This window comes from Ostrinia furnacalis, unplaced genomic scaffold (genome assembly GCF_004193835.3).
Source record: "Ostrinia furnacalis isolate ACB-3 unplaced genomic scaffold, ASM419383v2 OfSCF7014, whole genome shotgun sequence".
Classification (NCBI taxonomy): domain Eukaryota; kingdom Metazoa; phylum Arthropoda; class Insecta; order Lepidoptera; family Crambidae; genus Ostrinia; species Ostrinia furnacalis.
The window spans coordinates 43,058-144,060 of record NW_021137253.1 but is presented as its reverse complement, the minus strand read 5'-3'; the positions used below and the strand labels follow the sequence as shown (position 1 = coordinate 144,060).

General features: G+C 39.2%; 4 protein-coding genes across 7 annotated transcripts; 2 read left to right on the top strand and 2 right to left on the bottom strand.

The window, feature by feature from the left end:
- The first annotated feature begins 1,938 nt into the window (after nt 1–1,938).
- LOC114363195 (phospholipid phosphatase 5-like) lies at nt 1,939–12,974 on the top strand. Of its 2 annotated transcripts, XM_028318847.1 has the most exons (7): nt 1,939–2,098; nt 4,004–4,118; nt 4,812–4,883; nt 5,513–5,582; nt 6,181–6,309; nt 10,133–10,300; nt 11,310–12,974. In XM_028318847.1, the coding sequence occupies exons 1-7, from the start codon at nt 2,022–2,024 to the stop codon at nt 11,537–11,539; spliced, it is 861 nt and encodes a 286-aa protein (XP_028174648.1). In that variant the 5' UTR covers nt 1,939–2,021; the 3' UTR covers nt 11,540–12,974. The 2 variants fall into 2 exon arrangements, with proteins under 2 accessions (XP_028174648.1, XP_028174649.1); XM_028318848.1 differs by lacking the exon at nt 4,812–4,883 and having other exon boundaries at nt 4,004–4,190.
- A 7,754-nt stretch (nt 12,975–20,728) lies between these two features.
- Nucleotides 20,729–22,886, bottom strand: LOC114363192 (putative Dol-P-Glc:Glc(2)Man(9)GlcNAc(2)-PP-Dol alpha-1,2-glucosyltransferase). Its single transcript, XM_028318841.1, has 2 exons — nt 22,744–22,886; nt 20,729–22,385 (listed from the first exon to the last, which is right to left on the bottom strand). Exon 2 carries the CDS (start codon nt 22,358–22,360, stop codon nt 20,900–20,902), a length of 1,461 nt encoding a protein of 486 aa, XP_028174642.1. The 5' UTR covers nt 22,361–22,385; nt 22,744–22,886; the 3' UTR covers nt 20,729–20,899.
- Nucleotides 22,887–27,705: 4,819 nt separating this feature from the next.
- On the top strand, nt 27,706–51,892 carry LOC114363189 (uncharacterized). Of its 3 annotated transcripts, XM_028318838.1 has the most exons (14): nt 27,709–28,088; nt 29,504–29,663; nt 32,801–34,248; nt 35,035–35,156; nt 35,766–35,899; nt 36,813–36,920; nt 38,882–38,999; nt 40,355–40,493; nt 41,545–41,689; nt 42,536–42,638; nt 43,081–43,200; nt 48,339–48,547; nt 50,283–51,639; nt 51,852–51,892. In XM_028318838.1, exons 1-13 carry the CDS (start codon nt 27,928–27,930, stop codon nt 51,627–51,629), a joined length of 4,314 nt encoding a protein of 1,437 aa, XP_028174639.1. In that variant the 5' UTR covers nt 27,709–27,927; the 3' UTR covers nt 51,630–51,639; nt 51,852–51,892. The 3 variants fall into 3 exon arrangements, with proteins under 3 accessions (XP_028174640.1, XP_028174639.1, XP_028174638.1); XM_028318837.1 differs by lacking the exon at nt 51,852–51,892 and having other exon boundaries at nt 50,283–51,672; XM_028318839.1 differs by lacking the exons at nt 48,339–48,547; nt 50,283–51,639; nt 51,852–51,892 and adding an exon at nt 44,202–44,320 and having other exon boundaries at nt 27,706–28,088.
- Nucleotides 51,893–67,142: 15,250 nt separating this feature from the next.
- On the bottom strand, nt 67,143–70,450 carry LOC114363186 (uncharacterized). Its single transcript, XM_028318832.1, has one exon. It carries the CDS (start codon nt 70,002–70,004, stop codon nt 69,117–69,119), a length of 888 nt encoding a protein of 295 aa, XP_028174633.1. The 5' UTR covers nt 70,005–70,450; the 3' UTR covers nt 67,143–69,116.
- Nucleotides 70,451–101,003: the final 30,553 nt, after the last annotated feature.

Sequence of the window (101,003 nt, the reverse complement as noted above, 5' to 3'; positions counted from 1 at the left end):
ATATTTTGAACATTTTAAAATGTCATAGAGCTGTTTCAATATTCTTGTTCAGAAACTATGAAGTAAGTTATTTTGTTTTTGATTCCGCGGCGGCGTCACGGACGCATCACTGTCCGACAAAAAATATCGTCGCCAACGAATACGTCCGTATAGTTCCAAAATACTGAACCGTCCTATGCATGACATTGACAGTGGGGCGCCAATATCAATACCGGAACGCAGGTTCCGATTTTTGCCATGTTGGAAACCATATAGTTGAACGATGGTAGCGCCCCCCTGTCATTGAGTTTGGTGGGACAGTTCAGCGTGGGTCAACTATATTGCCGGTGTCGGCACTGACACTGAGAGCACTGTACGTCACTGACACTGACAAGTGAGAATGCGTTCATAGAAACTGTATGAAAGAATATTTCGCACTGTGACGGTACTGAGCCTGAACTGTGACTTCACTGATATGTGTGAATCGAGCTTATAGGTCTAGCTCGTAACTCAGTAGGCACGGAAGGGTGTTTTTAGGACGTCAAACATTAGCATGACTTCAGAAAAGCTTCAGATTTGTATGTTCTGTCACGTTTATGTCAATATCACCCCTCCCGTGCTGCTTCCTTATCTCATTCAGCCCCCCTAGACAAAACGCACTTTTTGATCGAATCGAAAATCGAATCCGTCAAAACTCCATACAAAAAAGGGGCTTTTCGACCACTTTTCGACTGGTTTGCGATTATAATTTGCACTTTGTCTAGACCCACAGTAGTGACTGAGTTAAGCGGTCTAGCCTTTAAGATACTGTCAAATTGAGGTATAAAGATCTGTAAATTAGGTGTAATATGTATTTATAATCGGCATTTATACGATCTTTCATCGAAAACAATATTTTGATATGATAAAAATTGTATAAGTCTGTTATAGTCACAAGATGAATATTATTTAATAGGTAAGTAAGAAAAAGTAATTAGTTTAAGGTACAACTTCTGAATTGGTTTTGCAATTATTAAATAAAAGTTATAAAAAAGAAGATTTTCAGCATAGTCATAAGTTTAAAATAATTATTATTGTATTAATTTAATAAGATTTTACGGTTTGACGAATAACTTTTAGAGTAGGCGCACACCGTTGATTTTTAGTTGGCCGATAGTTGTGCCCGATTTTAAATTGTATGAAGAATCGGCCAAATCAAATCGGCGCGCGCGTACCTAGTGTGCGCACTCCCATACATGCCCATACTGATCAACTGCCCGACTAAACTATCGGTCGACGAATAATCAACGGTGTGCGCCTACTCTTAACTTTGACTGTTGCAAAACCGGTTTTTGTTACTTTTAAGTATTTTCTCACAGCATTTCTGTAGCTTACGAAAATGAAATATTTTTAGAGACAATAGTGTGATTGTATGAAATGTAACAATAAATTGTTGCTTATTTTTATGTTCTTGTACTTAAACCTTTATTTTGTTAAAGTATGATACATTTTATTTATTTTTCTTCTGAAATACAGTTATCACAAAATACTTATCAAGTGTTTTATTTTTCGAACTTTTTGAGCGCCATGCAACCCATATCAGGCGCGAAGCTATTTGGCATGGAATCATTGAGGAATTAACGACTAGATTCTCTAAGCCTGGAATAGTAAGAAAGTTTTATTTACTGTTTTGAAAATAAACAAACTACTCTTTAAAAATTATCTGAAAATATGCACAAAATAAAGTTATTATATCTGTTTATGTACGTTTATTACGAAATGTTAAGATTTGGATAATATTATCTTACATGGCGCTCAAAAGGTTAACCATTATTATTAATTTAAAATATTAAGCGAATATAAACTTTTTGCAGAAACGTCAAGTGCCATAACGAAACGCAATTTCGTTCAGAAATCTGACACGACCGGTGACGTTGACAGTTTGCAGTGTTGCAAAATTTCTGAACGGATGACTCAGCCGTCAAAATTCTCAGTCCGTGTCGCGTTGCGAAGTTCGCAAAACTATTTAATTCTGGCTGAAAACTGTGTTTTGGTGATCAAAAATGCCTTTAGTACGTTCCGCAAACTTTAATTTATTCGTTGAAATTCTAGTTCGGATAGCTTTGGTCTCCGCTTTCTGGTAAGTTGCAACAGTATGTTGCTTACGTTATGTTTTCGCAATTTTTAGTTTTCATCACTGAAATTCCGTATTTTCCACTAAATTTCGCAATGTTATTGTAAGTTTAAGTATTATTTAGCCTCTTACAGTTCTTAGTTCGTCCTAACCACGAGAAAAGAAGTCAAAATCTATTATAAAACTTCTATACTCCATACCGTATTTAACTGTATTTTACCATGTTTCGTCATAAAGTATAGCTTGAATCAATTTTTAAGTTGTTGTTTACTTTTTGTTTGTCTTGTTTGTACACGTGCAATGTCAAATTTAGTGGAAAACGGCAGGTATTGTAAAATGTCTTATCTGTAATTAAACAGACTGATAACGTCAAATACTCATGCTAAATTGATAACATTACAGATATTTATATTTGTATGGTTATTCAGAACCCATATAGATCATTACTGGAATGATAATGTTAATATTTTACTGTCATAAAGCATGTTTTCCTTAATGCTACATATCTGGTGGTGCAACGGTACATTCAAACTGCAACACCACTGTGCTGTGGGTTCGAATCCCTCGAGTGTCATTCATTTCAGCAGAGGTGGTAATTTTTATGGACACCAATGTATGTTAATTATTCATAAATATTTAATTACTTACATTTACTACTTTACATATTTTATACAATGACTCATTTTAAAAATAATAGCAATTTTAGTTCAGAGTGACACAATTGGTATTAAAAATAGATTTCCAGCAGCTTCAAACTCAGTCAAAAGGTGACAAAATATTGATTGATATCAATTTTTATTTATATTCCTTTGCTCCAAACTACTTAAAAAATTGGAGGTAACAAAACATCTGACCCCTTGTTAAAGTACAATGTTAAGAGCTATATTTTGTTTATTTATCTTTCCAAAAACAAAAAGCTTTTTATTCATTACACTTCATAAAAAACTATGTTAAGTAGAAAGTATAGCATTAATTCTTGTGAATTGATGACACAGTCAGAGCGATGAGAGCAAATAATCTACACAAATATTTTAAAAGCAATTTAGCCAAAAAAAATTTTATCATACAAAACATGCATCATAAATATTGACCCTGTAAGATTCCTCTAATTTTGGTGAGGTAAAATCTTTACTCCATTAAAACAAATATTTTTCTAAATAGAGTTAAATTATCTTCATAAGTGCCACTTGTGGTCTAAACTGAATAAATATTTTTGATTTTGATTTTTGATTGATTAAATTGTTATTTTTTTATAAGCTGTTACATACATTCAATTCACATTCTCTCCTATTTTTCAAATAAAGTAACTATTTCGCCGACATAGTAAGGGCTACCGTATTTCCCTTCACCAGTTGGCGCCGCCAACGAATGTCAGATTCAGATAGAATTGACGGTGGCGCCAACTGGTGCAAATGGAGTCTAATCCTACACCACTTCAGTTGGAGCCATTATTAAGTACTAGCTTTTGCCCGCAGCTTTACAGATCGTCATAAATTATAGCCTATATGTTATTCTGGGTTATAAACAAAAAATACTGTAAAGTTTCAACAAAATTCGTTCAGTAATTTTTGCGTGAAAGAGTAACAAACTTGCAGACATATCCACACAAATTTTCGCATTTATAATATTAGTAGGAAGAGGTCCGTTCTCGCAATGGCACCAGCTGGTGAGCGCAAATACGGAAGTCCTCAATGACTCAATATTAATCATTTAAAAACTAAAAATCTAATTCATATCTTTGAAACTGAATTGAAGCCGAACTAAGTTTTTATAGCTAGAATAGAGTTTTATTTTAGAGTTGTGCCTTAAAATATTGATCCATATTATTGTTCTGAAGCAGTGCAGGGTTTAAGTGGTACATGTAAAAGCGCTTTACAAAAATTAAATGACTTTTATTGCTTTAAATTCTAGCTACATGGAATCCATGCCGCCCTTCGTCCGAGTGATCCACCAATCCGACCTGGAGTCTACGTACAAATACCCGCGCAAAGAGTCTTACGTGCCGGGCGGGCTGCTTTGGGCGGTGGTGCTGTCGGTGCCGTGTGCGCTTTCGCTGCTCGCCTGGGCGGCTTGCAACGATTGCAGCGACGCGCTGGAGGTAGGATAGTAGCTAGTGTGACTTGGATATCAGCTCCTAGGCTAGCAGACTGCGCAATCGTTGAAAATAAGGCACCCAGTGATAATAGTCAAGCACACCATGGATTGCGGCGAAGGCACGACGCCGGAGCGATGTCGTTGCGTTATCTTACATAGAAATATCTGTGGTGCGTGGTGGGCACACGAGCGTTGCGGCGCCACGTTACTTTATAGGTACTTGCTACAGCGCCGCTCTAAAGTGACACACTATCCAAAAATATGACAAAAAATATACTGACATTTTGTCGCTTTAAGAAACTTACAGCAATAGTATTCGACGCCACCAGTCAATGAGGGTTTTCTTAATTGCGCCGAGTTGGCGCCTCTGGCGAAAGGACCTGTCATTTACTTGTGGCTTAGACCGTGGCGCAAACTGGCTGGTGAGTAAGGCCCTGTCACACTTGTCTTGTGTCACTTGTCACTTGTGGCTTAGACAGTGGCGCCAACTGGCAGCGCACATTTGTCTTGAAGCTGGTCAGACCAGCTACATGGAACCACAGCTGTGTGCCGCCAGTCGGGCCCGGAGTCTGCACAGTACCCGCGCAAAGAGTCTTACGTGCCGGGCGGGCTGCTTTGGGCGGTGGTGCTGTCGGTGCCGTGCGCTCTCTCGCTGCTCGCCTGGGCGGCTTGTAACGACTGCAGCGACGCGCTGGAGGTAGGATAGTAGCTAGTGTGACTTGGATATCAGCTCCTAGGCCAGCAGACTGCGCTCATCTCTCTACGTTGTTGCTGTCTCACTCAATCGTTGAAAACACCATGCGTTGCGGCGAAGGTACGACGCCGGAGCGATGTCGCTGCGTCATCTTACATAGAAATATCTGTGGCGAGCACACGTGCGTTGCGGCGCCATGTTACTTTATAGGTACTTGCTATAGCGCCGCGCTAAAACGGCACACTATCCAATATTTATCAAAAAATCTGACGCTTTATGTCCCATTAAAAACTAACAGCAATAACATTCGACACCACCAATCAATAAGGGTTTCCTTAACTGCGCTCACCAGTTGGCGCCTCCGGCGAATGATACTGTCACTTGCTTGAGCCAGTTGGCGCCTCTAGCGAATTATGTGCTGTTACTTGCTTGTGGTTCAGATAGTGGGGCCAACTGGCTGCACACACTTATCTGTGACCCACCAATTCTTACGCGGGTTGCATGAAAACTTGGAGTCTTCACGCAATAAGGAGTCTTACGTGCCAGGCGCAACTGCAAAAGGATCTTTGATTTGTGATCCATTGGTCAACAATTTGTGTGTGTATTTGACAAAATGTAATTATTCGTTTCAGATCCTGCTGGCATGGTCTCTGGCGCTTGGCATAAATGGAGTTCTAACGGACATTATAAAACTTATAGCAGGCACGTAAAATTTCATTTCTTATGTTTTATTTTACTTTATGGAACCGACCTCATATATTTAAATGAAAGAAAAAACCGGAAGATCATGCTTTTGAGAGCGCCGGTCTAAACAAATGAAGTCTATTTGATTGTGAGCTGAACATTATGATCAGTTTTTACCTGACAAAGTGACTGAGTTTCTTCCGCCACTTCTTCTCAGCACCACCCCATATGTTGTCCCGAAGTGGTGGTAGGGCAAGCTATATTTAGGACGTGTATAAGTGCCCTGGAAAGGGCCTAACGCCCGTATTCGCAAACTATGCTTGCATAAGTGAATCAGCAAATCGAACTCACAGCGTTGAATGGAGCTCTTTGATTGGTTCGCGTGTCACCCTGTGCGTCCACGCGCACTGAGACCTCATAGTAATGTTTGTGAATACGGTTGTGTCCTACTAATATTAATAATATTATACGCGAAAGTTTGTAAGGAAAATGGTAAAAGGTATAATGTTTGTTTTGTTGCCCTTTTACGCAAAAACTACTGAACGAATTTTGATGAAACTACAGTATTATTGCCTAAACATCAGAATATTTTTTTATTTGTTTTGATTTGACCCAGGTCGTCCCAGGCCAGACTTCTTCTACCGCTGCTTCCAAGATGGTATAGAGACCGAAGACATGCAATGCAACGGGGACCCCATGGAAATTATGGACGGTCGCAAGTCTTTCCCGAGCGGACATAGCAGTTGTGAGTAAACTATGTAAAGCCCGGTCGCCGAGCACGTCAAATTTCGTCCAATGACCCCAAGCTGGGTAGCTCGTAAGCCTCGTAATTATGTTTCGCACAGTCGCGACAGCAATATAATTACGCGCGAGCGATAAGGATGGGTAGCTTGGGGTCATTGGACGAAATTCTACGTGCTCGGCGACCGGACTATATAGGTGTAACGTTTAACTCAGTCAGTGCCTGAGGTCTGGGAGCGGCACGGGAGGGTGTTTTTGAGACATCAAACGTTAGCGAGACTTCAAATGTATTCAGATTTATACGCTCTGTCACGTCATAATGTTGACATGTTACCTCTCCCGTGTCGAACCTTAATTTCGAACTCCTCCTATATTTTTCTGATTAATTTCGTTGCGGGTCCAATGACAGTTTAACTTTCCCCCGGGACAAACTACCTTCATTGGTTGGGTTTTTATGGCGGTCAAGCTGTAGATCCTGGCTACACAGGAGTTGCAGCGGAGGGAACGAGAGGTGGGAATAGTGCCGCACCCCTCCCGTTCCGCTCCTCATATATAATACCTCAGGCACTGACTCCGTTAACCTATAATATGTATTTTTGCAGACAGACACTTATTTACATATCAATCAGTAATTAGCTTAGCTATGCCTGCCTCGCATAATTAATTAGTGTATTTGTATGTTACTGAGCTATTATAATATACTCAAGGTTAAGACACTTACTAATGCTTACAAGAACATTAAAAGTAGCAGGCAAGTAGATCTATTGTTTGTCATTTCTCATTAACTTTACTCTGGAGGAAAGTCGATCTTAAACTGTGTCATGTAAATAAGGGGTCTAGTCTAACATCAATGCTAGTATCGTGCTCCCTCTGCATGGTATTCGTCTGGCTATCTGGGTTTGTGATGTTCCTACCAGAGTCGTGTCAATGTAGGGTTACCATATCTCAGGACTTATCTTGAGATTTCAGGATTTTTGGACTCTTCTCAGGATTAAATGCTCGTACTCTCTCTCTCTCACACTCGCTCAATGTATGTAAGCGGCTATCTCACTCACTCCTTCTCTAGTATCGTGGTGCTCCCTCGGAGAAGCATCCTACATCTTACTATTGCTGGCAGTGTCGCAGTCTCATGAGACTTCTGCTGTGTGTGTAAAGAATTCAGCTTCCAACGTTCCTACGCTAGTGCTCTATGGGAGTGGCATCAGTTTGGCTTTGATTTCCTCAGCGTGACGTCAGAGTGACTCTTTCTCTCACTCTCTCTTCTAGTGTCCTGGTGCTCCCTGGGCGTGGCTTCCGTCTGGCTCTGCGGTCGCCTCGGCGTTCTATCTCGCGGGCGCGGCAGCGACGCCCGAGTAGTCTGCTGCCTGGCGCCGCTGGTGGCTCATACTAGACTTCCAATGATCATAGTCTATCTCTCACACTCGCTCTCTTATGTGTGTAAGCGGCTGTCTCTCTCTCTCTCATATAGTATCCTGGTGCTCCCTGGGCGTGGCATCGGTCTGGCTGTGCGGTCGCCTCGGCGTCCACTGACTTCTAATGCACCTACTCTCTCTCACACTCGCTCTCTATGTGTGTGTAAGCGGCTGTCTCACTCTCTCCTTCTCTAGTGTCCTGGTGCTCCCTAGGAGTGGCATCAGTCTGGCTGTGCGGTCGCCTCGGCGTCCACTGACTTCTAATGCTCCTTCTCTCTCTCACACACACTCGCTCTCTAAGTGTGTTAGCGGCTGTCTCACTCTCTCTTCTAGTGTCCTGGTGCTCCCTGGGCGTGGCATCAGTTTGGCTTTGATTTCCTCAGCGTGACGTCAGAGTGACTCTTTCTCTCTTCTAGTGTCCTGGTGCTCCCTGGGCGTGGCATCAGGCTGGCTCTGCGGTCGCCTCGGGGTCGCGGTAGCGGCGCCCGAGTAGTGTGCTGCCTGGCGCCGCTGGTGTCACTGACTTCTAATGCACCTACTCTCTCTCACACACTCGCTCTCTATGTGTGTAAGCGGCTGTCTCACTCTATCCTTTCTCTAGTGTCATGGTGTTCTCTCGGAGTGGCATCCGTCAGGCTTTGATTTCCTCAGAGTGACTCTCTCTCTCTCACTCACTATGTGTGTAAGCGGCTGTCTCACTCAGCATCAGTTTGGCTTTGATTTCCTCAGCGTGACGTCGGAGTGACTCTCTCTCACTCTCTCCTCTAGTGTCCTGGTGCTCCCTGGGCGTGGCTTCGGTCTGGCTGTGCGGTCGCCTCGGCGTCCTTTCTCGGGGTCGCGGCAGCGGCGCCCGAGTAGTCTGCTGCCTGGCGCCGCTGGTGGCTCATACTAGACTTCCAATGATCCTACTCTATCTCTCACACTCGCTCTCTATGTGTGTAAGCGGCTGTCTCACTCTATCCTTTCTCTAGTATTGTGGTGCTCCCTCGGAGTGGCATCGGTCTGGCTGTGCGGTCGCCTCGGCGTCCACTGACTTCTAATGATCCTACTCTCTCTCTCTCACACTCGCTCTCTATGTGTGTAAGCGGCTGTCTCACTCTATCCTTTCTCTAGTGTCCTGGTGCTCCCTGGGAGTGGCTTCCGTCTGGCTGTGCGGTCGCTTTGGAGTCCACTGACTTCTAATGCACCTACTCTCTCTCACACACTCGTTCTCTATGTGTGTTAGCGGCTGTCTCACTCTCTCTTCTAGTGTCCTGGTGTTCTCTTGTAGTGGCTTCCGTCTGGCTGTGCGGTCGCCTCGGCGTTCTTTCTCGCGGTCGCGGTAGCGGCGCCCGAGTAGTGTGCTGCCTGGCGCCGCTGGTGGCTCACACTAGACTTCCAATACCCATACTCTTTTTCTCTCTCTCTCTAATTATGACTGAAAGCGCGTGTCTCACTCACTCCTTCTCCATCATGATTTTACACTATTCTACGTGTTTGAAAGCGGCTGTCTCACTCTCTCCTCTAGTATCCTGGTGCTCTCTCGGAGTGGCATCCGTCTGGCTTTGATTTCCTCAGGGTGACTTTCTCTCTCTCTCACTCACTATGTGTGTAAGCGGCTATCTGAAAGTGCTAGTCTTTCACTTACGCCTCTTTTAGTATCGTGGCTTACTACACTTCCAATGATCCTACTCTCTCTCTCTCTCACTCGCTTTCTATGTGTGTTAGCGGCTGTCTCTCTCTCTCTCCTATAGTATCCTGGTGCTCCCTGGGCGTGGCTTCAGTCTGGCTCTGCGGTCGCCTCGGCGTTCTTTCTCGCGGGCGCGGCAGCGGCGCCCGAGTAGTGTGCTGCCTGGCGCCGCTGGTGGCTGCGGCCTGCATCTTACTATTGCTGACAGTGTCGCAGTCTCATGAGATTTCCAATCTTACTAGGGGCTGCGGCCATTTGTGCGGTGTGTGTAACATTGCCCCTACTAGTCGTAGTGTGACTGCGGCCAATTGTGCTGTGTGTGAAAAAATTCAGCTTCCACCGCTCCTATGCTAGTGCTTTATGGGCATGGCATTAGTGCGACTGTCTCGCTCTAAGTATTAGTTTCAACCTCGAATACTCACTCTTACTAGTGTCGTGGTCAGAGTGACTCTCTCTCACTCTATGTGTGTAAACAGCTGTCTGAAAGTGCTCTAAAAGTCTCACTCAAGGCTCTTCTAGTATCATAAGTCTCCCTCACACCTCTTCTAGTGTCCTGGTGTTCTCTTGGAGTGGCCTCAGTCTGGCTCTGCGGTCGCCTTGGAGTCCTATCTGGCGCCGCTGGTGTTTCACTGATTTCTAATGCTCCTACTCTCTATAGCTAGCTATCTCTCTCTCTCGCTCTCTCTCTTACAACAGGCGTACTCTTTCTACGTGTTTGAAAGCGGCTGTCTCACTCTCTCCTCTAGTGTCCTGGTGCTCTCTTGGAGTGGCTTCAGTCTGGCTCTGCGGTCGCCTCGGCGTTCTTTCTCGCGGGCGCGGCAGCGGTGCCCGAGTAGTCTGCTGCCTGGCGCCGCTGGTGGCTGCAGCCTGCATCGCGCTGTCCAGGACTTGCGACTACCACCACCATTGGCAGGGTAAGTGGAAAGAAAAACATTTTTGGGTGCGTCCCCTTTCCCAATGTAATATCAAATTTAATGGATAAAGGGTTTCCTTAATTACGTTAACCAGTTGGCCTATTCGCAGCAGTGGCGGCGTAGCATGGCTTGGCACCCGGGGCGATCACCCCCCGTCATAAGTCCTAAGGCACCCCCTGGTACCCTCCCAGAATTTTGGGGTGAACTAGCGATTCAAAGATTGAAAGACAATCGCACCCCCCACCCCCCCCCCGTATCATGACATAGACCGCAGACTTGCCATGCAGATGCGCCAGTGAGTACTAATCTGCGCGACTTGTGTCACCCCTTGATGCTTGGCACCCGGGGCGGACCGCCCCCACCGCCCACCCCTTACGCCGCTACTGATTCGCAGACCACCGACTTTTAGTTGGCCGATAGTTGGGCCCGATTCTAAGTTGTTGAAGAATCAGCCGATACCAAATCGGTGTAATGTGCGCACTTTCATAAATGTCCATACTGATTCACAGCCCGACCCAACTATCGGCCAACTAAAAGTCGGTCAACGCTCGTCGCTCACCAATTGGCGCCAGTAACAAGGGACAGGATCTTACTCACCATTGGGCGCCAACTGGTGAGAGCAATTAAAAAACTCTAGTTTGAATTTTTATTCGGTCTAGTTTAATACATTTTTTAAGTTCACAAATACTGTTAGTTCAATAAAAATATAAAATAATAAAAGTCTTTAGGAACCGCATGCACTTAGAATGCGTTCCATAAAATGGTGCAAATAGTAAAAATAAAAACCTTATTTATTAATTAAAACGATGATAAACTATGAACATCATTTCAGCCACAGGACGTCCACTGCTGAACATATGCCTCCCCCATTGATTTCCACAATATCCGGTTAGTAGCGGCCTGCATCCAGCGCCTTCCCGCTACCTTTATGAGGTCGTCGGTCTATCTTGTGGGTGGAAGTCCTACGTCCGAACATGATTATAATTATGTATTTATTTCTAATTTCCAGACGTCCTAGTCGGATCGATCCTCGGCTTCACGACAGCAGTGTTCTGCTACCGTCAGTACTACAATCCTCTGTCCTCCGACCTATCAGGTATTCCCTACATAGTCTCTAACTCCAATATGGTCAAATACATGAACGGAAAATCAGACATCAGTCCAATCAAAGGAGACTGCAAGGAGATCGAGTCGACGCCGCTTTTAAACGGTGCGAGGAAAGAAGACAAGTGGATATAAAACCAGTTAAAGTAAAATAATAGAAAAAAAGACAAGAAAAAAGAAAAAACATGGTTAAATGGATTTAGGACTTAGACTTCGTTGTTTAACTTCATATTTATGAGAAAAAAGACAAGAAAAAAAAAGAAATACTAATTATAATATCAGAAAAAGACAAGAAATAACAAATTAAATGTTTTTACAATGGGACATCACATGAAAATATTTAAAAATATAACAGAAGAATAATAAAACACGGAAAAATAAAGTAACAGAAAGTGGAAGGAGAAAAAAGACGAAAAAATCAAATAGATATAAATAGGAACATTAAAACAAACAGTAGTAAAAGAAATAATGAACAGAGCAGTTGTAAATATCCATTCACGAGGACTTCCAATTTTAGCAGAGTAGAAATAAAAATTTACTTTAAAATCAAAAAAAACCTCACTGTGACGTCTACACAATAATAATGTTAACAGCATTGTTGTGTATAAACTTGTGGTCAACAACTCACCTGATGGAATTTTAGGCCAGAGAGAGGAAAAGAATTTAGAAAATTAGGCCGGAGTTAAGGAGCTTCACCCGGAATCCTCAACCACAGAGGAACTGGCTATCCTACCTCCAACTGCCGGAACAACAATGCTGTTAACATTGTTTATATGTAGACAGATTTAGGTAGCTACCGGACTTACACCCGTATTCACAAACATTACTATGAGGTCTCACAGTGAGTAATGTGTATGTTCTGAGTAGGTAAAGGTCTTATCACTAATCCATAGAGATGACTTGAGTTATGTTACAACGACGATGCAGTTAAACAATAGTTAAACTGTAAAACTAAAGTTACCAGTGCTAGTCTAACATTTGTTTGTCTATTCTTTAAGAATAGAAGTTTATAGGACGTTTTTTTTGTTGTGAACGAATTGATTGTTTATGGGAAGGCTTTATGAAAGCTACCAAACGAGATATTTTTTATTTATAAACCAATTTTTTTAACTGTGCACCTGTGAAATATTAGTGTTTCGAAAACCACCATTTTACAAGTTAATAAAAAAACAGTAAAATGAGGGCTACCGTATTTGAGTTCACCAGTTGGCGCCTTTATCGAAGTACAGTACCGACTCGCTAGTGGCGCCAAGTGACCAGTTGACAGTGTCAACTTGACGACACGTCAACTTGACACTTCAATCAATGAGACCTATAGTTTGAGCGTTTTAACACCACAGTCAATGAGACGTATAGTTTGATCGTTTACCAGTTGGCGCCATTGTCAAGCAAAGTCTTGTCATTCGCTAGTGGCTAAGACTTTGGCGCCAACTGATGAGCTAAAACACTGAAGCCTTCATTGGGTAATTAATACCAGTGAACTTTAAGCTTAATCCCAATATATTTTTTAGTTATTTGAAGGTTTAAAATCAAGCAATGATTATAGTCATTTGTGTTACGTACATAATTACGGGGAAATCGCGTTTTGGTACATTTAAAAGTACGTCAATTGACTGTGGTGATAATGAACCACTTGGCGCCATCGGCGAATAAGTAATTCGATAACGGCGCCAACTGGTGAACGGAAATACGGCAGCCATGATTCAATGCTGCCAATCTAACGACAAAAGAAAAAAGTAATTCCTTCTTTCGAAAGGTTTTAGTTCTTGGTGCACAGTTAAAGAATTTAATTATTTTTTGTGTTACATATTAAATACACCCAGTATTTTTATTTGTGTTACAATATACATATTTTCATGCTACATTATTGTAGTTTGTGAAATAACCGACTAAAATCGAAAGTTATATTCCAAGTGAGAAGTTAATTAATGTGTGATAAATGCATTTTAATATAAAGACATAGTTAAAATAGATAGTCGTCCAGTTATAATACAGAATAGTGAGATATAGCATTTAGAAGTCTGTAATGCCGTTTGCCGTTGTTATAGTCGTTTTTGAGGTTAGAAATACAGGGTGGAATTTTGTAATGCCACCTGGAGAGAAAGTACCCTTAATACTGTAGATAGAAAATTTTACTCAAAGAAGACATTCCTTTATTTTTGAAAAGAAAGAGAACTGCATTCAAAGATTTTCGAATTTTTTTCGATACAATACAATTACCATACAATTTTCTGTAAATAATTACAATAATTTTGATATCATAGTTTTCCTTTTATTTGATTTATCAAGTTTGTTTGAGAGATTTCATCCTTATCCTTATACTTAACCCTAACGATCGATGCAATAAAAATACAGGGTGTAATTTTTAACAGATTTTAGTTGGTTCGATTCCCGAGTGTAGCAAGCAAATTTTTGAAAATCTTTGAGTAAAATTTACTATCTACAGTGTTAAGAGTACTTTCCCTTCAGGTGGCATTACAAAATTCCACCCTCTATATAAAAAAAATGATTTTTTTGGCGGGAAAGTTAAGTCATGTTCATCAGATTTGTATTTAAGCAGAATGATGGGAAATAATTATGGATTTAAGGACGAAACACACTTATCAACCCGGAAACAGATCGTAACCGTATCAACTCGAGGTGGTCAGTATTCTTCGTATGAAACTCCGTACTGCAACGCAAAGATTGATGTTTAAAAGTCATGGACCTATAAAAAAAGGCGGACGGAACTCGCGCTACAACAAAACTGTGACGCAAAATTTTGGCGTTTGTCTATTGTGTGAGTGAATTTAGGGATGCCATGTTAGCCAAAACATTTTACCCATTTATTTTAAGAAAAACATAGATCGGCAGATGGTACTTGGAAATGTAGACAGAATTATTCCGGGCCATTTTAAAAGGATGAAAGGTGAATGCGTTGAGGTAGGCGCGAAATTTTCAATGTTCAAATTTTTTTACTTTGTTTGCAAGTCAGTGTGTCAGGGTATGTACATAATGTTGATCAAAAATGATTCACGCAGTTACAAATTACGAATCTTGTGTACATTATAATCATAATCTTATGCATCATCAATATATTATTATTATCTCTGATAGATTTTTTTTAACATACAACCTGACACTGACTTGCAATCAATGTAAGAAAATTTGAATTTCGCAGTTCCACATTTTTGGGAAGGATCAAATTTGCCTATGAAAATATATCCCATTAAAACACAATTATTATGATAAATTATTTTATTTCCATAGTATGCGTAATAAATAACTAAAAAGTCCTAAAATTATTATTAATTTCCCATATTTCGGGTAATTTTCCCACGTAAATAACTGAGAACACTGGTCTTTGACGTATTATTTTTTCGAGTGAATGACGTTTGATTTCAATTAATTTCAATATTTTAATGTCGGGAAATAAGTGATTGGATTATTATTTTGCCTGTGAAATGTGATTACTTAATTTTTGTTTGTTCGAACAGAACGATTTTTACACAATTTCATCACACAAGACATGTAGTATTCGTGTTGTTTTTTCGTTGCTTAAATGTGTCAACTGTGTGAAGTTTGCACTCGAAGTGGTGTATCAGGGTGTGAATGTGTGCGTGCCGGCCTGTACGTACAGGCAAGCTGGTGTATCCTAATGTCACAGTATTTTGTTGATGAGAATCCGTCCGACTTTTTTTATAGGTCCATGTTAAAAGTAGAATTTTTTGATTTATATTTTTAATCTCAAAAATCGACTTTGTTAGATGCATCTTTAAGTTTTAGCAATTTTGAAATGATTTATATTGATTATTGACCATAAGTGACTTTTACACGAATAATTAATTAATAAATAAAATAGATGAATCTTATTAATAAAAAAAACACTATCCTTTCATTGATATAAAAACGTTAATGTGTGACTAATGCCCGTTTTCATTCCCAATTTTTAAGTGACCACTGTGAAAACAAAATTCCTGTTATGTGTTACCATAGGTAGGGGTCACTTAAAAATTAGGGATTGATGGTGAAAACAGGCATAAGTATACTTACCTAGGTAGGTACTATGGGCCAGACTTCCAGCTACCCATTACCGGTCATGTCGTCTCGTTCTATCGCAAAGAATCGCCATTTGATAGAGCGAGAGAAAAATCGGGAATTGGTAGCTGGAACTATGGCCCACTCATTAGCATTTTTATTTTTCCTTTGTTTTTGGTTTTTGTATTATTTTTTTCTGTAATTCTGTAAATTACGACGAAAAAAAAGACAAAATCGTACGCATATTTAGAACGGTGTTATTTTTATGACTAAAAGGTTTATTTAATATAATCATTAATATAAAGAAAGAAGAAAAGTTGATTATTTTAGTGTATTGAATCTTTCTTTTGTATGTAATTATAATACGTAATGAAATAGATATGATCTAGCATGAGTGGCAAGATATTTTAAGTTTTAACAAACGAATATTGTTACCCCGTGGTATGTTAAACTTTTTTTTATATAAAATATACTTATGTATCAGCGTTAAATAGTTCGTGACACACAAAGTGGGCAAAAAGTTGACAACACAACCATTCCAATGAGGGCTATCGTTTTTATACTTAACAGTTGGCACCCCTGGCGATTGACAGGACCTTACTCTACAGTGGCGCCATCTTGATGAGTGCAAATGCGATAGTCCTCCTACCACTTTAGCGCCCACGAGTTGGTGCCACTGTCTTCGCGACTAGCAAGTGACAGGACCTTACTCTACAGTGGCGCCAACTGGTGAGCGCTAAAACGATAGCCCTCATTGTAACAAAGACGTGTTGCGAATTTCTTGGCTACTTTGGGTGTCACGAACTATATGACGCTGACTGTACCTATATTATTTAATTTTGAACTTTAATACCAGTGTTATTTATTAGTTTTATACATTTATATAATTTTAATTGATGTTAATTACAACGTGATTTTATTATAATGATGTTATGTACAAATTATCGAATTTATTTGTAATTGAAAGTATTGTGAACGTTTATATTGAGTTATTTTATTTGCTTGTTGTCATGAATGTAATTTTTTGTTAAAATACAGATGGATTCAAACTTCCAATGATTCTAGAGTGACTACGGCGCGCCGAAACATTGTTAAAACTGAAAAAAGTCAATGAGCTACAGATTTTGCTCCCAGTTGGCGCCATTGTCGAGTACGGTCTTATCTCTCGCTAGTGGCGCCAACTGGTGAAAGAAAATTTCTCCACAACTCTACTCTTATGCGAGGTTTAGACTAAAGCCCGGTCTGTGAGCACGTAGAATTTTGTCCAATGACCCCAAGCTACCCATCCTTATCGCTCGCGCGTAATTATATTGCTGTCGCGCTCACACACTCACTGCGGGCGCCCGTCGCACAGTCGCCAAAATTCTACGTGCTCACAGACCAGACTATAGCAATAAAACTGGCAGAAGTTAACTTCCGCAAGCTGTTTATAGATCGTTTCATCCACGAAGACGCGCCCCACCAATTTTTGGTCTCGGTCGCGCGGGGTGCGGGGAGTGTAGTCCGAGCAATCCGTAAGGCATTATTGTAGTGTTCGTGTGCACTCGTGGATGATTTAGCGTGTACTGATAACACTCAACATTAGCGGAAGAATGGTGGGGCGCGTCTTCATGAATGAAAAATAACTGTGGCAAGATAACTCTTGCAAGATTTGCACGGTGGTGACAGCTTGCGGAAGTCAACTTCTGTAAGTTTTATTGCTAGTGTAAACCTCGGTTTTTGAGACATTTTTACGCCGTTTGAAGCTGTTTTCCGACGACATCTTAATTGATGTTTCTCTAGCATTCTAATCAGAAGTATTTGTTAAAATTTATATTTGTATTGTAAAGTTTGAAGACATTATTAGAGATGAAACGGATAGTTGTTTGGCCGGATACCGGATACTGGATATCCGGCCAGCTGATAGGCCGGATAGCCGGATATCCGGCGGCCGGATAGTTGGCGCATTGTCTCGTTGCATGTCGTGACGAGTATAGTGCCGCACAGGTACTTCGAACGCGATCAGTGGGTCTATTAGTAGAATAGACTAGTCACACTTTTGAAAAATCGAATCCGTCCGAATAGAATGTCAGATTTTGCCACTTGTCTAGGGGGCAGATCAATTCAATTTCGGCTGCAATCGTGAGTGTGTGATTGAATAGCGAAAATTTAACTATACTGGTCATCACAAAAATCGGCCCACCTACGTTTTACAGTAAAACTCGTTTCTACTGACACAGTCATGGTGCCCCAACAATATTGGTGTTATTTGACAGCCCAATAAATATCCTTAAAGAAAAACACATTTAATTTCTTAATAAACGATTAACATAAACGCGATATACAATAAATGTGACTTGAAAAAAGACCTCACTTTGGGCTTACCTCTGGGATCAATTAGACCAATTTTTATGGTTATAAAACCAAATAATGATCTCACGTGTCCTCTTTAACAGATGGATAGCGATTAATCCCAACTTAACAGTTTTATAGCCATAAAAGTCGGCTCAAGCGTAACTACCTATTTTTTGAAGAAGTGACTCTGGATTCTTCTACAGACACATTTTTGGGGTAAAAATGAAGTTTAGAACTAGGCTTTTAAATGGTGCCAATATTGGTGGGAAGTGAGGATGCATACGTTTGAAAGTGCTTGTCGCGGGAGGGTCGATCTTTGTGATGACCAGTGTAGTTGCATGATGTCATCAGACCATCAGTGAAAAAAAAATCGCCTATTTTATTTGGCAATATTTCGACATTAACAGACATTTACTATTTATCTATGTATTCGTCATTAGAGAGAATAGCCCAGAAAAATAAATTAGTTTTGAAAGGCCTTAATATGGCTTTTTTGTAACTTTTTGGACTTTAAATAAAAGCCGTCATTATTGTAAGCCATTTTATTGATATTTACCTCAAAGATTAATGTATTTCATTTTATTAATAGGAGATTGTCGTTTTTTTTTTAATATCCGGTATCCGGCCGGATAGTGAGTTACTATCCGGTATCCGGCCGGATAGTAAATTAGGGCCGGATATCCGGCCTACCGGATAGTTGCCGGATATCCGTTTCATCTCTAGACATTATGCATTTTATTACGTGAGAAAAATGTAAATTACCTACTTATTGTCAAGTGTTGTTACTTGTTAGTTTTTTTATTTACAATTATTGTGATAGTTACTTTTATTTACGTTACCACTAAAGTAGTGATTGTGATTATTTTTTAAACAGAACATCCTATACAGAGTATTTGTACTTAAATTAAAAACATGCCAAAATGTAAAGAAAACGATATAAACATTTGTTATTAATAAATTATTTATTATTTAAAAGTTTTAATCAACATCGTAAAGTACAATTTTAGAGAATTAAATATTTTATTACTGTACTAGTCATTTTTATTGTAAAACCTAGTAAGGAAGATGAACACGCACAAATAAAGCTCACTCGCCTTCGTGAATTGCAAGAACTATAAGACCTGTTATGTTACCGTAGGGGTCACTTAAAAATTTGGGATTTGTGGTGAAGGTGCCTTAGGGAAGTAAATAAAATCGTATATCACATCAAATTCTTTATTATCATACTTATTAACACATTTCATGCACTATTACATACATTTTAAATCATTCGTAGATCATTCATACAATACAATTAAATAATAATATCACAACAAAATAAATTATCGATATGACTCTTTATGCATTGTTTTTATAAATTAAACAGTTTATTACAATATTTAGATTTGGAAAAAATATTGTATTTATTCTTTCTAACTTAATTTTCACAACATCCCTGGTTCAAAATATCGTGGCATATTTACCCGACTGCGCAACGCAAAGGTGGGTAATGTTTTAGAAGTTTTCTTTTCATGTTTAATGGTACATCATACCTATTAAAATATTTTATATTATGTAATATTTTTGGGTACATCTAGGTTCTATATTTTACATAAATTACATATTATAAAGACTAAAGATTTTGAATTTCTTTACTAAATTAAAGTACGCCAATATATGGGATATCTATTCAAAAATAACAATTCTTTATTAGCCTTAGGGACTAGAGCTAAAACATTATTTTTTACTAACTAATAACATCCATTTGTTATTATAACTTAATCCAATAACACCCTGTTGACTACAGATTTTTAAAGCCGGGTCCGTGAGCACGTAGAATATTGTCCAATGACCCCAAGCTACCCATCCTTATCGCTCGCGCGTAATTATATTGCTGTCGCGACTGTGCGCCGGGCGCCCGCAGTGAGTGTGCGAGCGCGAAAGCAACATAATTACGCGCGAGCGATAAGGATGGGTAGCTTGGGGTCATTGGTCAAAATTATACGTGCTCGCAGACCAGAATATAGTCTAAACCTCGCTTAAGAGTAGAGTTGTGGAGAAACAAGTTGGTGGTCTGCGTCTAAAGTACGGCCAACGAGAAGCGATACCAAATGTAAACAAACCCAATGTCATGGTCATTTGAAATAGCAGGGGTTTGACTTTGACATATTTTGGTGGGAGAACGAGACATTACGACAAATACACAAGATGGGAAGAGACAGAATAGATTGTCAGTTCGACAGTCGAACGAATCGACCTTTTGTATCGCTGCTAGTTGGCCGTACTTTAGGCTAAATGTTAATTATTATTTTAATTCCGGATGTAGTGGAACTATCTTAGATGATATCTGATAACACATCCGATATGCAATCAGAGATATTATTTTGATTTTATTATTTTAATCCGTTGGAATCCTCATAAATTATAGATCGCACAACGAAAATTGAGGCGAATTCATATTATGGTACTCACTCACGTAATATTTGCATACAGGAACACACATACATTCAAGTTCAAAATATATCGAATACACTAGCTACCTAGCTCTTGCTAAATATAACGAGTGCAAGAGAGACAGAAAGCGCTTGTCAGTCACACAGATCGTTTCATCCACGAAGACGCGCCCCACCATTCTTTCGCTAATGTTTGAGTGTTACCGGTACGCGCTAAATTATCCATGAGTGCACACGCACACTACAATAATGCCGCTCGGATTGCTCGGATCAAACTCCCCGCACCCGCTCAAAAATTGGTGGGGCGCGTCTTCGTGGATGAAACGATCTATTTACATACACGATACATTCCATTTACACCGGTCTGGACCTGGCTTTATACAAATCTTTGCTTGTGTTGATGGCCTCAAGTCTCCCTGCGCGATCTATAATATTTAGGCCCAGAACAGACGGTGAAACGCAACTGCAACGAAACTGCAACTTTGTGAGGATTCTGATGAATGAAACTGAAACTTTCAATCTGGTCGCGTCATGTGTGGTCTCTCAACGGACGCTATGGCAGAAATTTAGATGCAACTCCAAAGTAACTAGCAGTTGCAGTTTCGTTTCACCGTTTGTTCTGGGCTTTAGTCTTCTTTTTAAATGCATTTTAGTTATTTACATACACATCTTAATAAATTATTTAATCAAATCATATAAGAAACGAAAATTATTACCATATTATCCTCTGCATTTGTTCAAAATTCTCCCATTTAATTTCTTTAGTGAAAAATACATAGAAAAAGGCAACATTAATAATAGAATACCACAAGAACTCTAGAATTACATACTTGTACGTGGGTGGTCGGAAACGAAGCCTACAAATCATGTATGGAACCAAAAAGTATCTTATTTCAATCATCTTTTGGAAACACAACGATATAAAAATGCTAACACAGAATGAAATCAACAATGAAACGCAGTTATGCTTCCGTAAGTTCTCATACAGATTCAGCAAAAGGAACGTGTATATGGGCACCATTACGTATCTGGCAAAATTGTATTTACCGTACCAGCGGTTCCAGATGTAAAATGTGTAGTGACGGTTATCAGCGAGCAAATATGGGTGAACTAGAGTGTTGACGTGTACTATGGCTAACATTAACAATGCGATAAGTAAAACTCTAGTTTTGTTTCTGAAAATCAGACTCAGCGTATCCGGCACCTTTGATAACACAAACGGTAGGCCAAAGAATCCGTAGAATAGCAAAAAGTAAAATAGCTGAGGTATGTGGATAGTAACCTCGTGCGCTTGCTTATCACCAAAAGCAACAGAACCGTTGAACACAAGGAACGTTGCAAATGTTAGTATAATGAACAAGTGACTGGCAATTGTCTTTGCATCTCTGAGCGTTACATATTTAAAAAACGTCGTCAAATATGTGCCGGAATGGTATTTGAGAGCAATCCAGAAGTCTTCAAATTCATAATGGCGTTTCAATTTCGATGTATCTGTGTCTCGTCCTATCAAAGAGTTTTCACCCAGCTGAACAGAGGTCAAGTTTCGGTTGCCGAATACTCGGGAGCTTTTGATGAAAACCTCCAGACATTTATGGCCGAAAAACATTATTACCCAAGCGATATTTGTCTGTCGCATCGCGATAGCTGTTATACCAAACGAAATTATAAACATATGCCGATTATTTAAAGAACTCACTGCTGAATACAACAACAAGAACGTCAGCGACCAGACGTCAGTGTAATAAACAAAAGAGAAGAAATACAGCGGAGGGAGTGTACTTAACGTGAACACTTGAGCCATTAGTAAATAAATGTCTAGTCCTCTTCCATAAATTAATATTAAAAGGAACATGATGATTAGGAAGTTGAAACATGAGCCCATCAGGTTCGCGAATCGAAGATTGTAGATGTTGCATGAGAAAAACATGTTACCGAGGTGTGTTGTGGTGATGACGTACAGGCCAGGCGGTGTGGTGATCTTCGGATCGTAGTGGCTGTAATTTCCAGCGCAGAATACCTTTCCTTGGGGTATGTGGAAGAGCTCATCGATGACTATGTGGCTCGTAGCGAATATTTTGTCAAACAACGTTTTGGATATTGCAAAGTAGAGTATTAAGGCCCCTAAATACACGAGCCGCCTTTTAGGAAACCAAACTCCTAATATGTAGACCATGATTTCAATGTTGGATATTGGTTATCTGTAAAAAATTAATAAGTACATTGGAATTGTAAATTGCAAAGCCTAAAGCCCTAGGCTTAAATTTTAGATGTTTGATGAAATAGTAAAGGATTTGTAGTTTTGATATAAATAAAAAGTAAAACAATTAATTTTATAAAATGTAGATGTGCAAGTCTATGATAATAATATTCTATTCTATGAAATTATAGGAGATTACTCTAAATCACTACCTATGCTGACTACACGCAATAATAGACTAATTACACCTTATTACAATCCTTGAAGGTCCTTTAAGAAAGCCGAATTACGGTAAAACTGAGTAATTTTAGAAAAATAATAGAAAAAGTATAGTGATACAAAATACATGGCTAAATTACCTCGGGAAAAGGAATTATCGCAACTATTGTAGCCTTATCACTGGGAGACTAATTTGCATTCTTATTATGTCAGTTTGGAGCACATTTTACATTAACATTTCAGAAAAATACAACAAGCCGGGCGAAAATTACTGACAAGAAGAATGGCGCACAGATGAGACAGGGACAGATAGGAAACGGCCCTATGATTGGTCCGTTCATAGTAAAAGTTCCGGCATCTATGGACTTCCATTGGGTAGCGCTAAAAAAAAAAAAAGATCGTAACTTTTTAATAACGACTGCCTTAGCGACGTTGCAGTACCGCTTTAATATATTTTATAACGAGTAACGTTACCGCACCAATAACGGTACGGGTACATTATTATTTCAAATTATTTATAGAAATAAAAAACCAAATACATAAGTTTTATTAAAACATTTATTTCATAAAAATACAACTTAAAAACTAATGCATACAACTATCGACAAAATTACAAAGGTGGTCCTATCTTTTGAGGACTTGAGTCTGAACATGAAGTACATCTTAGAATCTGAACATGAAGTACATCTTAGAATTATCTACACGTTCGAAGATATTATACCAAGCGGATGATTTCTTATTCCGTAAGGAAAATTACAAAATAATAATGGAATAAAAAATCATCCGCTGAACTCGATAATTATAAGTAAGCACCATAAACTTAGGAAACTATGAAATACTATTAGTAAGTAAAACTATACAGTCATTAATTCACAGAATCATCAACTGTAGGTTTTTAAGAAAAATAAAAGAAAACCTAGGTCCAGTACTTAGTTTCGGAGCCTCTTCAATACAAACAAACAAACAATCATAATAATGTCATCTTATAACTAAAATTTGTGTAGAAAAAAATATACTACGATTTTCTTTAACTTGCGTAAAACTATACAGCCATCAACAAAAGACATTATCTACTATAAGGTAATGAAAAAAAATTACCTACTTAACAGTACAATTTTCCATAATAAATTATGGTATTAACAAGTAATTATCAGTTTCCAAAAAAGTGAATAATCTACTGTAAGTTTCTAAAAAAAAAAGACGACAGTAAAATGTACCCTAATAGATTTATAAATTATTTTTTTATACAACAACTGGATTTTCTTTGACTCAAGTAAAACTATACAGCCATTAACAAAGAAATTCACAATAAGTACATTCTTGAGGCAAAAATAACAAAAAACTTTAGTTAAAAAAACTATACACTGGGCCGGAATCTGAAACAATTAGAATTACATTATTATGATTCTTATTACAAATAATAACACCAATAACAGACTGAATAGGCGGTTTATAATAATAGAAAAAGAACTCAAATTGGCGACTTGTACCCGCACGTGATGTTTGTCGACGCTTATTCCTTTCATATTAAACCAGATTCAATTTGGTGTAACATTTACAATATTATTAAGGATAATACTACTACATACTGGGTGGCTCTTTAAGGTGTTGCCATTTTTTATGAGCGACTCAGAATTATTAGTAAGTTAATCGATTTACGTAAAGAGCAGATTTTTTTTATTTATTTCACAATTTAATATTATCAAAAACAGCATGCGTGGACTTATCCATGAAATCACAGTCATTGTGGCGCACGAAAATAAACCTTTAATGCCTTTACAACTTAAGGTATATGCACATGCGCATTATCAACAGATTATAGAGCAGTAGCGTAGTCAATACTGCGTTACCGCAACATATTTATGAACAGCTTATGATTACATTTGTCTGAATTTGTTTTAGTTTTGTATGATCGTTAAAACGCTTACAATATTTTTTTAAATTGGCACTGCACTTATATTTATGAACTCGACTGTACATAATTTACATTTAAATGATATTATTGAGCGTTTGTCAAACCTACCAAATTTGGGGCTGTATCATTGCGGCAGTTTTTTCACTCAATACCTTCATTTTCTTGATCGTTGACTAGGCAAAATAAATATGTGGCGCAATAGCTCATACGCTTTCGGGCTCCGTTTAAAAAAAACCAAAGAGTCCACCTTTTGTTTGTGTGTACCGCCTCTGCTTGATGGGTTTATTTGCAAGCTGAACCTGAAATAATTAATAACAATAGTATAATACATGTAAAGGCACTGGGTCTCTATCAGAAGGAACTCTAGGGGTGGAATCTCCATTGGCGTGGGTTAACGGGCAAGGAGATAATATCTTGGATGATTGACAATCACTTTTCCTACAATTTAACGTTGCACCAAACTCAACACGCTTTCAAAGATAACCTCGCAGCCGCCTGCTCACACTTGACATGACAAAACTGATTGACAGTTACCTTTTTCTGCGCATTAGTCGGGTGTTACGTTTAGGAATCACAAACCTTCCGCTCCACAGATTTATACAGATAACATAATATTAAGATTGGTACTATTAATCATCAATAATAATTTGCAGGATCTGTGTCCGGCGCCGACACATGTATTAAACATATTATAAACGCTTACTTAAAATTAATTATCTTCTTTGAAAAAAGCATCAAAATAATTAATATTAATAATTTTAGAAGAATACTAGCGGTCGCCCGCGACTTCGTACGCGTGGATCTCGTTTTACCCTCTTCATGTATCTTACGCGGTTTACATTTTTTCATACAAATGTTTTTTCCCGCTAATTCCCGTTCACGTGGGAATTTCAGGAATTCCTTTCTTAGTGCATCTCTACGGTACCTAAGCTACGTCCCTTCCAAATTTCAAGTGCCTAGGTTTAGCCGTTTACGCTGTGCGTTGATCTATCTTACGCGGTTTAGATTCTTTCATACAAATGTTTTTTCCCGCTTACTCCCGTTCCCGTAGGAATTTAAATAAATTAAATACATTATTATGATACCTTAGGACGCAGCAATAATATTATCCATAATGACAGATGTGGCTCTGATGTAGATGGCAGGATATAGTTTCTGAAATATTTAATAAAACATAATTATAATTTATTACACAATTAAAAAATCAGCATAAAATAAACCTATAAAATTAATTAAGTATGATGGTATAACCTGTGTTATAACTATGTAAAATTAATTTAAAAAGATAGTTTTATAAGATAGAATACTGCAACCTCTACTAAATATAAATATATTGGCAAAATCCTGTAAAACTTAATGTACAATTAATTATCATACAAAACAATATAATTTAAATAACTCAAGAAAGAGTTTTCTTTGCAGAATTAATATAGGTATTGCTTTGACTCATCAATTTAAAAGTACTTAGGTATTATTTACAACTGAGTTGAACATACCTTCACTCACAGCATTATCTGGCAACAACATTGAATTGAAGTTATCTCTATTAGCAGCTAGAAAGAAAAAAAATATAAATAATCATCTATTGCAACATCCTGTATTGAAATCTTAAATGTTAAAATTAATGTTTCTATTTTTATTGGTAAGTTACCGTGTCAATAATACAATTTATTTGGTGCCTAATCCAAACAAATAGAATAAGGATAATTTGTTTTATTGAAATGTAGTAAAATATCTCTTTCTATTTTAGTTTTATTGACTAAGTAGATTGATCTTAAAATAAAAGTAATACTTAATTAAGAACATTGTTTACTTTTTTAGTCAAATCAAAAAATTTAACTTTCTTTATCGTATAGACTAATTAAATTATTACTTGCAAAACACTTATTTATGGTTGAATCTAGGTATATACTTACTTTAACTTACTGGATGACCTGATCAGCAACAGCTTGGATGGTCGCCGAGATGTTATTATTTTCTTCATGGATAAATAAAAAATAGGACATCCATTCATCATTGTCATAACCAATAGATTGTTTTAGATTTATTTATCCTCAAAATGTGATTGGCAGACCTGAAACAAAAATCAGTCAGTTCAGTACTAGGGAAATTGCAGCAAATTTTATAGCAATTTGGAAGGTTGTTTAATAACCTAAAAATATGACTTGCCTTTCTTTGACGAAGTTGCTCCTTTGTCATAGTTCCTGATAAAGGATTTGCAGGCAGGAGGTACTGTATCCTTAGAGCCTGCAATGCTTCATCACGTGCTAGAGAAAAAACCCTGGACTTGGTGGACGAGCAACCAGTCACGATGCATTTGGTGATATTAAGAAACCATCTGGTTTATACGGTAAACAATGTAAATACGGTAAAATGACCATTATTTGTTTGCTTTTATTTCCGAATATTTCGGAATCAAGATTTTTTTCTCGGAATTTCGAAAAGAATTGAGTGAATGAATGATTGATTGAATGAGCGAGCAAAATCAGCGAATGAATGAGTGGATACCTCTAATCCATATCTGTGGTCCTGTCAATGTCATTAAAATGACAGTTGACGTAAAGGATGCTCTTTTTTTTTTTAATTGGCCCAATCCTACAGGCTATGTTTGCTGAGATTATGTGGATGCTCCTAGAAATGACATTTGACTAACCATCTGTCAAACACTATGGCGTTTCCACCCCGTGGAATGGCGGCGGCGCGGCAAGTTTTTTTTTTGACATTTTTTTGCAAATGAAATGAACTAAACGTAATTATTGATTTTGTGGAGAAAGTAAATAAAGAAAGGATATTATAATTTATAAATTATGCTTATAACTAGGTAATGAATTTTATCAATGAACTGTAAATTAATTATATTTCTTCAAATGTTTTAATACACACGTACTTATTTTTATTGTAAGATAACTAAACGCAGTGTACCCTTTTTTCGTTACACGCAGCATAAAAATCCAATTTACTTTTTTATCTCAGTTTAATTAATCGAAAGAAGTTTAAAATTTACTCGCCATATCATTTTTATTTCAATTTTTTTTAAGAAAATTAATTTTGTTTTGTACCTAATTTTCGTAATTGCTAATCAATTTTTTTTGTTATTCAAATATCAACATTAAACATGAGGACACAGTGAAATGAAACGGATTTTCATCGGGCATGTTCCGTTTACATTTTATTATGATTATTTGCAAAAATTGGACTTGATGAAGCCATGTGATAGGTAGTTTGAAATCTGAGTTTTCAAGTTTATGGAATGTGGTAAATAAGAACACAATTTGATTTCATGATGACAGCTCGCCAACGGTTTTGATCATTTTTGAAAGTATTTCACTAATTTTAGTTGTTTTGTTACAAATAAAATGCTTGAAAGCTTTATATTATAGCAGTATTAGTGTTTCTTAAAGTGTTAAATATGGAAGCCAACGATTTTGTTGCAAAATTAAAGGCAAACGGGACTGATGAAGATGTGTGTGACTTGAGCACAGTTTTTGTTGAATACAAGGCGATTTTGAGTGGTTTGGGTGCTAAAGATAAAGCACCCTTCTCCTTGAATGTCCTCTGCATACTCTGCAGGTATGTATTAGTACTTAGATCCTTGTTAAAATACATTAAACATCAATATTTTTTAGATTCAGTCTGTACCATGCTCTGTCATTTTGATCCGGATTTTGCATGTTATATTGCTTGATATTGAAGTTTTTTGATTCCATAGATTCATTTCTATGTAGTTCTGATATTTCTATTGCTGTTATGCATTAATTTAATAGTGTATATCTAGCAGAAAACTCAATTTGGAATCTTCTTTTCTACTTTATTAGTCTGACCATTTGCAAGTGTTTTACTCACAAATTTTAATAATGCATTTGGATACAGATATCCTCTTTATTATCTAGTACTTCAGTGAAATAGGTAAGTTACTAGTTTTATTCAGTACAAATAAAAAATAAGAAAAAAGTTTTAAGTTTATCTTTTTAGTGTGAATCCCAAAGCACACAGCTAGTTTTATGACTTGATGAGTGACTGACATGATATCTTAACTTTTAGTCTAAATTTTTTAAATCTTTAAGGGCTGATTTTTCAATCATCGGATAACTTTTAACTGAAGAATAAGTTTGGCATATTGATAGTTTCAGTATGGGGAATATGTCAAAATGACAAGTTTATTCCTCAGTTAAAAGTTATCTGATGATTGAAAAAACGGCCCTAAATAAATAAAAAGCTTTTATTTCCCCAAAAACAGTTTGGTTACAATAAATGGATTGTTAAAAGATATTTGTTTAGCTAATTCCTATGGCACCCTGTGTGAGCAAAAGCCTCCAACTTGCTCCACTATTGCCTGTCCAGTAGCCTTATTCACGTTACAAAACTTCAACGACAACAAATCGCTGAGTTGTGATCCAATCGAGTAATCGTTCTATCGAAATGACCCTTGTGAATACGGATTTAGAACTGTTTTTTTCTGTTGTCAACGAGATTTTGACTGTGTCAAAGTTCGTGAATTAGGCCACTGGGCTAGATCAAGCTAATTGTTGCCTGCTGTTCTCATAATGTCAATTCTTAACACTGTGTCTTTCTTTTTAATCTTTAAGTCCAGGGTTTCCCAAACTTTGGGTCGCGACCCAGTGGTAGGTCACGCACGAGCTAACATTGAGTGGCCCTGCCTGTAGAAAGTCCTTTATTTCAGGTATATTGATAATGGTTAAATTTCCTATAGGTGGGTCCCGTGTTTGGGAACTTGTATTAGATGAGTCGTAGCCCAGACAACTTTGGGAACCACTGCTTTCTTCTTCTTCCTCGGTCCCTCACTGATGAGGGTCACGACCACAGATAGTGTTCCTCCACAGACTGCGGTCATAAGCTGTGTGGACCGCACGATGCAAACTCCCGCCCACTGTCTTCCTCACCGCGTCCGACCATCTCGTCGGTGCCCTGCCCCGAGCCCGTCTTTAGTCAGTTCTTATTTCTCACCTCAGAACATTAATTTTCAGGAACCTGGACAAAGTTCCAACATGGCGGGACCGTATCGATGCCAGGTTGCTGCTAGAACTGAGCATCAGCTGTGTGCGAGAGACCAGGTGCTCCGACAAGCCGGAACGAGTCAAGACGTTGGCTTGTATCTACCATATCCACAAGCATGCTGTCAAAGTGGTAAGTAACTGACTAAAGCCCGGTCTGTGAGCATGTAGAATTTTGTCCAATGACCCCAAGCTACACCCATCCTTATCGCTCGCACGTAAATTTATTGCTGTCGCGACTATTGATGTGCCGTTCCCGAGAACGCTCTCTCAGCTGAGAATATTCTCGGGAGCGTTCCCGGGAGCGTTCTCCTAAGTGAGAAAGGTTGAGAATCATGTTTATCTAATGGAAATAAATAAACTTTCTTAAGTAAAATAGTATTAAATTAAGTCAACAGATAAGTGTATATTAAACAATACACTCTATTTGCAGTGAAAGGCTATATTCTCAGTGTTCCCGAGAATATTCTCGGGAACTTTCTCGGCAATATTCTTGGCAACTGCACCTTTATTATATTTTATTTTTTTCGTCGTGAAATGTCGTTTTAATGATATGTAAGATGACAGAAATTTATTTTTACATGTAATTAAATAATGTAACTGTCCATTTTTTCGTTCTTAACACGCTCTTATTAGGTTGTTGTGTATGTAACTAACTATGTAATGGAATCTTAGAATCGGAATTACACGCACTTCTAAGTCTTGTATTATCATGAAACTTGGCAATTATATGTAGATTAGAAATGGCAATACAATATTGTGGTACCAGCTGGTCTGATGATGGGACTGGAAGGTGGCCAAAAGAACTCCTAAACGAAACGGCGGAATCACATCGAGTTTGGGTTCATTGGATGTTTTTTTTCAAATTATGGCCTACTTTTTAGCGGGATCTGGGGGCCCCTTGTAACCCCGGGGCCCTGGGCTGCAGCCCAATCAGCCCATAGGTAGATCCGGCCCTGACGGCAGATTGTACGGAAGATCAAGGAGTATAATCAGCCACTTTGCGTTTGTGAACTATGAGAAAGCCTTCGATTCGTTTGAAACATGGGCAGTGCTTCAGTCTCTTCGACTGTGCCAAATTAACTATTGATATATTAAAGTGTTGAAAGGCTTGTACAAACACGCCACAGTGACAGTCCGTTTTAAGATCAGGACCCGAAACCTATCCAGTTGCAGCGAGGGGTGAGACAGGGAGACGTCATCACCACCGCCCTGGAAGATGTTTTCAAGCTTCTGGGCTGGAGCGGATTCAACATAAAAATCAACGGCGAGTACATCACCCAGACAGCAGACGATCGTAGTCATGGCTGAGATCGTGGAAGATCTAGGCACAATGCTCGATGGCCTCAATAGAGTCTCTCAACAAGTGGGTTTCAAAATGAACATGGACAAGATTTAAAAATGATGTCTATTGTTGACAATATACCTGGGACAAACAGTCCAGTTAGGTAGATCCAACTTCGAAAAAAAGGTCAATCATCGAATCCAGCTCGGCTGGGCAGCCTTTGGGAAGCTTTACGATATTTTCACGCAGCTTCTCCGTCGCGTCGCCACTCCACTTTAAATCCACTTTAAATCCGCTTGGAATCCGCTTGCAATCCGCAAGGGTGGCAAGGGCCTTAAAACTCATAGGCACACTGATGTTGAAATACCGTAGCCGAGTCCTAAAGCCGCGGTACGCGTTCGCCACGAAAAGAGTGAGCAAGACAGCAATATCTCACTCACAAGTTTCATGCCTTGTAAGTTGTTTATAACGACTAGTCTTAACGCCCAGTTAATAAAACATCGAAACATCACAAATAATATCACATATAAAAGACAAAATTAAAATTAAAACTAAATGTATTCTGTCGAGAACACTGAGAATATTCCCGGGAGCGTTCTCGGTTCTCGAGAATATTCTCACTGGGAATATTGCCGGGAACGAGAACTTTCTCAGCGGCACATCTCTAGTCGCGACTGTGCGACGGGCGGCCGTAGTGAGTGTGCGAGCGCGACGGCAACTCAGACTATACACGCTTCATACATTATAGACTTAACCATTAACCAGGCTCAAAAAATGTCTTTGGTTTTCTTGAAACATATCTTCATAGAATAAAGTTCAAATTGATATGGGCTCTGTGGATACCAGAGCCTGGTCAAGGGTTAAATTACAAGTTCATAGCAGAGTCTTTGTAGCAGCAGATGATGTGAAGTCGAGACGCACTGATTTCCATGTTTGTCCATTCATTCATTTCAACCAAATGATGTCCACTGCTAGACAAAGGCCTCCCCCAAGGATTTCCACAACCACCAGTCATGTGCTGCCCCCATCGAGGTACTAGCTTTCTAAGTATTTCTATGACATACCTTCTGAAGACATGCTACTTATGGATGGTATTTCATAGTAATACATAGCCTTTAGTCTGAAGGCTTTAGAGCGCTTTCACATTTAGGTAACACTAGCGGCCGCCCGCGACTTCGTACGCGTGGATCTCGTTTTACCCCCTTCATCTATCTTACGCGGTTTAGATTTTTTCATACAAATGTTTTTTCCCGCTAACTCCCGTTTCCGTGGGAATTTTGCAATATCCTGTTGTAACTAAGCTTTACGTTTACTAAGGTACCTGCATGCCAAATTTCAAGCGTCTAACTTAAGCGGTTTAGATTTTTCATACAAAAGGATTTTCCCGCTAATTCCCGTTCCCGTGGGAATTCCTAAGTATACTATAACCTGCCCAGGAGTATGAAGAATAATTGTACCAAGTTTCGTTAAAATCCGTCAAGTAGTTTTTGTTTCTATAAGGAACATACAGACAGACAGACAGACAGACAGACAAAAATTTTACTGATTGCATTTTTGGCATCAGTATCGATCACTAATCACCCCCTGATAGTTATTTTGAAAATATATTTCATGTACAGAATTTACCTCTCTACAGATTTATTATAAGTATAGAAGATTAGCAGCGCGACAAACGCGCGACAGACGCACTGCCGAAAATTTCATACTATGTGACAGCGAATGCCTGCCTTCACATTATAAAAACGCCGCTGCCGCGCTGCTGTAATGTGTAAGAGTAGGCGCACACCGTTGATGTTTTGTCGGCCGATAGTTTAGTCGGGCAGTTGATCAGTATGGGCATGTATGGGAGTGCGCACACTACGCCGATTCGATTTGGCCGATTCTTCATACAAATTAAAATCGGGCACAACTATCGGCCAACTAAAAATCAACGGTGTGCGCCTACTCTTAATATGCCAAATGACCAGTAACTTTTATCTTTTCAGCACTCAACAATCCCACCAGAGCTCATTCTCAAACTATCATTTATGCCATTCGAATACGACACAAAACATTTGCTTCACGAATACAGCAAAACGTACTGGAGTATACTCACCGACCGTATCACGTATATGGAGAAACTCAAACCAAAGATCAATCTGATGAAACTGCTGCCAAAACTCATTGAAGACACTGTCAAAGTTATCCAAATATTTGACACCGTTCAGCTATGTGTGAATATATTAACGTTTTTAATAAAGAAACTTCATTTTCTGTACAACGATTTAAATGCCAAAGAACTGCACAGTGTTTTTAGACAAATATTCCAAAGTATACAAGCGAAGACTGATTTGGGTTCGTTTAGAAAGTTGAAAGAGAAAGAAACGATGGATTTGTATCAGAAATTTAACGATTGCTTTTATGTGCTCGCTGAGAATGCTTCGAAATTCCAATTCAAAGGTTGCAGTCTGACTTTGGTTGCTGAAACTGCCAGGAGTTGGTTCGAACACAATCCTGAAGTTTTAAATTGCATTGATACTTTTTATTTGAATGGATTTTGTAAAATAATCGAAAACACAAACGAAGCTTCTACAGTTGAAAGTACACTGAACCAAATTTTAGCTGCGTTTGTCAGTCATGAGAATCTTTATGAAAAAATAATGAAAGTAACGTATCCATTTTTGAACCAAATCGTCCGGCTACTCATTGACAATGCCGTAACAATCGCAGATTGGTCTCAAGTCTTCAACTCCAAGATTCAGTACAGCTATCTGAATGTGATCATGTATCTTTCAACGAAGAAAAGCGATCAGTTTTTGAAATGTGACAACTGCAAGGTGAAATCAGGTCTCCATGACACCTTACGCTTGCTATTCCTAATCAAGCACTTTCCATACACATCCATCGCTCAAAATATGGACGTGAAACCTATACTGCCAATTTATTACAAACTAGTAACAATTCAACACAAAGTATTGCACGAATTACGAGCATTAGGTTGTGCAAATCACGAGAAATGCTTCAGAAAGCTTCAAACGGACAACCATAATACAGCTATAACGTTGAACAAGGCTCACTACTACGAATACTCGATAAAACTCTTCAATTTGTACGTAGAATTGGAGATTCATCATTTTAAAGACACTAGTGACTTGAAGAATATTAGCAGAGCGCTGTACAACAAAAGTATATGCGAACTGGACTTCAAATTGTACGAAGAATCCTTAAAAGATGCATATTTGAGCTTGCTTTTCTCGCTGCCAGATGGATTGAAGACGGAGAAACATATGAGCTTAGTGATGGACATAAAGGCTAAAGAATTGAAGTCGAAAACTAACGAGGACGAAAACAAAGACGAATTCCAGCTGTTTTCGGTTTTAGAAGTATGTAAAAAGATGTTGGAAGAGAAAAAGTACGGGAATTTGAAACCTTTTGTTTGCCATTTGAAGTTTAGGTAAGTATTTCTTTAGTACTGTTTATTGTCGATATTTAGGAGTGCAGTAAGCATCCAGAGTAGCTAAAAAGTTCGCAACACGTCTTTGTTACAATGAGGGCTATCGTTTTTATACTCAACAGCTGGCACCCCTGGTGATTGACAGGACCTTACTCTACAGTGGCGCCATCTTGATGAGTGCAAATGCGATAGTCCTCCTACCACTTTCGCGCTCACCAGTTGGTGCCACTGTCTTCGCTACTAGCAAGTGCCAGGACCTTACTCTACAGTGGCGCCAACTGGTGAGCGCTAAAACGATAGCTCTCATTGGAATAAGGTTGTGTCAACTTTTTGGCCACTTTGGGTGTTACGAACTATTTGACGCTGACTGTACTAGGTCTAGCTTTTGCCCGCGGCTTCGTCCGCGTCAATTTAGGTCTTAAACCCTTTCGAAAACCGGGATAAAAACTATCCTACGATTATCTCTGAGTTTTAAACTATCTCTATAACCAAATTTCATCAAAATACGTTCATTACGTTTTGCGTGAGAAGAGACTAAACCTCTATCCATTCATTCTCACAAATCTTATGAATTAGTCATCATTTCAACCACAGGACGTCCACAGCTGAACATAGGCCTCCCCCAATGACTTCCACATCGCCCGATTGGTAGCGGCCTGCATCCAGCGCCTTCCCGCTACCTTTATGCGGTCGTCGGTCCACTTTGTGGGCAGACGTCGCATGTTACGTTATTAAAAATAATAGCTAATTTTATATGTATTTTAACAGTCCATTATATTTCCACAGCGAACTCCTAAAGCACGAATTCTCAATGTACGCCAAGTTATGGCCTTCCATAGTGCCAATAGCGGGCGTATGGAAATCCCTCCATAGTCTACTGAAGAACGAGCACGCATCTTGGTGTAAAGGTAAGATTTTTTCATAAAACACGTAAGTCTAAAGGAATTACTTCTGGCGGTGACCGGCATTTGCGGCAAACCTGTCGAATTTTGTTCAATTGATTTTTTTACGTGGTAGTTTTCATTTTATTGTTATTAGCTGTTAAGCCCGGTTCTCACTACCGGTAAAACTCCCGGAAGGGCTAAAATGCCTTCAAAAACTTGCCCGTCAAAACTAAATTTTTTCACAAAAAATTCATTTAAGTTTTTTGGTCATTATTTTTCATTTTTGTGTTTTTTTTAATGACACATTATTGGCTTACAAATGCATTTTTTTATTTATCTGTAAGACGGTCACGTTAGAAATACAAACAATTTTTAGGTAGTCACATAAAAAATTAAGCCCCTCCCATTCCAAGAGGAGAGGGTGGGCCCACATATGAGGGCATTTTTGTCGATAAAATTGACATCACAACAACGTCTTAAATTATCGCTAGCCCTATCCCTAACACACTGTATAAATTGTACAGCCACTAGCCCTACCGGGAGTTTTACCGGTCCGTAGTGGGAACCGGGTCTTACGATGTATTACATAATTCATATTCAACTTAAAATAAATGTTTTGTTTCATGTTCTTAGCTGAGAACGAAGAGGAATTATTGTGGACCCTGTACACTGTAGTTTTGGAGACGCCTACCGTCGTGAGGACTATACACAGCGAGTATTATACGGATATAGTCACACAGCTGCTGGATAGATTTGAGAAGCACCCGGTAAGTTACACTCCAAACTGTTATAGATCGTTTCATCCACTCGGACGCGCCCCACCATTCTTCCGCTCTTGTTCGAGTGTTATCGGTACACGCTGAATGCTCCATGAGTGCACACGCACACTACAGTAATGCCTTACGGCTTGCTCGGACCACACTCCCCGCACCCCGCGCGACCGGGACCGCACATTGCTGGACCGCGTCCGAGCGGATGACACGATCTAATAGTTAAGCCAAAAGTTGGACCCGATTCTAATTTGTATGAAGAATAGGCCGATACCAAATCGGTGTAATGTGCGCACTTTTGTTCATCTCCATACTGATCAACAGCCCGACCCAGTCGGGTGGTCTGCGACTACGCTTAAATGTATGGAAACTGGAAAACATTGAATTTTCGGATAAATTTAGTTTACCTGTAACTCATTATTGATACAGTTTGATAGAGTATAATTTGAAATATTTTAGTTGAAATTTTCAGCGCACCACTGCGTGCCTCTGAACTGTCAAATAGTTGCAAAAACGGTTCTGTTTGACGTGACGGCGACGGCATCACGCATCTCTTTTTAACACACAGTGTTGCTGCTAGTGACATCTCGCTCGCTCAGTTCTTTGTTGCTCTATTCCGCTAATACCTGGCTAGCTTAACTTTATGGTATACAGGGTGGAAACGATAAGTGATCTCATTCGATTATTTCTAAACTACACAAGATATCGAAAAACTGATTACTGATCCTGAAAGTGCTTCACGAGCTCTTTCAAACGATATCAGTAATAGGTTACAGAATTAACTGGATCTATCCGAAGTGAAGCACTTTCAGGATCAGTGACCAGTTTTTCGATATCTTGTATAGTTTAGAAATAATCGAGTGAGATCACTTATCGTTTCCATCCTGTATAATATTTTATTGTTTCCCAGGCATCCACAACGGACCTGCAATTCGTTCAATCATCCCTTCTCTTCCTGAAAGCGGAGTACGACATGACTGAAGCCAGCCAAAAGCACGGATGGAAAATCACAGAACCTGTAAGTACTTTTTCAATATCAATATTTCCTGGGTAAAAAATAAAATAGTCCGTCAATTGTCTTTAAAAACTACCCGACACGTATTTTTTGCTTTATCAAATATATTCATTTATTTAGTTATTAAAAACGCAAAACAGATTACAATTAAGATTTCACAAATCAAAAATCAAAATCAAAAATATTTATTCAGTTTAGACCACAAGTGGCACTTATGAATGTCAATAGAAAATAATAAAAAAAGAAAATTGTAGGTATAGCACGTAACCTTATGGGCTAAATTGTAACCTAACAACATGCATCCTATACGTTAATGATGAATGTTACAACAAAACTTCAAAATATCAGTTTACATTTTGCAAATCGATGAAAATTTACAAGATATAGCGCGTCAAAGCTCAAATGGAGCCAGTGACGTCATTGTGTGGTAAAAAGTGTAGCACGCCGTGACGTTACGTGGAACTTCAACGCTCTATAACTTTATTTATTTAATAGGATAACCAACAAGATTTTGTTATTACATACTTGTTTGATTGTCAAATAAAAATACGCTTATGTAAATAATATTAATATTTCCATGCTTTGTAAGAAGCCAACACATTTTAATTTTAATTATGTACTAGCGGCCGCCCGCGACTTCGTACGCGTGGACCCCGTTTTACCCCCTTAGGGCTTGAATTTTGCAAATCTTGCCGTAAAAACCACCCTTGGACTTCTACAAACATTAAAAAAAAGAATTGGTAAAATTGGTTGAGGCGTTGTTGAATTATGCGCTTACCAACTTAATAGGCATAAATTAAATTAAACTATATTGCTACACATACAGGGTGTCCCAAAAACAATGGATAACCCTGTAACCATCGATAGGCCTCGCCATGGTCTCCCTAACGTCCAATTTTGACCCCAGTAAAAATATCACCGTTTTCAAGATTTTTAAGTTTTTGTGCATTTTTAGAAAATTGTCACCTGCGATTACTTTTTCTCATGCCATTTCTACAAATGAGGATACTTTTCAATCTAGTTTTTTTCCTTATCACAAGGGATAGTTGGGCTATCAAAAGAAAAGATTAAAGTTCAACAAACTAGTTTAATAGTATGAAAATTTTAAGAAATTGCAGAGAAGAAGGAAAAATTAATTCATTGTCTTGCACTTGTGATACCTTTTTAAATTCTCAATTAACCAAGGAAGTTTTTAAGGTAATGGGCACGATGGTCTTCCTACATTTTTTTTACACGACGGCTGATCAAAAGTGCGAAACAATGAATTATTTTTTCCTTCTTCTCTGCAATTTCTTAAAATTTTCATACTATTAAACTAGTTTGTTGAACTTTAATCTTTTCTTTTGATAGCCCAACTATCCCTTGTGATAAGGAAAAAAACTAGATTGAAAAGTATCCTCATTTGTAGAAATGGCATGAGAAAAAGTAATCGCAGGTGACAATTTTCTAAAAATGCACAAAAACTTAAAAATCTTGAAAACGGTGATATTTTTACTGGGGTCAAAATTGGACGTTAGGGAGACCATGGCGAGGCCTATCGATGGTTACAGGGTTATCCATTGTTTTTGGGACACCCTGTATAATACACACAACACTCCACTCACAACACAACACACTAATTCACTCAATACACCACTCATAACACTACACACAAATTCACTCAATACACCACAAAGTCCACAAACACACTAACTAAGAATGTATGTTAATACTTTTGGAAGAGCGGTAACCTCCTACTACAGGTATTCTTATACTTTAAAGGATGGTTACCAAAATATCTTGTTAATCCACTTTATTTATCAAATAAAACATTTTCAACATTTTCAACCAACACATTTTGCGATTTATTTTTATATTATAGAAGATGTTTTGATTATTATGGAAATCATTGGGGGAGGCCTATGTTCAGCAGAGGACGTCCTGTGGCTGAAATGATGATGGTGACACCCTGTATTAAATTTCAGAATATGGACCCAGACCTGATCCAAGCCAGCAGGACGTTGCCGCAAGAGCATACAGCCATGAGACGAGCGGTGGACGCTGTGGATATACTGACCAAAGCTGTTAAAGACATTACAAGCAGTAAGTGAACTTGCATTTCAGGATCAAATTAAAGTGTTTTGTATTCAATTGTAAATACTTTATTAGTATTTACTTATTATAGCCTGACCAAGAACATAAAAACCCTCGCCATGTTGCGGAAAACTAATGGTACTAATTTCTTTTAATGGCAACAGTAACTGAAAACTTCCTTGTCATGTCACCTTGCATGTCAGTCTATTGCTGTCAAAGTGTAAACAAACTTTATTTTAAATGTGCGCAATTGATTTTATGAATTAAATTGCTAAAATCTTTTTATAGTCGTGAAAGAAAAATGGTTTACAATGTGTTAAAGTATTTGTCGAAGAGAAATACTAAGGGTTCGGACAATATTTTCATTGAATAATGTTTCCGACAAAGGTTGTCATATTGACTGACATGTTTATCGCATAGTACAGTCCACTATGAAAATTAGTTGTGGTTTGTTTCAACTACCTATTTTAAAATTTTTTGTCACTTTCTAAGTGTTGAATTTTATGGAATTGGGAAAGAAGTACCGAGTTTGAAGCGTTCATGAGCAAACATTGCAGTTGAATATTCAAGTTCTGAATTTGATTATTGATGAATAATAAAATAAATCCTACTAGCTCGATTGATGTTTTCATTGAATTTATTTAAACCAGGTTACCTATAATAATATTTTTTCGTTAATTCATGAAAATATCAAATTAGCCCGTAATCCTGAATCCTGATACATAAAGTTAGCCTATTAATTTAACACAGGTACGACTGTACTCAGTGTTGCACTATCAAATGCAATTGACGCGCCTCTATGCCAGGGTTTTTATGTTCCTGGTCAGGCTATAATAGGTACATTGAATACCACTTAAGAAAAAATTACCTATTTAAGAAAAAATATACCTACAAATCTATGAACCAGTTACAACTGCACACAACTATTATGGAGGTATAAAAGTGAAATCGATTGAAGTTTGTGCAATCTCTAGTCATTTCAAACTGTCAAATGTCCCCCGCATCATCGCGCATTGTCTTGCGTAGATTTTTTTAGCACCAATTTAGGAACTTGATAGGTGTGTTTACATACTAATCTCAGAGCGATCAGAATATAAAAAAAAACTTTAGATATTCTTTAAAATTAAAATGAAAAATACCTAATATTATCTATTATCAATGCAGAAGCATAATAGCGCCCTCCTGTCAATGTCATATCTGCGACACTACAGTCTTGTCCAGCTACATTATAATTTAACAACTTTCATATTTTCGCATCGGGTTGCAACGCGTTGTATAATGATACGATGCCCGGAATTCTCAGTAAGTTAGAAGACCCTTGACTATTGTCAGTTATACCCTCAAATTCTTCATTTCCTCCACAGTCCAGCGGTCTACCCTCGTCTCCCACAGTCTCCAGCTTTACCAAGTCTGGATCCAGCAGTTCTTACACCTTGGCAGTATCACGTACGGTCTACAACTCGCTCACCTGTGCTGCGAGGTCGCCGCTCATGCGTCTGACAGGTTAGTGACATTGACAGCTGTCAAAGTACAGATTAAAAAGGAAAACAGGCTATAATAGACAATTTGACACCATTCCCCAATCATTCAAAATCAATATTTTTTGAAAAGATACTTCATTTAATTTTAAATTAGCTGTAAATAACAATATTTGGTCGCATTCTAATTGAAAAAAGTAGTTTTATTGACAAAATAGTGACGGCACTTGTTTGTAGTGCCATACAAAATCTATGGGAGAGTTTCGTTTTGACTGTTTTAAAAAGTAGTATTATAATCTTGTCATTTTGACATATTTCCCATACTAAACCTGTCAATGTGCCAAACTTATTCTTCAGTTAAAAGTTATCCGACGATTGAAAAATCAGCCCTTAGTGGCTATCTATCCATTTTTTTGTCGGCTGTTTGGTGCAGGCCTGTTCATCTCCGCGAGTTTACATCGAAAACAAAACGCGCACGATGGCCCACCTACAGGATACTATTCGACAAGGCCTCACATACAAGCGAACATTGACTCACGCACGCGTATTCTTGTGTATGATGGAAAAAATAAAGAAAATGGTGTACTAAATACTGTGCAGTATTTAACTGCCTAAATAATAATAAAAACACAGAATGTAATTTTTTAAGTTACCTCAAGACACTGAGAGGTAAATAAGTAGTTAATATTATTCATGATAATTCATGCTAAATCATGTATTTCCTCCGCCATTTTCCGCAGTTTGGCACCTCACGTCACATCATTTTACCGAAGTCAGCCCTATAGCTTCGGCGCAGTGCCGATCACTGACGTTTGTCAACAAAATGGTGCTCGACTCTTGCGACAGGCTAAATTACACCATATTGTTAATGACATTGAGCATACATTTTTTTAAATACCTTCGCAAAGTAAAACTTCTGTACGTAGTACTTATTATTATTCTGTGGTAGTGGTTCGAAACGGACTACTATGCCGAGAGGTCCCGGGTTCTATTCCCGGCCGGGCAGAAATTTAATTATTAACCATAGATCTTCAGTGGCTAACTACCCATTTAAAGCATATTTCTTTTTTTCACAGTGAAGCCTACATCCGGTCAGCCACTATTCTCATCTACAACGCACATAGCCACTGCGAAGACATAGCCACTCTCATCTCGCGGTGTGTGCCGTTGTGTAGCGCTGTGGACTACGGAATAGTGGCTATCTTCTTGGCCACTACTGCGGTAAGTAGTTTAAATTTCATTTTGTGCTGACAAAGGCGCACCAAGTCGTTAACATCATAGCATATTTTATGCATATCTTTAAATTATAGTTGTAATAGTAAAAAATGTACAGCCAGCGTCAAATAGTTCATGACGCCCAAAGTGGCCAAAAAGTTGACACAACCTTATTCCAATGAGGGTTTTCGCGAATTAAAAATCCGCCAGATGGCAATACGTAGACGCGAGGTCCAAATGCTGCATGATTGGTTATTTTTGACATGACATTGGCAGATATGTCAAAATCCACCAATCACGCAGCAGTCAGACCCCACATCCACGTCCCGCCATCTAGCGGATCTTTCATTCGCGAAAACCCTCATTATATTATACCGTCGATAGCAATAATTCTTGAAACCTTTTAAACAAAAAAGGAATAACAAGAAGTGATTAAGATTTAGGTTGGGTTGCATCATCTTACATTAACTTTGACCAACGTCAAAAATCTATCAAACTCCATAGTTATAGCTATCGTTAGCGGACTAAAGCAGATTAAAGTATGTGTCTCCTTGAACACTTGATATTGGCAGAATCGCTGCGGCAATAAATACGCGGGATAGTAAAAAAAAAAACTTACGGTCAGAGTTTGGTGGTGCAACGCAGCCAGTTGCACAAACTTACTTTAACCGTAACTTTAACAATAATCAGTGTTTTTTGTATGGAGTTTGACAGATTTTTGAAATTTATTAAAGTAAGATGGTGTAACACAGCCTAAGTGAAATAAAATAATTATTATTGAACAAAAAATCGCTAGTTTCATAGGTTTTCTAGTTTCATAATGAACAATATTCACCTGTTTTCTCACCATAGATGTACTACTATCGATGCGGGTCGACCGGAATAGCAGCTAGACTTCTTCAAGCGGTGCAGGCGAATACGCTGCGAGCTTTGCAAGAGAACCCCGATGTCAACCGTGAGTGTTACACAAATTGTTCTTAATATTTCTTAGGTATTAGAGTCGCTCCTGAAACTAAATTATAAATCGGCTGTTTGGTGTAGTGATTCAGAACGGACTACTATGCCGAGAGGTCCCGGGTTCGATTCCCGGTCGGGCAGAAATTTAAATGATGAATTTTAATTTCTGTGATGGGTCTGGGTGTTACTATGTATAATATGTATGAATTTAAAATTATATAAGTAGTATATCCGATAAGCTAGCACTCATAACACAAGCATATTATTTGCTTACTTTGGTGGGGACTAGTGGCGCAGTGTAAAATGTCCAAGGAATATTTATTTTTATAGGTCTTTCAGCGTAACATGTACATACATATTTTGTTTTATCGATGTCGTAACTTTTCCCAGACTATCAATACCTATTATAGTAACGGGCGTCACCTCTATTTCTTCCACAGTGGACCTAGCAGTGGGCCGTCTATTAGAGGCGCAAGTGGAAGTGTGTGGCGGTACTGAGGGCGCCACACTGAGCGCCGTCACCAACACGCAGCGGCACTACTTGGCTGTCAGCAACACTGGTCAGTGGATATATTATTATTTACTAAAATTAATATTTCTATCCACAGTAGATAGTCAAGCATCAAGCATTCGATGTCGACTGCGTAACAAAGTGACATTAAATGTATGACGGATTGTACAGCGCCCCTAGCGGAAACTTCCAAGAACTAAAATCTTCATATATTTTTTTACGCGCTCGCTAGTGACGGAGTTTAATGTAAACTCACACTAAGCCCTCAGATGTGTGATAGAGAAACGGGACTATTCCCACCTCTCGTTCCCACCGCTGCAACTCCTGTGTAGCCAGGATCTACAGCTTGACCGCCAATAACCCAACCAGTGAAGGTCAAGTTTGTCCCGGGGGAAAGTTAAACTGTCATTGGACCCGCAACGAAATTAACCAGAAGAACATAGGAGTTCGAAGTTAAGGTTCGACTTCCCTCCATTGCAAAGCGGATGACAGGTGACAAAGTTAGTAACTTTTAAGAAAAGATAATGCACCACGGACAATAAATATCAATTAGTGATAATTCGGTCACGCGCGTACCCAGGTGAATTTTTAACCTTGTGTCTTTGTAATACAGTCCAAAATTTTGTATTTTTTTTCTAGCAACAAAATGGTTTTAAACGTTGTCACTTCTCCCTAACCCTCAAGCATCACATCAGCACCACTTCTCTTTCTACCGCGCGCTTGGTGGCGCGTGCGCACCTGAATTTTGATCTTTACATCATTGTCATAGAGTCTAAACTCGTGTAATTTTAGTATTATCTCGACTATTTTTCTATAAGTGTGTTTTGCGCCAGTTATCCTTCTTTTTTAAGTCTATTTTTTCACTTTCTTCTAGCTACCAAATGGTCTTCCCGTCGTCTCATCTCCCTAACCCTCAAGCATCACATCAGCATCACATCTCTCTCTACTGCGTGCTTCTGTCGCGTTTTATCTCGACTATTTTTCTATTGTATAGTGTGTTTTGCGCCAGTTATCCTTCTTTTTTAAGTGTATTTTTTTACTTTCTTCTAGCTACCAAGTGGACCAAACGTCGTCTTCTCTCCCTAACCTTCAAGCACCTCATAAGCCACACCAGCCTACGCACAGCGACCTTCTGTCGCTTACCACTTACGTAGCGGCGCTTGCGCAGTTGAATTTTGATCTTTATATCATTGTTATAGAGTCTAAAATCGAGTAGTTTTATCTAGAATACTATTTTTTCTAACCCTCAAGCACCTCATAAGCCACACCAGCCTACGCACAGCGACGTTCTGTCGCGCACTACACACGTGGCGTCGCACGCGCAGCTGAATTTTTAACTTTGTGTCTTTGCAATAGAGTCCAAAATCGAGTAGTTTTATCTAGAATACTATTTTTTGCGCCATTTTTTTCTTTTTAAGTGTATTTTTTTACTTTTAGGCCAGTAGAATTAGATTTTAAATCGGAAATAATTCCTACTAAAGATTTTAGTGCTTTAATGGCTTCATTAGTTGCCCATAAAATAAAATCAACAATAACAAGTTCATATTAAAACGCTGAAGACTTTTTTGTTTGTTTGTTTGAACGCGCTAATCTCAAGAATTACTTGTTTGATTGAAATAATTATTTTTGTGTGGAAAAGCTCAAAAATTGAGGAAGGCTAGCGGGGCTTGCGCAGCAGAATTTTGATCCTTATCTCTTTGCAATAGAGTCCAAAATCGAGTAATTTTACCCCAAATATTTTTTTTTCAGCTACCAAGTGGACCAAACTTTGTCCAAAATGTTCTCTTTTTTTTCTAGCTACAAAATGCTCTACCCGTCGTCTCCTCTCCCTAACCCTCAAGCACCTCATAAGCCACACCAGCCTACGCACAGTGACCTTCTGTCGCGCACTGCGCGCGTGGCGGCGCTTGCGCAGCAGAATGTTGATCCTTATCTCTTTGCAATAGAGTCTTAAATCGTTTAATTTTGTAATTTTTATTATTTGTAGCTACCAAATGGACCAAACGTCGTCTCCTCTCCCTAACCCTCAAGCATCATATCAGCACCACCAGCCTTTGCACAGCTACCTTCTGTCCCTTACCACTAACGTGGCGGCGCGTGCGCAGCTGAATTTTGATTTTTACATCATTGTCATAGAGTCTAAACTCGTGTAATTTTAGTTTTATCTCGACTAATTTTCTATTATAAGTGTGTTTTGCGCCAGTTATTCTTCTTTTCTAAGTGTATTTTTTTACTTTCTTCTAGCTACAAAATGGTCTTCCCGTCGTCTCTTCTCCCTAACCCTCAAGCATCATATCAGTACTACATCTCTTTCTACCGCGTGCTTCTGTCGCGCACTGCGTAGCTGTATTTTCAACCTTGTATCTTTGCAATAGAGTTCGAAATCGAGTAATTTTACTTCATTTATAATTTTTCTTTCTTTTTTCTAGCAACCAAATGGACCAAACGTCGTCTTCTCTCCCTAACCCTCAAGCATCACATCAGCACCACCAGCCTACGCACAGCGACCTTCTGTCGCGCACTGCGCAGCTGTATTTTCAACCTTGTATCTTTGCAATAGAGTTCGAAATCGAGTAATTTTACTTCATTTATAATTTTTTTCACTTTCTTCTAGCTACAAAATGGTCTTCTCGTCGTCTCCTCTCCCTAACCCTCAAGCACCACATAAGCCACACCAGCCTACGCACAGCGACCTTCTGTCGCGCACTTAATGTTGAAGCTTGCGTCTTTGTAATTTTGATTCTTATCTCTTTTTATAGATTCCAAAAACGAGTAATTGATCTCTTTTTTTCTAGCAGTTGCTAGAAAAAAAGAGATCAATTACTCGTACTTAGTTAAGTGGACCAAACGTCGTCTGCTCTCCCTAACCCTCAAGCACCTCATAAGCCACACCAGCCTACGCACAGCGACCTTCTGTCGCGCACAGCGCGCGTGGCGTCGCGCCCGCAACTTAATTTTCAACCTTTTGTCTTTGCAGTAGAGTCCAAAATCGAGTAGTTTTATCTAGAATACCATTTTTTGCGCCATTGTTTTCTTTATAAGTGTATTTTTTCACTTTCTTCTAGCTACAAAATGGTCTTCCCGTCGTCTCCTCTCCCTAACCCTCAAGCATCACATCAGCACCACCAGCCTACGCACAGCGACCTTCTGTCGCGCACTTAATGTTGAAGCTTGCGTCTTTGTAATTTTGATTCTTATGTCTTCTTTATAGAGTCCAAAATCGAGTAATTGATCTCTTTTTTTCTAGCTACAAAATGGTCTTCTCGTCGTCTCATCTCCCTAACCCTCAAGCACCTCATAAGCCACACCAGCCTACGCACAGCGACCTTCTGTCGCGCACTGCGCGCGTGGCGGCGCGCCCGCGGCTCGTGCTCCGCCTTAGGAGCGGCGGCGGCGCGGGTTCAGTGCCTGCTGTGGGCGGCTGTATATTGAACCTTGTATCTTTGCAATAGAGTCCAAATTGAGTTTTTTTTCAGCTACAAAATGGTCTTTTCGTCGTCTATTCTCTCTCTCTGTCTCTCAAGCATCATCAGCTTATTTATAGCTATCCTCTGTCGCTTACTACGTACGTGCACAGCTAAATGTTGAATCATAAGTCTTTGCAATAAAATCCAAAATGTTGTCTCTTTTTTTACGCACGTAGAATTTTGTCCAATGACCCCAAGCTACCCATCCTTATCGCTCGCGCGTAATTATGTTGCTGTCGCGCTCGCACACTCACTGCGGGCGCCCGTCGCACAGTCGCGACAGCAACATAATTACGCGCGATCGATAAGGATGGGTAGCTTGGGGTCATTGGACAAAACTCTACGTGCTCACGGACCAGGCTTTAGCTACCAAGTGGACCAAACGTCGTCTCCTCTCTCTCACTCTCAAAAACCTCATCAGCTGTACAACTCTCTCTTGCGCGTCCTTTTAGCGTTGTGTCTTTGCAATAGTGTCCAAAATCGAGTAATTTTACCTTAAAATTTTTTTTTCTAGCTACCAAATGGACCAAACGTCGTGTGCTCTCCCTAACCCTCAAGCACCTCATAAGCCACACCAGCCTACGCACAGCGACCTTCTGTCGCGCACTTAATGTTGAAGCTTGCGTCTTTGTAATTTTGATTCTTATGTCTTTAGTAGTCCAAAATCGAGTAATTGATCTCTTTTTTTCTAGCTACAAAATGGTCTTCCCGTCGTCTCCTCTCCCTAACCCTCAAGCACCTCATAAGCCACACCAGCCTACGCACAGCGACCTTCTGTCGCGCACTGCGCGCGTGGCGGCGCTTGCGCAGCAGAATGTTGATCCTTATCTCTTTGCAATAGAGTCTAAAATCGAGTAGTTTTATCTTGAATACTATTTTTGGCGAATTTTGTTTTTTTTAGGTGTATTTTTTTTACTTTCTTCTAGCAACCAAGTGGACCAAACGTCGTCTCCTCTCCCTAACCCTCAAGCACCTCATCAGCCACACCAGCCTACGCACAGCGACCTTCTGTCGCGCACTGCGCGCGTGGCGGCGCGCCCGCGGCTCGTGCTCCGCCTTAGGCGCGGCGGCGGCGCGGGTTCAGTGCCTGCTGTGGGCAGCTGTGTATTGAACCTTGTGTCTTTGCAATAGAGTCCAATATTTTGTCTATTTTTTAGCTACAAAATGGTCTTTTCGTCGTCTCTTTTCTTTCTCCCTCAAGCATCACCAGCCTATCTACAGCTATCCTCTGTCGTTTACTACGTACGTGCACAGCTAAATGTTGAAATGTAAAGTCCAAAATCGAGTAATTTTACTCCAAATATTTTTTTTTCAGCTACCAAGTGGACCAAACTTTGTCCAAAATGTTGTCTCTTTTTTTTCTAAAGCCTGGTCCTTGAGCACGTAGAATTTTGTCCAATACCCCAAGCTACCCATCCTTATCGCTCGCGCGTAATTATGTTGCTATCGCGCTCGCACACTCACTGCGGGCGCGCGTCGCACAGTCGCGACAGCAACATAATTACGTGCGAGCGATAAGGATGGGTAGCTTGGGGTCATTGGACAAAATTCTACGTGCTCACGGACCAGGCTTTAGCTACCAAGTGGACCAAACGTCGTCTCCTCTCTCACTCTCAAAAACCTCATCAGCTGTACAACTCTCTCTTGCGCGTCCTTTTAGCGTTGTGTCTTTGCAATAGTGTCCAAAATCGAGTAATTTTACCTTAATTTTTTTTTCTAGCTACCAAGTGGACCAAACGTCGTCTCCTCTCCCTAACCCTCAAGCACCTCATCAGCCACACCAGCCTACGCACAGCGACCTTCTGTCGCGCACTGCGCGCGTGGCGGCGCGCCCGCGGCTCGTGCTCGGCCTTAGGAGCGGCGGCGGCGCGGGTTCAGTGCCTGCTGTGGGCAGCTGTGACGAATACCAGTAAGATGGACGTGGCTCAGGTGCGTATAGTAGATACTAGATAGATAAAAGTAATTAAAGTAATTGATTTTTTTTAATTAAAGTTATACACCACTACATTTTTACTACCGAAAAAAAAAAGTGGGTAATGAGTATTAAAGGTAATTGATACTGATCCTATTTATGCAAAAAAAAGTTACTCAAAATTTCATCCCAAAATTGGTAATTTATGGACACACGCATCGCTAGCAATATTTACGTAAGATAATGTAACAGTTATTAGAAGTTAAAATTACTTAAAATGTTGCATTAAAATGGTCTAAGTAAGTAAATAATAACACTGGAAGCGTGGTCGAGGCGTGAGCGAGACAGACAGATCGGGGCAATAAGCGAGCGCGTACGACTACTCTAGCGAGCAGCGGAGTGCCCCAGCTGTGACGTAAAAAAATTAACTTTATGAAAAAAAAAATTTTTTACATTACTTTTTTCACACATTTCTAAAAAAAAAAACGTTTATTGCATTTTAAACATAAAAGGAATTACAAGAAACAAAATTACATTATAAGCTTAAAATAACTTATGCTAAAAGAAAAAGCAAATGGAGGTGGCTCAGCATGTGCCGCCAAGGACTACCTGCCCTAGACAGCGCTGGTTTTCAGCCACCACCATTTCTCTTAAGGTGTTGGTTCTACATAACCTGTTAAATTGTTTTCAGTGATAAAAATGTAGTGGTGTATACAGGATGTCTCAAAAAGTATCGGTAGCCCTAGTGAAGCTCTACCTCTGGGATTAAATAAATAAAGAAATAAATAAATATCCTTGGACATTTTTACACTGCGCCGCTAGTCCCAAACTAAGCAAAGCTTGTACTATGGGTACTAGACAACGGATATAAACATACTTAAATACTTTTTTTTTGTAAATACATACATATTATACATAGAAAACACCCAGACCCGTCACAGAAATTAAAATTCATCATTTCAATTTCTGCCCGACCGGGAATCAAACCCGGGGTAGTCCGTTCTGAACCACTACACCAAACGGCCGAAACGGGATTCGGCTTAACACTACTTTTTGTATATGACAATAATGTGTATGATTGTATGATGATGGCTCTATGTAAAAAATAAAGGGTTATTACTCATTTGAACCTCAATTTGTGCCATTGCAATTAAATCACAAAATCTGACACAATTTGGAGACACCTGTTAATTTACTAATTGATTTATTACAGACGAAACATAGTGAGACTATTACAACAAATAATTTTGAATATGAATTTGAACTTATATTGTAATTATGTACTTTTATTTGTCACTTGTGTGATGGAGAGCATCAATTATTTATCTATCATTATCAGAAGCTTTCCCCCTTATGATGACCATAATTTTACTACAATTATCATCTATTCACAACGCAAATTCATAGGCATCTAAAGCCCGGTCTGTGAGCACGTAGAATTTTGTCCAATGACCCCAAGCTACCCATCCTTATCGCTCGCGCGTAATTATTTTGCTGTCGCGCTCGCACACTCACTGCGGGCGCCCGTCGCACAGTCGCGACAGCAATATAATTACGCGCGAGCGATAAGGATGGGTAGCTTGGGGTCATTGGACGAAATTCTACGTGCTCACAGACCAGACTATACAAGAAATAGCAAATGCGGACATCTAGTGACAAAATAAGCAAAACTAGAAAGTCAGACAACATACTTCCTCTTTCTTCATAGTAACTTTACTCGTTCAAGTATAAAAACATATATCTCTTTTCCAGACAACAATCGACAACCGTCTCAAGCACATCCTAGGCCTACAGCCATCCAACGACACTCAAGAGCACAAATCCGACAAAACCCAACCTGTCTTCTTAACTCCACGCCACGAGAACCTAGAAACCATGCTAGAAAACGTTGTGTTCAAGAAAATGCAGACCAGCCCGTCTCTGCCTTGCGTTTCGGTTCTGGCTTATAAAATGCCAGAGTTTTTCAAGCATATGGACTGTGAATGCTTTGGTTGCCAGCCTGAAGTATTGATTCTAGCCTGTCTTACTTCTGGGTTGGAAGCGTCCATGTATTTTAGAGCCAAAGAGTGGGATATAGCGAGGAATTACTTCGAAGGTACTTTAAAAAGTTTTGGGTATGCCGAAGCGAAAATGAGGCAGTATTTTAAAGCTGCCAGAAGTAAATTTGAAGGGTATGTAGTTGATTTAGTTGAATGTATTGTGGGGAAAGAGTTTAAGAATGTTCAAATTGAGGTATTAATAGAAGCAGCCTTCTTTGAACTTGCTCAGAAAGAGTACGAGAAAGCGGACGACTTGATTGTTAGAATACACGAAATAATGCAAGACATGACTCATATAAATGCCTATCTAAAAAACGAAGTGATGAATTTGATGACGACTTCAGCTCAGATCAGAAAAATAGTGAAGAAACCATCTGATACCGGACTTGAGAGTGAAATGGAGAATTTGAAGCTGACTCCTACAGACGAAGAACCTAAAACGCCTTTGAACAAGCCCAAACTACCCCCCAAAATGACTAAAGTGATTGTTAAGAACGAAGAACTACCAAACGTCAAAAGAAAAGTTATAAAACTCAATTTAGACGACGCATCAGACGAGCCAGAAGTCCCAAAACCTACAAGAAAAAGACCAGAGTTCAAAATACCTGTTCCAGTGACAACCAAACCTGTTCTTGAAAATATCACGCCGCGTACTCGGTCCAGACCCGAAATACTAGTGACAAAACCCACAGAGGATACAAAAGAGACCCCAAAACTTGATAAAAGTGAATTTTTCACTCCAAACTCGACGCCTGCAGAGCAATTTTTCACTCCAATGACCTCTCAACGAACCTATTCTAAGAAATCATTGAGGAACAATATAGTGAAAAATCTAGAAGCGGAATTTTCCACGCCGAAAGCTGATAAGGAAAACTCGACCTTAAAAACTGAGGGGGAGAGGTCAGAAATCCCTAAAGCTACAAGGGCGACAAGGGCGAAAATTGAAAGGGATAAAAAGACTTTGAAAAGGGCTACTAGTCCAGGTAAATTGACTAAAGAAGTTAAGCCTACTAGGTCGAGGCTTAGGAACCCAACTAATTTTAATGTTCATGAAGATTGATTTATTATTATAAAGCCCGGTCTGTGAGCACGTAGAATTTTGTCCAATGACCCCTAGCTACCCATCCTTATCGCTCGCGCGTAATTATATTGCTGTCGCGACTGTGCGACTGGCACCCGCAGTGAGTGTGCGAGCGCGATAGCAACATAATTACGCGCAAGCGATAAGGATGGGTAGCTTGGGGTCATTGGACAAAATTCTACGTGCTCACGGACCAGACTTTAGATCGTTTCATCCACTCGGACGCGCCCCAGCAATGTTTGGTCCCGGTCGCGCGGGGTGCGGGGAGTGTGGTCCGAGCAATCCGTAAGGCATTACTGTAGTGTGCGTGTGCACTCATGGAGCATTTAGCGTGTACCGATAACACTCAAACATTAGTGGAGGAATGGTGGGGCGCGTCCGAGTGGATGAAACGATTTATAATCCCAACTAATATTATAAATGCGAAAGTAACTCTGTCTGTCTGTCTGTCTGTCTGTCTGTCTGTCTGTCTGTCTGTCTGTCTGTCTGTCTGTCTGTCTGTCTGTCTGTCTGTTACGCTTTCCCGCTTAAACCTCGCAACCGATTTTGATGAAATTTGGCATAGAGATAGTTTGAGTCCCGGGAAAGAACATAGGATAGTTTTTATCCCGGTTTTTGAAACAGGGACGCGCGCGATAAAGTTTTTCTGTGACAGACAAAATTCCACGCGGGCGAAGCCGCGGGCGGAAAGCTAGTGTTCAATAATTACGTATTATTAAAGATTACTACCGACGGTATGTCTAACGTAGCAGTTGTTTTGTAAAAGTCACTCTTATTTCTTGCGTAATAAGGATGTAGTAAGTCAATGAGCTACGTCCGATCTGCTGTTATACAGGGTGGAAACGATAAGTGATCTCACTCGATTTATTAAACTGTACAAGATATCGAAAAAGTGGTTACTGAGAATTTTTAACACTTCTAATATTGATCGAAGTAGCGTCCTTCATGCACTATCTAAGCTGGAAACATTGAATTTTCGGATAGAACCAGTTTATTCTGTAACCTATTATTGATACCGTTTGATAGAGCTCGTGAAGAACTTTCAGGATCAGTAACCAGTTTTTCGATAGAAATAAAATAATCGAGTGAGATCACTTATCGTTTCCACCCTGTATTGTCATTTTCTTCAGTTGTCTTCGAGTTTTATACTGAAGGAAGACAAAGTTTAAAATTAATTATAATTATTTTTAATAACTTGGTGCAACTAAAAGACTTGTAGTATAATAATGAGATTTTAAACAATGCATTTTGTATTTTTGTAACGACCATTATAATCTGGAATTGTAACATTCGTTATTGATAGAATAAATTGTTTAAATAAATTACTATGTTTTATTTAAACTACCTAATAATGTAACACAACAGACACGGGCATGTCATCTATACTAATATTATGAATGCGAAAGTATCTCTGTCTGTCTTGCTTTCACGCCTAAACCACTTAACCGATTTTGATGAAATTTGGCATAGAGATAGTTTGAGTCCCGGGAAAGGACATAGGATAGTTTTTACCCCGGTTTTTGAAACAGGGACACGCGTGACAGTTTTTCTGTGACAGACAAAATTCGCGGGCGGAAAGCTTGTAGGTACACTTTAGGTCTGGCGCCTAAGTCAGTGCCTGAGGCATGGGAACGGCACGGGAGGGTGTTTTTGTGACGTCAAACGTCAGCGAGACTTCTTCAGACTTGTATAGACCCAATAAAATACACTGAACTATCCCACGCACCCGTGACATTGACAGGGGGGCGCCACCGTCAATACCGAATCGCTGGTTCCGATTTTTGCCATGTTGGAAACTTAGTTGAACGATGGTATAGATGACCCACGCTGAACTGTCCCACCAAACTAATTGACAGGGGGGCGCCACCATCGTTCAACTATACGGGGTGGAATTTTCTAATGCCACCTGGAGGGAAAGTACCCTTAATATTGTAGATAGCAAAATTTTCTCAAAGAAAACATTCTTTTATTTCTGAAAAGAAATAGAACTGCATTCAAAGATTTTCAAAAATCTGCTTGCCACACCCGGGAATCGAACCAACTAAAAACTGTTAAAAATTACACCCTGTATTTTTATTACATCGATCTTTAGGGTTAAGTATAAAGATGAAATCTCTCTAACAAACTTGATAAATCAAATGAAAGGAAACCATGAAATCTTAAATTATTTTAATTATGTACAGAAAATTGTATGTATTATAGTGAATTTTCCAAAAATTTTCAAAAATCTTTGAATGCAGTTCTCTTTCTTTTCAAAAATAAAGGAATGTTTTCTTTCAGTATTTTTTTCTATCTACAGTATTAAGAGTACTTTCCCTCCAGGTGGCATTACAAAATTCCATCCTGTACAGTTTCCAACATGGCAAAAATCGGAACCAGCAATCCGGTATTGACGGTGGTGCCCCGCTGTCAATGTCACGGATAGGAGAGTTCAGCATATTGGGTCTATACAAGTTTTTCGGCCAACGCACTCATTATCTCAGGGTTATGTAAGCGCTAGATGTAATTTGAAATATTTGAATACAGAACACTAACAAGAACAACAATAATGACATTTATTCAAGTTCAAATATCGAATAGAATAGATTACCTATCTCGCTCTTGCTAAATGTATGCAAACGAGACAGAAAGCACTTGTCAGCACAGACATCGTATACAGATACAAATCTTTGCTTGTGTTAATCGCCTCATCTCTTGCTGCGTTACCATCTTGTAAAATTATTCAACAAAAGGCTAATATTTAAAGACATTGTCCTTAAAAAGTTATAGTCAAACGATTCTGAAACGTTAAGTGGCAAAAATTGGAATTAANTCAGAACTCTCGGAAGATTACATGCAGGATCCTCAAATGCTGTATACAACATCGTATCAGGTGACGAATCCTGGATATATGCGTACGAACCCGAAACAAAAAACCAGTCACGAGTTTGGGTGTTCGAAAATGAGTTAAAGCCAACAAAAATTGTTCGTTCACGGAGTGTTGCAAAAAAAATGGTGGCCACGTTTGTCTCCAAAACCGGCCATGTTGCGATTATTCCTCTTGGGGGACAAAGAACGGTTAATGCAGAATGGTATGCTAGCATTTCTTTGCCACAAGTCGTTTCTGAACTCCGTAAAGAGAACTGCAACCGCCGCATCATCCTCCATCACGACAATGCGAGTTCTCACACCGCGCACAGAACAAAAGAGTTTTTAGAGCAAGAAAACATAGAATTATTAGACCATCCGCCGTACAGACCCGACCTAAGCCCTAATGATTTCTATACTTTCCCTAAAGTAAAGAATAAATTGCGTGGTCAGAGATTTTCATCACCTGAAGAAGCTGTGGACGCCTACAAAACGGCCATTTTGGAGACCCAAACTTCCGAATGGAATGGTTGCTTCAATAATTGGTTTCGTGTATGGAAAAATGTGTCAAATTTCGCGGAGAATACTTTAAAAAGCAATAAATACATTTTTAAATAGTAATGTTGTTTCACTTCCTTGATTCCCGAAATTTTCAGTGCCGCCCTCGTACGAAGGTACGTACCTACCTAGCTAGACAGACTCACATAATTTCTTATGTATATTTCAGGTAGGTAAATAATATCGTCAATTTCACAGAATTCTTTTATTCTAAATTTATACTATCGTTTTTAAATTTATTAAACCCTTAATCATTATTAAAATATCCTAACTCGATGCGTAAAACTTTATCCCGAAATAGGGGACATGAGTTCACGAACTTAGAAACAGAGCAAAATTTTATCACGAAACAGGATCCAAACAAGAGGTCCGCAGAACAATTAATATTAAAAAAAGTTCAAACAATATAACTACAATTTATGTATTAAGTTACTGTCAAAAGACCACAGTTTAGCATACAAAAGCTTTCATACTGATATCATGCTTGGTTATTTTTAAATAAATTGTTAAAGTCGTAAGAGCCTTAATATACCGAAGTAGGGGGCACTTACCTTAATAACCCAGCCCCCCTAGACAAAACGCACTTTTTGATCGAATCGAAAATCGAATCCGTCAAAACTCTATAAAAAAAGGCGCTTTTCGACCACTTTTCGACTGGTTTGCGATTATAATTTGCACTTTGTCTAGACCCACAGTATTGATAAAATAGCGCCCTCCTATCAATGTCATATCTGGGACATAGCTTGTACCCAGAGCCGAAAAACATCATTAAAAAAAGCTTAATAAAAACTTTTTTCGAAAGCTTTTTTCTGCGGTTATCAATTTTAGGCAGCCAGTGTTAAATGAAATGATATTTCAAAAAAATAAACATTGAAGTGATGAATGACAATGTAAAAAGTGTCAATTTGAGGGTAGCCGAAGAACTTCAAGCCACAACAATGCCGCGACTGCCGCGAGCCGCTAGTCTGCTTGTGACCACGGCTGTAGCAACACTGCGAAACGTTAAGCTGTAAGTACTCATGTATTTCGTTCGTTCGTTCGTTTCAGCCGAAAGACGTCCACTGCTGGACAAAAGCCTCCCCCAAGGATTTCCACAAAGACCGGTCTTGCGCCGCTTGCATCCAGGTAGGTACCTCCCGCGACCTTCACCAGATCGTCGGTCCACCTAGTGGGAGGCCTGTCCACGCTACGTCTTCCAGCTCGTGGTCGCCACTCTAGAACTTTCCTGCCCCAGCGGCCATCAGCTCTTCGAGCTATGTGCCCCGCCCACTGCCACTTGATTTTAGCGATTCTGCGGGCTATGTCAGTCACTCTGGTTCTCCTACGGATCTCCTCATTTCTGATTCGATCACGCAGGGAAACTCCGAGCATAGCACGCTCCATCGCTCTTTGGGTGACCTTGAGCCTTCTTATGAGGCCCATAGTAAGCGACCACGTCTCAGATCCACTCTTTTATTTATTACCTAAATAATAATAAAATAATTTCGTGTTTGAGAGCCATTGTCCTCAGTTAAGCTTAGGCGCAGACCACCGACTTTTTAGTCGGCCGATAGTTGGGCCCGATTCTAATTTGTATGAAGAATAGGCCGATACCAAATCGGTGTAATGTGCGCACTTTCATACATCTCCATAATGATCAACAGCCCGACTCAACTATTCGCCAACTAAAGTCGGTGGTCTGCGCCTAAGCTACGGCGGTTATCAAAAAGCGCGATTTCATATAAAAAATCCCGCGCGCAGACGCGTTGTCAGTGTGTTGTGCCGCGCGTGTTTTCTATACAAACTGAGGTACTTGCATACAATGATTAAATCTGTCGTCCCGCGTACCGCGGCGGAGCGCGGCGCAGTGTGATAACCGCCTAAGCGTACCTAAATGTTAGAAAGATTTATCCATCCACATTATAGTAGTTAAGATCTACTTACTTATTTATTACATCATAAAGCTGAAGAGTATTTACTATGTGTTATTGTGTCCATTTATTTCAAACATCTCGTTACGGAGCGGAGAATTAATGAAAAATGTTGCTAAAACGGAAAAAATTTCAAGCCATTTTCACGCGTACGAAGTCGCGGGCACAGCTAGTTTATTCTAATATTATAATAGGATATGTCACACTCCCATTGTCGCTTCAATGGGCCAAATATGGAACGCGAGCTCCACTATTCAACAAAAGTGTGTGGAAAATGTCTGGGGTAATATTCCAGATCTATAAAAGCATATTTTACGCGTTCCCACGGAGTTAAAGGCCGATTCACACTGACTAAACTGTACATTGATTTCGTTCGCGTAAAAATAGTTTTATTTTTTTTCCCGGTTTTCAAAATTTTTATTGATGCTCCGCTTAGGGTTGCCAGGTCCAAAAATACAAAAGCCAGCCGGACTCTGTGCTTCATTAATTTGGCCGGACATTTTACCCTAAAGGGGGGGGGGGGGTGCAATTAGTGTCATAGCTCACGAGTGAGTACTGTAATCGTATTATCGGTTGCCCAATATAACATCCTGATGCGTGCGCTTTATATTATTCTGTGGCTCGACTTTCGCCTGGCGCAGCAGGCCAAATAAAAAGCCTAACAAAAGCCGGACGGGCCGGACAAGACCGTAAAAAGCCAAACATGTCCGGCTAATGCCGGACGCCTGGCAACCCTAGCTCCGCTCCTATTGGCAATAGCATGATGTCTAAACTTTAAATGGCCTTTTTTACCAACCAAAACCAACACAAAAATATTTAGGGGTCTTAAAAAAAGAGGAGGTTCTCAAATTCATCTTTATGTTTTTTTACAGGTAACGATGATGAACGTGATGGAGCACTGCAGGTCAGTTCACTCGTTTCGCTAGGTAAGTTTCTTTCTGTTCTAAGCACGAGAATCATCATTCAGGGCCTCCCTCAATGATTTTCCGTATCGCCCGGTTGGTAGCGCATCCAGCGCCTTTTGAGGTCGTCGGTCGTGTGCAAATGCAAAATTTGAGACTCCTAGCACTTGTAGTTTTTGAGATTTCGTGATGAGTGAGTCAGTCAATCAGGGACCTTTCTCTTTTATAGATATAGATTTGACGGACCGACATTCTCCGTTCCGCTCCGCTTTAAAAAAACCAGGACTTACGAAAAAAAAATTCCGCCAGTTCTGGCCCACACCTAAAGCGGTATTCCCGTTAATACGTCACTGTCGGGCGCAGACGACGTTATTCAAATTTATCTCCGCAAAAAATATCGAAAATGGCGGCTCAATTCCGCGGGAAAACTGCCATGATGGAGTGCAGCGTGTATGAATGCTAATTATTATTATGCTCTATAGTTCATTGGTTTAATAAATGGCGTGGATTTTTTAAAATCATATTCAAAATGTTTGCATTTAGGGCGATGGCTATGCTCGGAGTTTCCCTACATGTGAAACTCCGAGAAATGAGGAGAGTTCACTTGGTGAACTGACTTTTAAACTTTCGAATTGCAAAATTTATATTGTAACTCATCAATCTCATCATCATCATCATTTCAGCCATAGGATGCCCACTGCTGAACATAGGCCTCTCCCAATGATTTCCATGTTGACCGGTAGGTAGTGGTTACTGTGTATTTGTAACTCAACAGGGATAAAATAAGTTGACGTCCTTTATTTGGCTAGTGATAAGCAGATGTACATTATATTACCTAAGGCCCGGTTTCCACCGCGGTGGAGAGAAGCGGAGACGAGAGATGTGTTTTGAATAACCAACCAGATTTTATTTTATCCACAACGAGGAAGCTCTTGACCTGTATCTCACCTGATGGTAAGTGATGATCAGGCCGAAGGTGGTAGCGAGCTTCACCCGGAATCCTCAACCACGGAGGAACTGGCTATCTTACCTCTACCTAACTGCCGGCGGCACACAACAATGCTGTTAACATTGTTGTTATGGCGACAGACTTAGGTAAGATGGTTGTAGCTAGCCAGGCGGACTTGGAACAAGCCCTACCACCAACTTAACCGAACCGAAAAATCTGCCCCCACTGAGAATTGAACGCAGGACCTCTGCGTCGGAAGCAGGTCTTACCACTAGACCACAGAGGCGGTTAAACAATAAATTTCTTCATCTCTCCGCTCAATTTCTATGGAAATAACCTGCCAGCTTCGCCGCACATCTCTCGTCTCGTCTGATCTCCGCTTTGATGGAAACAGGGCATAAAGGTCATAGCACACTTATCAACCTGGAAAAGGATCAACACCGTATCGCCTTTCGCGCGCTGTTAGACTTTTTTGGTTAGATAGATTTAATTAGTTCCTTCAGAGCTAATTCCAGCACCCCCTGGGTACGCCCATGTCGCCCATGGTTGTACTACATATTTTCTTTTAATTGACTACGTTGAAGAGGAGTGCCGCATACCCCTTGGTTATGCTATTTTTTATTCGACTTAACACAAACCTTCACTTGGAACTCCTCCTATGTTCTTCTGATTAATTTCGTTGCGGGTCCAATGACAGTTTCACTTTCTCCGAGGACTAACTTAACCTTTACTGGTTGGGTTATTGGCGGTCAAGCTGTAGACTACACAGGAGTTGCAGCGGTGGGAACGAATGGTGGGAATAGTCCCGTATATGTATAATCCACCACTATTTCACTTCTTTTTATTCGACTAAACACAAATTTTAGTAAAAACAAAACTGCAAAACCTGACTCTCCTTTCTTAATTATCGTAGTAAATATTGCATAAATACATACTTACTTATGGCGCCAAAGAGCCGTTAAATTTTCGCACATTAGTGTTACATAACCAACTTGTACCGCTCCTTCAAATTGTTTGAAGTCTTGACCGACCGGGACTCGAACCCGCTACCGTCGTGTGAGTGCGCCCTTCTATTGGATAGGGCCAGTGGGTACAGCTGTGTGCGTATACAGGTATCGTTTTTGGGGTGGCGGCTCGGGGAATTTACCCCGGTTTGCGGGTGAATTTTTCAAATATTAAAGATTTAAGCTCAACAAATTTCGGTTATTTTGTCATTGTTATTTTCTTTTTATGTCGGTCGATTTTGAATTAATTATCGATAGTTATTCATTTAAAGATTTTTGATATTTAAATTTTATTAAATAAACATCCAATCTTTTTTATAACACCAATTTTCTATCCAAAATTTCACGTTAAAATTACAAAATCTTGGTAAGTAAGCTTTAAAAGCTTTAAGCTTCAGCAGCATGTTACGCGCTTACTCGATTAATTATTTCGTAGGATCACACAGATAATACATATAATACTGTAGGATGAAGTTGTTGCAGATTGAATAAATAATGAGTTAATTACAATTTAAAAAGCTCTTTGAAATGAAAGCTTTTTAAAATATTATGTGCATAGTGTTCCCGCAAATGAAAACCTTTATTATTTAAGTATGTTTATATCCGTTGTCTAGTACCCATAGTACAATGCTTTGCTTAGTTTGGGACTAGAAGCGTAGTGTAAGTAAAATGTCCAAGGATATTTTATTTATTTATTAATTTTCTTATGTATGTATTTAAATATTTAAAACACAAATTAATTACTTTATACTAATATTATTGAATGCAAAAGAATTTAACTAATTTTCTTTTTTTATGTAATAAATAATCCGCTAAAGTTATTTAAACCTTTCCTCAAAAATGTAAAAAGTTTTCATACATTTCCTTCTTGCCATCTTAAAAACTGTCATAAAAGTAACTTGTTTAGATGAAAACAGAGATTTTTGAATTGATTTGATTTTATTACCCAAGTTTGAATTCCCAAGGGTAATTTACCCCCTACGCTAGCAACACCGTTGCAACCAGTCTTCCAAACACAACGACCCTGCCAGTCCGTGTTTTGACCTCGTTCGAAGTGCGCGTGCCGATCGCTCTCCCAAACGAAATATCGTGTTACATTCTGTGATTGTGACAGTGTTTGTGTATTGTTGTTCGACATTGTTACATTGGCTGTCTCTTTTTTGTATTTTGGTAAGTATTTTAGCCTATTTAATAGTGTAAAATACGTCGATTTTGAGTTTTCGCGTCGGGTTTTTCAATTTAATGTTGGGTTGGTATCCGCCCGCATTGCGTTGCTTGAAAGCTTGGCTCAAGAGGTTTCAATTTACATAAGGTTTGTCGATTGATTTTAGGTATGAATTTATAATTTTCAAGGAGTATTTTGACAGTTTCTAGCGCTGCTTCTTCTCAGCACTAGTCCATTTGTTGTCCCGAAGCAGTTGGTAGAGTTAAAATAATATTGGAACTTAAAAGCGCTTTTTGAAAGCCTATTTGCCGAAACTAAGTGACTTTTAGGTACATTTTGAATGAGTTTCTTACGCTCTTCAACACTAGCCCGTTTATTGTCCCGAAGAAGTGGTAGTTTTAAAGCTAAAGAAGGTAATATTGGGACATATAAAAGCGCTTTTTGAAAGGCTATTAATTGCAGAAGTTATTGACTTTTGGGTACATTTTGACTGAGTTTCGTACACCTATTTCTTAGTACTGGCCCATTTATTGTCCCGAAGCAGTGGTAGAGTTCATATTGGGACGTATAAAAGCGCTTTTTGAAAGCTTATTTGCAGAAAGTTTTTGACTTTTATTAACATTTTGACTGAGTCTGCTTCTTCCCACCACTGGCCCATTTTGTGTCTCAAAGCAATGGGACGTATAAAGCGCTTTTTGAAAGCCTATTTGCAGAAAATTATTGACTTTTGGGTACATTTTGACTCGAGTTTCGTACTGCTTCTTCCCAGCGCTGGCCCATTTTGTGTCCCAAAGTAATGGGACGTGTAAAAGCGCTTTTTTAAAGCCTCTTTCCAAGAAATGACTTTTGGATCTAGTTTGACTGTAGTCTTGAATCTTGATTGATTTGTTGGTCATTAAAAATGTAGAGATTTAACTGTACATAGAGGTAATTATTGAGGTAGATTATCCAATTAACATTATTAGTAATTAAGCGCCTAAAAGTACCGGTATAGGTACCTACTACCCACATCAAATCATTGCGGATATCTATTAAGTAACGTTTGTTTAATTTCCCGTATTAATTGCTAAACCGATTTTGATGAGTTTTAGAGAGGAGATCGATTAAACTTGGAAGAAGATTATATTTTAAGAAAAATGTATTATCGCAAAAGTTATTGTTATTCAGTTATTTAAAACCATTGCACATTATTCAAAGAACAAAAGGCGAACTTAATGCCATACAGCATTATCTTCCAGTCAACCTTAGAGCCAAGGAAGGAATTAAAGGCGGTGCATAAAGGTTGACGTTGTAGAGACAAAAAATTACAAATATTTTTAGTGCCTTAGTTAGAAGCTTTTAGAAATGGCCTAAAATGTATAATCTACTAATACTAATATTATTAAATAAATGCGAAAGTAACTCTGTCTTGCCTTCACGCCTAAACCACTGAACCGATTTTGATGACATTTGGCATAGAGATAGTTTGAGTCCCTGGAAAGGACATAGGATAGTTTTGATCCCGGTTTTTGAAACAAGGACGCGCGCGTTAAAGCTTTTCTGTGACAGACAAAATTCCACAAAGCCTCGGGCGGAAAGCTAGTTGGAACATATTCGATAGAAATGTCTCTCCACCTAACTCTTAACTATTATTTACCTATTTTATCGATAAAACTTGTCATTTTGATATATCACCCGTGCTCTATCTACGTCTAAGGATCAACAAATAGTGTTAACGGACATCCTTATCCTTAGCTTGATAGGCAAATAGTTTAACGCCCGTATTCACAAACATTACTGTGAGGTCTCACAGTGCGCGTGGACGCACAGGGTGACACACGAACCAAACACAGAGCTATATTTATTCTGTGCGTTCGATTTGCTGCTTCTCATAAAAAACTCATGACACTCATTTATTTTTGCAAATAGGCTTTTAAAAAGCACTTTTACACGTCCTAATATTAACCCTACCACTGCTACGGGACAATAAATAGGGCAGTGCTGAGAAGAAGCAGCGCAAGAGACTCAATCACATTCTCAAGAAAAAGTCCTTATTAAGTCCCAAATCGTTTTTTTTTTTGACAAAAAAAAGATTCCAATTTAACTCTATGTACAAACAGAGAGAGACAGAGTTACTTACGCATTTCTATGGAAATAGTGACTATCGGACTGTCTTTCTTTGACAATCTGCTTCGACTGTAATCGCGTGCGTATCCCCCTTTTAAAAACCGGGATAAAAACTATCCTTGTTTTCCTTGGGTCTCAATCTGTCTCTATACCCATCTAAATCGGTAGTGACTGACTTTCTTGCGCTGCTACTTCTCAGTACTGGCCCATTTATTGTCCCGAAGCAGTGGTAGGGTTAATACTGGGACGTGTAAAAGTGCTTTTTAAAAGGGGACTTGCAAAAATAAAATTAGTTTTTATGAGTTTTTTTTATGAATTCTGTGAAGGTAACAGACATACCTACACATTGAAAGTAAGCATTTTGTAAGTAAGTCAGTAAGTTCTTTATTGGGTATATTATTATTAGTATCTATGGATCAATAACACACATTTCGTATGAAGAGTGATTCAGTTTTAATTACACGTTCATTCAACTTTTAATAGCTTGGAAATCAATAAATGAGTCAACGGTTGACTTTGGACAGTTTAGTTCATTTACTAAGGTCACAGTTCAAATATTCCAGTTACTTTTGAGGGACTTTCCCACCTCTCGTTCCCACCGCTGCAACTCCTGTGTATCCAGGATCTACAGTTTGACCAAATAGTAATAGGCACGAATCTATGGCGAACCGGGTCTGCTACCTGTATTTTATTGAAAAAGAGGCTGACAAAGGTGACTGAGTTTCTTCCGCCACTTCTACTCAGCACCAGCCCATATGTTGTCCCGAAGTGGTGGTAGGGCAAGCTATATTTGGGACGTGTATAAGTGCCCTAGTAAGGGCCTATGCATGTACTGAATAAACTATTTGATTTGAAAAACTTAATCTGAAACGCCCAGTTGGTTTCTTAAACACATCTACTCGCACATCAGTCACGAAGCTCGACGGCCTTTTGCTATTTATTTATTTATTTTTACCCGATTACGGCAAAGCAAAAGGAGGGTTATGATTTTGACAGGCTATGTATGTATGTATGTATGTATGTATGTTCATGTGTTCCCTCGTAACTTCTAAACTACTTAACAGAATTCGACAACTGACCTATCATTAGAAGCGTCTTAATTGTCCGCTGGTTATAGGCTATATGGGATTTCACAAAATCTAATGTGGCGTCCTCTAGCGGACAAAACATACAGAGTAAAAAAATAAAGTTAAGATAAATATGCCGTGTTTGGTATCATTTGAAAGCGCTTTACTTCTACATTTTGAATATATATATATATATATTACTAGCATTTGCTTGTGACTTTACCTGTATTCATGGGCTGATTCCATATAATTCACATCTTTTCGTTCGTAGCTAGCTTCCTTACTACTTATTAGTTCATCAATTTAACTTTTGTTAATATTATGCGCCACAAATACAGTTTAACACCAAAATAGTACAAATAAAAATAAAAAGTAAAAAAACTAAAACCCAACTAGCTACGTCAAAAAACGACGCTGAAAAAGTATAAAACAAGATTTTCAGAATACTGAACTGAACAAAGTTGCTATGTAGTTGCATAGTAATTTTCATGTTTGGAAAGGCGTAGTCACACGTTGTCAAAGTGCTACGGTAGGTAGGTATATGTAACGTGTGACTACGCCTTTCCAACCAACTTTTTCAGCGTCGTTTTTTGTCGTAGTTGGGTTTTAGTTTTTTTACTTTTTATTTTATAGAAACCAACAGCGATACATTGAAAATGTTAGTTATATGTTGTTTTAGGCATCTCAAACGCTGCGAGCGGGCGCCACAATAAAATTTTGCCCCGCTTTAAAAAAAATCGTAGATCCGTGGTTGGTATTAATCCCGAATTCCGTTAGCCTGCTCCAAAATTATCGACTATACGTCATATGATATCACGATAAAATGCATCTACTTCTTGATTGATGCACATGGTTGGAAAACTTTGATAAGCGAGAATCAGTTATCGCACCTCAAATTGACCGGAAGTTTGACAAAATCCTTCAGTTCCTGTACGTTAATATTATATACCCGATGTACGTAATTATATTGATATACGTTATGTTCAGGTATATTACTGTTAAGTCCACAAAACGTACGTCAGAAGGTTGGAACAGTAAAACATGTGATTTCTTTAAAGGTGTATTTGCGACTAAAATAAAACTGGCGGGCTCAGCCGCCGACACATACAAGGAACAGTATAACTATTGTTTCCTATTGTTAATTGTATTGGGCAATGATGTGGGAACGCAGGGCGCTACTCAATACTCTCTGTTCATTCATGAAGTTAATTTATTACTCTGATTAATGTGTACCTACATCATCCCCCTCCTTATACAAAAAATAAAACACAATAACGCTTGATTGAGTAAATAACAAAATAATGAATATTTGAAACAACATTATAAAACAAAATTCTATGTCAATTAAAAATATCTAGAGACATAATACGCTCAATCAAATTGTACACTTGGTCCATTGCGAAAATACAAGCAATGCGCAAGTTTAAGTAAAAAGTAAAAACATAAGAAAAGGTTGTATGTGTCTATCATTATATAATATAAAAATGTCAATTACCAATTACTAAACATCAATAAACATCTCAGAAACACAATAACAAAAATGTTTTGCCAAACAAAATACAATAAATCAATTTGAATAAAGAGTAAAGTAAAAAATCATGAAACCATATAAAAAGTAAGTGCATAAAAATACAATATTAAATTAATAAACTAATAGCTAATTAATAATACGCATAATAGTTTACATGTTTCGTAAAAACATTAGAACATTGTATTTATAAAAACTTATCCTAAGTAAGTAACGATGAGCCGCTCTACCTACTTAGAAAGAAAAAAAACTTACAAGTCAAAACGCACCGGTTTATTGATAACGCGGCCACTTCGCGTTGTTTTTGGAATTAGAACTTTGCTAGAAGTGTCTGCGTTATTAGTACTAGTATTTTTACTACCGTTATTATCACTATAACTAGAATTAGTAAAAGAATCAAAAGTATCGTTTAAATCATGGTCACTAAGAATGTGCGCGGGTTTTAACCTATCCATTGAAATAGTAGTTTCTTTTTCTCCTATTTTAATGACGAATGTTTTGCCTCTCCGACTTATGACGCCATAGGGGCCATCATATGGGGGTTGAAGAGATTTGCGCATTAAATCATTCCGAACAAACACATATTTACAAGTACTTAAATCACTCGGAACAAATAAAGAACGTGAATTACGATGACTCGATGGTCTCGGATTCAGGTTACGTATATTATCTCTTAGTTTCTGCAAATATTCTGAATCTGTATCACAAAATTTAGTATCTTCAAAAAAATCGCCTGGCAATCGAATTGATTTGCCGTAAGTTAATTCAGCTGCGCTTACACCGCTGTCGCTTCTAGTAGCGGCGCGTAAACCTAACAATACAACTGGTAGTTCGTCTACCCAAGAACTGTTGCGTTGTAAGCGTGCCATCAAAGCCACTTTAAGTGCTCTATGCCACCGCTCAATCATGCCGTTACTTTGAGGGTGATAAGGTGTCGTGCGCAATTTGTGTATTCCCAAATATTTCATTAACTGTCTAAAAAGATCACTTTCAAATTGTCTACCCTGGTCGCTGGTAAGCTTTGAAGGGCATCCAAAACGAGATATCCAACCCTCAAACACTATTCTAGCGATAGTCTCCGCTGTAATGTTTTGAACAGGAAATGCTTCAGGCCATCCGGTACATCGGTCTATCATCGTTACACAGAATCTATAACCGTCAGCCGAAATTGGTAAAGGCCCTACTATATCTATGTGTAAATGCTGGAAACGATCAGGTCGCCCAAACTGTCCTACATCAGATACAGTATGTCTCGTAATTTTCACTTTTTGACAATTAATACATGCACGAGCCCATTTTGATATATCTCGATTCATATCAGGCCAAAAAAACTTTTGTTTAATTAGATTTTTTGTAGTTTTAATGCCTGGATGACTAAGATTATGCACAGAATAAAAAGCTAATTGCCTATATTGTTTCGGTAAATAAGGTCTGACTTTGTTAGTTGACATTTCGCAATAAACAGGTTCCTCACAGCTAGGCAAATGAAACTGCTTAAACTGCAAGTTACTATCCGAAACTTTTAACGCTTTCTGTAGGTATTCGTCGTTAGCTTGTTCTTTTGCAATTTCTGAGTAATGAAGTACTGTGGGACAATCTACTGTCTCTATACGTGATAATGCGTCTGCCACTACGTTATTCGGTCCGCTAATATAGCGAATATCGGTAGTAAACTCGCTAATATATGAAAGATGTCTAACTCGTCTCGGACTTTCCTTATCATTATTATTGAGTTTAGAAAACGCATATACTAGTGGTTTATGGTCAGTAAAAATTGTTAGGACGCGACCTTCCAACAAATTCTTAAAATATTTGATGGCCATGTAAACAGCTAACAATTCCCTATCATAAGTTGAATATTTTATTTCAGTCTGAGACAACTTCTTTGAAAAATAGCCAAGTGGTTGCCACACGTTGTTTACCTTTTGCTGTAAAACCGCGCCGACGCATGTGTTTGAAGCGTCGGTCATAAGCGATAACTCCGCATCGGGTAACGGGTAATGAAGTGTAGCGGCGCTTTGTAAGCTCTCCTTACACTTCTTAAATGCCTCGTTGGCTTTGTCGTTCCATGCTATAATAGTACGGTCTTTCTTTTTGGCGTTGTGTAAATAAATATTGAGCTCGGATTGATATTCAGCGGCTCTAGGAATATGAGTGCGATAAAAATTCAACATCCCTAAGAATCGACGTAACTGTTCGACATTCTCGGGCTTCGGATAATCAACAATCGCCTGTACTTTATAGTCCAGGGGACGTACTCCCTCCGACGACACTTCATATCCTAAAAATTCTAACTTTGATTTCCCAAAGTCACACTTCGAAACATTTAAAGTAACGCCATAATCATTAAACCGTTTAAAAACTGTGTCTAAATGCTGTTTGTGCAGGACCTCATTTTCGCTAGCTATTATTACGTCATCGAGATACACAAATAAAAAATCTAGACCTTGTAATACAACGCTATCCATAAATCGTTGAAATGTTTGACCTGCGTTACGTAACCCAAAGGTCATGCGCGTAAATTCAAACAGTCCAAAGGGTGTTATGATCGCTGTCTTCTCAATGTCGTCATCATTTACAGGAATAAAATGATATGCTCTATTTAAATCTAGGCGAGAAAAAATAGTTTTCTTACCTGCTAATACATATTTAAAATCTTGCAATCGGGGTATGGGGTAGCGGTCTGGCTTCGTCACGGCATTCAACCTACGGTAGTCACCGCAAGGACGTAAATCTCCGTTCTTTTTGGCTACTACATGAAGTGGACTTGCCCATGCGCTTTTGGACGGCCTACATATCCCTAATTCTACCATATGTTTAAATTCATCCTTGACCCGTTTGTACCTATCCGGAGGTAGAGGCCTAGCCTTCGTATAGACCGGGGGACCGGATGTCTCTACATAGTGACATACTGAGTGTTTAGGCGTCTCTTTATACGATACAGGTTTGGTTAAATCTGGATAATTTAATAATAATTCATGCCATTTGTTAGTATTATCCACGGTCTTAATAGATGACTCATCGTTACTTTCCTGTGAAATAATCGAAGCGAGAACATTTAGATTGGTGACTTGGTCCCTTAATTTTCGCGCGTGTAAATCAACTAACAGTTTGAAATGGCTTAAAAAGTCTGCCCCAATAATTGGCTGCTTTACGTCCGCTATAATGAAAGTCCATCTAAATGCTCTCCTTAGATTTAAATTTAAAACAAGAGTACGCATACCATATGTCTTAATTTCAGTACCATTTGCAGCATATAACTTATAATTACAATCATCTGAAAGCGAAGACACACACTTTTTAACTGCAGGAATCACAGATACGTTGGCACCCGTATCAATTAAAAACTTTAGTCTGCTATTTCGGTCGAAAACACAAAGGCGGTTATTATGCGATTCGATACTTGCCCCCGCCACCGGCTGTATCGCGTCTAGTTTCCCTGCGTAGATGTCGGTTTAGCCCCCTTCCAATTGCAAGGCTCGACGCACTTCACAGCCTTAGCACGGTAACGGTGATGATAAAAACATAACCAATTTGGTTTTTTTCGGGACATACTCACGTCGCGCTGACCCGATCGGCTTGTTCTCCCTCGCGCAGTTGAGCACTCCTGTCGTTGAGGTGTTCTGGACCGGCGTAACTCAGCGACTTCCACTTGCAGTCGGTTAATCATTTCCGATAATTCGTGAATGCTTCCCGGCGTGGAGGTTTTCATTTCGGCTATTTCTGTATATTCTGGCCTGGTTGCCTCCATAACCTTGTCCGCCACCGTTGCCAAGCTCTCCAAGTCCTTGACCTCGGTGACAGCAAGAACAGCCTGAACTGCCGACGGCAAGTGTCTGGTCCACATTATTTGTAGCGTGGAGTCTGGTAGTTTGTTTCTAGCCAAGTCTCTCATCCGACGGAGAAGTTGCGATGGCTTTTGGGTGCCCAGTTCCATTTCCCCCAAAAGCTTTTGAAATTGCCGCGTCTCAGACTCTTCAAACACTTGTAACAGACGGTCCTTCAATGTCTGATATCGTCTTTCTTGTGGTGGTGACAGCAGCAGGTCGCTGACTTGTTGTATGGCAGATTTGCTGAGTTTGGTAACGACTAAGTTTTGTTTTGTTACATCTCCTAGTCGTTGCGATTCTACTACGGCCTCAAATTGGACAAACCAGAGTCGCGGTTGGTCTGACCAAAAATCAGGTATCCTTGACGAAACACTTATACTCGCCAAAGTCTCCGTCTCCGTCGACGCCTGTGCGGGCGGTGCCGCTAAAGAAGGCGCCGGCGTATTAGGCGCGGCGTAAATAGGTGCGGGTCCGTCTTGAGGATTCATATCCACAATGCACTGTCCAAAACGTAAAAAAAAAATGTTCAACAGGCGTCACCAATGTACGTATTTATACACTGTATACCTAATTATCACGTCGGGCGTATTCATACACTGTATACGTAATGATCACGTCGGGGTCACCAATGTACGTTAATATTATATACCCGATGTACGTAATTATATTGATATACGTTATGTTCAGGTATATTACTGTTAAGTCCACAAAACGTACGTCAGAAGGTTGGAACAGTAAAACATGTGATTTCTTTAAAGGTGTATTTGCGACTAAAATAAAACTGGCGGGCTCAGCCGCCGACACATACAAGGAACAGTATAACTATTGTTTCCTATTGTTAATTGTATTGGGCAATGATGTGGGAACGCAGGGCGCTACTCAATACTCTCTGTTCATTCATGAAGTTAATTTATTACTCTGATTAATGTGTACCTTCAGTTCCTGTCGGTCTGATTACATAGTTTCATCAAGTCACGTTTCGGTTCTGACCTCGTTGTTACAACTCCGATTGATAGAAGAAGAATAGTGAACTCACAAAAACTCAAAAAACACATTTTTTATGCAAATAGGCTTTAAAAAAGCACTTTTACACGTCCCAATATTAACCCTACCACTGCTTCGGGACAATAAATGGGCCAGTGCTGAGAAGAAGCAGCGCAAGAAACTGAGTCACTATTGTCAGCCTCTTTTTCAAAGGTTTACAGACTGCGGTATCCGCTAGATATAAGGATTTTATGTATTTGGTTGAACTGGCAATAAACGTTTTATTTATTTAAAACATTACATAGTTAAAATATTTATGCGAGCTAGGCAGTTAGGCAGTAATACTTTAGTTAACAGTCGTATAAGTTTATTTTTTTGTAATCATGGCATAAAGCAGTTTTGTAGACCCAGTGTCATTTTAAACTCCCCAATTTTTTAGGTCTATAATGGGCCGGTGCTGGGAAGAAGCAGAAAAAAAAACATTCCAAACATTTTTTGTCTTCTACTTAAAGCGTAAAATCTCTACTTCATGATAAAATTGGATTTTCATCACACAACCGTTATTCATTGATCATTTCTGAACTCGCAAGATATCGAGTGTGATACTGCCAACAGCCGTGGGAAAGTCAATATTGAAATTAGCGTCGATAAGTTTGTACAACAACTGGACATGACGATTTTATAGCTGTGTGAATTATGCAGCGAACGAGTTTTTAAACTGTTACATAAGGTATAAAATCGGGCGGTAAAGAATCTGGTTTTATTTAAAACTAGCTTTCCGCCCGCAGGTTCGCCCGCGTAAAAAATGGGCTGTTTTTAGGGTTTTCCCGAAAATTTTTCGATGATTTTTCGCCGTAAAAACCATCCTTGGACTTCAACGAACATTTAAAAAAAGAATTGGTGAAATTGGTCCAGGCGTTGAGTTATGCGCTTGCTAACACATTTTGAGATTCTTTTTTTTATTGTTGACTAGCCCATTTGTTGTCCCGAAGCAGTTGTAGGGTTAATACTGGGACGTGTAAAAGTTCTTTTTAAAAGCATATTTGCTAAAAATGAGTTTTTTTAGCTGTGCCCGCGACTTCGTACGCGTGAAAATAGTTTGAATATTTCCCGTTTGTGCAACATTTGTCTTTACTGCTCCGCCCCTATTGGCTGTAGGGTGATGTTTAGCCTAAATTCTTCCTAGATAAATGGGCTTATCAACACAAAAAAATACATAGATCTGTTTCTCTGTCATGTCATAATACACTTAACATCAAATAATTCAATTCAATTCAAATAAACCGCACCTTCCGCGACGCGAACTTTAAAGATTTTCTTCTGACACAATCATGGTGTCCCAACAATATTGGTGTTATTTGAAAGCCCAATAAATATCCTTAAAGAAAAAGACATTTAATTTCTAAATAAATGATTATCATATACCATAAATGTGACTTGAAAAGAGACCTCACTTTGGGCTCACCTCTGGGATCAATTAGACCAAATTTTATGGTTATGAAACCAAATAATGATCACACGTATCCTCTTTAACAGATGGATACCGATTAATCCCAACTTAACAGTTTTACAGCCATAAAAGTTGGCTCAAGCGTAATAGCCTATTTTTTGAAGAAGTGACTCTGGATCCTTCTAAAGACACATTTTTGGGGTAAAAACGTTTCCTTTAATGAAATGAAGCTTAGAACTAGGCTTTTAAATGGTGCCAATATTGGTGGGAAGTGGGGATGCATACGTTTGAAAGTGCTTGTTGCGGGAGGTGCGATTTATTTGATGTTGAGTGTATGTCAATGTCACTCCGTGCCGTTCCCATACCTCAGGCACTAACTAAGAGTTAATTACTAGACCTGTAGTCTGCTTAATATAAAAATCTACTTTCAAGTCCCGGGCAAACTCTAGGTAGTTAATAAACTGGAGTTTCTCAGCACAATTTCTAAAAATACCTCGACGCAAAACGAAGAAACCCACCGAAGCCCTTTAAGCGGTTTAGGTTACGTTTTCTTCGAATTTTTATAATCGCATTAGGGAAGGACAAATTACTTTGCCAACGGTGTTGAAGAAAGTAAAGAAAAGAAAAGGAGATTTTTTGGTTCTTTGGAAAACCATTTAATTTTGTCTTAACTGCCTAGCTCGCATAAATATTTATAACTAGGTAGGTACATAAAATGTAGTTGTTAGCGACTTTTTCAAGTCTTTTTCTTGAATGTGATAGCTGAATAGTGACTTCTTGTGCTACTTCTTCCCAGCACTGGCCCATTTATTGTCCCGAAGCAGTGGTAGGGTTAATACTGGGACGTGTATAAGTGCTTTTTAAAAACCTACCTACAAAAATAAAATGAGTTTTTGAAAAACTATGCAAGAATAGTTATTAAAAATTTACAAATTATCAAGTGTTTGTTTGTTTGTTTGTTTCATCAATGTTGGGATGTACCTACTAACATTATCTTACCTGTCTTATACTACCCTCTACCACAAAAACCTGAATATTTTACCAAAGAAACAATTCTATCAAGCACTTTTCCTGTCTAGACAGGCGGTGGCACCGGGTGCGAAATGTTAGGCTTTCAATTGAACGCTCGATATTAGTAAAAATGTTTTGGCATTTCTGCAATATTGGTATTCTTTGAGTTTATTGAAAAAGGTATATTAGGTCTGTTCTAAGTGAGAGTAGGCGCACACCGTTGATTTTTAGTTGGCCGATAGTTGTGCCCGATTTTAAATTGTATGAAGAATCGGCCAAATCGAATCGGCGTAGTGTGCGCACTCCCTTACATGCCCATACTGATCAACTGCCCGACTAAACTATCGGCCGACGAAAAATCAACGGTGTGCGCCTACTCTAAGTCCTATAGTTGAACGATTTTTTAACGTCAAATGGGAAAGATCGAAAATACTAATAAATGACCTTCACTGAACAGTGTACCTACCATGAGTTTACGTTAGGTGTGGTCGCTAGCGACTGCGTAAAAAAATGACATTTAAATGTATGACATATTGTGCAGCGCCCCTAGTGGCTACTTTCAAGAAATAAAATCTTCATATAATTTTTTGACGTATTCGCTAGCGAGCTCACCTAACGTAAACTCATGGTAGGCACACTGTCCCACCAAACTCGTTGACAGGCGGCGCACCACCATCTTCAACTACATAGTTTCAAAATGTCAAAAATCGGAACCAGCGATCCGGTATTGACGGTGGCGCCTCCCTGTCAATGTCACGGGTGGGACGGTTCAGTGTAGGACAACTATGTATATTTTTATGGTAGAGTCGGGCGGGATCCTGCAAAATACAGTCCCTGCAAAAAACAGGATGTCTGCGTTTGAAAGTGCCCTTTCTGCAACAAACATCGTCTCTCCAATCTCCGTCTAATATCGATCCTTGTTTAGAGAAGTCCTCGATAATGCATGCAGATTGAATTCGCATCACTATTCGCTCTGCTTATCGCCGCCGCGCAGGGCTCGCAATCAAGCGGGTAGGGAGGGGAATAACATCGATGTTTATGAAAACAATTCGTTTGGGGGAAAATTACAAGTTGTTTGTTTGTTGATAGGAGATACACAATACGAAACATTTGTGTACAGTCACCGTCAAATAGTTCGTGACACCCAAAGTAGCCAAAAACATCGTAAGTCTTTGTTGCAATTGGAATAAGGTTGTGTTGTCAACTTTTTGGCCACTTTGGGTGACACGAACTAATTGACGTTGACTGTACCTATATCTTTGGGAGTTTTTTAGTATAGTATTTTAGTGTATGTAGGTGATATTAGTTAGGAAGACCTGTAACGTAGTTTTAGGATAAGATGGCGCAATGTATTTTTTTCCCAAACTACATAAAATTACTCGAAAAGCTACTTTGTTAACGTTATGTAAGAACTAATTTAATTAATCTTACATAATATTGATATTTTTTATGATAGTTCCTGTTACTATTGCGTATAAAATAGGTATGTACGAATGAATTGTCCAAAGTTATTTATTTATCTTAGCACAGCCATAGTCAGATACGTCAACCTGATAGATAATAAATATGCAATTGTTTTTATAATTCAAAATTATAATTGTTGATGCAGTTTGACTCTATCGACAAATTTTATCGACTATCCCAACACTACTGCATAATTGTCGCTATCGAAGCGCACAGTTTGTTTGCAAGCTTCGCATTAAACAGCTTTAATAAGCTCACTGCGCATTTCACTGTCAATTATACGAATTACACCCTATTAATAAGCTAGTAGGATTCAATTTTGACTGTACCTATGTAAAATTTGTGTAGCAATTTAGCTATGGTGGTGTAGGGTTATTAATGGGTTGGAAAGACAAACTCACCTGATGGTTAATCAATGTCACTATAAGAGTATTTCACGGTGCATTCGATATACTAAAGAAGGGCCACACATTGCGTTAGAGAAGGTTGGAGGTTCCTTCTAGGTAAAAAAGAGAACGCCATTTAGAAATGAATTCACTTTCGTGCATTTTGTTTAAATTAGCTTAACTATAAAAGTCGTTACTTAAAGCTAAGTACCACTGCTTTGGGATAACAAATAGGATCAAAACCGTCGAGTTGTTTTGGCGTCTATCTTATTACTTACTAGCTTTCCGCCCATGGCTTCGCCCGCGTGGAATTTTGTCTGTCATAGAAAAACCATATCGCGCGCGTCCCTGTTTCAAAAACCGGGATAATAACTATCCTATGTCCTTTCCCGGGACTCAAACTATCTCCATGCCAAATTTCATCAAAATCGCTTCAGTGGTTTAGGCGTGAAAGCGTGACAGACAGACCGACAGAGTTACTTTCGCATTTAAAATATTAATATAGTATAGATTTTATTTCGTAGTACGTAAGCGTGAAAATAGTTTGAATATTTTTACCCGTTTAAATGTTTTTTTAGTACTAAGAAAAAAAAGTTTGATTTGTTTAAAACTGTAAACACTCATTTTATTTTTGAAAGTAAGCTTAAAAAGCAATTTTACACGTCCCAGTATTAACCCTACCACTGCTTCGGGACAATAAATGGGCCAGTGCTGAGAAGAAGCAGCGCAAGAAACTCAGTCGTTATCAGCCTCTTTTTCAAGAGCTTACGCTCGTAATCACAAACAATGCTTGCTTAATGAAGCAGCAAATCGAACGCACAGCGTTGAATAGAGCTCTGTGATTGGTTCGTGTGTGACACTGTGCGTCCACGCGCACTGTAAGGCCTCATAGAAAATTTTGTGAATACGGGCGTTTATGGGAGATGTAATTTATTCCGGCGTTTCTTCTCAGCACTTGCCATAATTATGTTTGTCTCGAAGCGCTGGTAGGGCCCAAAAGATAAGGAGACATGTAAAGTGCCCCATAAGGGCTACCTTTTCTTTTTTTATATTTACTATATTTGACGTTCATAAGTACCACTTGTGGTCTAAACTGAATAAATATTTTTGATTTTGATTTGATTTTTTTGATTTTGAATGTAATGTATCGATATCAACTTTATCGACACGCCCCCACCCCTAGCCCGTAATTAGCCGCTATCGCCGGGTGCAGTGTGTACAAAGAGCGCACTAATTTGTGACTAAATCTTCACGCTAAATATCAACCTTATGTAGTTGTGATACGTGCTATATATTGCAACAACAATGTATGGCTTGACATGCTGTCGAATGTTTGTGCAATTCGATGTAGTATACTGGGTAGGGAGAGATATGCAGTGGTAGTAGAGTTTTGTTTATGTTTTCAAAGTCAAAGTCAAAAGTTAGTTTTAAAAGTAGCATCTCAAACTAATTTAAAAATTAAAAATAACTTGAAGAAATCTAACTGCCTAAGGCGGGATCGAACCCACGACCTTTCGCTTGCAGGGCGACTGCCATAAGTTTGTCTCGAAGCGCTGGTAGGGCCCAAAAGATAAGGAGACATGTAAAGTGCCCCATAAGGGCTACCTTTTCTTTTTTTATTATTTACTATATTTTGACGTTCATAAGTGCCACTTGTGGTCTAAACTGAATAAATATTTTTGATTTTGATTTTTGATTTTTTGCTCTTCCATCTGAGCTACTTATTTCATCCAGTTTCTAAGTTCGATTCCCGAGGCAGTTCGATTTTTTCAAGTTATTTATAATTTCCAAATAACTACATCGTTACTAATGAATTAAATGAAAATCAAGAACACCATATATATAAATCAGATTCTAAAAAACACTCAGTAAAGAAAGACAAAAAAAACAGTAAAAACTGAATAGCTAATAAAAAAGCTTAACTGCCTGCTGTAAATAATTATCTATGTTATTTTAAAGTCTGTAAGCTCTTAAAAAAGAGGCCGACACTGAGTTTCTTGCGCTGCTTCTTCTCAGCACTGGCCCATTTATTGTCCTGAAGCAGTGGTAGGGTTAATATTGGGGCGTGTAAAAGTGTTTTTTAAAAACCTACTCGCATAAATGAATGAGTTTTGAGTATTTTTATGTAGGCCAAATTAGAGAGTCCGATGGAGACTATGGAGACTAAATTATTTGATAATGATGAGCTCTTTTCTATCGAAATCTAAAGAAAAAGATTTAATCATACATTTAGATGTTAGTCAAAACGATAGCTAAATACTTTTAACTAGGGATGTTATGGATATGTAGTTTCGGTTATGGATACGGTTACGGATATAGGAATATTATACTGGTTTCGGTTACGGTTACGGATATCTGTGCTTTAGAATGCAATTTGAAATAGTTGTCCAACACGGTTCATTCATGTTCACACACTTTACATCGAATATAAAATAATAAAAAAATAAAAATTTACACTAGATGGCATTATTTAAGGTAAATCAGGCTGTTATGTCTTAACATAATGCTATACAAAACTTTTGAATCGGTTCCGGTTACGGTTTCGGATATTTTTTTATTTCGGATATCCGAAAGTTTCGATTATGGTTACGGATATCCATAACATCCCAGCTTTTAAACAATCGTCGGCCCTCATAAACTAAAATAATAACCTGGAACGACCATTACCATGTAAATATGTGTTTAAATTGGATCAAAACAAACAAACACTTGGAATTTCAAATTTTGTTACACATAAACTCTGTAATTTGTTACGGTATGGCGCCCATCCCATAAAGTACCCATAATAATATAATAAACGCTTTAGTGTGTTTGTATAAGCGTAGGAGTGTGAAAGGGATAGAGATTTTTTACTAAGGTTCCCTATCCATGGGGTGCCTTTATGGCATCACCTTTATATAGTTCATTTGAACTTAAAACTCATTTATTTTTGCAAATAGGCTTTAAAAGCACTTTTACACGTCCCAGTATTAACCCTACCACTGCTTCGGGACAATAAATGGGCCAGTGCTGAGAAGAAGCAGCGCAAGAAACTCAGTCACTATTGTCAGCCTCCTTTTCAATGGTTAATAAGAAAACTTACATAGTTGTGAGTTTACGTCAAACACTTTCGATGTCAACTGCGTAAAAAATTGACATTAAATGTATGACGGATTGATTGCACAGCGCCCCTAGCGGAAACTTTCAAGAACTCAAATCTACATAATTATTTTTTTCAACGCGCTCGCTAGTCACGACTTTTGATGTAAACTCACACTAAGCCCACTGATCGCAACAATACAAAAGTCGACAATGTTGTTCATACATGGCAGGCTGCGTTCACTTTGATCTGACCGCAGAATGCATCCTTAAATTGAAAAAGACAAACAAACCCGCGGGCGTAGTGTTAGCTCATTCGAAAGTGCTCCGCAATCTTGGAATTGAATATCCCTGGAATATTTCATGGCTGAGCATATCATTTATTGCTTAATCTGCAGACGTCGCGGTTTAAGGCCGTGCTATACTGAAAGCTATAATATCTTTCACATAGCTACCTACTCTGCTGATATTTAAGTGGCTATGTGCCCCACTCTATCTATATATCAGCCTTTAGGAGGTTCGCCTTCGAACATAGGCCTCATCTTCAACCCTCCACCGACTTCTGTCAGTGGCCACTTGCATCCAGTTTACTCCAGCCTGCTACCAGATGTCGTCTGTCTACCGTTTAGGCGGTCCTCCCCTGCCGCGGGTGTTTGTTGCGGGGTTTCCACTCCATGGTCCTCCTGGACCAGCGATCTTGGTTCATCCGTGCAATGTGTCCTGCCCGTCTCCATTTACGGCTCTAGAATGGCAACCATGGGCAAGACGTAGGTAGTAGGTACTCGGTGGACTGATGATCTAGTAAGGTAGCGCAGGAATTTAATCATACTGCTTACAAATAATGTTTGTGTTACGAGTAGATTAACCACAATAGTTTTTTTTATCCACAACGAGGAAGCTCTTGGCTTGTATCTCACTGTAGTTTACCGTAATAATATTCTTTAAGTAAGTATCAGTTTTTTGTCAAACTTGCACAGCGGTCTATGGAGACGGCTATGCTCGGTGTTTCTTTACGAGATCGAATCAGAAATGAGGAGATCCGTAAACGAACTTAGATCGCTGACATAGCCCGACGGATTAGCAAGCTGAAGTGGCAATAGGCCGCAGGAGGCCCCTACCAACCGGGCGATGTGGAAATCATTGGTGGAAGCCTATAAGATAAGATAAGATAAGATAAGATAAATTTATTGAATAAAAACTTAGCCTAAATACAAGAAACTTAAATGGGACTATGAAATTATTTGGTTAGTAACAATATGTTAATTAAGGTAGTATACCTAAACTAAGCAAAAATGTTTGCCTGTGTTTTAGGTATCCATACTTATTATGTAAGTTAGTGCTTATTAAACAGATATTATAAATAATTACACCAAAACAATGTTAATAAAGGTAATAATAATAATAAATAAAATTTTGCTGACAGAATGTTTATTTATAGCTAGCATACCTACCTATGTTCAGCAGTCCTATAGCTGAAAGGATGGTGTTGATTCTTGAAATAAATCTATCGCATATCTTTCACTGGCTCACAACCGCGTCCCGCCCACGGCCATCTTTAAGTCGGCCATATTTTGTTATAAACGTCACCCGGGTCTTCTGTACGCATTATTTAGGTAATCTGAAGCTCGTGGCTCTTACGCAGTTATATTATCTTGACTTGGCGAACTTCGTACCGTCTATGTTCATCTGAAATAATGTAGAATTCCAACGGTGAAAGATTTTTTCAAATCGGTCCAGTAGTGTTTTTTTTTATCCACATCGAGGAAGCTCTTGGCCTGTATCTCACTTGATGGTAAATGATGATCAGGCCGAAGGTGGAAGCGAGTTTCACCCGGAATCCTCAACCACGGAGGAACTGGCTATCTTACCTCTAACTGCCGGAACACCACAATGCTGTTATGGCGACAGACTTAGGTAAGATGGTGGTAGCTAGCCAAGCGGACTTAGAACCAGCCCTACCACCAACCAAACCGAACAGAGTTTTTTCGGAGCCTATTCAAAACTAACAAACAATCAAATCTTTCTCTTTATAAAATTTGGACTCCCCAGCCCGTCTGGCCAGCGTGGGGAGTGAAGGACAAATCCTCCATTTGCCTGTGGTCAATTAGAGGGTCATACTCCTGCAGTGGAGACTAAATGACCTGATGATGATGATGAAAACTTTGAAATATAGATGAGGCTAACAAAAGTGACTGATGTCTGTTTTTGTTGGGATTTATACTTGCGAAGGACGAGTATTATACTTAGAGTTTTGAACTTTTTCAGGAGCACTTTTTAAGAAATAATTATACTTTAAATATTCAACAGTTTTCACCATCAATTCCTAATTTTTAAGTGACCCCTAATGTAACACAATATATAGGAGATATTCATAGGAGTCACTTAAAAATCAGGGATTGATGGTGAAAACAGGCATGAGTCTTGCTTCTTTTCCGCTCTGGCCCGTTATGACCCGAAGCGGTAGGGTTAACATTATAATGGGACGTTTAGAAGCGTGACTGCAAAATTAAATAATGTTTTTTATAATACTGATACCTGACGAAAAGTCAGTGCCTGAGGTATGAGAGTGGCACGGAAGGGTGTTTTTGTGACGTCAACGTCAGCAAGACTTCAGATTTGTATGCTTTGTCACGTTATATTAATATGTCAATTAACATGTCTCTAACGCATGATGTTTTCACCTGTAATTAAGTTTGCATTTAACATGTGTCATTTTTAGGGTTCCGTAGCCAAATGGCAAAAAACGGAACCCTTATAGATTCGTCATGTCTGTCTGTCTGTCCGTCCGTCTGTCCGTCCGTATGTCACAGCCATTTTTTATAGTTACTTTTGTGAAGCCTCAATGTAACCTTGTTGGTGTTCAAATAAATAAATAAACACCCCTCCCGTACCGCTCCCATATCTCAGGCATTGATTCAGCATTTTGCTAGACCTATAGGAATAAATTACGCAATTGATTTGTCCTCGCTGACAATCGAATCTGCCTGAGAAGTCCACTTTTAGGGTCATAGCAGACTTATCAACTCGGACAGGGATCACACTGTATCGACTTTCGTGAGCTGACATCGCCTTTCGCTAGCTGACATCGCCTTTCGCTAGCTGACATCGCCTTTCGCTAGCTGACATCGCCTTTCGCGAGCTGACATCGCCTTTCGCGAGCTGACATCGCCTTTCGCGAGCTGACATCGCCTTTCGCGCGCTGTCAACTGTGTGATAAGTGTGCGTTGCAGTATGGAGTTTCATACAAAGAATGACCGCCTAAAGATGATACGGTTACGATCCCTTTCCGGGTTGATAAGTGTGCTACGTCCTTTATCCACTAGACCGCGAAGATGTTTATCTGTCTTTAACAAATTGGTTTTATAATATCCACATAAAAAAGGTTAAATTAACCTCAAGGCCGTAAAAACCTAATTCTCTTTCAAAAACGATACATTTGATTACATTATAAATTCATATTTCACGTTTGTGTCAACATTTTTAATCAGAAACTATGTTTTTATTGGCCGTTTTTAAATAGTTTCAAAGGTCCCCCGCGGTGTTGATTATTATAAGGTTTTACGATGATGTTTTGTTCAAAAATGTTTAAATCCTTAAGGCTTAATTGCTGAAATAGTTAATTGATTGTGCCTCTGTCGAATTTTATGTTAATGTAGAAAAAATATTGGTTTCTGCGAGTTTATGCTTGAATCTTCATGGGGGGTACGGAAAGTGGTACAGGTCTAGAGCTTTAAACTCGGTTAGTTAATGCCTGAGGTATGGAAGCGGCACGGGAGGGTGTTTTTGGGGCGTCAAACGTCAGTGAGACTTCAAATTAGTGATGCACAAGATGTTTCTTGCGCTGCTTCTACTCAGCACTGGCCCATTTTTTGTCCCGAAGCAGTGGTAGGGTTAATATTGGGACGTGTAAGAGTAGGCGCACACCGTTGATTTTTCGTCGGCCGATAGTTTAGGCGGGCAGTTGATCAGTATGGGCATGTATGGGAATGCGCACACTACGCCGATTCGATTTGGCCGATTCTTCATACAAATTAAAATCGGGCACAACTATCGGCCAACTAAAAATCGGTGTGCGCCTACTCTAAAAGTGCTTTTAAAAGCCTATTTGCAAAAATAAATGAGTTTTATGAGTCGAGGCGTCGAGTCCTATTTTTGAAGCCTCGAGGCGGAATGCAAGGCTCAGTGAGCTCGGCAGGCTCAGTGCCCCGAGCTTAGCCGAGCTGCGAGCTCTCTGAGCCATGCCTCGAGGCTTTAAAGAGCTCGAGCCTTCAAAAGAGCTCGAACCTTCAAAAGAGCTCGAGCCTTCGAAAGAGCTCGAATCTTCAAAAGAGCTCGAGTCTTAAAATGAACGCAAGCCTGTCAGAGATATGAACGCAGCACAGCTTTCAAAAAGGCTCGAGCTTTCAAAAAGATAGATAGATAGATAGATAAAAATATGATTTATTTGCAAAACACATTGACACACAAGAAGCAAAAAGTAAGATTAATAAACACAGGAGCCGCAGGAAAGATATAGTACATTACAAAGAGTAAAAAAGAAAATCCTGCGCATAGGTATAAGTGTGCCGCAGCGATGCAAAAACGCAGAGAGCTCAGTGTAGACACTGCTCTAAAATGAGCAGAACACTGATTTTCAGCTCTTGCTTGAAAAAAAGAAAGAAGACGTACGAGAATGGTAGAGAATAAGGTGGTGAAAATGTTGGCAGAGAATAAGGTGGTAAAAGGCTTTAGCTTTCGAAAAGGCTCCAGCTTTCAAAAAGGCTCGACCTCTCAAAAAGGCTCGGGCTCTGCGAAAGACTCCAAGCTTCATACAAACGAGGCGAGCCCCGAAAAAGGCTCGAACTCTAAAAAAGACTTCCGTGTCGTCGAGATTCATACAAACGAGGCGAGCCCTGTAAACGACTCTGAGCTCTCGGCAAAAGGACTCGGAAGCCTCGAGGCTTGTACAGTCACGGAATGAAAAGGTTCGTCAGTTTTCAAATTGATTCCTTCAACGAATCGCGAGCACATATTACCTTTTGAAACTATGTTACAGAATAATCTCGAGTTAGAGAAAGTAATCTTTAACTGTTCGTCAGTAAAGTTCAAAATTATTCAGATCAGAGTTGTTTGACGATTTATCTTGTCAAGAAGATTAGATTTATAAACTAAAACCTTCTTGTTGGTTCAACCTGTCATTATTATTTCTATTAAATAAAAAAAACTATTGTCAATGTCATCATTGCATTGCACTGACGGGATAGAAAAATAAACAAGCAAAACCTTATTCATTAGCAAACGTCATATTTATTTAAATGTTAGCAGCACTGTTTCTTGCACTGTTATGTTGGCAGGTTTGACACTTACAGTACCTAGTGCAAGCGAAAACCGACACTAAGGTGACGAACCTTTTCATTCCGCGACTGTACATCAACTTCACATTTGTATGCTCTGTGACGTCATAAATGTCAATGTCACCCCTCCCGTGCCGCTCCCATGCCTCAGGTTCAGTACTAGGCCTATAGCAGGGGTGGCCAACCGGTCGATATCGACTATTAGTCCAGTCGATCGTGGCAAGGCAAAAAATTCTACATGATTGTGTACTAAGCAATTTAGGTCACTACGCCACCATGAACAGACTCCAAAGACAGTTTAACAGTTTTTTAACCGCCTCTGTGGTCTAGTGGTAAGACCACCTGCTTCAGACGCAGAGGTCCCGGGTTCGATTCCCAGTGGGGGCAGATTTTTCTGTTCGGTTTGGTTGGTGGTAGGGCTTGTTCTAAGTCCGCCTGGCTAGCTACCACCATCTTACCTAAGTCTGTCGCCATAACAACCATGTTAACAGCATTGTTGTGTTCCGGCAGTTAGAGGTAAGATAGCCAGTTCCTCCGTGGTTGAGGATTTCGGGTGAAGCTCGCTTCCACCTTCGGCCTGATCGTCACTTACCATCAGGTGAGATACAGGCCAAGAGCTTCCTCGTTGTGGATAAAAAAAAAAAAAAAAAACAGTATATCAAGGAACCTCGATCTTGATCTAGATGTCTTTCGGGACAAGCTACCTTCATTTAAGCGCAAAACCCTAAACAGCTTCGCATCGAGTCGCTGGCGAAATGTTATTCCAGCTAAATAATACTCGCTGAAGAAACTCTTTTCTTTAAGTGTAGACACTGTTTATGTATAAGTCCACTATTGCATGCCGTGGCAACCTATAATTAAGGCAGCACTTAGATTAAGTTAAATACGTTGTAAATATTGATTGTCTTCCAGTGTATGTCTTGTTGGTTGTCCTATTAAATAAATAAAATAAAAAACTATGCTTTTTCATTTAAGATTTCAAGAAATATATACAGGGTGGAAACGTTAAGTGATCTCACTCAATTATTTCTAAACTATACAAGATATCGAAAAACTGATTACTGATTCTGAAAGTGCTTTACAAGCTCTTTCAAACGATACCAATAATAGGTTACAGAATAAACTGGATCTATCCGAAAATTCAATGTTTCCAGTTTCCATACATTTAGTAAAACCACATAATATTAAAAACTATACAAGATATTCAAAAACTGGTTACTGATCCTGAAAGTGCTTCACGAGCTCTATCCAACGGTACCAACAATATGTTACAAAATAAACCGAATCCATTCGAAAATTCCATGTTTATAACTTCCATACATTTAGTACAGCCACAGTCATGGCACTCGTGTCTTGTTAATATTATAGCAAGTAAACCCTAAAACCAATGTTTTCCAATAATAATTTTAATTAAGAATGCACTTTACGAGTTCATTGTAAGTGTTTATTATTTAATTTAAAAAATTAACACTTCTTTTATTGTTTGCCTGCCATACATTTAGTATGGAGGCTGAAAACATAACATTTTCGGATAGATCCAGTTAATTCTGTAACCTAATATTGGTATCGTTGGATAGAGCTTGTGAAGTACTTTCAGGATTAGTAATCAGTTTTTCGATATCTTGTACAGTTTAGAAATAATCGAATGAGATCACTTATCGTTTCCACCCTGTATAACTGGTAGATCGCCCAGGGTTTTGTTAGTAAACAGTAGATCTTATGTCTAATCAAGTTGGCCACCCCTTTTTTTTTTTTTTTTTTTCGTCGGGAAATGCTTTGCGCATACCCACTGGTCTATGGGGACGGCCAGTGGGTTATGTGGGACTCTCCCCACCTACCCACTAAAGGCGGGGCCTACCCACTAAAACCCGACGGTTTCCACCAGAGCCCAAAGAAACAGAGCCGCGAGTTATTGTCCTGGTTGGACATTCGTCCGCAGCTCCGCCTCAGGCTAGAGGCTCGCTCACGAGCAAGCCTCTCTGGCTTCGAGGGAACCCCCAGTCCCCTCCTCCAGTTGTTTTTTATAGAGGTTTTCTCCTCGCGGCCCTGGTATAACAGGACCCCCGGCCCGCCGTAGCGGGTTACGGTCTGCTCTATGCCGCTGCTCGGTCAGCTCTGCTGATCAGAGAAGTACCGAGAGCGGCCCTCCAAAGAATGGGCCCGGGCAAACGCCCCGCCAGCCCCCACCTGTGGGGGTTTTTAAAGATGTCCCCTGCATCGTGGCCCGGGCAAATGCCTCGACGGCCCCCGGCCCACTCAATTGTGGGTTACGGGTTGCCCGACAGACCCGCCGAGTTGACGAGACCTGCCGCGCAGGTGAGAAGTTAGCCGCCCGCGTGAGCAGACCACGCGGACGTTGCCCAGGGTGCACCACGAGGAGGTCGCTCACCATCGCACCCCAAGTTGGCCACCCCTGGCCTATAGTATCCGACTCGCACTTGGCCTGTTTTTATCGGTCAATCATGTTGATATATCAAACTATGCTGAACTGTTACAAGTTTATTTAGATCGAATGTGATTGATGGTGTTAATAGTTATACAATATATTGCCTATTACATAACAGAGAAATATTAAGTAACTTCTCTTCATTCGATTATTTTATTTTTTTATTTGGAAACACAGCTTATCATACAGATAGCTTAAAAAATGAGTTTTACATAAGTCTAGAAATTTTCAGTGTGTAAACTAGCTTTACTAGCGGGTTTCTTTTTCAGGGGGGGGGGGGGTTATTGTCCTGGTTGGACATTCGTCCGCAGCTCCGCCTCAGGCTAGAGGCTCGCTCACGAGCAAGCCTCTCTGGCTTCGAGGGAACCCCCAGTCCCCTCCTCCAGTTGTTTTTTATAGAGGTTTTCTCCTCGCGGCCCTGGTATAACAGGACCCCCGGCCCGCCGTAGCGGGTTACGGTCTGCTCTATGCCGCTGCTCGGTCAGCTCTGCTGATCAGAGAAGTACCGAGAGCGGCCCTCCAAAGAATGGGCCCGGGCAAACGCCCCGCCAGCCCCCACCTGTGGGGGTTTTTAAAGATGTCCCCTGCATCGTGGCCCGGGCAAATGCCTCGACGGCCCCCGGCCCACTCAATTGTGGGTTACGGGTTGCCCGACAGACCCGCCGAGTTGACGAGACCTGCCGCGCAGGTGAGAAGTTAGCCGCCCGCGTGAGCAGACCACGCGGACGTTGCCCAGGGTGCACCACGAGGAGGTCGCTCACCATCGCACCCCAAGTTGGCCACCCCTGGCCTATAGTATCCGACTCGCACTTGGCCTGTTTTTATCGGTCAATCATGTTGATATATCAAACTATGCTGAACTGTTACAAGTTTATTTAGATCGAATGTGATTGATGGTGTTAATAGTTATACAATATATTGCCTATTACATAACAGAGAAATATTAAGTAACTTCTCTTCATTCGATTATTTTATTTTTTTATTTGGAAACACAGCTTATCATACAGATAGCTTAAAAAATGAGTTTTACATAAGTCTAGAAATTTTCAGTGTGTAAACTAGCTTTACTAGCGGGTTTCTTTTTCAGGGGGGGGGGGGGGCTGCTCCCTGACATGTCGTCACGAGGGGGGGAGGCGGGTCCCTGACATGTCGTCATGGGGGGGGGGGGGGGGGTTTAGTATCGCTCATGAGTTAGTACTATCATCTTTAAATCGTGACATAAGCATATTTAGCTTATTTGCAACTCCTGTGCAGCCGGGATCTACAGCTTGACCGCCAATAACCCAACCAGTGAAGGTCAAGTTTGTCCCGGGGGAAAGTTAAACTGTCATACCCGCAACGACATTAATCAGAAGAACATCTACGAGTAAGAAGATAGGATATAGATAGTTTAATCCACGAAGACGCGCCCCACCATTCTTCCGCTAATGTTTGAGTGTTATCGGTACACGCTAATGATCCATGAGTGCACACGCACACTCCGATAATGCCTTACGGATTGCTCGGACCACACTCCCCGCACCCCGCGCGACCGGGACCAAACATAGGGCGCGGCCGAGTGGATGAAACGAACTATACATAATATGACATCCCAACTATCCCAACTAATATTATAAATGCGAAAGTAACTCTGTCTGTCTGTCTGTCTGTCTGTCTGTCTGTCTGTCTGTCTGTCTGTCTGTTACGCTTTCCCGCTTAAACCTCGCAACCGATTTTGATGAAATTTGGCATAGAGATAGTTTGAGTCCCGGGAAAGAACATAGGATAGTTTTTATCCCGGTTTTTGAAACAGGGACGCGCGCGATAAAGTTTTTCTGTGACAGACAAAATTCCACGCGGGCGAAGCCGCGGGCGGAAAGCTAGTATTTAATATTTTCGCTGCCACTCCTGCGTCTTCTCTATTATGTTATGTCATATACCCGACAGTTCTATACTGTAGTGGCCCAAAATTAACTCGCAGCAAACACAGGGATAGTGCTGGAGGGCTCTCCGACGGATCGATACGTCAATATTTTGTAGAGCTAGTGATGTGTGCAGTACTCGCATATCGATGTTTTCTCTTCTATTTTAAAAGAGTTGTTATGATAGGTACTGGTTGCAGATCAAGAGAGAGCTAAGCTAAGGTAGTTGATGTCTGTCGCAGTTTTTTATAGTTGAGTGCAAACTGCAAACTATACAAAATTATGGGCAACTAGCCAACTAGGTAAGCTAAACTAATTTAGCTTAGCTCTTGGCCTAGGCTATAGCCCGCATAAGCCTTTGCATAGTAATTGATATTAGGTGAATCAGTGAAAGTAAACATAAAGACACTGTCTTTTAATCTGTGAGCTCTACTGTTGTGGGTGGAATTACAACTGCCGATTTTGTATGTCGTAAAAGGCGACTGAGGGACAGAGTGTGGAGTGTAGAACGCTATAGTAAAGAACGTTTTGTACCCCACTGCTGTTGGACTATCGTGGTGAAACCACTCGTAAATACAAACATAAGCTTAATATGAGGTGTAAACTGGACTTTTAGTAATTTGTATACCTACATTAAATTATTTTTAAAAACATTCGATCAGTGAATTTAAGTTTATCGATGTCGACATATCGACGTATCGGCGCGCACGTCACTAGTAAGAGCCAATACCCAAGACGTGACACTCGCATTAACGCCGCGCGACAAGCTCGTGTGCTCGCTTTTTTGCTTTTAAGTACTGGCGAGCACAAAATACATAAGTAAAAAATAATTTATAGTTTTAAAATATTTATATCTTTACGGTTAAAATAAATGAGTTCTTTAAAAATTCTAATCGATTAAAAAGTGCGCTTAAAAGTAGAAAAATAGAACTTACACCCAGACCAATAAAAACAGATATGTTCATGCACGCAAAATTTTAAATTAACCCGATAAAATTTTGAATTGAACCGATACTTGCTTAAGTGAAGCAGCAAATCGAACGCACAGCGTTGAATAGAGCTCTGTGATCGGTTCGTGTATCACATTGTGCGTCCACGCGCACTGTGAGACCTCATAGTAATGTTTGTGAATACACTCGTTAATCTGCTAGCTGTTGTTAGCTTTTGTAAAAGCACTTAGCTTCTTATAAGTTTTGCATTTTAGAACTAATTTCCTTAAAAAATATTTATTGTTTGCCAGTTGGCTTTTAAAAACACTTAGTTTGATTGCTTTTGAAAAAGTTTGGAAATGAATAAATAAACAAATAAAGCTCAGTTTTTTAAATTTCTTCCTTTTTGCTAGTTTTTCTTAAAGATCTGCTTATTTTATGACTAGGAAATTAAAATCTTTATTGATAGTAGTAAAAGTGCCCAAAAAAGGCAACATTGAATTTAAACTGATTTGAAAAGTCGTAAAACTTTTGTTCGAGCTTATACCAAAGCTTTTTTGTGCTTTTTTGAAGTGAAAAGTGGACATCACTTACCGATGATGGTTGTAGGGCAAGTCGTGGTGTCATATACCTACTTGTTATGGTATAGGCGACATTTTTATCTTGCTTGATTATTTTTAAGTTAAAAATTTAGAAGTTGACCACCTATCTTAATGTACCTAAGTAGGCTTTTATGGGCACAGGACTATTTCCACTTCTCGTTCCCACCGCTGCAACTCCTGTGTAGCCAGGATCTTCAGTTTGACCGCCAAAAACCCAAAAGGCCAAGAGCCTTTCCTCGTTGTGGATAAAAATAATTAAAACATAACCCTCCTTCTGGCGCAGTCGGGTAAAAAATAAGCTATTTTCACACGTCCGCCTCGCACTCGGACGCAGCGAATGCGCTCAAGTCAAGAACTACTGGACCGATTTGAAAAAATATTTTTGTGTTTAGATAGCCCATTTATCGCGGAAAACTTTAAGCTTTATAACATCACCCTACAGCCAATAGGGGTGGAGAGCAGTAAAGAAAAGATAGATATTCGTATGCGTGGATCCCGTTTTACCCCCTTAGGGGTAGAGTTTCGTAAAGCCCGTTCTTAGCAGATGTCTAAACCCTATGGAACCTACCTATCAAATTTCAAGTTTGTGGGTGTTATCATGATAGGTGTTTCAGCGATAGGACGTCCACTGCTGAACATAGGCCTCCCTCAATGCTTTCCATGTTGCCCGGTTGGTAGCGGCCTGCGTCCAGCGCTTAACTGCTACCTTTATGATGTCGTCGGTCCACCTTGTGGGTGGACGTCCCACGCTGTAGGTGTTATAGTTTCTGAGATTTCGTGATTAATCATTAAGTGGTATTTCGCTTATATAAATATAGCAAACAGGACGTGATCGCATGAATCCACACAATGTAGGGTGATTAATATCTCCAACAAAGGGCAATCTGCTGGAAATACGGCGCGTTAATTATTTTGATAACTAAAAGGGCGCCCGCATACTTGCGACTCTTTCTTTGGAAATCGCTTTGATGAATAATGGACAGGTGATTAATTTCAGGTTCATTAGAACTTGTTCTACGCTTCGATGTAGGTACTATGGGCCACAGTTCCAGCCATTTCCGGTCATGTCGTCTCGTTCTATCGCAAATAATCACCATTTGATGAGGGCGAGAGAAAAAACTCGTAAATGTAATTTTATTTTTGCAAGTAGGTTTTTAAAAAGCTCTTAAAGCACTTTTACACGTCCCAGTATTAACCCTACCACTGTTTCGGAACCATAAATGGGCCAGTGCTGAGAAGCTGCGCAAGAAACTCTGTCACTATGTTCAAATTACTTCTACGGTTTCGTAACCATCTGAAGCTATATTTTAAAGATGCCCGAAGCCGTTGGGCCAATTGTCATTAAATTATCATCATCATCATGAGGTCGTCCAGTCTCCACTGCACCAGAAGGAGGGTTATAGTCATTTTTTTTAATTTTACTCAACTGCGCTTGAAGTAGGGTCATGTTTTCTCTTCGAAATAAAGTCGCAAGTGTGTCGCCGGCCTACAGCGAGTGACCTGCTATGTAGGTCACGTGACATTAATGTAAACAACGAGGATGTAACGCACAGTAATTAATATAACGCGATATGGCCGCTGTAAACATAATAATATGTATATGTATATAGTAGAGATCGCTTCATAGCGATAAGACTGCCTAAATTATGAAATATTATGACATGTATGCCAATTAATACACAGGAAATAAAACAGTAGTAAATAACAGAATCTATATCTTTAAAAGCGAAAGGTCACTGATTGACTGACTCATTCATCACGAAATCTCAGAAACTACAAGTGCTAGGAGTCCCAAATTTTGCATGGGGGTTCCTTTTAGAACGTAGGCGCTCACTAAGAATGGATTTTACGAAACTCGTGTGGAGTTTCGTAAAATCTATGGGGGTAAAACGGAATCAAGTGTACGAAGTCGCGTGCGGCCGCTAGTCCCAACTAGTCCCAACTAACTCTGTCTGTCTGTCTGTCTGTCTGTCTGTTACGCTTTCCCGCTTAAACCTCGCAACCGATTTTGATGAAATTTGGCATAGAGATAGTTTGAGTCCCGGGAAAGAACATAGGATAGTTTTTATCCCGGTTTTTGAAACAGGGACGCGCGCGATAAAGTTTTTCTGTGACAGACAAAATTCCACGCGGGCGAAGCCGCGGGCGGAAAGCTAGTTATAAATAACTCGAAAATATCGAATTGCCTAAGGTGTGAATCGAACCCACGACCTTTCGTTTACCGGGTGACTGCTCTCACCATGAGCTACTGAGTGATAGGTCGTGGAATCGATTCCCACCCTAAATAATTAAACTTTTCAAGTTATTTAAAAATTTAGAGATGCGACTCTTAATGCTAAAAAAAATCCAAAACAATAATTAAGTACCTACACACTGAAAATGCTCTTAAGCTGAGTTGCACCACCTATCTTTAACCGTAACCATAACCATAACCGGTGATTTTTTTATGGAATTTGACAGAGTTTTGACGTTTAAGTAACATGTTGCAACACTTGCAATGCAGCTTATGTTTCACACTTACGCCCGTATTCACAAACGACGCTTGCTTAAGTGAAGCAGCAAATCGAACGCACAGCGTTGAATAGAGCTCTGTGATTGGTTCGTGTGTCACCCTGTGCGTCCACGCGCACTGTGAGACCTCATAGTAATGTTTGTGAATACGGGCGTTAGATCTCTCTCTCTTTCTCTAAAACCATCTCATTCACACACATAGGAAATCAAATCATTGATAGAAACCAAGATAAATATCTCTAAACATATAAAAATCAACACATTAAACATAAATTCCAATGGAACATGCAATTAGAGTTAAATTATTATTTAACTGGCGGCGAAGAGGTTAACAATATTTCATAAGCGGTCAAGTGTGTAACTAATTGTATTCCAAGAGTTCCGTATGTAGATATTTTAAATTTTAGTGCGCCCCGCGACTTGACGTGTGAAAAAAGTTTGAATATTTTTCTTAATTTTGCAACATTTTTTGTCGATACTCTGCTCTCCTATTGCTTGTAGTGTGATGATGGATACCTAGTATAACATATTATAGCGTGTAAAAATCGGGATTATTCCCGTTTCTGACATGATTTAAACATTATCCCAACGAAAACAAAAATACAATCACGCCTATCATAATAAAAACACTTGTCCATTACTTAAACTTTTATAAGGTTCAGCCAAACACGTTGGTTTGACCCTCAGATGTTTGACCTTTAGTACATTGGTTCCCAAAGTGGGGGGCGTAAAGACCTTTAAAGGGCGGCGCGGGTCATCTGTAAGAAACCTGCGACCGCTGAGAGAATGCATTCCAGACTGCTCGATACGACCAATAAATAATCTTGACTAGAGGAGGGACTGCGCGGAATTTTTGTATGGTCGAAAGGGGGCACGTCTCAAATAAGTTTGGGAACCAATGCGTTCGCGTTATTAGAAATAGGTTTATAGCACAAGCGTAGCTTACACCTGGACAAACATCGGACGCAGAGGAAGTAAAATTGTTATGCAGAGACCGCATGTGACATCTTTTAGAAATAAAACCTTTTTTACTTTACTCTGTTAGCCCCAAAAGATTCTACAATATTTAAGATATATATTTTTGATAGAACTTGTCTTAAGGAGCCTTTACATGTCTCATAATCTTTTTGCCCTACCAGCGCTTCGAGACCAACAGTTAAATACGATCTAGGATTGATATGTGAATTTAAATACATATTATTGAGTGCAAAATTACTCCTTTTAATTGATATTCTGACTTCACCACTTTAATATACATTTTTCCATGCAATAAATTCAAGATATAAATCAGAAAACCGCCCGAAATTCTAACACCAAGGTTTTTTGTCTCCCCAAGGAATCCTGGGCATGCCATAAATTGTAAGGGATATAAGCCCATAAATTTGGCCCGGGCAGGAACCGAACGGGATGTATTATGATCATAATTAGTGATAAGACTAACTAGCTGGCTTTGATATTAGATAGGTCTAGCGGTTAACTCATTCAGTGCCTGGGGAATGGGAGCGGCACAGGAGGGTAGTTTTCAGGGATGTCATGGATAGTTATATGATAGATGGAAGTTTTGGTTTCGGTTACGGTTACGGATAGTACTAAATCATTTCGGACTAGCGGCCGCCCGCGACTTCGTACGCGTGGAACCCGTTTTACCCCCTTCATCTATCTTACGCGGTTTAGTTAGATTTTTTCATACAAATGTTTTTTCCCGCTAACTTCCGTTCCTGCTAAAATAATCTTATAACTAGTATGATTATTTATGTATTTTAGTATGTAATGATTTAACATTATCTTTTTTGTTTCTTTCAGGTAAGTCAACATGGTGTAATGCTGTTTAAAATAACGTTTTTTATTATAAGTCTAAATAAATAGGTAAGTAGGTAAGTATAGATAGCTATAGTAATTTAGACATTGATTAAGGTGACTTCTTTTCGCTACTTCTCAATACCAGCCGATATAATATATTGTTCCGAATATTATGATCATTTTCCTGAGTCAAAATAAGGCATAGGTAGCTACTATGGCGGGACGCGTAATAAAATTCCTGAAAGAACGCATGCAGTCACTGGTAGCTAGTTTGGAATTTATTGTCGTTCACAGAAAACCAAGGTTATAACCCTAACCCAGGGTTTACACCAGGGCATGACACATACTAAAGTAATACAGGTGTAGCCACAGACCACACAATCTGTGGGTGTAGCTATCTGATGGCTAACCGGTGCCTTGCACCGGAGTTCCTTATCATAGGGGCTCTTGCACTCTAACCTATGTAGCTATGTATCTGATGGCTAGGCGTTACCTTACACTGCACTGGAGCTCACTAACTTCGGAGCTCTTGGTATCTAATCAAAAAACTGTACACTCTAACCTTTTTTTTTTCTTTGAGCCCTGGAAAGGGCCTATATGGACCTACTGAAAAACTATTTTATTTTTTATCTTTCGTAGTCGTCTTTTCAGCCCAATGGCGACCACTGCTGATCAAAGGCTTTCCGCAAAGATTTCCTCAACCCCTGGTCCTGTGCTACCCGCATACCTACAGACACTTCCCGCGACCTTCATCAGATCATCGGTCCACCTAGTGTGGAGCCTGCCCACACTATGTCTTCAGGCCCGTGGTCGCCACTCGAGAACTTTTCTGCGCCATCGGCCACGACCGACAACCTCATAAAGATAGCAGGAAGGTACTGGATACAGGCCGCTACCAACCAGTCAATATGGAAATCATTGGGGAAGGTCTACCTACTTATGTCAAACTGTGGACGTGCTGTGGCTGAAATGATGATGATGATTGCCACTTGATTTAAAATAAACTTTTATTTCAAACTAAAGCTTAATAGCTGCTTTATGTTGACGTGATTTGAAGTTTAAACACAATTTTTATGCTTAGGCTTATCTAGTAGGTGTATAGGTACATAGAAGTTATTCCTTCAAAAATCTAATTTAGTAGTGCATTTATCAAAAATTAAATTCAAATGAATCTCAAAGCTACAGAACCGTGTGGAAGTAATTACAAAGTCGTTAGAGCCATTTAGAAACCCATAAATCTAAAGCTGACAGGAAGTTAAAGGGGAATTATGATTGAAACAACAAACATTTTAAAGTTTCCTTTGATTTATGTTAGGCAATTTATTAATTTAGACTTGAACGCATGGCGTTGTCCAGATAGTGTTGGTGAGGTAGGGAAAGTGAGATGGTACACAAATGGTCAAATACCTGCCTTGTTATGTATAAAAAAAAAACAATTAAATTTTTTGAGGTTTTCGGCTACTGGGACCGCGGTCCCAGTCGCTGAATAGGTACATAAAAATTAAATATTTTCTTCACTCACTCATACTCATAGAAACTTAAAGAAATATTTATTGCTAAAAGCGGTACAGTACTAAAATCGAGTCGGCGGCTTACTGAGTCAGTTTCGGTCTGCAGCGCTGTTGGTCGCAAGTTCGAATCACGGTAGCGACGTTTGTGTGTATTTGAAAGTACCATTTTGATATTTTTATATGTTTTGATAATTTTTATCTATGTATGACATACAGTCCTGTGATGCCCGCATCGCGATTACACTTTCCGCGACCTTCACCAGATCCTTTCGTCGGTCCACCTAGTGAGGCCTCCCCACACTAGGTATGTCTACTGGCCCGCGATGACACTCGAGAACTTTGCTGCCCTAACAGCCATCAGTTCAAAATCAAAATCAAAAATATTTTATTCAATTTAGAACACTGGTGGCACTTATGAACGTTAAAATATAATAAATAAAAAAAAGGTTTTACGAGCTATGTGTTACTACGAATTAGTCTGACCTATCGAGGTATTGAACCTGTGTTACCCTCAACCGCTAGACCACCACGTGCTAAATCACTTACTTCTCTCGAAGATGCCATTAAAACCGTCAGCGTAGTCATCAGAGCCCCACAGTCCGGAAGCGACACTAAAAACAAACCGCTATTTCCATTCTGCTAGTGATGGGAACGTGCTGTGTCACGTGTCACAGCTAGGGATATCAAGTGACGGGGTATTAGAATTCAAAAAAGTAATTTATTTTCTGCAATAGGCTTTTTCGTACCAGTATAAACAAATATAATTGGTGATAAACAGTCCTCTTTTTCTCTCGAATTATCGTTTCTATCAATGACACGTATAAAAGAAAATATAGATTTTGAGTGTAAAGCGAGAAGAGCTTGCATGCAGCCAGCACAGGACAGGCATGAAAATCCTTGGCAGATGCTTTCCAATCCATCCAATATTAATTCATTACTATTTTATTTATTTTACCAATGGTCCGTAACCCTCACTCGGTATGGGGCACACTGAAAACCAGCGCCGTGGCCTTCGTCACCGTGGGCCACGGCATATGCTGAGTGGGGTCCCGTTGCAGTGGGCATCTTGTTGGTGAATGGGTGGCACTGCTCAGTTTACTCTTGTTTTTATTTTTTTCTTTTTCCATTATTATGTGCCACTGTCATGTCTATGTACCTAATTGCCTGCATTTGTGTGATGTCCATTGTATTAAATGTATCTTTCTTTCTTTATTTCTTTCAATAGTTGACGTCTTTTGATTGAAACGAACGAAAAACAAAACAAGCAAAGCTTATAAATAATAACAATGTGTCCGCTTATGATTCTCTCAACTATGAAATGTTACTCGTAGTATTTCTACCACAATTCCATATTAGGCAAAGATCAGGACTTCGCATTTCGTGCGTACAATAACTCAAGTCTAAATGCTAAATAGTGTTGCTAAGTTTCAGTCGGTAAACGTATCGATATCGAGAATTAGATCTATACTAATAAAATATTACAATAAAGGTACACTGAACGGTTAATTAACTAAAAGGTATCCATTGAACCATGAACTTTGTATTTAGGTACTTATAAATCTGATTAGAAAATGTCCCATATTAAAGTAGACTACTTACTAAGTATCAATTATGTATTTTTTTTTGCCGTCTAATCATATACTTCTTTTTTTACAAAAGGTATCCTATGTCTCTCTCCAAAGTGCCACCTATCTCTATACCATAATTTATCAAAATTGCTCCAGCGAGCGCTTACAGGTCATAGCAGACTGTCAACCGCGAGGCGAGGCGTTTACGTTACGGTGCGGATAAGTGTGTCAGTATTCTTTGTATGAAACTCCATACTGTTGCAGTATGGAGTTTCATACAAAGAATACTGACCACCTCGAGTTGATACGGTTACGATCCCTTTCCGGGTTGATAAGTGTGATGTGCTACTTCCTTAAAACGTGAATACGACACAAACAACAGTTTACGGGACTATTCCCACCTCTCGTTCCCACCGCTGCAACTCCTGTGTAGCCAGAATCTACAGCTTGACCGCCAATAACCCAACCAGTGAAGGTCAAGTTTGTCCCGGGGGAAAGTTAAACACACATTGTAGAATGCGCACTTCGATAGCCTACCTTGCATTGGAAGCCACATCACTACATGGTTTACAACACTCGCTTTAAGTTATTTATCTGTTAGCAAACAGAATTACTAGTTTATGTTTGGAACATTATATTCACGAGGGAATGTATAATTACTGAGTCATATTATCTTTGAGTCATTGTGAATTCAGTTGAATGCTTTTTACGATTTAATGGAAGGAAATATAGACATCAATAAGGTATTTTATTACAACATAAACATCATTTTATGTGTTCATAATAATACCGTCTTGTTGATCGAGTGTTAAAATTTATTATTGATCAATTTTAACACGGTACTACTTCGTTCGTTCGTTAGTTTCAGCCAAATGTCGTCTGCTGGACATAGGCCTCTCCAAAGATTTTCAGATTGATCGGTAGCGGCTTCACGAATTTATTTATCTTAATATTTTAGACAAAACATACATACACTAATGTGCTCCGTTCCATTTGTTTTATTAAGTACATATTTTTCACCTAACAAATGAATATAAAACATCACTAATTTTAACATCTTTGTGAAAGAACAGTAACGTTTCAATCACTGGATATTCATGACCGTGTCCCATCACTAGTCATTACGAACTCATTAACAACACGTGCTGCGAAAGATTTAACCGTCAGTTAAAAAACTAAACGGTTTGTATGACATCTTTATGTCTTATTCTGAATATATTTTCGCCTGTAACTTAACGGGATAAGATTCATTTTGACGTGGCAAATTAGGACGTTTTTAAACCAAAGATTTTTCACCTCTAGAATGTCAGCTTTTGTAGTTTGTTTATAGTTTTTCTGTATGAACAAATGCATAAGAGTCGCTACTGTGTTTTGACGGTGCCTTTAATTGCAAACAGACAGACAAAATTCATTCATAGACCACATAATCCTCTAGGTACTGTAGAAGTTATATTGCTGTATTTGATTCAAATTCAAATTCATTTATTTGCACAGAAACATGGTACAATACAGATGTCAGCTAAAAACAATAAGGTTCAACAAGTTTCGTCTACAAGACATGCAAAAATTTTTCATAGTCAAATAACAGTTTTATCAAATCATGCATTTTAGTTACATATTTTTATTTTATTTTATTTTTCTTTATTCAGAAAACCACAGCTCTTTATAATAAATATTATAAATAATCCGTTTTTATCAAGCCATTTCAAAATTCATAGTCAATTTACAATGTACGAGTAGGTGTCAACAGCACTTTTCAAACGACTAATACACGATTGAATATAAAGAGGCTGACAAAGGTGACTGAGTTTCTTTCGCCACTTCTTCTCAGCACCAGCCCATAATATGTAGTCCCGAAGTGATGGTAGGGCAAGCTATATTTGGACGTGTATCTATGTATAATAGCCCTGGAAGGATACTAAAACCTAAAGTAAGTACTGAATACAATCTTTGACTTTGACTATAAGTAGGAATATCTGACTCCCCAACGCGTCTGGCCAGCGTGGGGAGTGTAGGCCAAATCCTCCATTTGCCTCTGGTCAATTAGAGGGTCGTGTTCCTGCATGGAGACTAAATGACCTGATGATGAAGATAATCCTAGAACTTGGCCGTTAGGGCAAAAAAGTTCTCGAGTGATGATCACGGAAGGGAACATTTAGTGGAGGCAGACTTCCCACCTGGTGGACCGACGATCTAGTGAAATTCACGGGAAGCACCTGGTTGCGGGCAGCGATGACCGGTCGTTGTAGATATCCTTAGGGAAGATTTTTTCCCAGCAGTGGACTTTCTATGGTTAAAGGTACGAATGATATGTCCACTTTCGTTTGTCTCTTGCGGGATCAGAATCTACAATTACTGGCTCTTCGAACCGAATGCGCTTCTGAACCTATTACGTCATTTTATAAACTTTCGCTGCAACTTACGATCTTTTCTGGACCCAATCTTATCGAGTACATTCTTTATTAATCTTTACGATTAATTCAAATGCACATTGAGACGTGCAAGCCAAAAGCAGCGTACCTTCAGTGGGGTACAGTAGGCCCACACCCAGTCGAGGGAATGCTTAGCTAAATAAAAGCCAACTTCGCAAACAACGGTGTATTGTTCCCAAGACAGTCGATTTCATAAGAACAGATTTTACTATAAAAGGGCCTTCATTTGCGCGAGCTAAGTAAGCACAGCGCCATCTATTGGTAGTTTTACGAATTCTTGCAAACACTCTTACAACTACATCTTCAGACCATGAGGTTACGAGGTTCGATTCCCAGTGGGGGCAAAATTAATAATACGTAATTATGCAACTTTAAGTGAAATTAGAACCTTGCTGCCCCATCGGCCGTCAGTTCTGCGTACTATGTGCCCTGCCCATTGCCACTTCAGCTTGCTAATCCGTCGGGCTATGTCAGCGACTTTAGTTCGTTTACGGATCTCCTCATTTCTGATTCGATTCGATTCTCCTCATTATAGTACAGTCGCAGAATGAAAAGGTTCGTCACCTTAGTGTCGGTTTTCGCTTGCACTAGGTACTGTAAGAGTCAAACCTGCCAACATAACAGTGCAAGAAACAGTGCTGCTAACATTTAAATAAATATGACGTTTGCTAACAAATAAGGTTTTGCTTGTTTATTTTTCTATCCCATCAGTTCAATGCAATGATGACATTGACCAATTGACAATAGTTTTTTTTTATTTAATAGAAATAATAATGGCAGGTTGAACCAACAAGAAGGTTTTAGTTTATCAATCATAATAATCTTCTTGACAAGATAAATCGTCAAACAACTTTGATCCGAATAATTTTGAACTTTACTGACGAACAGTTAAAGATTATTTTCTCTAACTCGAGATTATTCTGTAACATAGTTTCAAAAGGTAATATGTGCTCGCGATTCGTTGAAGGAATCAATTTGAAAACTGACGAACCTTTTCATTCCGTGACTGTACATCGACAAAATTGAAAAGTAGAGTTACAGATTGGTGAGTGAACTCACTCCCTTTCAGTTCATTGTGCGAGTGAATGAAGAAATAAAACCAGCTGGCAATAAAAGTTGAAAGATATTGCACGAACGCTGGCTATGTAAGCCTTGTTGTCCACAAAACTTCATTTAAATATGCCTCTACCTAAAATTCTTTGTGTAATTTTGACAGCACCTAGTGACTGAGTGTCTTGCGCTGCTTCTTCTCAGCACTGGCCCATTTATTGTCCCGAAGCAGTGGTAGGGTTAATACTGGGACGTGTAAAAGTGCTTTTTTGGCAATTATCATGTGAAAATAATCGCTTGAAAATCTCATCAAAGTTTTAATTCTTTTAGTTTTTTGTTATGCAATTTGTTTGTTAATACTTATGCATTTAGTAAAAATAATAACGCTTTAATTTTATTTATTTGTACAAAAAAAAGACAAGTTGTTTCTATATTTATAGCACTTCTTCCACTGTATCACAAGCGTTATAAGCTCACAATGCGAATAACAACAAACAATTTAAGTGTACGTGGGCGAGCGCACAAACACGTTAAGGGGAAGCTTCTCAAAAGCTTTTTATAAAGCTCTGAAACTTGTGATGAATTTGGTAGCTGACACCACTAGTAATTTCAAGACACAATTTTTTGAAGACACTTCTTCTGTAGTCGTCGTTTCAGCCAAATGACGTCCACTGCTGAACAAAGGCCTCCCCCAAGGTTTTCCACAATGAACGGTCCTGCGCTGCCCGCATCCTGTAGTATTTGTATTACTATTTATATTTATATACCTATTCTTCTGTAGTACTGAAACCAAATCGTTAAGTTTTGGAAAAATTAAATGCGTAAAAAAGACGATGTTCTTTCACAAAGCGCTCGACAGTGACTAAATTTCATGAAATTATGCACAGTTTCCCATCACCCTACCTAAGTCGAACCGTTTTTGAAATCAAATGTTGCTATTTGCAAAAAAAAATTGGTACCCTGTATAAGACTGACGGCCATCTTATGAACTCAAATTACTGCTAAGTACGTATAAGACCTTCACCAGATCG

What these genes read in the sequence shown, in the direction of transcription:
- LOC114363189 (XM_028318838.1), top strand. Translation starts at nt 27,928, where the DNA reads ATGGAAGCCAACGATTTTGTTGCAAAATTAAAGGCAAACGGGACTGAT. An exon ending in GATGGAAAATCACAGAACCT is followed by an intron (nt 36,921 to 38,881) that starts GTAAGTACTTTT and finishes ATTAAATTTCAG; the next exon opens with AATATGGACCCAGACCTGAT. An exon ending in TGTTAAAGACATTACAAGCA is followed by an intron (nt 39,000 to 40,354) that starts GTAAGTGAACTT and finishes TTTCCTCCACAG; the next exon opens with TCCAGCGGTCTACCCTCGTC.
- LOC114363192 (XM_028318841.1), bottom strand. Translation starts at nt 22,360, where the DNA reads ATGGTCTACATATTAGGAGTTTGGTTTCCTAAAAGGCGGCTCGTGTAT.
- LOC114363186 (XM_028318832.1), bottom strand. Translation starts at nt 70,004, where the DNA reads ATGAATCCTCAAGACGGACCCGCACCTATTTACGCCGCGCCTAATACG.
- LOC114363195 (XM_028318847.1), top strand. Translation starts at nt 2,022, where the DNA reads ATGCCTTTAGTACGTTCCGCAAACTTTAATTTATTCGTTGAAATTCTA. An exon ending in GCTTTGGTCTCCGCTTTCTG is followed by an intron (nt 2,099 to 4,003) that starts GTAAGTTGCAAC and finishes TTTAAATTCTAG; the next exon opens with CTACATGGAATCCATGCCGC. An exon ending in ACTGCAGCGACGCGCTGGAG is followed by an intron (nt 4,884 to 5,512) that starts GTAGGATAGTAG and finishes TATTCGTTTCAG; the next exon opens with ATCCTGCTGGCATGGTCTCT.